At 41.2% G+C, this 144179-nt stretch overlaps 2 protein-coding genes across 4 annotated transcripts in view; both read right to left on the reverse strand.

The window, feature by feature from the left end:
• Positions 1 to 803: 803 nt before the first annotated feature.
• LOC124783031 lies at positions 804 to 40308 on the reverse strand. Of its 3 annotated transcripts, XM_047253993.1 has the most exons (3): positions 40142 to 40182; positions 39885 to 40014; positions 804 to 2569 (listed from the first exon to the last, which is right to left on the reverse strand). In XM_047253993.1, exon 3 carries the CDS (start codon positions 2516 to 2518, stop codon positions 842 to 844), a length of 1677 nt encoding a protein of 558 aa, XP_047109949.1. In that variant the 5' UTR covers positions 2519 to 2569; positions 39885 to 40014; positions 40142 to 40182; the 3' UTR covers positions 804 to 841. The 3 variants fall into 3 exon arrangements, with proteins under 3 accessions (XP_047109949.1, XP_047109948.1, XP_047109947.1); XM_047253992.1 differs by lacking the exons at positions 39885 to 40014; positions 40142 to 40182 and adding an exon at positions 40252 to 40308; XM_047253991.1 differs by having other exon boundaries at positions 39885 to 40218.
• A 59076-nt stretch (positions 40309 to 99384) lies between these two features.
• The window catches only part of LOC124783067, a 46773-nt gene continuing 1978 nt past the window's right edge, over positions 99385 to 144179 (reverse strand). The window contains exon 2 of the mRNA XM_047253994.1: positions 99385 to 101335. Within this exon, the coding sequence (XP_047109950.1) occupies positions 99742 to 101286 (1545 nt within the window). The 5' untranslated portion in view covers positions 101287 to 101335 and the 3' untranslated portion in view covers positions 99385 to 99741. The remainder of the gene's footprint in view (positions 101336 to 144179) is intronic.

Here is a 144179-nt window from a genome sequence, read left to right on the forward strand (position 1 = left end):
CAAATTTCTTCCCCTTTTTCTGCCATTCTGCCCACAATTAAAATCCTACAACTACTACTTACACCAGTTCACTTATCAACAGCTAACCAGTGACCAGTTGTTTCTGTGGTAGTGGGGGGGGGGGGGGGGGGGGCCGCATCTGCATTACATATGCCTGCACACATAGAGAGAATGTAAGCCCTGATAACAGTCTTCTTTTCAACATTAAAAAGTAAGATCAGACATTTCTTCAACAGCCCTAGTGCTTCACCTGCCTACTAATTTCAAGTTTTTCCACTTTAAAATAACATAAATAAACAAATAACTTAACAAAAATAATAAAAGCATTCCTATTCAGCGACTCCTCTCTTCAATAACAGAATGTGGAATAGATAAACAAAACAGTTATACATACAAGATGCTTGAATAGTCGACTGGTGTGTAGGTGCACCAGCAAGAGAAAAGGTTACCTCAACACCTGATGTAACTCATATAACAAATTGTCTTACATATGATCAATAAGACATAAAAGCAGTTAAATAAAAATTAACTTAAACTACCCAACAAAGAATAACATGCACTTAAAAACTATGGGGCAAGGGAAGAGCCATTTAAACATAATATATTCAAGATGAATTGGACCAAATATGTTAAAAACTGTTGTCTATGAGCTTAGACTGAAAATCCTTTATATCTCCTCATCAATAGTTCTTTAGTTAAGTGCCATTTGTTCTATCTATTTTCTCAAATCTCTGCCCTGATGCCTTAACCAATGAATCTTAACATAAAACCAAAGGAAATATAACATGTTATAACTGCACAGATTCTTGCCATTTACTGTTTCTGTTTTCTTATATTATATTTATTCCATTTTGTGTGACTTTCTGTAGTGCATTTGACTCGTCAAATGATTTAATACAGTATGATTTTCACAAAAACATTGACACACTCTACAAAAAATCCCATCATTTTGCAAAGTAAACTGAGTCTTAGGAATACAGCCATCTAGAATGCCCGCTACTTTCAACATTTGTTGATTCGAGGACTTCCAAGCAGTTTCTAAGCTTCTTAATCTTTTTATCCGTTTCAAATGACTACATTTTATAATATGTATCTTTACACTGCGTACACGTTCTTCTACACGTTGATTACACAGAGAGCAGATCACTTCACCGGAATTAATCAAGAAATATTTTCTATTGATTTGAAGTGGTGCAGAAAAATATTTCCACATATCGTTTAATCTGACTGTGTGTTCCATTACTTCTAACTGATAACTTTTGTCCACAATAGCAACACTATCAGCAAGTGAGCAGGGAACAGTAGCACACACAGAAGCAGGTGTTGTACTTACAGAGCTATTATTTGAAACATCAGGCTTTTTAGCACAGCTGTTTTTCTTGGGAGCTTGTTTCCGTTGATGCCTTTTCCCATTCACATGCTCATACACTACCTTGTAATTGGCAAGTTCACGATCACACAACACGCATTTCAATTTCCGATTCTCGTACCTTATCACACCATAAAGTTCATGTCCTGGACTAAACAGTTCCACTGACCTCTGAACAGGTACACAATCTTTTTCATATCTTATAGGAGAATGAGCTCTTTTCTCTACCTCATTACAACTGTTTGCTCTCCTTTCCATCAACATATCAGATTCCTTATCACAAGCAGTGAAAGGAACAGGTGGTTCTTTATTGTTGAAAGGTCTTTCTGCCTGGTAAGAGAAAGAAGTGGCACAGCCAACTTCTCTTTCCAGTCCTCTGTGAGTATCATGATCTTTACTAAGAAGTTTGCCAATGTCTTCATATTTCTCTTGATCTCTAGTCTCACTTTTGGAATTTTGCAATGGAAGACACATTTCGTTATTTTTTGTCTGAGTAATTGTATCAATGGGTTTAAAATATGTATTAATCCTCACAAACCTATCTGCCACAGATGCACTTTCCTCATCACCATCAAAACAAACAGTCACTCTATTATCTCTAGTATCAAGTGATGCCTGAGATGTAGGATTCTCACTATTACTAATGGGGAAAACAGGTAAATCTTCAACTTCACTGCAATCTTGTACTTCTGTTTTTATACTTTCCATCCTGTGTGTGTCAGTCTTCTGCACCTGGGTATGTCTTGTTTCTTCAGTTTCTTTTGATACAAAATTCTCTGAGGAATACTTAGTGCTACTGGATAATGGTACTTCTGTTTTTATACTTTTGGTCTCAGGTCTGCCTACCATGGACTCATCAGATGTTTTTCTTTTCCTACCTCTTTCAGACACAACGGCCTCACTTCCTAGTTCATGTGACGACACAGTTACATATTCAACTCTAAGTCCAACAAGTTCTTCATTCAACTTGTTCAGCATTATATTAACATGCACTAATTTTTGATATATTTTGGGTCTTGTATTCTTTTTCTCAAGGTATGGCAGTAAGGCTTGATAGTTCCTCATGCAGCATGTGAAAGTATCATTCATCAAGTTGACTAATTCAGCCACTGATGAATCTATTTCTTCTGTTGTTTTCCCATGATCCATTTTTTCAAACCATATAAGTTAACTTGCCCTGAACTCTGCAGAAGCCAGATCCTGAAACAAGAGAATGATTTTTCAGATACATGATTCACTAAGACAGTGCAAGTTCACTCGCAGAACTGTGATCCATTTAATGAAATATTATATAATGACACCACTGATATGAAATCAAAAGAAATTTGTACACACTAGTTTCTCTAAATATAAAAGTGTAGATGCAGTGGCTCTGCAAACTGATATCGTCTTAACAATATTCAGCATATAAATGTGAAAGTGTGTTAGAAGTTGCATAATATCGCAAAAACGTTACTACGTTTTGTTAAAATCTTCGCTCATTCGCTCACAGATGGGGTACTGCAAGAATGACTGTCTATCATCTGTGCATAGTACAGTTCATATCATTTCATATTCATGACCTGTAAGTTCAAAGGGGGTCTGGAAAAACACTCTTGAACTACTCAAAATAAAACATATTTTGCAAGAAATGTTATGAGGGGTAATTATAATAATTACTGAAGCAACTGGCAATTCACATTACTTAATTTTCTAAACATTCTCAAATGGAATCATTAAAATACTGGCAATATCTCTTGATCTGTTCTGTACAGACCAATAATCACATCAGATTCCACAACCTTCAAAGCAGGCTGCACAAGCATTGAATAAGTAGATATGGTACACCCTATGACAAGCGGAACATGTGAGTGGAGTGAGGATTTCTTGGGAGGGAGGACACAGTATGTTATCTCGGGCATGGAGTGTTTAACAGATGTAGTAGTAACTCTAGGTGTGTACCTGAAAAGTGTATTGGAATCCTTGTTGTTCATGTTGTATATTACCTTGCAGGTAGTATTAATGGCAAACTTGGACTTTTGATAGATGACTCAGTTACCTACAATGAAGAACTGACTGAAAGAAAGCTGCACAAATATGTCTACATCTACATCTGCACTTTGCAGTCCATCATGCAATACATGGCTGAGGATATGCCCCACTATACCAGTTATTGGGGTTTCTTCCCGTTCCATTCACATACAGAGTGTGGGAAGAATGATTGACTGAATGCCTCTGTGCATGTGGTAATTATTCTAATCTTATTCTCATGACCCCTTAGTGACTGATATGTAGGGAATTGTAGCATATTCCTAGAGTAGCCATTCAAAGCCTTGAAACTTTGTTAATGGACTTTCTCGTGACAATTTATGCCTGTCTTCAAGAGTCTTCCAGTTCAGTTCTTGCAGTATCTCTGTGACACTCTCCCATAGAATAAACAAACCTGTGACCATTCATGCTGCTCTTGCCTGTATACATTCAATATACCATTTTAGTCCTGTTTGTACGGGTCCCACACACTTGAGCAATATTCTAGGATGGGTCTCCTTCACAGACTGATGCACTTCCCCAGCATTCTACCAATAAACCGAAGTCTACCACATGTTTTACCCACGACTGAGCCTATGTGATAATTCCATTTCATATCCCTATAGAGTATTACACTCAGGTATTTCTATGAGTTGGCTGATTCCAACAGTGATATTATAATTATAGGGTACTATGTTTTCCATTTTGTGAAGTGCACAATTTTACGTTTTTAAACATTTAAAACAAGTTGCCAATCTTTGCACCACTTTGAAATCTTGTCAAGATCTGACTGAATAATTACGCAGCTTCTTTCAGATAGTACTTCATTACAGATAACTGCATCATCTGCAAAAAACCTAATGTTACTATTAATATTGTCTAAAAGGTCATTAATAAATAACATGAATAGCAAGGGTCCCAACACACTTCCCTGGGTTATATCCGAAGTTACTTCTACATATGACAATTACTCCATCAAAGATTACATGCTGTGTACTCCCTAGTAAAACGTCCTCAATCCAGTCACAAATTTTTCTTGATATCTCATATGATCAAATTTTTGACAATAACCATAGATGTGGTGCTGAGTCACTTGCTTTTCAGAAATCAAGAAATACTGCATCCACCTGTCTGCTTTGATCCAAAGCTTTCAGTATGCCATGTGAAAAAAGTGCAAGTTGGGTTTCACACGGTCGAAGTTTTCAATATCCGTGCTGGTTGGCATTGAGGAGGCCACTGTGTTCAAGATACCTCATTAAGTTTGAGCACAAAACATGTTCTAAGATTCTACAACTAATTGATGTAAAGTGTATTGGATGGTAGTTTTGTGGAACACTTCTACTGGCCTTCTTGTAGACAAGTGTGACCTGTGCTTTTTTCCAAGAACTAGGCACAGTTTTTTGTTCATGGGATCTATGACAGATTATAGTTACAAGAGGGGCAAAACCAACCACAAATTCAGTACAGAATCTGACAGGCATTCCATAGGGGCCTAGAGCTTTGTTCAATTTTAACGATTTGAGTTATTTCTCAACACCACTGACACTAATACTGATTTCACTCATCTTTTCAGTGGTATGAGGACTAGATTGGGGCAATTCTCCTGGGTTTTCCTTTGTGAAGTTCAGCATTTCAGCTTTTGCTGTGCTGCCCTCAATTCAGTTCCTGTCTCATTCACTAGGGACTGATACTAACGTTGGTGCCACTACAGCCTTTACATACATTTCCCTTAATACCTAGCAGAAAGACACTCCCTTATCACACCTTTGTTGGCAAAAAAGAACATTCAGGATACTCTGGACCACTTAATCTGTAGGGTATAACTGGTTTAGAAAACTAAGGACATTCAGGACAGACAGATGAGGAATTTAGCAGTTGCAACACATTTCATCTGCACCAATGCCCTCACGATCATGTATTGATTCTGTATCAAATACAGTGAATTCTTGAGACAATCCGATCTAGAGGACATAATTGGGGAAAACAACAGAGCAACCAAAAGAATCCCCCTGTTTAAATCCATTCATTAATACAGCTATATAGTTGAGGTGCTTCTCCCACATCGCACTAAATCTAATATTACGCTGGACCTTTGCAATAACTAGGGTGGCAGCCAGTTCCGACCCTGGATTTGGGTCTATCCCCCTGTTTGAATCCATTCATTAATACAGCTATATAGTTGAGGTGCTTCTCCCACATCGCACTAAATCTAATATTACACTGGACCTCTGCAATAACTAGGGTGGCAGCCAGTTCCGACCCTGGATTTGGGTCTATACTTGCACCACGCCAAGAGACTCCAGCAAATGCCTCATACAGATTCCAAACGGCCTTGTTGCTTGTGGGCACTAAGAGAAAAGGTGTTCTATAGCTTGACAAGCAACACTACAGTTGCTAGTGAACTGGCAGCAGTGAGGAACATATGAGCTTGAAATGCCATGATGAGATGTCACCAAAAGGCAAGCGGCAGTTCTCCAGCTTCAGCAGGGAGACTGGGTATGGAGCTGCTCTGGTAAGCACCCATGGTTAGCTGATTTCTCCCCTCCCCTCTCCTGTAGAGGATAATGTCAGGTAGTCTTCAGATAAGATGATCTCGCAGATCCATAGACTGTGCACCATAGTCTAGCAACAGTCTCATGAAAGCCATAAAACTGCAGCAGATGCACCCTGCCCATTCTGCAAGAACTATGGCCAAGGCATTTTAACATAATATTTGCTTTCTGGGTCCTTGCCTTTGGATTTGTTAAGATGTGGAAAGCACTACAGTTTGCAATAAAAAATTAGGCCCAGAAACCTCAATTAATGGTCTTTCAAATGTTAGGTAAATTAAAAATATTATGGAAATGATTAAAATCCAACACACACACACACACTTATCTGCAGAAAATAAAAAAAAAACATCTTTACAGTCCACTCCTCCAACCTCTTCACTTTAAACTTTGACTGATAAGTCAATACTGCAAAGCTGGAGGAGGAACAGAAAACTGCAAGATCACCCGTAAGTCAGGAGCATCACACAGGACTCCTTACCGTAGATATTATACTATTAATGGTTATAGAAAGAGGGTGATACTTAAAACACTTTCCTGGGAGACTATTCTATTGTATGCCTTGTTGATGTCAAAAAATATCCCTAGACAATGCTGTTCACTTAGAAAAGCTGCCAAAAGCCGGTCAGGTTGTCAACAGTAGATCAACATCTTCTGGGTGGCTAAGGAGGAGTCTGGTCCCTAGCATCCAGACTTGGTGACAGTTGACCACTCCCTCCAATGTCTTCCTTACACAGCTCATCAAGGCAACAACCAGTACTCTGCTGGAACATATACAGTCCTTTCCTGGTTTGAGGAGAGGTGTCAAAATTCCTTCATTCCACAAGCTGGGAAACTTGTCCTGTCTGCCACATCAAATTACAAATTACGAGGTGTGTCTGAAAAATAAGGCCTCCAGTTTTCTTTTTTCTTTTTCAAATAGAAAACCCGTTTATTGACTATGAATGTTACGTTTATGGATAGGCTGGACTTTTAGCAACTACCTGACATAATCACCTGTGCTATCAATACACTTTTGCATGTACTGTGCCATTTATCATACTCATACCTTTGTCATAGATCTCTCTCGACACATTCCACATGTAGTGCTCGACCTCATTTACCAACTTGTCTCTGCTACACGTGACTCAGCACAATGCTACGTAATCTATCTTCAAGATCCATAAAACATGTCATTCTAATCACTGCACTATCATGTTCTGTCTATACAGACACTCTGTGTATTCCATGGAATAGGTAGAACTGCTATGAGTATAGAATTTTTCCTCTCATGTGGCATTTGGTAAGCTACTTTACAACCATAACACAAAATTTACATAGTACATTGTGTGAACAGCTGTGAGAACCCGAATCTATACAAAAAGTATTATATTATACCTAAATATACCTTAGTCCCACTAATCTATGAACTCTTGAAAGCTGGCTATGTAAAAATGATGAGGAAACAATGATCCAACAATAAATCTAGTTGGGATTCAGTCAGGTGCTCACATAGTTCAAAATTTTACTGCTTGGACACAGCTTGATCATCATATTGTGGAACAGGAAGAGAGATAACTGAACACTATAGGTTTTCAAGGTAGAGCAGAAATGTATATTTGCAGTATTATGTAACACATTTTTAGGAAAAGTCTTACTGAATTGAAATGTTTACTAACAAATACACAACATTCAGTTGAGACTAATAATAGTTCGATTACTGTCTCATGCTCTGTCACTGACAATTTGATTGTATATTATTATATTTGGCTTTTGTACAAAACAGATTTTGGATTTTATGCCATTATCAAGTACAATGATTAAAGTTGTTATGCCGTTATTAAGTCATGTCTGTTAAGGCAATCCAAAGCGGATAGTAGGTACTTGATAATGTCATGACAGCTGAATCTGGATAGTACAAAAGATAAATATAATACTGCACAGTCAAATGGTGGCTTCCTCTTTTAAAAAGTATTGCATGGCAGTGGCTCAAGTTTATTAGACACTGTGTACTAGTATGGATTGGGGAAGTCAGCAGTGCCCTTTTCAAATGAACCATTCCAGCATTTTTATTAAAACATGGCATATAAAACAATGAAAAACTCAAAACTAGATGGCTCCTTAGGGAACTGAACCATGGTCTTTTTGAATTAAAGTCCAGTTTGCTAACCATTGTGTCACCTTGCTTGGTGAGACTGGTCTGTTCCAAGAACAACAGTTAAGGTATCCATAAATCCACCACACAATTCTGCCTGAACTCACATGCTCCTAATCTTCTTAGATATAGTAATTCATGGAGCATTTCTTGATTTGCAGAGTGACAGTTTCTTAATGTCAAATAACAGAGTATTGTAATGAAAATTCTCCCATGAGAAAACAATGTCACACAACACTATCATGCTTTTGAATATTGCTCTTGTACAAGTTGCTGTTCAAGATGTGGAGAATTCTAGTACCATAGTACCTTTCACCATCTATATGTGAAATCAAGCAGTACAGTCTATTCCATGAAATATGTCAATATTTAGATCATCATTTTGTGCTGGGAAATCTGCATAATTTTACAATTAAATGCGCAGCACTGGAACACGTTAAAAAAATTAAGCTTCTGTAACAAATAGGAGTGCTGTAGAGACACACACTCCAGATGACAGAATGTGTGTGCGCGCGCGCGCGTGTACCTTATGGGCACTCAACATCAAGGTCATCAATGCCCTTAAACTTATCAAAACAAACGAATGTGGAGATAAACTCAGTTTTGCACATTCTTGCACTCATAGTGAGCACACAGTCATTCCATCTTACATGCACGAAAACAAATTAGAAAGAGGAAAAGTACCTATACATGAAATTAAAACACGGAAGAACAAAAAGAAAAACACAGGGAAGTGTGACTGGCTGACCACTTACAAAATACTTAGGTGAGCCAGTCACGCTATTAACAAATTAAAAACACCTCCATAAATTCTTATCAAAAATATTGGACAATTCACAAAACTTTAACACCTGAATCGCATTCATTTGAACATTACTGAAAATGGACTGCAGATCCATTGGCAAATCCGCTGCGGCCCACTGATTTGAAAATAAATCACAGTCCAATTAAATGTGGCACACCGTGATCTGCACGCCACAAGCATTACACATTGGAGGGTTCTCTTGCTGGAGTAAGAATCCATGCGTCATACGGCTGTGGTCTATGCAAATATGAGTAAGGAGAAACTCATCCCATTGATGTGACTGGAAGGAAGTACGCCATGGCTTGAGTTGTATACTTTATGATACGGAGCTTGTTGTCAGTCACTTGCAGCCACTTGTCCTCCCATCGACACGACTTTGTACCTCAACAGGGAGGTGACAGTACGAAGGGGGATAGCACAATGAAATACCTGAGGATCATGGCATGCCTCCTTGGCTGCTAGATCCGCCCTTTCGATCCTTGCAATACTAATGTGCCCTGGTACCCAGCAGAAAGACACCTTCTTCCCCAGTCGTCGTAGTTGGAGGAGAGCATCCTGGATATTCTGGGCTACTTTATCTGCTGGGTATAAATGTTGGAGAGAGTGAAGGGCACTAAGGGAATTGAAACAGACAACATATTCAGCACTGGAAGAACATTGCATCTGCTTCAGTACCTGTAAGACCACATGTAATTCTGCATAAAAGACCATAAATTCTGGAGTCATTCCGATCTTGAGTGCACGATCCGGGAAAACAACAGAGCAATCAACGGTGTCCCCCTGCTTAGACCCATCTGTAAACACAGCTACATAGTTGTGGTGCTCAAATAAAATGTCAGAAAATAGGGAATTAAAATCGGAAGCAGAAGTGCGATCTTTCCTGGACTGTACTAAATCTGAAACGACGCTGTGCCTCTGCAGTAACAAGGATGGCAGATGGTTAAAACCTTGGATTTGGGGTTGTACTTGTTCCACACCCAGTGACTCCAACACACGCTGCATACAGATCCCGAATGGCACTGTGGCCCATGGACAGTTGCAAAAAAGGCTTTCCAGAGATGGATGAGCAACAGAATGGTATGTGGGTGAAAGTCGGGGTTGCAAGGAACTTATATGTCTCCTGCACCATAAGGAGCTGTCGCTGGATGGTGAGTGGCAGTTCCCCAACCTCAGCGCAGAGACTGGCTAAGGGACTGCTTCTATAAGCACCTGTGCCCATCTGAATCCCCTTATGGTGGACAGCATCTTCGAATAAGAATGCCTCACTGATTCATACACTCCGCACTCATAGTCCAGCCACGAATGCAAGAAAGCCCTATAAAACTGGAGCAGACATGCCCTGTGTGCTCCCCAAGACCTGTGGCTAAGGTGCTTGATTATGTTCAGTGCCTTGAGGGTTCTGGCTTTCAGGTCTCTCAGATGTGGCAACCATGACAATTCTGAGTCAAAAATTAGGCCCCGGAACCTCACTGAGTTTCTAAAGTGTAGGACGGTGTCCCTCATATGCAAGTCAGGCAATTTAAAAAGATGATGAGAATCATTCAAATGAACACACGCACACACTTCTCTGCAGAAAACTGAAACCCTGTCTTTGCAGTCCACTCCTATAACCTGAGTGATGTAAGCTGCAACTGACAGCTCACTGTTGCAACACTGGTGGAGGAACAGAAAACAGCAAAATCGTCCACAAATAATGAGCACTGTACAGGACTCCTTATCATAGGCATGGTACTGTTTATGGCTATGGCAAAGAGGGTAACACTTAAAACACTGCCCTCAGACACACCGTTCTCCTGCTCAAATTGATTTGACAGCATGTTACCAACTTGGGCCCCAAAAACAGCTGGGACAGGAAAGACTGTACAAAGATGGGGAGGTGGCCACAAAGCTCCGTTGATGCAGCTGTGCGAGAATACAGTGTCTCCAAGTAGTCTCGTACACCTTACTGATATCAAAGAATATGCCGATGCAGCAATACTGACTAAGGAAAGTCTGTTGAATAGCCACCTCTAGCAGAGTCAGGTTGTCGTCAGTGGACTGAAACCTTCGGAATCCACATTGAGAGCAGCTAAGGAATTGCCTGGTCACTAACAACCAGACCAGACGACAATCAACCATTCACTTTAGGGTATTTCCTACACACCTCGTTAAGGTGAAACTCCGATAATTACTGGGACATGTTCAGTCCTTTCCTGGTCTGAGGAGAGGTATCAGAATTGCCTCTCTTCATGAGTTGGTGAAGTTACCTGTCTGTCATATGAGATTAAAGCATTTGAGGAGGATTTCCTTTGATGCCACTGGCAAATGTTGAAGCACGCAGTACTGGATTTGGTCGTGACCAGGTGCAGTATCACAAGTCTCATACAGAACTGACTCCAGCTCCCACATGGAGAAAGGATAGTTGTACATCTCAGAATTTATGGATCTGACGTCCAATTTTCCCCTCTCTACAGTCCCACAGTAGCGATGAAATGCCAGATCCTGGTTGGCAATAGTTTTAGCAAAATGCTCAGCCAGTGCCTTAGAGATGTGGCTGGATGTTGTTTGGATACACCCATTTCAGTACTGCTGCTATTCATAAACAGCTGTATTTACTGGAAATCTTCCAGATGGCTTCCCATACTTTAGTAGATATGGAATGGTTGATGGATTCCAGGAACATTTGCCATAACCTTTCCTTACTCTCTCTAATGACGAGTCAAGCCTTGGTGCTCGCAACTCGAAAGACCCTGAGATTGTGTCCACCAAGGCACATGTCGACTCCTTAGATGACCGGAAGACTTGTAGGATGGATAAGTCAGTGGCATGGTGGATCACTCGTGTGATGTGGTCCACCCATCCTTGGACACTATTGTGGTGTTCAAACACAGCCAGCTAGCTGAACAGCATCTGGTTATCCCTGCTGACCATCCATTTTGGCGGCTTGTCTTCAGGTTGTGATCCATCCAGTACGTGAATACATAAAGACTATTCACCGAGAGCTGGGACGAAACATAAACAGTGTCACATGAGCGACTACGCTCATTTCCAGAGAAAGCATTCGGTGTTCACGTGATACGTAGGGGTGTGGAAAATCCTTGGCGCACGCTTTGCAGCTGGCAGCGTTCGGCTGGTTGCCGAGCTGTCATAGCGGACTGTGAGAAACCTGGGAAAAAATATACGAAAATAAATTTAACAATAATGTTAAACTGAGTTCATTCTGTCGGAGCAGATTTATTTTCACTTAGGTTGCTAACAAAACGCTCCATTCAAACACAATTAATTGTTGATTTTAATAACAATACCAGTAATAATAATGATAAAGGATGAAACAAGGTTCACTCTGTCGACCTTGAACTGTTTTCATTGAGGTTTATAACAAACCGCTCCTCTCTCTCCTCTATAATGCAGTCTAATTTCCACATTTGAGTTTCCACTTTTTCTATGACATGGAGGATGCATTTGTTCCAATCCTCTGCAGTCACTGTTCTTACTGCTTCTTCTAGCAGTACTTTAACTTCCGGCATTTTGTATGTTTTGTTTTTCGCTACAACATAGCCTTTGCTTCTGGCCCACACTAACTCCATGGCGTTTAATTCACAGTGGGATGGAGGAATTCTGAGAACAGTTTTCCCTGCATTCTTCGCCATTTCATCTATTGTGTATTCGTTGTGTGCTGTTATGTGATTTTTAACTATATCTAAAAGTTCTTTCTTCAACATACTGTCTTCGAAATCGATGTTTTTAGATTTTAGCCACTCTGATATTTCACACTTATTGGGATTCGCATTGGGAACTTTTTCTTTTCTCTGAGAATGGTACGGAGCGTTATCAAGAACAATAACTGCATTTTCCTGAAGTCGAGGAAGAACATCTTGAAACCACTTCTCAAAGGTTTCGGCACACATCTCCTCATGATAATCTCCACTTTTCTTGGATTCGAAAGTCCACAAACATCCTTCAACGAACCCTGCTTTGCTGCCAATGCATGCGATAATCAAACATTTCCCTTTACCTGATGGGCCCTTGCTTCCGGTGGATAATCCGGACAGAAACGCTTGTTTTGAGGAATTTATAGTGTTATCTACCCAGACGTAACTTCAGGTATGTCCTGCGTTCACCCATGTCTCGTCCAAATAAAAAATGAGTCTGCCGTCATCTCTCAACCATTTGATGGTTCAAAGATAACGCCGCCTCCATAAAATGGTGTTATCCCCGTATATTAGAATGCTATCGCGCCCATGCCGGACATATTTAAAATTCATTTCTTTCAATAACTTATAAAATGTAGTTCTCCGAAAATTGCCCAGATCTGCATCTTCGTTCATGACTGTAAGGACTTTGTCAATTGTTGGCAATTCGTTATGAAAAAAAAATTCGTGTACTTTCCTTTGTATCGCATTTCTATCGAAGTCATCAACACTTTCAGAAAGTTCCTGTCATAATTTTCCTTTCTTGGGAGACTTCAAAGAGCATATGGCCTTGTACTCACTTATCACACGATACACTGAAGAACGTCCAACACCTGTAGCTGCAGCTGTTTTCGAAACAGTCACTCATCGACTGCTCTGGATGTAACACTTCCGTTTTATACACATTAAGCACCATGTGCTTCTCAGAAGAACTTAATGATTTCTTCTTTGCTCGCTTCTTTGGTGGACTCAGAACTAACACGTCGGCCTCGCTCGCTGAATCCATGGATGACATAATGAGGACAGCCGTATGTGATGCTAATGAAATAAGTGAATATAAAAAATAAGAAACCATGCGATGCTATTGGATGTGCACATAAACAGTGATCAGCATGACTACAAACACATATACTTACTCTAATAATCAACAACTAGTCTTTCAAGCATCCTTACAGGTGAACTTAAGATATCCTGAAACCGCCGCTGTACAACATCCACTAACAAGCTCACACCTGCAACTGAGACGGTCACACTGACTGAGCGCCGCACCTGCGAACCGCACAATGCATTGCTCATAAAGGACAAACGGTTGCACCCATCGCATTCAAACAAACTAGAAAATTAAATTCAAACCTTTATGAAACTTTTCTTTAGACCCCCACAAAAAAATTTAAAGGGGAAAAGTTGTCGCTTACTATGTTTCGGACGATGATATGGTAAAAGTTCTGCATCAGACGTGAGATTTTAATTTATTACTTCACTATTACTGACTCTATTGGGCAGAAAATTTGCAGACGTCATCAACTATAGTACTGAAGGCAATTATAAAATTATTTTGCTGTGCAACACACAGTTTAGGAGATATGGCGTGATAAATACAGAGTAACACGAAAAAACAACTTTTCCTGAAAGCTTAAATATTTCTCTTTTTCAGTGACAATAAATTTCAATATAATGTACAAAAAGATGTCGGAAGGTAGTTCTCGGATCACTTTATCATGTTCAGGTGCCAAATTATAAAAAACACGACTTTCATTTTTTAATTTCTGACGCCCCTGCCTTGTACACCCCTCGACGGCAGCGCAGTGGTCACGCGCCTTGCCATGTTTACAGAACGTCTCTTGTTTCGGTGAATGGAGTATAGTGGGAAGTGGTCACTGGAATGAAAATCATCAACAACTTCCCACTGAATGGAGTCTGCAAGGGCTGGAGAGCAGAGAGAGAGAGAGAGAGAGAGAGAGAGAGAGAGAGAGAGAGAGAGAGAGAGAGAGGTCACTAGCCGAGAATGAGCCAGTTGCAGCACAGGACTGAGTGGAAGTACCAGTGTTTAGGATGCACAGCTCTTGAGATGTCCTGAAGCCCTCCGTAGCCCGACCCCGAGGGTAAGTGGAGGTCGAGCCCCACAAGACATGGTGAACATTGAAGACTCCCAAGAGGAGAAATAGGCAGGGTGGTTGTTCTAGAAGCTCTGTGAGAGCTTCAGAGTCTACTGCATCAGAAGGAGGTAAATACAGCGAGCAAACTGTGATCCTCTGATGTGTGTGAATTTCAACTGCAACTGCTTGCAGGTCAGTAACTAGGAAGAGAGCACAGGAGTGGTGTGCATGATTTACAAACACAGCAACACCTCCATTGGCTCTCTCCCAAGTCAGTTTATCCTTGTGATAGACTGTATAGCCCTGTAGGACAGGAGCATAAAATGCTTTAAAATGCATTTGCAGCAAACAGATACACATTGGGCGTTCCTGTGCTAGGAGCTTCAGATCCTTCACTTGGGTCTTTGACCCATTAACGTTCCACTGAACGATGGAAGCCATTTTGACTGATTTGTGCTGTCACAGATATCAACAACAATTGGTTGCAGGTTCTATTAGTGAACCTCGAACTATCTACATATACATCTACATCTACATCTACATCTACATCCATACTCCGCAAGCCACCCAACGGTGTGTGGCGGAGGGTACCTTGAGTACCTCTACCAGTTCTCCCTTCTATCCCAGTCTCATATTATTCGTGGAAAGGAGGATTGTCGGTATGCTTCTGTGTGGGCTCTAATCTCTCTGATTTTATCCTCATGTTCTCTCCGCGAGATATACGTAGGAGGGAGCAATATACTGCTTGACTCTTCGGTGAAGGTATGTTCTCGAAACTTTAACAAAAGCCCGTACCGAGCTACTGACTGTCTCTCCTGCAGAGTCTTCCGCTGGAGTTTATCTATCATCTCTGTAACGCTTTCGCGATTACTAAATGATCCTGTAACAAAGCGCGCTGCTCTCTGTTGGATCTTCTCTATCTCTTCTATCAACCCTATCTGGTACAGATCCCACACTGCTGAGCAGTATTCAAGCAGTGGGCGAACAAGCGTAATGTAACCTACTTCCTTTGTTTTCGGATTGAATTTCCTTAGGATTCTTCCAATGAACCTCAGTCTGGCATCTTCTTTACCAATCATCAACTTTATATGATCATTCCATTTTAAATCACTCCTAATGCGTACTCCCAGATAATTTATGGAATTAACTGCTTCCAGTTGCTGACCTGCTATTTTGTAACTAAATGATAAGGGATCTATCTTTCTATGTATTCGCAGCACATTACACTTGTCTACATTGAGATTCAATTGCCATTCCCTGCACCATGCGTCAATTCGCTGCAGATCCTCCTGCATTTTAGTACAATTTTCCATTGTGACAATCTCTCGATACACCTCAGCATCATCTGCAAAAAGCCTCAGTGAACTTCCGATGTCATCCACAAGATCATTTATGTATACTGTGAATAGCAACGGTCCTATGACACTCCCCTGCGGCACACCTGAAATCACTCTTACTTCGGAAGACTTCTCTCCACTGAGAATGAGATGCTGCATTCTGTTATCTAGGAACTCTTCAATCCAATCACACAATTGGTCTGATAATCCATATGCTCTTACTTTGTTCATTAAACGACTGTGGGGAACTGTATCGAATGCCTTGCGGAAGTCAAGAAACACGGCATCTACCTGTGAACCCGTGTCTATAGCCCTCTGAGTCTCGTGGACAAATAGCGCGAGCTGGGTTTCACACGACCGTCTTTTTCGAAATCCATGCTGATTCCTACAGAGTAGATTTATAGTCTCCAGAAAAGTCATTATACTCAAACATAATACGTGTACCAAAATTCTACAACTGATCGACATTAGAGATATAGGTCTATAGTTCTGCACATCTGTTCGACGTACCTTCTAGAAGACGGGGATGGCCTGTGCCCTTTTCCAATCCTTTGGAACACTACGCTCTTCTAGAGACCTACGGTACACTGCTGCAAGAAGGGGGCAAGTTCCTTTGCGTACTCTGTGTAAAATCGAACTGGTATCCCATCAGGTCCAGCGGCCTTTCCTCTTTTGAGCAATTTTAATTGTTTCTCTATCCCTCTGTCGTCTATTTTGATATCTACCATTTTGTCATCTGTGCGACAATCTAGAGAAGGAACTACAGTGCAGCCATCCTCTGTGAAACAGCTTTGGAAAAAGACATTTAGTATTTCGGCCTTTATCTGTCATCGTCTGTTTCAGTACCATTTTGGTCACAGAGTGTCTGGACATTTTGTTTTGATCCACCTACCGCTTTGACATAAGACAAAAATTTGTTAGGATTTTCTGCCAAGTCAGTACATAGAACTTTACTTTCGAATTTATTGAACGCCTCTCGCATAGCCCTCCTCACACTAAATTTCGCTTCACGTAATTTTTGTTTGTCTGCAAGGCTTTGGCTATGTTTATGTTTGCTGTGAAGTTCCCTTTGCTTCCGCAGAAGTTTTCTAACTCGGTTGTTGTACCACAGTGGCTCTTTTCCATTTCTTACGATCTTGCTTGGCACATACTCATCTAACGCATATTGTACAATGGTTTTGAACTTTGTCCACCGATCCTCAACACTATCTGTACCTGAGACAAAACTTTTGTGTTGAGCCGTCAGGTACTCTGTAATCTGCTTTTTGTCACTTTTGCTAAACAGAAAAATCTTCCTACCTTTTTTAATATTTCTATTTATGGCTGAAATCATCGATGCAGTAACCGCTTTATGATCACTGATTCCCTGTTCTGCGTTAACTATTTCAAATAGTTCGGGTCTGTTTGTCACCAGAAGGTCTAATATGTTATCGCCACGCGTTGGTTCTCTGTTTGACTGCTCAAGGTAGTTTTCAGATAAAGCGCTTAAAAAAATTTCACTGGATTCTTTGTCCCTGCCACCCGTTATGAACGTTTGAGTCACCCAGTCTATATCCGGCAAATTAAAATCTCCACCCAGAACTATAACATTGTGGGGAAATCTACTCGAAATATTTTCCAAATTATCCTTCAGGTGCCCAGCCACAACAGCTGCTGAGCCAGGGGGCCTATAGAGACATCCAATTACCATGTCTGAGCCTGCTTTAACCGTGACCATCACCCAAATTATTTCACATTTCGGATCTCCGTCAATTTCCTTCGATACTATTGCACTTCTTATCGCTATAAACACACCTCCCCCTTCACTGTCCAGCCTGTCTGTGCGGTATACATTCCAATCTGAGTTTAGGATTTCATTACTGTTTACGTCTGGTTTCAGCCAACTTTCTGTCCCTAGTACTATATGGGCATTGTGACCGTTTATTAATGAGAGCAGTTCTGGGACCTTTCTATAGACGCTCCTGCAGTTTGCTATAAGCACATTAATATTGTTATTCCCTGTTGCATTTTGCCTACTCCTACCTTGCCGTGTCTCAGGAGGCGTCTTGTTGGGCCTAGGGAGGGAATTCTCTAACCTAAAAAACCCACATGTGCACTCCACACGTACTCCGCTAACCTTGTAGCCGCTTCTGGCATGTAGTGCACGCCTGACCTATTCAGGGGGACCCTACATTTCTCGACCCGATAGTGGAGGTCGGGTAATTATATGAAACATGATGCAGATTAAAACAGTGTAACACACCAGAACAAAACCCATAATTTTCTTTCTTCCATTTGAAGCAATGTCCACACAACTAAGGTTTTTGTCTTATGCAACAGGCACAGATTAGAATTTGAATTCTTGTCCATCAAACAGTTTTAACCTATCAGAAGTGTTATTTTAAGGCACACACAGCAGCAGAATTGAAATTTCATTGTGTACTTACATGGTTTTGTAAAAATATGAAACTCAATAAAGAGTGGAAAAAGACTTACATACAGAACCATAAGTCTTGGTTAATTCCATTTTCCACAGATCATTTGCCAATATCTGTCAAAAGATATGGAACAAATAAGTTTAAATATACACAATTTGTGTGGGTGGCTGCACAATACTGTCTATCTGTAGAATGACCCCACAATGGCTTCAAATTACCCTGTCACCACTCAGTGAGATGAATATAACAATAAAAATAAATCTGTTTCTCTGCTGTGCAACAGGTTGTCAATTTAAGTGTGTCTATAGAGTTGACAGAATTTGTTCAACACAAGCAATTCATTTTACATTCATAACCCACTTTGCTGTTTGTCAGATATTTTATACTATTGTGTATGTGATAAGGCTTTCGTGGGTAATACTGAACACCTTGCTGAATCAGTAACTGGCTTAACACTTTTGCTGTGGCTGACGCTTATAAGCATCACAACAAGCCATGAGCCAGTGCGGCTGACGCTTATAAGCGCCCGCGCTCATTATCGGATTACTCAGTCTAGTTGCAGTGTCTAAGCTAGCATCATAGCGTGTAAACTTCTGTTTTGTGTGGTCAGTTATCGAACGTATATTGTTCATAATGGCGGCTAATGAACATTTGAATGACGCCTGTGTGACCCCTATGGGTGTTAGACAGCAAACAGACTTCAAAACATGACCACAATACAGTCGCAGCTTATTTGAAGTAATGCATCTAAGGTGTCATCATTAATTCGGTATAGAACATGATCCTACAGATCTTACAAGGTCTTGACGTCATCCCGTAGCTCAGGTGTGCTTAGGAGCGTCAGTTACGAGCGGTACCTGCCATTTCGGAGCATTACCGGCCTGCACTCGCACGTTGCCGGGCCGCACTGGAGAGTTGCGTGTCTGCACCGATGCTGCAGCGAAAGTGTTAATGTTGAGTAATGAAGGTATTTTTTTTTCTTCTAGCGTTATAACTGTAAACAATATTTCTTTCTTCAAATTATGATCAATTAATTATGATTCTTTCCCATGAACCTTGCCATTTGTGGGGAGGCTTGCGTGCCTCAGCAATACATATGGCCGTACTGTAGGTACAGCCATGACAGAGGGGTCTCTGTTGAGAGGCCAGGCAAACATGTGGTTCCTGAAGAGGAGCAGCAGCCTTTTCAGTAGTTGCATGGGCAACAGTCTGGATGATTAGTGATCTGGCCTTGTAACATTAACCAAAACGGCCTTGCTGTGCTGGTACTATGAACCGCTGAAAGCAAGGGGAAACTACAGCCATAATTTTTCCCTGGGGCATGCAGCTTTATTGTGTGGTGTGTCCTCTTGGGTAAAATATTCCAGAGGTAAAATAGTCCCCCATTCGGATCTCTGGGAGGGGAATTGGAGCAAATGAGAAACTGTTTGCCCCTAATACGATGCATCTGCTGAAGTGTGTTCAAGATCGCATGGAGCTCCATTGAGGAAATGGTATACTTGTCAGGAAGGCGAATCCTGGTGACATGGTCAGGAAACACGACAGAGCAGCCAAGGGAATTAACTTGTTTGGAGCCATCGTGTGCACTACTGTGAGACCGTGATGCGTATCTAAAATGTTAAAAAAGAGAGACTGAAATGTCCAATTTGACATACGATGTTTCTGAAAATTCGTCAAGTCTAAAATAAGTCTGGGCCTCTGGAGAAGCCAAGATGGAAATCTGCTCCCACCGTGATGTGAAACATGAAGACCAGCCATACCCATCCCTAGAAGGCAATCCTGTGCACTGATCCCATAGGGTCTCATTGCCTATTGCCAGTTACAAAAAAGCCTTTCCAGTGGAGGCTGAGCAGTGGTATGGTAGGCGAATGTGTATGGTGTGGACAATGTTGTGTTTGCCTGGTGCACCGTAAGTAGCTGTCGCCTGGCATGAAGAGGTGGCTCACCAGCCTCTGCACAGAGGCTTGGTATGGGGCTTGTTCTGAATGCTACAATAGCTAACAAAATCCCTTTATGGTGCACGACGTCCAACCTCTTTAAATAAGAAGGTCTCACAGACCCATACACCGTGCACCCATAATCGAGCCAAGATCGCCCAAATACCCAGTAAAACCAGAGCAGACAAGTACTGTCTGCTCCCCATGTACTTTGGCTAAGACATTTTAAAATACTTAAAGCCTTAAGTGACCGTTTGTTTTTTTTTTTAAAAAAAAAAAAGAAAGTCCTTAAGATGTGGTAACCACAGAAGCTTAGTGTCAAATATGAGCCCCAGAAACCTCACTGCATGTTCAACAATAAGGACAGTGTCCCTCATCCACAACTCAGGAAAGTTTAAAATGGAATAAGAATGCTTAAAAAGAACACACACAGATTTCTTGGTGGAAAACTTAAAACCACTCTTCTGCGTCCATTCATCCAAACATTGAAGAGTTAGCTGCAACTAACTAGTTGTCATTGCATGGCTTGAAGGAGAGCAAAACACTGAGAAGTCATCCATGAACAAAGAACACTGGACAGGACTGTTCATGATGGATGGAATGCTATTAATAGCTATGGCAAAGACATTCATACTTAAAAGTCTGCCTTGAGGGACACCGTTCTCCTGCTCAAAGCAATCAGATAGTACATTACCGACTTGCTGTCCAAAATATCGTGGTGAGAGAAGGGACTGAATAAAAATGAGAAGACAACCACAAAAACCCCATTGGTGAAGTTTCTCCAGGATAAGGTGCCTCCAAGTAGTATCATAAGCCTTCTCAATGTTAAAAAATATACGGTGATGCCAGCAAAGGAAAGCCTGTTGTATAGCTGCCTCCAGGACAGCAAGGTTGTAAAAGGTGGAGCAATACCTCCTGAACACACACTGAAAGCAAATAAGGAGTTGCCTTGATTCAAAGATCCAGACATGTGGTGGTTGACCATCTGCCCAAAGGTCTTCCCCATGCACCTAGTGAGAGCAACACCACGGTCACTATTTGGGCATATACGGTTTCTCCCAGGTTTTAAAGGAGAAATTAAAATTGCCTCATGCCACGAGTCAGGAAAGTGACCTGACACACAAATGACATTAAAAAGTGCAAGGAGGATATCTTTGTATTGCCTTGTAAGTTGCCACAGCGTACTGTAATGGATCCTGTCATGACCAGAGAATGTGTCACGAGCCACCGACAATGCAGATTCCAGCTCCCACATGGAAAATGGGCAGTTATGATCTTCATCAGAGGGGGACCGGAAGTCCAAACTACACCTCTCATCAACTGCTCTATGGCACTGGAAACCTAGATCCTGCTTGGCTGTTGCAGTAACTGCGGCAAAATATGCCACCACAGTTTGGGCAATGTCTCGCGGATTGTTTTGGAGAGTGCCGTTCCCATTACAGCAGCCATGGGGCGCCTGCCTCTTCTCCCAGAAATTCTCCTGATGGTCTCCCACACAATGGAACTTTTGGTGGAATGATTAATGGTTTTCAGGAACTGTTGCTACAATCTCTTCTTGCTCTCTCGAATAATTCAGCAACACTTTGGCCACGCCACCCAAAAGGCTGCAAGATTCTCTGCAGTTGGCCGACACTTGAACCTACGCAAAGACGCATGCCTGGTCCTAACTGCAGAGTAACATTCGGCACTCAATTAAGGGACAGGTCGCCTCTTCTGTTGTCCTGTGGACTGTAGAATGGATGCTGCAGCTGTGTGGTGGATCACTTTGGTAATGTGGTACACCCAAGCCTCAACATTCACACAATGTTTGAACTGGGCCAACTGGCTACAAAGTGTCCAGTCAGCTCTACCAAGCACCCATCGTGGAGGTTTCCTTTCGGGTTCCACCTCATCTGGCAGGTGAATCCAGATCAGGAAGTGATCACTTCCGTTCAAGCATACACCACATTCCATTGAGCAGTGTGAGCAAGAGCTGGAGAGGAAAGCGAAAGATCAGTGGCAGAGAACAACCCCGTTGTTGTGCAGAAGTTCCGCTGTAGCATGTGAGCCATTTCATCGATGTAGTTTTAATTTACCCCTATCTTTGGGCTGGAGGTGAAGCACTTGTGGAGGGGCTGCTGGATCCAAGGCATCTAACTCTGTGATTTCCTAATCATCAGTCAGTTGTGAAAGAATGCCATCTGATGGCACTCGTGACAGCTTTTGATCCAAACGTCATGAACCTTTCACTTCACACTGTCCCTTCAAGGATGAGGGAAAGGAGGCATTGAGAGGCACGGCTTGTCATATGCCTTTTTGACAGTCACTACAGAACTGTTGCTGTCTTTTCTGTGGCAGCTGCTTGGATTGCTTTATTCTTACTCATTTTGTCTTGGCATGTACACATGCAAGTACAGGTACTGGTGGTGGATGGTTGTTCACTGGACGTCTGCATTGAGGCATCAGCCTCAGGAACAGTTTCTGCGCCATTGAAATATAAGAAGTGGTAAAGACAGGAGGTTTCATAGCCTTATATTCCTTTTTGGCTTCAGCATAGGGAATCTGCTCGGTAACTTTTAGTTCCTGAATTTTTCGTTCCTCTGCAAAAACAGGACAGTCTCGGCTCCCCACTGGGTGGCTCCCAGAGCGTTAATGCAGACTGATGGAGATGGACAGTCAATCCCAGCTTCATGGGCTGCCTTTCCACATTTCCCAAGGGTCACGTCACCCCCCCATAACTCAGCACTGTGTGACCGAAACGCTGGCATTTGTAGCACCACATAGGGTTAGGTACATAAGGCCTAACCCTAAATCGGAGGGAACCTTCTGTGACGTGGTCAGGCAACAATGGAGAATAAAAGGTCACCATGAAGGTGGTAGTCTTCCCAATTTCTCCATTATTTCTACACATCCTTTCCTCTATGTCCACTACCCCTGTGGTGCCCATTCCTATATAAGTTTGGCTATGTCGATACCCATAATGTCACGGCATGTGACCACACCCTTGCTAGAGTTAAGGGATTTATGCAGTTCAACAGTTACATCACATTTGCCCAAATTTTTCGGTCTTCATAAGTAGTTGCACCTGCTTTGCCTTGTTAGTCTCGAACAGTAGGGAACCATTCTGCAGCCGCTTAATAGACTTCAGGCTTCCAGCAAGTCCTTCCAAGCCTTTATGGATATAGAAGAGGGACACTTTTTCAAATGACCCCTCCTTCCTCTTAATGACCAAAAACACATTTTGATTTATGACTCCTTGAGCTCTGTTATTATAATTCAACTGATGCAATCTGCCAAGAGGGCTAGCCTCCCTCATTTGTTTGGAAGATTGGGTGTGAATACACACATGCGGTACACCTTTCCCACTGGAAAGAGAAGAAGATGATTTCTAGGGTTCCATCTCGGTCCCATGAGCAGCTAGGGAAACAAGGGTCCACCCAGACAGAGTCTCACGTGCCTGAGTAAGCCTTGTACAACTGAGGTGCGGCAGGTTCTCCAGAGGTTGCCCGCTAATGACTGTTCCACCTCAACAGCCACGCATCTCATCAGCGCACAAAACATCTTGAAACTGAGAGGTTTTTTTGTAGAGGTTTTTACCATTGTCGTGATCTGGGTGCTCAAGCCAAGATCCCCATTCCACTGCCGTGCCATATGGTGGTTGTTGAAGCATGCCCAGAGCTTATGGTAACAGGAGACTAGCAGTGCTTACCAGTCCCTAGCTCGGGAACCCTGGGGTCGCCATGCCCGTACTCAGCAAACGAATGCTGAGCCCCTGAAGGCAAGGTGCACTGGCACCCTTGATGTTCATGTTGTATATTAATGACCTTGCACTTAATATTAATATTAACCTCAGACTGTTTGCAGATGTTGCAATTGTCAATAATGAACTACTATCTAAAAGATGCTGCCTAATTATTCAATCAGATCTTGATAAGATTTCAAAGTGATGCACAACTGTGCTCTTTACAAAATGAAAAAAAAAAGTATCCTATGACTATAATATCAATGAGTCACAGTTGGAATCAGCCAACTCATACATATATCTGAGTATAACACTTTGTAGGGATATGAAATGGAATGGTCACATAGGCTCAGTTGTGGCTAAAGCAGATGGTAGACTTCGGTTTATTGATAGAATACTGGGGAAGTGCAATGAGTATACAACAGAGATTGTTTACAAATCACTTGTGCGATTCATTCTAGAACACTGCTCAAATATGTGGGACCCATACCTGATAGGACTAACAGAGGATGTTGAATGTATACAAACAAGGGCAGCATGAATGGTCAGAGGTGTGTTTGATCCATAGGACAGTGTTACAGAACTGCTGAAGAAACTGAACTGCTGGACTTTTGAAGACAGATGTAAACTGTTCCAAGAAAGTCTGACAAAGTTTCAAGAACTGGCTTTAAATGATGATGCTACAAGTATACTACAACTTCCTGTGTATCATCCACATAGGGGTCGCGAGGATAAAATTAAAATCATTACAACACACAGATGCGTACAAACAATCATTCTTCCCACACTTCATATGTGAATGGAATGGGAAGGAACTCTAATAACTGGTACAATAGAGCGTACCTTCTGCCATTCACTTCATGGTGGTTCGCAGAGTATAAATGTAGACATAGATTTTCTTGTAAAATGAAAAACCTGAATGGCTGCCATTTCATCAGTAGTTGATGTTGAGAATAAGGTGTCTGAGCCTGCAGGAGGGAGTACTCCATGAGAATCTCCATCACAGCAGCCATATGGGGTGGTAGTGGGGCTTGGGTGCCTCACTGCACAGGATAAAACTGTTAATCAGATAGGTATGACCAACATGAAACCAACATAAGACAGTGGACTCTTTCCAGGAGAGCAGCAGGAATATTAGATAACGGTCTACTTGATGACATGGAATTTATTGGAGGTAGCAGTAAACCACCATTCATAGTTACAATTGTGATTAATTACAAGTCTCATTCATGCTGACATATCAGTGTTGTATCTCTATTACCAATGTCAGCCGTTTGGTGATCTCACTGGCTAAACAATCAAATAACTCATTCTCAGGGATTCCCACACAGAACAGGATCCAGAGGAAATTGACTGAGCATGTAATTCCTTAAATATTGCATTAAAGATCAGCTAGTTTGGCTGGTATATTGGTTACCACAATTATTAGCGTCAATCTGATACACCTCATAGCTAACAATTCGTCATACGCGCTTCTCAACCCACATTTTACATGAAGTTTTAATGTGTTATGTAGGAACGTGACTTTAGTATGCTGTTAACTTGGAAACCACATCTAATATTAGATTTTCTAAAACATGTCTGTGTTTGAAGGGACATTTTACCATGAAAATGCATTGGAATAATTGTTATTCTGACTTAATTGTTTCTGTTTTCTGGGTGAATGTGTTTGGCAACTACTCAGATTTTGTTTCTTAAGCCTGCTGTACAGGAACATAACCACCACATAACAAAATTACCTTGGGGGTGCATTTAACAGAGACCCAGGGACCCGTCATACAATAAGGAAGCATTAGCAATAGTACGCATGTTCTCCAAAGAGCACCGAAAGGTAATGCTCTCAATTTGTTCACAAAGCTCCAAATTTATAAAAATAAAAAGTGAGTAAGGAACAGTACTCAATGGATAATGCAATTTTGTGCCCAATGCCTACTTTGATAACATCCTACATTAATAACTTATGCCTCTATTATGTATACCTATCCTGGTCATAACCTAGTATACAGCACATTAGATATATGCTTTATTCTTGTTATGCTATTCACATCACCCTGTTGATTGGTTGTCTTTTCCCTGTCTATATGATGTATGTCACTGGCTATATGATCTTAATTTGCTAACTCAATGGTTTTGGGTCCTTTTCTTGACATGACATATCGAAATGTTGGCAGTTGTGCTCCTTTTATCAGTATTCATCTATGCAACACTCTGGTGACCACACCAACAAAGGTGCAGGTTACTTACCCCATATGGTTTCTTCTCACCAGTTGTTTTATTAATTTTATTTGCTCCTTAAGCTTGAACTTGGGAATGTTATTACTGGTTATCTAAAATAGCTGCTATAATATTTCAATTTTACATATTGTCACTTGCCCATACCCTTTGTAATAATTTTAAAATTTCATTTCCTTCATGGTTTTAATACACTTCATTTTATTATTGTAAAAGCTTATATACCCTATAAGCCCAGAATAATTTTTTACCTAATTGTACTTTTTCACTTAACTGCATTTTGTATAATTGTATATTGGTCAAATTGTAAACAGTATCAACACTTTATGAAATAGAAACACATTTCTTGTGCTAACTGTACCACACTTTCTCATGAACCGAGGTTCACATGATGACTCTGCTGACATTGTTGCCCATTTCCCACTGTATTTTTAATTATGTTCAAAGATATCTAGCTGATTTTGTTTGTATTTTTTGACGATGCCACTTTCACTTTATCACATTACGATATATTTTACACAGGCATGCTTTGACATATTTTAAGTGCACATATTCTACATGTACTAAAGTAATACTTTTTTTATTATGTCATAATTTATTGTAAGACATAGATTTTACTTGGTTTCCCCCTTTCTCTTCACAGACCTGAAGATGGTCATCACTGACTGCAATCAGTAGTTTGTTGTCATAAAATGTAATAAAAGAAACAAATTTTATACTTGCTAGATCATTGTTTCTATTTTTGACTAGCCTATGTCATAGCTTGTTGAAATGTAGTCCTCCATTTAGATGCTGCTGTTCCTCCTCCTTTGGTGTACCCCAATTGCCTAATCTATCAGAAGAAATCAATTTTGTCAAAACAACTACCAAAGATATTACAACAACCATTAGGTCACTGAAAACCAATAAGCCCTCTATTAAAAATGAAGAAATTCCTCCAGCTGTATTTAAGATGTCGATTTTATTTTGGCAACTAGTTTCAACGTTGTAACAATATCATCTTCAGGCCCGTACACTTGATGACGTCAGCTGCGAGCGGCTGACACTAGAAGTCAATGGTGAGATACGAACTTGCTCCATGTGGAAGGTGGTTAGTTACTGGGCTTGGGAGTTTAGCCGCCAACCAAGTGGATTACGGCCATGGTCCACAGCTGCTGAGCCAGCCGCCGCTGTATGGTGTGTGCCAGTGATGGGCTGGTGGTGTGCCACCATGACCAGTTGCGTCCCCGTGGAACAGCGAGGGCTGTGGGTCCACCTCCTCTCTCTGCCTGTCCAGCCTCCCACGGCATCCCTGCTGTGGTGGTGGTGGTCCTGCCCTCCTTGTAGTTGTTGCCTCCTCCTATGTCTCCTTTGTGGTCCAGCCCCCCCTGGTGTCTGCTGCTGAGCCTTCTCACGATGCTTCACTGCCACCAGCATTTTTACTGCCAGCTAGGCTGGTGCTTTTGGATCCTTCAACACCAGCACCCTCGACCAAGCAGCCAGCACAGTTTGTCATGGGTCTTGACACTGAGTACCCTTGTTGCTGGTTCTCTCTTATGGTACTTTGTGGGGGGGCAGCTCCCGGGGGTGTCTGCAACTGTGCCACTTCCACCCCTATTCACTGGTTCCAACCCAGAATTTCCTTCTGCCTCTGCCTGTGGCATCACTGCAGAGGCCATTGATGTATAATACTTAGATAGAAACCGTGGCACCAAGCAGCTGTCTGTACTCCAAATACTCCACCAAAGGCATCTGGACGGACTGGCCACTTGAGGCCGCATGCGGTGGGCCATGTGACATGAACACACAAGACATCCGCCACGCCGTCTACCGGATCTCTCCTCTTTATAAGTGCAGTGCAGCTGGGACATATTCTCATACTGTGTTCATACTTACTGTCAGCAACTGCTTATGTGAATAGTTTCTACATTTGTGTCTGTGTTCACAGCTATTGTTCGCTTGTATGTGGAGGAAGAATAAACTTTGGTTCATTGTGGCCATACTGTTGTTTGTCTCTTACAGTATGATACAGTTTAAAATATTTCTTTTCCTAGAATTAATTTTGATGCGTACCATGCATACGATAAAATTGCCTGAAAAATCAGTGCTGTTAGTTGATCATGAATTATGCTATCAGTCACTACATCTGGGCAATTCCTACTGGGTTTCCAGAAGTACATTGCAGTTTTCAAGCCTTGAAATAATGTTCTGTGCCACACCTGGCAGTAAACAAATGTCATGCAGTTGGGTACCTGCAGTCCTCTGTGATGAACTCACAGCAGCCTGACTCAGAATTATTTCAGTACAATGAGGTTAAAATTTTAATTCTTTACTAACCCAAGTTGTTTGAGAAGTTTACTTGCCTTATTGTCTTACTTAAGTTATTAACTCTCCTGTTCCTGCCAATTTTGACACGGGAAAAATAAAAACGAAAAAGGAAGTGTGCAAAATGCTTTTGGGAAGCGAACCCATGCTCTCTGCTTCTCAGCCAGATATCTTGTTCACTTTATTTCATTGATCTGTGTTTTACAGATATATAAGTGGAAGTTGTAACAGTTTTCTTAAGTGAAGGGTACAAATCGCAAACATATCCTAATTGATATTGAAACCAAGTCAATGCACTAAAATTTGTCCAACCAGTTGGCTTTTTTTACTCTTCATTAAAACTTAAATAAGGTTGCTGAATGTCAAGTCATGTTCAAGATTGCACAGTTTGTTTTGTTGATTTCAAGGAAAACATGCATTTTCTGAACCCATATATAATGATGAAAAATATTCTGTTTCCAATTATCTACCGATCCTGTCAGTTCTGAGTCAGTTGTGCATTGTATACTTTAGGGGCAGTCTTCTCAAAAATGGGGGGTTTGTTAAGCTACAATATCTTTGGGTTTTTCATTTTAGGTTGAACATTAGTGACCTGCTGAATATTAGTCAGATTGGTTGCTCATATCTGAGGTCTTCCCTTGTAAGACTACCAGGATTGATGAAGAGACCTCTGCAAGATACCACCATTTTGTAGACTAAATGTTGTTTTTTTTTGTTGTTGTATCTTAACTACGTTGCTCCAGAAGATTATGCTACATGACAGTATCAAGTTGTATGCAATCAAAACACAGAGTGATTTCTGAGTCCAAAGCAGTCAGAACAGGATTTTTTGGTATAACTTTTCTACATGATGACTCAACCTCAGTTTATTATCCATCTGGATGCCAAGGAACTAAACACGTGGAACCTCATACTTTGTGTGTCGGTTGATCTCTACTTCTAGTGCCTGCAAGTTATTTGTGTGTGTTTGGAATTGCGTAATATAAGTTTTTGTAGTAGGAGGGTGAGTCAAATGAAAACCTTAAATTTGTAATAACAAATCAAAATGTCGCGCCGTTATCCTGTAAGTTGGTAAGCATGCTACAAACAGCGTGCAGAACGGCCTGTAGGTGGCAGCATAGTGCAGATGCACATGTACCGTCGCAGTATCAGTATAAAGATGGCCGCCCCACTTGCGACTTGCAACAGGGAAGAACAGCGTTCTGTTATTCGGTTTTTGCGTAGTGAAGGTGTGAAACCTATTGAAATTCATCGACGAATGAAGGGTCAGTACGGTGATGCATGTTTGTCATAGCAGCAAGTCTATGAATGAAGTAGGAAGTTATCAAACGGTGTGACTTCAGTGGAAGATGCTCCTCATCCAGGTCAGGCACAATGAGTTGTGACTCCACAGAACATTGCAGCAGTTGAAGCCATAGTGAAGGAAAATTGCCGAGTGACACTGAATGACATTGCAGCATGTTTACAGATTAGTCATGGGTCAGCACACCACATTGTGCATGATGTGCTCCAGTTTCACAAAGTGTCTGCAAGATGGGTGCCAGACTCCTGAAACGAGAGAACGGCATGTTGATGCTTGTAAAGAACTTCTTCGGCTCTTTGAACGAGAAGGTGATAGCTTCCTTGCGAGAATCATTACTAAGGACGAAACCTGGGTTCACTTCCACCAACCGGAAACAAAGAGAGCGAGCAAGGAATGGCGCCATTACTCATCACCCAAACCAAAGAAGTTTTGAACAGAACCATCAGCAGGGAAGGTTATGCTGACTCTCTTTTGGGACGAAAAAGGCATCATTTTGGAGCATTACATGCCTAGAGGGACGACTGTCACCAGTGCATCATACACAGATGTCCTAAAAAAATCATCTGCGGCCTGTAATCAAATCAAAGCGACGTGGATTGCTGCAAGCAGGTGTCCTTTTGCAACATGACAATACAAAGCCCCACACTGCCTGTACAACAATCACAGACCTCCATTTTGAGTGTCTTCCTCTTCCACCATACTCACCAGACCTTGCCCCAAGTGATTTCCATATGTTTGGACCACTCAAAGACGCAATGGGAGGAAAGAAGTTCAATTCTGATGAAGAGGTACGCCACGCGGTGCATGAGTGGTTGCACGGACTACCAAAAGAATTTTTTTCTAAAGGAATTTATGCACTATGTAAGCACTGGAGGACTTGCATTGAGTGTGGGGGGAGATTATGTTGAAAAGTGATACAGCTTTGTACCACTTCTGCACAGTAAATAATATTTTAAAAAGTTTTTAAGGTTTTCATTTGACTCACCCTTGTATTAAGGGTGAAGATGTGTGTTGCCGATCAGTTGTAAGCCTGTTCCAATAATCTCCTGGCTATACCCTGTTGTGAATGTAATGGGACCTTCTGTCAGGACAGTTGTCATCAGAAAACATGGCTGTTTTTGAAGAGTTCTATAAAAATCATTTCTGTAGATCAAGAACAGTAGTAGGCCAAGCATTGAATCTTGTGATAAACCATATTTATGTTTCCTCTCTCTGTATTTAGTTTCATTCCTGTGATATCATTTGTTAATGTGACACTCTCGTCTATTATTAAGATATGACTTGGAACATGCAAAACAAATGTCTTTGACAACGTAACATCGTAGTTTCCCCAGCAGAACTTTATGGGTCTACGTAGAGCTTCCTGAACTGCGCACTGTAGCACCATGGATGCCACAAAAATATTCCAATACCAGACACTTACAACAGTATGCACTTATTGCATTATTAACTGAGAAGCACTCCCATTAACGTATCTTAAGTTCGCTACGGAATCTAGTCATAGAAAGTGTGGTGAATATAGTAAACTCGGCCCTGTATAAAATAAATCAGTAACAGAGGGCATAATAGTTATGCAAAGGATCGGAAGCCTTGCACGGAGGCCCATCTGCCCAACCATGCCAAACAAGGTGAACAAACTGAAGCAAAACTGGAACAGCAATTATAGCTGATGTGATCCAGGGGACCATAACAGGAAACACTTCCACTGTAAGTTGCACCTCAACACCAAAGTGAAAACAAATGAGTTCATCCTGATCAAAAATAGGATCCAATCCCATTAGAAGCCAGGACAGAACATCAGCACGTCACGCTTTAGGTTGAAAATGTATTTCATAGTTTAGCGAGACAGAAACAAGGCCCAACAATGGAGGTAATTAGGGTTGGTTTGTTAGTTTGAGTTATAAAGGGACCAAACCACAGGGTCATCAGTCCCAGAGATAATTAGGGCTTGTGGTCAGTAATGAGGTGGAACTTAGACCCGTACAAGAACACATTAAATGTTTTGAGGACTTATACAATAGTAACCACCTTCTTTTCAACCTGGGAGTAGCGCTGCTCAGCGAAGTTGAGCATTTTTGACACATAAGCTATTGGGTGTTGGGTACCCTCATACCGATGTGAGAGACGGCCCGATTCCATACTGAGAAGTGTGTATAGCCAAAACCTATTGGTGGCCTGAATGGAAAGTAGCCAAACATTGCGCTGAATGTAATTTAGATTTCAAAAGCTTGAACACGCACTCACAGGCTAACACCCACTCAAAAATAATGTTCTTGTGGAGCAACTTGTGGAGGGCATGAGCCAATGTGGCTGCACCTGGAATAAATTTATGACAGTAAGCAATTTTACCCAAAATTTGTGTGGAGTTCTTTGACATTTGTAATTTCGCCGCACTGTCCTAATGGTCATCATATGTCCCACATTGATTTCTGCAGTTATTTCAAGTAGTGTTGCTTGCCTGACAACACTGACAATTATACATGAAAGCCAGTGCTCTCAGTCATTAAGTGAAGGCCACTGGGCACTGCATTGTCTGTGGTGAGAGTTAACACCCGAAATTTGGTATTCTCAGCACACTTTTGACACTGCGGATCTCACAATAGTGACTTCCCTAACAATTTCTTATATGTAATGACCCATTCGTCTATTTCCAAAATACCATACTGCATTCAGAGTCTGTTAATTCTCTTCATATTGGAAACCTTTTCATACAAATCACCCGAGTATAAATGACAGCTCCACCAATGCAAGGCTTTCTTATATCTTGTGTATGTGATATTACTGGCATCTGTATATGTCCATATCACTATCCCATGACTTTTGTCACCTCAGTGTATATATATTTTTATATTATATATATTAAAAAATATAGCCTATGTCTGTTCAAAAGTTCATTAGAGTATCATGTAAAAATCTGAAGTAAATCAGTCAAGTACTTCTGAGATTTTTGCTAACTATATTAAAAAATGGCTTGTCTTTATATAATGACTATCAAATGTTCTGTTCATCTCTCTGACCTGGAGCCTTGTTTATTGTTGTTGCAAACAAATCCTCAATTGGGAAATGAATTCATTTAAAATGAATGGGTAAATTGGTTGGGATCATTAATATAAGGGGTGGAGGAGAGACCTCTCTGGCTGCTCGATGTGTTAGGACAGTAGATTCAATGACAGTATTTCTCGCAGTTTTAATTTGTAATCGAGACCAACTGCAAAGTTTTGCATGATTCACATTCCATAGTAATATTCGAATCATAAATACAATATTCCTCTTTCTTCTCAACATTGACTGCAACAAATACAACAAAACAGCACACTGTTGTACATACAATTTTTGAGGAATAATGTATGTGGAAGAAACAAGTTGTCTAATGGTTCAAATGCCCTGACATCTGACTTTAAATTGACTGTTAGAAAGAATAGAAAACTGCACAATTTTCACAGCACAGCATTTTCTTTCTAACAGTTGTTTTTAACAAAAAATCTGTACACTTTTGTTTAAAAAACACATAATCCATGTCCATCTGAATGTTAGCAGAGTATGGTGTAACAATTTAAAGTACAACATTCAAGAACTTCTTGAGATTTTTGCTAACGATGTTTCCCCTTTATGTATTAGATATTTGTATTTATATTTATACACAACATGTGTTTAAAAAAATATGCGGCCTATGTCCATCTGAACAATTATTAGGGTATCGTGTAAGAATCTGAAATAAATTGGTCGAGAACTAGTCAAGATTTTTGGTAACAAATTTAAATGACAACTTGTTTTTATATAGTAGTATAGATTCATATGCATTATATACTAAAAATATGTAGTCTACATATCTCTGAACAGGTTATTAGAGTACTGTGTAAAAATTTGAAGTAAATTGATCGAGAACTTCTGGAGAAATTGGTGAACAGCGTCTCTCTTCTGTATAGTATATATGTGTTTGTGTACCACACATATTTTTAAAAAATGTTGTGTATGTCAGTCTACATGTTTACTAGAGTACTGTGTAAAAATATGAAGTAATTCCATCAAGAGCATTCCCATTTATATTGCATATATACACTTACACATCATATGTTGTTGTTGTTGTCTTCAGTCCTGAGACTGGTTTGATGCAGCTCTCCATGCTACTCTATCCTGTGCAAGCTGCTTCATCTCCCAGTACCTGCTGCAACCTACATCCTTTTGAATCTTCTTAGTGTATTCATCTCTTGGTCTCCCTCTACGATTTTTACCTTCCACGCTGCCCTCCAATACTAAATTGGTGATCCCTTGATGCCTCAGAACATGTCCTACCAACCGATCCCTTCTTCTAGTCAAGTTATGCCACAAACTTCTCTTCTCCCCAATCCTCTTCAATACCTCCTCATTAGTTATGTGATCTACCCAACTAATCTTCAGCATTCTTCTGTAGCACCACATTTCGAAAGCTTCTATTCTCTTCTTGTCCAAACTATTTATCGTCCATGTTTCACTTCCATACATGGCCACACTCCATACAAATACTTTCAGAAATGACTTCCTGACACTTAAATCTATATTCGATGTTAACAAATTTCTCTTCTTCAGAAACGCTTTCCTTGCCATTGCCAGTCTACATTTTATATCCTCTCTACTTCGACCATCATCAGTTATTTTGCTCCCCAAACAGCAAAACTCCTTTACTACTTTAAGTGTCTCATTTCCTAATCTAATTCCCTCAGCATCACCCGACTTAATTTGACTACATTCCATTATCCTCGTTTTGTTTCTGTTGATGTTCATCTTACATCCTCCTTTCAAAACACTATCCATTCCGTTCAACTGCTCTTCCAGGTCCTTTGCTGTCTCTGACAGAATTACAATGTCATCGGCAAACCTCAAAGTTTTTATTACTTCTCCATGGATTTTAATACCTACTCCGAATTTTTCTTTTGTTTCCTTCACTGCTTGCTCAATATAAAGATTGAATAACATCGGGGATAGGCTACAACCCTGTCTCACTCCCTTCCCAACCACTGCTTCCCTTTCATGTCCCTCGACTCTTATAACTGCCATCTGGTTTCTGTACAAATTGTAAATAGCCTGTCGCTCCCTGTATTTTACCCCTGCCACCTTCAGAATTTGAAAGAGCATTTTCCAGTCAACATTGTCAAACGCTTTCTCTAAGTCTACAAAAGCTAGAAATGTAGGTTTGCCTTTCCTTAATCTAGCTTCTAAGATAAGTCGTAGGGTCAGTATTGCCTCACGTGTTCCAATATTTCTACGGAATCCAAACTGATCATCACCGAGGTCGGCATCTACCAGTTTTTCCATTCGTCTGTAAAGAATTCGCGTTAGTATTTTGCAGCTGTGGCTTATTAAAGTGATTGTTCGGTAATTTTCACATCTGTCAACACCTGCATTCTTTGGGATTGGAATTATTATATTCTTCTTGAAGTCTGAGGGTATTTCGCCTGTCTCATACATCTTGCTCACCAGATGGTAGAGTTTCGTCAGGACTGGCTCTCCCAAGGCCGTCAGTAGTTCTAATGGAATGTTGTCTACTCCCGGGACCTTGTTTCGACTCAGGCCTTTCAGTGCTCTGTCAAACTCTTCACGCAGTATCGTATCTCCCATTTCATCTTCATCTACATCCTCTTCCATTTCCATAATATTGTCCTCAAGTACATCACCCTTGTACAGACCCTCTATATACTCCTTCCACCTTTCTGCTTTCCCTTCTTTGCTTAGAACTGGGTTTCCATCTGAGCTCTTGATATTCATACAAGTGGTTCTCTTTTCTCTAAAGGTCTCTTTAATTTTCCTGTAGGCAGTATCTATCTTACCTCTAGTGAGATAAGCCTCTACAACCTTACATTTGTCCTCCAGCCTTCCCTGCTTAGCCATTTTGCACTTCCTGTCAATCTCATTTTTGAAACGTTTGTATTCCTTTTTGCCTGCTTCATTTACTGCATTTTTATATTTTCTCCTTTCATCAATTAAATTCAATATTTCTTCTGTTACCCAAGTAGTTCTACTAGCCCTTGTCTTTTTACCTACTTGATCCTCTGCTGCCTTCACTACTTCATCCCTCAAAGCTACCCATTCTTCTTCTACGTATTTCTTTCCCCCATTCCTGTCAATTGTTCCGTTATGCTCTCCCTGAAACTCTGTATAACCTCTGGTTTAGTCAGTTTATCCAGGTCCTATCTCTTTAAATTCCCACCTTTTTGCAGTTTCTTCAGTTTTAATCTACAGTTCATAACCAATAGATTGTGGTCAGAGTCCACATCTGCCCCTGGAAATGTCTTACAATTTAAAACCTGGTTCCTAAATCTCTGTCTTACCACTAAATAATCTATCTGAAACCTGTCAGTATCTCCAGGGTTCTTCCATGTATACAACCTTCTTTCATGATTCTTGAACCAAGTGTTAGCTATGATTAAGTTGTGCTCTGTGCAAAATACTACCAAGCGGCTACCTTTGTCATTTCTTAGCCCCAATCCATATTCACCTACTATGTTTCCTTCTCTCCCTTTTTCCTACTACCGAATTCCAGTCACCCATCACTATTAGATTTTCGTCTCCCTTCACTATCTGAATAATTTCTTTGACTTCATCATACATTTCTTCAATTTCTTCGTCATCTGCATAGCTAGTTGGCATATAAACTTGTACTACTGTAGTAGGCATGGACTTCATGTCTATCTTGGCCACAATAATGCGTTCACTATGCTGTTTGTAGTAGCTTACCCGCACTCCTATTTTCCTATACGTTATTAAAGCTACTCCTGCGTTACCCCTATTTGATTTTGTATTTATGATCCTGTATTCGCCTGACCAAAAGTCTTGTTCCTCCTGCCACTTTCATTATGAAGCACAGCTCCTACAGAGTGCAAAACTGAAAGTTGCAGTTTCATCGACCTGTGATACCATCAAGGTGATGGACATCCCTCTTCAAGTACATGCAGTATCGTGACCACGACATCATTTGTTACAAAAGCAAACATAAATAACACATAAAATGTTTACCTCCAGCAACAGAATGAAACTAGCAGGAGAGCTGTGAAAAGCTGGTACGGACAAACTAAATGAAAAACAATAAATATAAAGACACCATTCCAAAACAAATATTAACCTAAAAATGAAGCACACAAAATTGTTAACATTCAACACAACCAAAAGAGGCAAAAATTAAAAACCACTGGTATTGTACATTTCACTTGACCTATACAGCTCCTACCAAGCCCTCAATACCAGAATCCCATACACAACCTGAGAACCCGGTAGTGCAAATTTCAGCTGAAAAGATGCCTGCAGAACCAAAAACCATCACACTGAATACACCAAATCCGTTATCCAAACCTTCACTTACCCTATCTGTCTAAAACGAAGTCCACAGTACAACAAACCAAAACTCACTCACGTAACTGCTATCAAAAATGTGACCTAAGCAATGATGGTAAGCCAATATCCATGATACTTTCCAATCACAATCCAACACAATTACCAAACATCAACAAGAAAAACCTTCAACTCATGAAAACTAAGATCACCAATTTCGATATACACAGACATACATATATCGAAATTGATCTTAGTTTTCATAAGTTGAAGGTTTTTCTTGTTGATGTTTGGTAATTGTGTTGGATTGTGATTGGAAGGTATCATGGATATATTAAATCTCAAACTGTCAGAAACACATAGCAGTAAGAATTCCAAACACAAATTTATCAGCTGTCATAGGAAGAATTAAAGTAACTCACTACAAACTGGCACAAACTCAATAACAACACACTTCACTCACACAATCAAATGACTTACTAATATATCTAACAAGTAACTTTGAAACACACATATCCAACACAAAAGAGTGCCACCAAAATGTCATCTACAAACATGAAAGACTGTATGTATGTATGTATGTATGTACTAAAAAACAAAGCACCCCCATGAAGTGACACAATGTAGTTATATCATGGGTCAAACCAGATTGGTGAAATCGAACCTTTCAGGCAAATTTTTACAAAGCTAATATTGTAATTATTTTGCATAAAGATTTACATAATAAGAAAATATTTGCTCTCAGTTCATCTCGAAATGTTTGATCAGCTAAAATGTATGCTGAAGTCCAACATAAAACCAAACTAAAAACTATGCCCACCAAGTAGGAAAAGCTCTTCCACAAAGAAAACGCCACAGATGTTAGTTCCATTTCAAACAGATGAAGCTCACAAGACCAATATTTCTAAATTTCAGAATATGAGCTTACCAGCAGATGGAAACTCACCACTGAAATTTCAGCTAACTGGTTCAAGAGATAAATAAGGGCTATGTAAACTGAAAGAGTCATTATTAAGAAAACTGCAATATTTGGTAGACTTGATACTAATGAACTGGAGTAACCTACAGCAATCATCATCTTGGTTATTCTGATTGCTACCAAATGATCAAAGAAAGTAATGAAACGTCGAGTACATCCAATCAGCATGGAATAATTCACATTTTGGCCCCAATTCCTCAGTGCTGGTCCATATAGAAGCAGGTCACCTTTCAAAAAGTATGGTGAAAGAAGCATCAAAACAGTAAGCATGGAACAAAGTGGGTGACAACGCAAGGTATATATTCAAGAACAAGAATTAGTCAAATCTGTTTAGGCGACACAGTATTTTTCCATTCAAGTAGGCAGAGAAAAAGTTCAGAAACAAAACCACTTGCAAGTGAGAATTTCAAAAGAAATGTTTGTTGTTTATCAAAACAGAAATGGACCTCAAGTCTGATTTCCAAAAGTTTGTGAATTACATGCAAAGTTGTTTGCGACTGTAGGTGCAGCTGGTTCACACTCAGCTTGTGTAAGTAGAATATTTCAGATCGTAATTTACCTGACATAGCGGTACAGCCAATGTGGGTCAATGCAAGGCTTAATAGCATTAATTTGTTTATTTCTTACTAATTAAAGACATATTTTTGCACCTTAACTGAAATAAACCAGAACTGAAATACGTGTTCCTGAAAGAGTTACATGATTTTATTCAGTGGCGTTAATTATAAAATCAGAGGTGTTGATATCCCATACATTGTCAATGATGGGCACACAGTTTGGTATAGTAATTTTTTTATATCTAAATTCTGATAACATAGTGAAGACATTCATATGAAAGTTCCGTTAACTTGCTGATTAGCAAACAGACAGTGCAGTTTTCAGGTTTCCATCATCTTTTAGTCCCAAATATGAGAAAAACTTGTCATGACAAAGTTTTATGGCAAGAGCAATTGTGCTATGGCCATGGTTTACTGAGCTTCATTTCTGTATTATGCACAAGTTGTCATGGTGGTAAGTTGCAGGGACTTCATCACTATTTCAAGAAACAATGGCTTGCAAAACTTTTGGATTTTTTTCATGAACTTCCAATTTCGCAAAGGGTGACCCTTGTGAAAATGTCTTTCATACTTACACAAAGTTACAGATGGACCTGGAACTTGGTAAAAGTTAATGATGGTCCCTTACATATATTTGCACACACTTCATCAAAACTAAAGACGTATGAGTTGGGAGAATCTTGAAGATTGGGTCACATGCCATAGAATAACAATATAGTGGTAAAAGAAGTTGGTATAAACAACAGTTGAGTAGTATACGAAGAGGTGCAGTAATTCTTGTAATTTCTGGTGTGAGCAGATTAGCATTAGTCACAATGTATTGTTTGTATAATTTATTGGCATCTACTGGAGTGGATACTTCTAGCAACTAATTCATTACTTCAGTTGCTCCACATCCCTGAAGGCTCTCCATCAGAGGATTTACAAAACATTACATGCGAAAAGTGAATTAACAAAACAAATAAAAATGTTGTTATCACATAACAGCTGCAGCAGAAATGATGCCATGCTAAATATCCTCCCCATTGGCAAAGCAATTTAAAAAACAAAACCACTAAGAAGGTACATCAATAGAAAACATGTCTAAAATAACGGATAATTCTTCAGCCAAATTATAATTCTTCAGCCAAATTTTAACACACACACATAATTTTTGCTAATCACCTTTGTCTCTCTCTCTCTCTCTCTCTCTCTCTGAAGCATTAGTTGTGGAATCAGGATGATCTGTAGTGCCGCATGAGGTCCAGGTACAGGTTAGGTTGAAAGGCAACAATTTGGTTGTGGGCTGGCGTAGCTAATGCACGTGAAAGCATAAAATTTGATTGTGGTAGGAAAAAGACTGGTAGAAATGCTTATGTTTACGTCCGCGCCATACTGAAAAATTCAGTAGGGTCCAAGATAAAAAATTCACTTCTAATTACATATCTCCTTCACTACTCCCAATATTTACAGCAGGGCTTTTTTTTTTTTTTTTCAGAAAGCTATCTACAATGTGGTGAGAATTTTTCACACTGCTGCGACCGCTACTCACGTAGACTGCTGTGTATTTACACGTTAGTTCCGTTCGCGCCATCCATAAATACAGATATCGATTATCGAGATATGTAATGTGTCGCGAATTCAGTGACTGCACGACATAAATGAATGGCGTAAACCGCCAAGTTTGAATCCGCCGCTTGGAGAACTGAATAATGTTGTTGCCTACTCCTGGAAGTTATAACTTTTGTTTTTATGTTTATTCTGTTCCTTGGTTACTGTTTTGTTGCTTACAAGTTACATATAGCAACTGTGCTTCTTTTTCTGTAATACCAAGTAATAAACCGTTCAAGTATATTCTCAGTGCGAGTTTGAATATTTAATAAGTGTGACACGACGAAAATATACCCGTCAGTGGTGACCCCGACGTGATCCGCGCCGAGAAAACCGGTCCCGCGACAAAACTGATTACAGAATGGAATCGCCTGCAGTATCGAGACTGGCTGTTCGCCTCCCACCGTTTTGGTCACATAATCTAGTTCTATGGTTCGTTCAGGTTGAGGCCAGCTTTTGCTATGCCAGAATTACAGCGGATACGACTAAGTTTGCATTAATAGTGAGTCAGCTCGAGCAACGCTACACTTCCGAAGTGAAGATATAACCACGGCACCACCGACGGAGAGTACAAGCGAAAGATTAAAGGCTGAGCTTATTCGCAGAGTTGCAGCATCGCAGGATGACCGTATCAGACAAGTGCTGACTCAGGAAGATATAGGCGACAGAAAACCATCTCAGTACCTGCGTCACCTCCGCAGCAAGGTGGTCATCGGAACAGTGCCCAACAATCTTCTGCGTACGCTATGGAGCAGCTGTCTGCCGCCGCAGGTAAAGGCGATCGTCGCATCGCAGACAGAGATGTTCCTGGACACTGTTGCGGAACTGGCCGACAGCATCCAAGATGCCATCGCTCCGAACCAACAGGTTAGTACTGTGACAATATCTGGTGGTGTCGCGTCCGTGGCCCTTCCTGTTTCACGTGCAGACTACGACGCCCTGTCCGCCAAAGTTGATGCACTGAACCCACATATTGGCACACTGTTGTCACAAGAAGGTCCTAGTCGCTATAGAGGACGAAGCCGCAAACGATCTAGGAGCCGTTCCTCGATTCAGTCTGTTTCAGATGCTGGTCCAACCACTTGTTGGTACCACAGAAGATTTCGTGAGCAGGCTAAAAAGTGCACTGGCACCTGCGCCGACCCAAATGCAAACGGCGGTCGGACGTAGGCGCCACCAACTACTCAACTGCAATCCGGCGCCTATTCATTACTGACAGAGTATCAGGCCAGAAGTATTTAATAGACACGGGGTCCGACCTTAGTATCCTGCCGAGAGCGTCACTTCACTGTTGCAGGCCACCCACTGCATTTAGCTTGTCTGCCGCAAATAATCCAGCAATCGCGATGTATGGCACGCGGCGTGAAGAATTGAATTTGGGGCTCTGCCGTCAATTTACATGGGACTTTACTGTAGCAGACGAGGCCGAAGCAATAATCGGTGCCGATTTATTAGCTCACTATCAACTCCTGCCAGATGTAGCGAATTCCCGCCTAATAGACAATGTTACCGTACTTAACAACCACTGGGTACCATCGTGATGCCAGAACATACATCAAGGTTATACAGGTTGCAGACGAGGAGTATTGCTCGCTGCTGCATGAGTTCCCGACCTTAACGAGGCCTCCAGGCGCGCCACAGCAAGTTTTGCACGATATGGTCCACCACATAAAAACTACGGACTGTGTCTTGCCAGCCGAGGCGATTGGCTCCAGGACGCCTCGCCATTGCTAAAACAGAATTCGACACGATGTTACGAGAAGGTACCATCCGACCCTCAAGTAGTCCATGGTCATCTGCACTGCATTTAGTACCCAATAAGGGAGGAGCCTGGCGCCCATGTGGCGATTACAGAGCGCTCAACTCACGGACTGTGCCTGGTCGCTACCCAATGCCACTACTAAAAGACTATAGCCATGTACTGCATGGAGCCACCGTAATCAGTGTTATAGACTGCGCAAAAGCGCATACCCAGATTCTCGTGGCAACAGAGAACATTCCAAAGACCGCTATTATTACGCCACTTGGGTTGTATGAAAGCAAGTTTATGACCTTTGGCTTGCGTAATGCTGCTCAAACCTGGCAGAGGTTCATCGGTTCTGTCTTGCATGGGTTGAATTTTTGTTTTGCCTATCTGGACGATGTGTTAGTGTATTCATCGTCGAAGGAGAAACATCGCCAGCACCTGAGAGAAGTTTTTGAGCGTTTTGAGAAGTATGGCATGGTGTTAAACACAGCTAAATGTGTGTTTGGCCAACATCAAGTCGATTTCCTGAGTCATCGAATATCTTAATCAGGCTCATTACCACTCACTGAGAAGGTTAAAGCCATATTGCAATTACCCAAGCCATCTACATTAAAAGAGCTACGCAGATACTTAGGAATGCTCAGTTTTTACCGCCATCATTTGCCACGCACTGTCGAACAACAGGCGCCATTGAACGAAGCACTGGCTGGTCCCAAGGTTAAGAGCAGTTCTCCTGTGCAGTGGACCGAGGAGATGAATGCGGCTTTCGAAGTAAACAAAAAGAGCCTAGCACAAGCAGTACTGCTGGCGCACCCCAAGCTCGAAGCTCCACTGGCATTAGTGGTGGATGCCAGTCAGTTAGCCATTGGTACAGCCCTCCAACAATGGGCGGACGATGCCTGGCAGCCAGTGGCTTATTTCTCTCACAGGCTGTCACCTGCACGACAAAGATGGAGCACATACGATTGGGAACTTTTAGTCATATATCAAGCAATCAAGTACTTTCGACCACTGGTTGAGACACGAGGGTTGGTGATATACACCAACCACAAACCTTTAACATATGCCTTCAAGAAAAACAGCAACGCTTGCTCTCCACAGCAGTATGGCCAACTGGAATTTATTAGCCAGTTCAGTACAGACATCCGCCATATATCAGGCATCACTAATGTGAATGCGGACTGCCTCTCTAGAGTGGCCAGTGTCTCTCAGCCTGTGCCGGCCGCGGTGGTCTAGCGGTTCTGGCGCTGCAGTCCGGAACCGCAGGACTGCTACGGTCGCAGGTTCGAATCCTGCCTCGGGCATGGATGTGTGTGATGTCCTTAGGTTAGTTAGGTTTAAGTAGTTCTAAGTTCTAGGGGACTTATGACCTAAGATGTTGAGTCCCATAGTGCTCAGAGCCATTTTTTTTCTCTCAGCCTGTGGACATGATGGCGCTTGCCAGGGCGCAAGAAGAAGATTCCTAGCTACACACCATATTGCATGATGACACTTCAGCACTCAAGTTTCAGCAAGTCGACCTTCCTGGCAAGAACATGAAATTGTACTGTGAAGTGTCACATGGCAGATCACGCCCTTTTGTTCCTGTTGCATTTCGCAGGCCAGTGTTCGAGTCCTTACATAATCTTTGCCACCCAGGAGTCTGTTCGACTTTCAAGCTAGTGTCTCAAAGGTTCGTGTGGCCAGGGATAGAAAGAGACTGCTGCGAATGGACGAGAACTTGCCAGTGGTGCCAACTTTGCAAAATCACTCCCCACATTCATACCCCAATAGGAGTGTTTCCAGACACTTCTTCACACTTCGCCCATGTTCATCTTGATGTGGTAGGACAACTTCCTGCATCGGATGGCCAGCAGTACATATTCACAATGACTGACAGATATACACGATGGCTTGCAGCAGTACCTATGGACAACATCTTTGCGGAAACACTAACCATCTCTTTCACATCAACCTGGCTGGCGAGAATCGTCTGTTCACTCCATATCACCATCGACAGACGCTGATAGTTCGAGACAGATTTCTTCACACAGTTGGCGAAGTTCTATGGCTACGTCCATCACAAAACGACCAGTTATCTTCTGGCCAGCAATGGCATCCTTGAACGTTGTCACTGAACGTTGAAGGCTGCGCTAATGTGCCATGGGACGTCTTGGGCGTCTGCACTACCTATAGTCCTGCTGTATCTACGAGCCACATACAAACCAGATATAGGGCCCTCAGCAGCTGAACTGGCTTCTGGCGAGACTCTGCGCCTACCAGGGAAGTTTGTTGACATAGGTCTACTTTCAGAAAGGGACGACCAACCAGAGTTCCTTCACAAGTTATTGGAACATGTAAGCCAAATCAAACCCACAAAGGCCTCCAGGCATGGTTGTCCAACAACTTTTGTGCATAACAACCTCCAAAGTTGTTTGCACGTTATGTTACGTACAGACTGCGTCAAGCTACCGCTGCAGCCACCGTATAGTGGACCCCATCGCGTCCTGTGTAGAGACACAAACACACACGATGGTCATCATAATAAATGGCAAACAGGCCACAGTGTCTCTTAGCAGAGTGAAGCCGGCTTACATTTTCAAGGAGGCATCACCCACCTTATGGTCAAGAGCTCAACGCCTGACAGATGCAACACCTCAACTTCCAGCACCACCGCCACAACAGATCGATGGGTGAAATATAGTCGTAAAACTAAGGCCTGTGTCCTTCTGTATCATTATTAAAGACAATGTCATTTTTCAAAATCTGTTTGAGAAATCATAATGTTGAAACTGTACAATGTAGCTAGTTATAAATGCAGCATGAAACTTTGCATTAACTATTGGTGTGTAGTTATGCAGTATGTACTTGTACAATAAAGGTAAAATTGTTTAAAACACTGCTGAAAGCACTTGATGCCCGCAGATCGTAAAAACACGATAGGTATGTAAACAACTTACTTCTACAAAGAATTTCAATCGCTCGCAAAACAGAATACGATCATACAAGCAGTACTGTCAACGCATTGAACATAACATAACAATGTATCAGATTATTAGCACAAAAAAGTCATGCGTGATTATCTTCAACATCGATTACAACTTACTATACATACATCGATAGTCGAGAAGAAAGCACACTGCAGACGATCCGATTTGCTCACGCGGACATACCGTTTGCCGGTTCACAATCCATGGGCCCTATTCTGCATCGTTCATACCGATCGGTGTAGTAGGTTAGCCTCGGTAGTGATGTCATTTTCGGTTCTTTATCGAAATATCCTATTCAGTAAGCTTCTGAGACTTGTTACCAAACGGTTCTCCCACCGATTTTACGACAATTGTACCGAAAGGTTTTGGATTTCGGTCTGCCCCTGTCGTCGGTGAGCTGTGGTTTATGTACACCTATAATTGGTTATTTTAAACATATTTAGCGGTTTTAGCTTTGGATGTAGTGATTGTGTTACTGAAGAATCACCAGAGGATGCATCCAGTTGGAAGGTGAGTTTGTAATAGACTGTTTTCCTTTGTTAGAAATATGGTTAGGTTAGGTTTTTACTGTGAATGATTACATAAAAAAAACGTTTTCGGTCAATCTTCTCTCAAAATGCGTGTTATTTTTATGCAAATAAGAGTTTAAAGATCATTAAATATCAAGACATCGGCTTTGCTTACGCATATTACATGCGTGCGAACTGACGTTACTAGTGCCTTGTGTACTTTTTCCCACAAATAGGTTAGTAATTATCGAAACATGTTTACAACTTTCCAGTAACAATGGAAAGCAATTATGTGAAGCCTGATATTGGAAACCTTCCAAACCATCACCCATTAATGACTTACGGAGCACTGTTTGGCAACAAAGTCAGCCTACGTTCCTCTACATAATACTACAACAAATGAGAACTGTGTAACTCTTGTTTGGTGTGGCCAAGTGGTTAGCGCGCGGGAATGCGATACCAAAGAACACGAGTTGGGCGCAAAAAAAATTTTTTTCCTCTTAATATATGCAACACGTTCTGAGACATTGTTATTCGTGTAAGTCAAGATTTTTCTGCATTATTCGTTATTACTTACTTGTAAGAGCGCACTTCCTCCGTAATGATCTCGTGATTTCTGTGTGTTTAAAATACGAAATTGTTGTGGATGAAATTGCTGTAAGTGAAACAACCGACAGTGACCTTTATATTTTTTCTTGTCAGAAATAATTCACCATTTTTTTCCGAATGTGTAGCGACTTCCGATTATGCGGTTAGACAGGAATCTAAGAGCACAACTTACGTTACTGGGAATGTAACTAGCAACAGCCATCTTCATAATCTTGCTTCTCACGAGTATTTATCTGCTATTGAATCCTCAACCACAGTAGACAGACATGAAAGACCTCTGCCTTAAAATTTTTGACTGTAGCACCATATACAAAACATTTTCATTCATGAGATGCATGTTATAAACTTCGACACTCTGCAGGAGCTCTCGAAAATGCATTTTTCCAATTTGTTTTTAAGACCCAAATCGTTGACGTATCATATAGGGAAATGGGCTACGTAATCATTTGGATCTCTAGGAGCGAGTCATAACCACATTCTGTTTATCTTCTTATTCTTTAAAACTCTCGGAATCAATTTTTCGGGTGTTTTTATAGCTGTATTAGTACAATGTGGTATTACACACTCATTTTCCGAAACGTAAAATCCTAAACACGATGTCAGTGTGAATGAGAATAAGATGACATAATGCAGCATTTACGACAATCTGCAGAATACAGTCAAATACGCTGTGTTTTTATGCGTGCATGGAAACATACGGTCAGGGAAACTGTAAAAATTTCTATGCATTTCAGCTGAGAATCATGGAAATGGATATACTGCGACTGATACTGTTAAGGAGGAGGCAAGGGTGATGAAGGCGGGCATGTCAGCTCGATGGAACGCGGCGTCATGCGTTATGGAAACGTAAACGCAATTTTCGGTACTTGCAAGAATAGCGCGCCTGTGTCGTCTGCTAACCGCCTTGTGTTCATGGTGCTGTGCGCGCTGCAGTGCGTATGCACGGATCTGCGGCAGCTTGCTTTTGATTGGCTTGTGCGACTCGAACCGACAACAGCGCTTCGGTTCTCTAGACCCAAACGGCATCGCTTCCGAAATGCATACTGAATAATGCTGGGGCACTAATTCGAGTACTAGACCATTCGGTGCTCTTGAGTACTGAAACGATCGGCACAATAGTGGAGAGAATAGGCACCCAGTACTGAGGCGCCACTCAAAACGCACGGTCAAATAACCAGGGGCGGTTCCAAAACAACGTTCGCGAGTAAATATTCCAGCTGTAGGTGGTGGAGGTATTAGTTATCAGTGAATGCTTTGTGTCGTGGGCAGTGTCTATCACGAGTATGGAAAGTGAGAAATGTGTTAATGTGTTGAAAGGGTTGAATATAATGGCGTAGCCAAGAGACGCCATATTGGAAATTCTGTGATGTGTGTTTCAAAGTATTCCTTATTAAACCGAGGATAGTACAAAACGTTGTTAACATTTAACAATTGGCATCTCGACACACCCCACATCAGCAGGACCACAAACCTACACTGAATCTGGTGCCTGAGCGCTACTACTGTGCCACGAGGGACTACCGAAACAGCAAGACACCAGGTTAGTAATACAGAAACCAGAGAAGTAAGGTAGAGTCGCTTCCTTCTCGCTACAATGCCATAGAGGGCATTGTACATGGTATCCCTGGTGGGGAGGTAGCTTAAGTGTGTCCTGCTAAGCCAGGTAACAGTGTCTGCACAATGCAGTCATTGTAAGAATGTGCATACTAAAAATCACGGAATGCAAGTAATATGCCTGGAGAATATGAAGGTGAACTGTGTGTTGAACAGTGAATAAAGAACTTGAACATGAACTGTGACAGTGAATGGGAGGAACAGTGAGGTAGGAAAAGAGAATTAAATGAACAGTGACTTTGGATAGCGTAAACAGTGATGAGACAGTGAACATGTACTTGGTGTTATAAGAGAACAGTGCTGCGGAGAAAGCGAGGAGTAAAAATTAGTGTGTGACGTTTATGTGTAACAAGCTTGGCGCAGCATGGAGGCACGAGGAAAAATTTCGGACAGCTGTGACCCGTGACGCAGCAGAAAGCGAGTGGCCGCACAGAAACAAGTGGTTGTAACCGGTTTCGGAAGTCAGTCAAGGAAATGTACGCGAAGGCAGCCAGCCACCACACACCCCAGAGACCGAGGGACCAGCAGACATCCACATCGACCTTGTGCAAAGGAGGAGGCAGCTCACGGAGATCGGCAGGGAGGTGTAACAATGCCCTTGGTCGTAACCAGATGGCTCGATCTGAGACGGCGCAGACAATGAGACTACTGAAGTAGTTGGGGTGCTTTGCATAAGATTAAGCCCAGCAGTATAGGGGGCGCCTAAGCCACCAGACCCAGTGGCAGGAGGAGGCACAAGCTGTAGCATATCACACCGCTTCAGCAGCTCTTGCAGAGTGCATAATTCAAGGTGAGAGGAGCTAAAATGTAGCAGAGCTGATATTATATTATGTATCCTATGTTAACTTAGAATTAAAATAGAGTTAAGAATTAATTTTGGACACCATGGCAGATAAGAAAATAGTTCACTTGCTTCACAGAGACGTGATTTATTCTCCAGAGAGAAGTGAAATTAATAACAGTGACACTTCCGAGGAGAATGTGGCAAATCTGGCAACTAAGGAATTAGATCAGAATAGGGATATTAATGCAAATGAGCCGAATATGGCTGATGACAGTCAGGAAGTTGTTCAGCATTTACAACCTGAACACACTGGTAATGTAGTGGAGGAGGAGTAATTGTCACATGAACAAATACAAGGAACAGATCATGAAAATGACCTGGTAGAGTCAAGGGTTTTGCATAGTATAGCATCAACAGACACTGTTCCTGTGGGTAGTCAACAGGAACTGAATGAAAGCACAGAGGTAATGGTACGTAGTATGAGTAAGAGAAGTCCTAGTGTAAGTGATTTGCCATCCCTAATGGTTGATAAGTTTCAATCTCTTGAACAGAAAATGGACGATAACAGTAGGTCAAATAACAAGAAGTTTGACTAATTCGCAAAGCAATTTAATAAGAAAATTGAAGATAATAGCAAAAAGATAGATGATATTATAGTATATGTTGACAAATCCCTGGGTAGTTTTAGTAAAATTATCAATAGGAAAATTGAATAAATTAAAACTGAATTCCAAGCTGAAATGACAGATAGATTAGGAGGGATAGTGGGGCAGGTGAGTGAGAATCCTGCCGAGATTAAAAAACATGAGTCAAAGATAGGCCAATTAGTGACAGATGTAATGGAGGTAACTAAGCAAGTAGATGGTTTAAACGATAAATGCGCAATGGCGCACGTATTAGAAACTGATAACATTAAGAAAATTAAGGAGAAAGTCCAAGATGCAGAATAAGCATGTAAAAGCAATGCAGGAGCGCTTCATTCATAGCTGCGAAAGGTAAGAGAGCAGGTACAAGAAACTGATTTGAAAAAGGTATCTGAATATGCTAGTCAGGTAGAGACAGAAATAAAAGGGAGATTGGAGATATGGTTAGAACAGGAAACGTCCAAAGATGGAAGTAAACAACAAGTAGCCTCAAATGACTAGTATCTGCATGTGTGCAAATTCCACAGCTTTTCGTCAAAAGGACAGATACATCCTGTAGCTTTTAAGCAGCAATTTCAGGGTGTCTTTCTGGAACATTGGGATGACAAAAAGAAAATAGGTTGTGTTATAAGTAGGTTGGAAAGCGAAGCGTTATCCTGGGGTATGAAAACTGGATCGCAAAGCAAAACATATGAGGGATTTATGCAAGCATTCATGAACCAGTATTGGTCCAGCAGCGCTCAGAATTGCGTTCGTAGAGACCTATTTGAAGGTCGAAATTTTAGTAGTAGTGGTTGCAGTAGTTACAAAGAATTCTTCCAGACTTATGTCGAAAAGAGCTTGTATTAAGATGAAAGAAACGGATTTAATATCAATCATTATGATCAATTTACCTCCAAGGGTACAAGAAAAATTAATTGGAATATCCAAGTCAGATGTAAACGCAATTGTGCAAGCGCTGGATCAATTGGATTCATTAGCAGGGAACAATCAGAATCTAGACGGTTGGAGGAGAAACCCCTGGGGAAGTAACAGTCCTAATGAAAATAGGATACAAGGAGAACCGACAAACAGACAAATACAATATAGACAGGACACACAGAGTGAAAATCAATATCTTAATAACATGGCTGGAAGAGGTAGAGGAGGATACTACAGAGGTAGAGGGAGAGGTAACTATCACAAACAAGTAACAAGAGAACATTATGGTAATACACAGAACAATTACAGGCATGAGGATTCAATACCGGGAAACTCACAGGACGTTTGGATGAGGTCCGATCACGAACTGTAAATACCACAAGACCCATAGTGAGCTTCCTAGGTTATGATAAAAGAGACAGTGTTATAGAGGCGTTAATGGAGGAAAGTGAGGAACAAATGGAAGACGTGTTCCAACCATCATCAGAAATCCAGATATACCAGGTAAGTGTAGTAGCAGTGATAGAATCAGGTTCAGAGACGAATGCTATTGCTCTTGAGCTATATGAAAAAATCAAGGTAAACAACAATGTCCCTGAACTACCCTTACAAGGAATAAAAAATAATCATGGTATGTGGGGCAAAGAGTAAACAAATAATGAAACAAACTTTATTAGATTTTTAAATAAAAAAAAGGTAAGGTGAATTCAATAGTGGTTCCAAATCTAAATGTAGGAATAATTCTAGGAATGAACTGGTTGATTAACAACCACGTAAAAACAAATTTAGCTTCAGGACATATTGAAATAAATGGAGAGGTAACAGAGACGTTAAAAAGGAACAGAGCAGTAGCAAAGAATAGTGAAATAAAATGATCATATGGCATTGTTGGCCAGGAGGCCCCATTTGGGGAGTTCGGCCGCCGTATTGCAAGTTCTTTTAAGCTGACGCCACTTCGGTGAGTTGTGAGTCAATGATGATGAAAATGATGATTAAGGACACACAACACCCAGTCCCCTGCCAGGAATCGAACCTGTGCCCCCTGTGTGGTAGGTGGTAATGCTACCTCTATCCTACAGAGGCAGATGCAAAGAATAGTGAGGGAATTAAAGTCCACATTATGAAATATCTTTTCTTATGGAACGGTATGAACAGGGAAGAAGAATCTAAGAGAGAAGTGGAACAGGTAGATAAAGTGATGCAGAACAAATACATCAAAAGGTTGAACAAAGAGTGGAAAGCATAGAAAGCATACAACCCACAGAAGCTAAAGAACTAAGGTGAATCGTACATAGGTATTATCAGGTATTCATGCCTGGGCCAGGCCTGGTGAAGCCGTATGTATATCGATTTTAGATAGTTCCACATTAAGCATTCAGAATAAAACCACATCCTATCCCTGTCTCAAAAAGGGAAGCAGTTCATAAAGAGATCAAAAGAATGTTAGAGTGGGGGGTGGTCGAGAGAGCTCAAAGTAGTTATGCGAGTCCACTAGTAATTGTGAGTAAGAAAGATGGTTCTGTACGCATTACACTAGACGCCAGGGCGATTAATAAAATAATATTACCGCAAGTAGATCGACCAGAACTACTGGGAGAACTAATACAAAAGTTTGACAATGCCAAAATCATGTCCAGTATTGACTTGATTGCTAGCATTTGGCAGGTGCCCCTAGACGAGGAATGCAGAAAGTACACTGCGTTCATCTACCAAGGGAGAGGATACCAATTTAAGGTGCTACCCTTCAGTTTAAAGATATATACAGCAGCTTTTAAATGCAAGTTAGACACAGTGCTAGGAGACCAACTGCTAGCAAAGGTAACAGTTTACATAGATGACATTCTAATCGCTATGAATAATGGAGAGAACATAACGCCATATTGGAAGAGATCTTTACTGCATTCAAACAAAAAGGAATTAGAATCAACCTAGAGAAATCAGAATTTGATAAGAAGGAGATTCGATTTCTTGGTCACATAATTTCAGCCTCCAGAATAAGATCCAATCCAGATAAACTCGAAGCTATTAAGAATTTTCCAGAACCGTAAACACAAAGCAGCTAAAAGGATTCTTGGGTATTTGTGTTTTCTACAGATGGTTCGCCATGAATCAGGCATTAAGTGCAAAAGCCTTATTGGAACTTATGAAGAAAAATTCAGTGTGGATTTGGAATAGAAAATGTCAGGAGGAATTTAACAAGATCAAAAGAGAGTTCAATAAAAATATCACACTATCTCACCCAGATTTAGGCCAACCTTTCTGTGTAGAGACGGATGTGTCTGAATATGGGCTCAGCACGGATTTATTTCAAATAGCAAATAAGGAAAGAAAATACATCAGTTTTGTGAGGAGAATACTGACAAAATGGGAAAGAAACTATTCGGTCACCAAAAAAGAGGCACTGGCGATATTGTGGGTATTCAAGAAATTTAGACACTACTTAATAGGGAGAAGACCACGTGTTCACAGATCACAAGGCACTAACATTTCTGTCTGCCTTCAAATTGACCCATGGGAGGCTCACAGGATGGGCATTAGCACTGCAATAATATGACTATGAAATCATCCATATGCCAGGACCAGACAACATTGTGGCTGATACCCTGGCCAGGTTACCGTTAGGTCTGCATGAGATGCAACAGGGTGATATGCAACAACAAGAAATAAAAATAATGTACATGAAAGGATTAAGGTTCCAAGAACATGTAAAGAAAGTAAGTCGAAACCTACAAAGAGAGCAAAATGAAGACGAAACACTGAGAATGGTTAAAAGAAAATGGGGGACAAGAATGAAACTAAAGTACAAAAGTATTAACTAGTACACCAATGGGTTCTATATGGGCGAACAGACCCAGATTCCAGTAACTGGAAGGTCTGCTGGCCAGAACATGAGGTTGATGAATTAGTATTACATGTTCATTTCAGTTATGGACATTTTAGAGTCAGAAAATGCACTGAGATATTGAAGGAAGCCTGAATTTTCAGTAATATGGTAGGAAGAGTTAGATGATTAATTGAGGGATGTATAGTATGTCAGAAAACGAAAGTATCCAACCAGTATCTCAAGGGAAACGTATATCCAATAGTACCTATGGTATCATGGATAAAGTGACAGTGGGCTTGTATGGGTCAACCAGTGGATATATGTATGTAATTGTATTGTTGGAGTTAGGTTCAAAATTTGTGAAGTTTTATCCATTAAAGAAAAGTTCTGCCAAGGCACTGGCTAGCAGACTTAAACATGACTATGTAGTCAAAATAGGAAAGCTGGTACATGTGATAAGTGACAACGGGCCACAATTCCATGCAAAAATCTGGAAGCACACCTTGGAACAACTGCAAATAAAGCCAATATATATATCTCAAAGTATCACCCTTCACTGAATCTGTCAGAAGGAGTAATGCAGGAGGTTATGCCGCAAGTATCGTTCTAAAAAGCACTCAAAGTGGGCAGAGCATATCAAAGAGTTTGAAGAGGTTATGAAGGAACTCCCTCATACCACTACTGGAATGTCGCCAATAGCGGTACTGACAGGCAAAATGCCTAGTAATATTATCACAGAATCGATAACATTTCCACCAGGTCAATCCAAATCCAAACAGTAGCACTGCAGAGGATAAAGGACAAGGCAGAGAAGTGTAAAGCAAAAAATAAGAGTGACATAAAACCAGCAAAATTTGAAATCGGGGACCAGGTACTAATAAGGACGAGAAGGAAATCATCGAAGATAGATGATGAAATTAAAAAGTTTTATGAAACATATCAAGGGCCATACAAAGTAATAAGGATGACACAATAGCACATGCAAATTCTAGGGAAGTGGCTACGATCAAAACAAACAAAAGCAAGGGCATGTACAACATTGTTGACCTTAAACCTTATATCAGTATTCAACCACAAACGACCAACTTCATAAGTCTGATAGAGGATAAAGAACAAGAAAACGAAACATCACCTAAGGAACAGGTAGAACACACCAACCAGGTAAGTGACATTGAACAGACAAGTAGGACGATGAACAGTTTTCAAAAATATACATGTTATGAAGACAAGGAGGAGATGGAGGAGGAAACGCCAGCAAAAATATTAGAGGGAAGAGTGGAATACAACATATACCTGATAAGGAAAAGAACAACTGGTTAAAGGATTGATTGAAAACCTCAGAGTGCACTGTATTCTGTACAACGCTAGGTGTCTCACAAACACCAGGCACTCAAGTTATTGACAATACTTTTTCAGTTTATCTTCATATTGTCGATATTCTTCTTCTTTCAGTCAGAACTATTTACTATCATCTTTAAGTCTCCGCTATCCAACTTCAGAGTATAATATGTCTTTGCAATGTAAGGTGCGTGACACACACCAGGTGCTCAGGCATTGGCAATATTACTTTTATTTCCCGTCATAGTGGTAATATTCCCTTCTCTCCCTCAGAATGATACTCTATCATCAATCCCTTCTTCATCTTTAAACATAGGAACATGGGAATAGCGAGTAACAAAGGTAAGTGAGAAAAAGAGACGGTACAAAAAAGGAAAAGCTATCTATAAAAATGTGTTATCCTGCCAGAAAATGTTAAGCAAACTCTGAAATTATGTGATTATGACATGTAACGACCCTAAGAGACAATCAGTACAACAAGGAAGAAGCTATTATAAGAGTAAACAAGGTATACAGAGACAAAAATGTTATCCTGTTGGAAAGAAATTTAACAAATTCTAAAAAGACACTGTGGAGACTGCGAACAAACATATTAGCTAAAACATTGAAAATAGATATAAGTGTCTATCATTCTGCAGTTGTGCTTAGAGAAGTGAATAGTAACGAGATCGAATGGTAACGAAATACGAAACATATGTTCAGCCAACTGACAAGGTAAGTCATGACCAAAGGATAAAGAGGTAAGTGCAGCAGAATAAGGTGAAGAATTGAAATTATCTAAGCATGGGAAGTGTGTCCAGCCCACATCGAATAAAAGAAAGAAATGTTGTAAGTTAATGAGTGGCTGAGTACAGTATCGCTATAAGTTATGAAGTATAAAGATGATGAAGGTCATACAAAGGTATCCCGACAGCCAATAATGGGTAATGGTAACCTGAGAGGTACCTTAAGTAAAGATAAGAAGTATTGAAGTAAGTTGAAGGGAATTAATAGGCTGCAGAAGAGGTAAAGAAGAAATTATAGGCACACTTACACTATCAGTAGGGTCATTAAACATTACAGAATAATACAGGCGAGAACTACTAACAGAGGAACAGAGATACGAAATGCTTCACTTAAGACAAGTAAAAGTCTTGGAATATGTACACACGAAGGATATGAAATGATGGTCTCTGATGTAAGAGTAGAAGAGGGTAATCCATACTATGTAAAAATCTTGACGCAAATCGAGATAATGAGATATTCAATGATTCAGAAATAGAAAAAAAATAAGAAAACAAAAAGAGTAGGCGATAAAGGCATCTGATCACCTATGAAATTGTAAGGAGATGATGAAAAAAATAGTCGTACCCATAAAAGTGTCTTAGATAATTCTAAGACATACACGAAATGAAGGAATAAAATATCAGTAGGCAGGATCTGAAAACCGCAGCTGCATTGCTTGATTGTACAGAATTGACTAAAAAGAAAGAAATAGAAATTGAAAAAAAATGAATATCGAATGTTACTTGGAAGCTATATTAAAATAAAATAAAATATTAAAATAGTACTAATTGTTGACTAAATGTATGTGCAAATTGTTACATGTAATCCATGGATGGGGCCTGGAGATCCCCAGCGCCAATGGAGCGAGACAGCCGGTCTGCAAAGCCTCAGCAACGTTTACACACCACATCGCTCGCTGTTGCCACACTCACAGGGGCGTCAGCACCACACTTTCTTCTCGTCTCCCAGCTTACCTCATCACGAATTGGAGGTTTCATAAATTATTTCTAGAGTACTGAACTTCAAGTTGATTTATGACCACTCGAACAGCCATAACATGGCCAATGCTTTAAAGTTATAAAAGTGAGAAGGACGGCATTTGCTGACGAAAAAAAAAAAAAAGAAAAAAGTAGTGAACCAATGACTAATAGGACGGCAATTACATAGCCAATGGCGAAGGTACATGGTCTGGTACATAGTAGAAAATAGGCATTATAAAATAAGATAAGCCAAACGGCAATTTGATAAGTTATTAAAAGGCCTTAGCTGGTTTTGTATTGGATACCGAAATGATTAATATGTAAATCTTTAGATGAGCTAAAAGGAAGTGGTATACATGTAGATGGTCCATTTCAGATAAGACAAAAGTATATCTGAATAAATATTCAATTTTAAATAAGGTATGTGTTATATAGTATTCAGGGTATATTCAGAAGAGAATTAAAGCTAGAAGGGTGCCACTCTGAAGGCATCAGATAAAGATCACAAGTATCATTGAAGATGGAATACGTACTCAATTTAATAGGATATATATCTCTATAGCTATATCATGTTAAGGATAGTGAAATGATGAGAACAGTAATCGATAACCAATGATACTAGAGTATGTGCCAGATTAAGTAACACAAATGATTAAAGATGTAAACCGAAGACAAGAGACACCGAACCAAGAATATTTCAAAATTAAACAAGGTCTTCGAGCATACTGAATTTTGCAAATAAAAGAAGGGGAGGGGGAGTGTAATGCACCCGTGCACACGCACTTACGCTAAGTATTACACACATTTATGCAATTGGGAATGCTCAGTAGCAGCCAGGCTACATGTACATTTGACAATTATGCGGCGGCAAGGAGCATTAATGATAATATCATAGGAGGCAATGTTGTGCAACCTTAGCAGGGCAAGATCCGACTATTCGGGAGTAGGAACTTACAATCTGAGACAGTGTTCCGAGACAAACTCCCGTCACAATGTTCGCAAATGTGATGTCTGATCCGCCTTGCAACAGCGATCTAAACGGCCATTGGCTGAAAGTTTTGATGTATATATGCATAGGAGACGAGTGAAGTGTCCCTATTGGCTGAAGGAGAAAGGTGGGGTCTCTCTAGTCCGTCAGGAAGACAGGGCGAGTCAGTACCGAGGCGCCACTCAAAATGCACGGTCGAGTAACTGGGGGCGGCTCCAAAAGAACGGTCGAGAGTAAATATTCCAGCTGTTAAACAAAATACAAAGTGAAGGTATTAGTTATCAGTGAACGCCACGTGTCGTGGGCAGTGACTATCAAGAGTACGGAAACTGCAAAATGTGTTAATGTGCTGTAAAGGGTTGAGTATAACAGCATAGCCAAGAGCTGCCAATTGGAAATTCTATGACGTGTGTTTCAAAGTATTCTTTATTAAAACGAGTAAAGCACAAAACGTTGTTAACATTTAACAACTGTCATCCTGACACACCCCACTTCAGCGTTACCGCAAACCTACATTGAACCTGGCGCCTGAGCGCTACTACTGTGAGACAAGGGACTACCGAAACAGCAAGACACCAGGTTAGTAATACAGAAACCTGAGAAGTAAGGCAGAGTCGCTTCCTCCTCACTATAATGCCACAGTGGGCATTGTAACGTGTGTCAGGAGAGTGCTACAATGTGGGCGGTTGATCGATGCGGGCAAGCGGTTGCCACGCTAGTCGCAGAAGCTACAAGACCAGCACAAGGAGCAAGTGCGCCTCACTCTGTGATGGTGCTACATCAGTCATTATTGTGAATAGTTGAATTGTGAAAAAGAAATGAAAATACACTTACTTTTAACTTGCTTACCGACTAGAAACCGCCACAACATTTTATACTGAGCCTTATACACAGGCTAATATTACAGTACATAGACATATCTATCCATGCAAAATTTTCATTTCCCCTTCCCCGGTCCAATACATAATTAAAAGGGATACATGACACTTTTGTTCTTCGTCATTTCATTATTAAGTTTTGCAAACTTTTCCATTAATATTGTGGGACTACACAAAGTCCTTAGTGACTGCAAAAGAAAGGAAAAATTTGATTGTTTTTGTTGATACCACTGTTTGGGTATACTTCTGGATTTGACTGCCACTTGTAGTATCACAGGCCACAGCCAGTAGTGTTCATTGTTTGAATAGTCGTGGCATTGTCTTTACTACTACACAGTGCCATGTGAGCTCATGCATGTAGTACTCTTGTAACTGCATGGAGTCTGAAACAGGTTCTTCTTAATTTTGTCTATGGAATATGCAGACTCTGATGACAGCACAGATGTGTATCACCTTAAGAACCCGCCAGAACATCCATACCCGACGAAATTATCCCAGTACATTATGTGAGTACCACATGCCTTACCCAACAATGCGTGATTGTTCTGCTTGTAAAGTTTGGCGTCCTTATTAAACGAATTCCTTCTCCAGGTTTGCAGATAAAATCTGTACCTTTAATGATGCACAGCACGTTAATTTTTCACTGGGTGGGTATCTCACTGTTTGAGGTATTATGCAACACTTCAACTGCATTGCACTTTGTCACTTTATGATAGCACCTTTGGGAGACTTAATTCACTGTATTTTCATTTTTTCTGATTCAAACTTTTTGATCATACATATTTGCACTTCCTCATATAACATTTACATACAGATACGAATACATGAAACTTAAAGGTAATTACAAAAGTACATATAGCCATTTTTATAATGGATTAAGGTTTTTAAATCTTATGTATTTTTACAGTTAAATTAGAGGTCCCATTTAGCATTACATTACTAGCCAGTTTTGAGGTGAACTTCCCTCTTTCAGAGAAAGAGAAAATGCCGTTACAAGAGAGAAAACATCCACAAGCTGAGTGTGAAAATCACGAATATTGCTGTCATCATATATTCAAGATTTCCACCACACACGAGGAAAGGATACAATAGGACTTAATTAGTAACTTATTAGTCAGCTAGTTGTTAAATTTTGACTATTACTAGCTACCTTCATCTTCAAAAGTTATTCAACTTTCACTGCATGTGAAAACATCACTGTTGATATATATATATATAAATTCCTAAGAACTTGTAATGTCATACCTTAGAGTAATAGAATGTTCAGTAACGTGTTTATTCCTTATGTATAATTTAACATAAAGAATGAATAAGGATATTGTGATACTTTCTTTGAAGTGATTTGCACAATAGCCTAATCATCATTGTGTTTGGTGCTCAATGACTGTGGCATTATTCAATCACACAGACTGTCATTACTGCGACTTTTGTCCATTCTTTCCCTTTGGAAGCAATGCAACAGAGTTCAAGCCTACCGCTGCAGTGTAAAAGAACAAGTGTACTTGTCGTAGATAATTCTCATTACCACTTATACACAGTCACAACATACATACTTATAAACTAACAGAATAGGGGGGGGGGGGGAGACTTCTTGGGTATTTGCCACCTACACAATATTAATTTCAATTGGGTCGTGCATTCGCAACATACCCTATCCAGCGTTAATAATTACATAAATTCTTAAATATACGTATCGTCTCCCACAGGCTAGATAACTTCTCCACTCATATATACACATACATATAAATTTTGCAGCTACTTACTTCTGCAGATTGCTAGAAACTTCTATTTATTTGCTTTCCTAAGAACAAATAGCGCTATTACCTTCTTGTTTTAATATCTAACAGTGAATTCACCTGCAGTGATGTGTTTACAGGATCACATTTTGCGTTGTGACGATTTAACTTAGTTTGTAGCTTGCTCCTGCTCACTGTGCTGCGTCGAATCCGTTCATGTGTATAATTATCATTCCTTTCAGCGTTCTAGCGAAGTAGTAATTCAATTAGATACAAGTTTTGCTAGCTTTAGTTTCGTGCAATTTGTAACTGAGTGACTTAAGTTCGTAGCAAACTTAGCATTAGGCGTCCTTACATTAAGTATGTGTAGCTAGTTTTTGTATAACTCGTTCTTTTATTCGCTTAGTAATCTCATTGTATATATTTTTGTTTCCTCTGTGTATTTCTTTGTTTGTAAATACATACATCAAAAAAGTTTTGCATCACTCCAGTTCCCAGAACTCCTGAAGATAAACGTTGACTGTGGATATTGTATCACAGATGCAGTCCCTTTGACTGTTCAGAGATGTCACTAAACCCACCCAAAGATGTTAACAACCATGTGTGACCAGAGCCTATTAGACACAGGGGGGTCCGAGAGCCAATCAGTTTCAGTCATTCCACTAGGAAGGAGGTACACAGCTCGTGTTGTCTGTAGTTCAACCATGCCTAGACGGTCAATACCACGGTTCGATCTCGTCCGCATTGTTACTTTGTACCAGGAAGGGCTCTCAACAAGGGAAATGTTCAGGCATCTCGGACATGTAGGAGATACAGAGAGGCAGGAACTGTCGATGACATGCCTCGCAGGCCGCCCAAGGGCTACTACTGCTGTGGATGACCGCTACCTACGGATTATGGCTCGGAGGAACCCTGACAGCAACGCCATCTTGTTGAATATTGCTTTTCGTGCACCCACACGACGTCGTGTTACGACTTAAACTGTGTGCAGAAGGCTGCATGATAGCAGCTTCAATCCCAATCTCCATGGCGAGGTCCACCTTTGCAGCCACGACACTGTGCAGCGCGGTACAGATGAGCCCAACAACAAGCCGAATTGACCGCTCAGGATTGGCATCACCTTCTCTTCATAGATGAGTGTCGCATATGCCTTCGGTCGTCGGAGACGTGTTTGGAGGCAACCTGGTCAGTCAGAACGCATTATACACACTGCCCAGCGAGTGCAGCAAGGCGAAGGTTCCCTGTTGTTTTGGGATGGCATTATGTGGGGCCGACGTATGCCGCTGGTGGTCATGGATGGCGCCGTAATAGCTATATGATATGTAAATGCCGTTCTCCGATCGATCGTGCAACCATATCGGCAGCATATTGGTGAGGCATTCGTCTTCATGGACGACCATTCGCGTCCCCATCGTGCACATCTTGTGAATGGCTTACTTCAGGATAACGAGGATAACGACATCACTCGACTAGAGTGGTCAGCATGTTCTCCAGACATGAACCCTATCAAACATGCCTGGGATAGATTGAAAAGAGCTGTTCATGGACGACATGACCCACGAACCACTCTAAGGGATCTACGCCGAATCGCCGTTGAAGAGTGGGACAATCTGGATTAACAATGCCTTGATGAACTTGTGGATAGCATGCCACGACGAATTCAGGCACGCATCAATGTAAGAGGACGTGTTACTGTTTATTAGAGGTACCAGTGTGTACAACAATCTGGACCACCACCTCTGAAGGTCTCTCTGTATAATGGTACAACTTGCAATATGTGGTTTTCATGAGCAATAAAAAGGGTGGAAATGATGTATATGTTGATTACTATTCCAATTTTCTGTACAAGTTCCTCTTCTATATATTCCTTTTTTTAGCATTTATTTTTCTTTTTGTAAATATTCTCAGTCTCCTTTTTCTATAACATTGCTTCCCACTATCTTAATCCATTTCCTGTTTTACCTATAAGTTAACAAAGAATAGCAACACTGGTGCTACATTTATTAATTCAAATAGTCAAGTTCTCAAGTGTGTCTTATTCCTTACAATAAATATGCACATGATTTGGTCCTCACTATTTAGAGTACTTATCACTGCTTAATACCACAGGAGAATGTGTTAGCATTAGCCAACAAAGTTCTATTTACACCATGTACTCTCAAATGAATTAAGAAATCTTTATATGAGTGATCAGATTAATTGTCCTTTTAGTTGCATGTGGTAATGCTTGCTGCTTCGTAGAAAGCTGAACAGCGTATTGCTAGTATTTTGCAGTCCTGCGCATGCGTGAGATTATTCCTGTATTCTCCTCCAATTAAATGAGAAGAAGTGTGTGTGTGTGTGTGTGTGTGTGTGTGTGTGTGTGTGTGTGTGTGTGTGTGTGTGTGGGGAGGGGGGGGTGGTGGTGAATCACCTTTCAAACAGTCCCCTTTTCTGCCACGCCATACGTACATAGTGCAGACAGTATTGTTGCATACATATGCCTACTATCGATGAATACCTTCAGTGCACAGAGCATTAGGAATGTTAACCTTTTCAAATAGTATTACAAACATAAATTCTCTTACAAACTAATTCATTTCAGGTCATCTTACTTACCTTACTTTAAATTATATTTACACCTCAAACTATATAAAAGTGTGTGTTTTCACTTGGTTCCTTTACCTTCTTCCCTTATATACGTCATTAAATTTTTCGTGTTTACATAAAATTTCAGGATACATCAACTGAATATTAACTTTGTTTGTCAAATGACCTTGAACATTTACCTTTGCTTTCAACAAATCAACTGAAATGGCTTTTTCGTCAACATACAAAAGGCACTTACCTTTGCCTAGATCAATCTTTACCTAATACTTTTTGAAAAATTGATGCCTAACAAACAATTAACTATTAATTTTCGACTACTGAAAATGTGCACATAAATATGTTTTCATTGATGTTAATAGCTATCCAAGTTTGCGGCCTGACAGCTTTTGCAGTTATAATGTGACAATTTTGCACTGGTAAGGTTGCAAGCTTCCTAGTCTTTAAATCGCAACCAAGACTTTAATAAAATAGCAAAGGTAATGTGGGAGAAGTTGTGGTCTATATAACAATAGATTTATTCATTCTTAACGTCACATGACAAAAGATGGCTAAAGAAACGCCACACGAACATTTTTATCTGACAGACGCATTAATAATATGCGATATACGGTTACCAAAGTGATCAGCTGGGGATCAACACACCACCCTAACCAGAACGTATCGCTTTATCTGACTTCATAAATGTGAATCCGTGGTGTGGCCCAAAAACTACGCTACTATCAAGTATCTATACTGTACTATTCCATAAATAAAAATATGGTTCCAAGGAACAGGATGCTGAGAAGCATATATTGGAGCCCTGCGCCGTAGCAGCCGATACTTTACCTTTCTGCAGGTGAGAGCGGCACACAGCGACGCTCGCTGACTGCTGTCATGGACACCGACGATCTGTTAGTAACAGTGCGCGCCTGGAAATATGCAAGAATGCAGATACTTCTCTATGGTGGATTCCAGTGTGCAGGTGGACGGCCAACTCAAAGCAAATAAGTACACCCACGCATAACCTGTTGTGTGCGTGATGCATCTGACTGTTCAGATGGTGACTGGCACAGGCTCTAAGAGGTACACTAGCAAAGGACACAAGTCTCACCGTCTAGGTAGAGACCTGCCATTCTTTACTAGCGAAGTGCCAGTACAAGTGTGTGAGCTTCTCTTTCTCTACAGTTTTCCTCTGCAACTCGGTAGCATAGCACATTTACATGCTTAGACTACACCCACTTATGCACAAGCCAATCACGAGCTGGGGCTCGGCATTCGAAGCTGGGAGACCGCCCCCCCCCCCCCCCCCCTACTCTGCATACACAGATTTGGTAAACCAGCGACATTAAAAATTAATTGGGAGAAAAGGAAAAAAGATTCAGCTTCACACCCTCTTTCCCACGCATTTACGCCGTGTCTTTGCTAAAAGCATGACTTGGATGGAAACACAGCCCTCCATAAAAAGATCGTTATCTCGCCTGTTGCGCCCATTTCGAACTTTCCAAAGAACAGCCATAAACTCCCTAAAAGCCTTGTGCCTTCACAAATATGTTTTGCAGCAGAGTCTGGAAGCCTGGGCGCCACTGCCCCATCCCACGGAATTCGCAGGAACTCTCAGCCATCTCATCCGATTTCTACCTAACAAGGGCCCATACACTGCTTTATTGCCAGCCATTGGCCCTTATCAACCTACCTGGACGCAGCCGCCGACCGACTGGCGCCACCCAATGTGTCTGCACAGTGAGACTGGGGGACTTGGCTGTCAGCAAACGTTTCCACCAGGTTCCACAGAAAAAAGTTCCCCTCGGCTCTCAGCCGCAGTACGCTTTTACTGCAGTCGGCACCCTCTTCCTACGAACGTAGGTAAAGCGTATCACTACGTCTTCACTACACTACACCACACAAGCAAGAGCGTTAACTGCTGTCAACCATTTCATCATATGAATGAATTCAGATCTTATCAAATATAGCAACCAAGTAATAAAGATCACCTTACCTATGAACATTAAGGAGCATGACACTCGAGGTAGCGAATTCAGTTTGTTCTGCAGCTCGTCAAACAGAATTTACGAAAATAAATTCGCCATGGAGCCAGCGTCTAGGACAGCCTGTAACTCTGTGTTCCAATTTTGACATTTATAATAACTTGTACTTCCTCCTTGAATCCTTTGATATTACTCATGTCTTCATCGGTATAAACATCAACCCTCGTGTCATTTTCCTTATTATATCTTACAAAATAGCTATTCAAAAGCCTTATGCCCCCGCTTCAGTTCACAGTCTTTGGCGGGGGCTTGGCATGACCGATTGCTGTTTCCCTGGGGTGGAGGTTGGAGGTTAATCCCTCCAGACATCACATCTATGTGTATCATGGGTTCAGAAGTGTTTCACTTACGGCCTTGTATTTGACCAGGAGCAGCATGACCGTGTTCTGGGTTTCTGCCACGCCCATAACCACTGATATCATTGTAGTTACTCGGTGGTTGATTATTACTATTACCAAAATTTTGTTGTGGGTTGTCATTTGGACTATATGCCTTATTCCATCCATTCTGGTTACTACGGTGTTGAGGACCGCGATGTCGTTGACTGCAGTCCCTAGTGCTATGGCCTCTGTCACCATTTCTTCTGTTGTTTCCGAAATTACAGTTCTCATGGTGCGTATGGATGATACATTTGTTGCACTTTACTATATTGGATGTAGTGGTTCCTACCTTTATTGTTGTTGTAGCTGCCCCCCACTGTCATTAGTTGACTGGTTGGCTTGCCGGAAATAAGTTCAGCCGAAATTTTTTCAAACGATCTGGTTGTTGTCTTCCAAACGTTCCCATCTGTTGACTCAGGGATCGAGACGTGGCTGCACGATCTCTTAGTGCCATGCGGATAAGACGCCAGTCATCTCGACTGCTAGTGATACGAGGACGTAGGGATCCAGCACGGCGTTCCGTATTACCCTCCTGAACCTACCGATTCCATATTCTGCTAACAGTCATTGGATCTCGACCAAGGCGAGCAGCAATGTCGGGACGCGATAAACCGCAATCGTAATAGGCTACAATCCGAACTTTATCAAATTCGGAAACGTGATGGTACGCATTTCTCCTCCTTACACGAGGCATCACAACAACATTTCACCAGGCAACGACGGTCAACTGCCGTTTGTGTATGAGAAATCGGTTGGAAACTTTCCTGGTGTCAGCACGTTGTAGGTGTCGCCACCGGCGCCTACCTTGTGTGAATGCTCTGAAAAACTAATCATTTGCATATCTCAGCATCTTCTTCCTGTCGGTTAAATTTCGCGTCTGTAGCACGTCATCTTCGTGGTGTAGCAATTTTAATGGCCAGTAATGTAGTTGCTGAACAGTTCAAAGAAAACTTGAGTCTCATTTCAAATAAGTATCCCTCTCAGACAATTATAGTCGGTGGTGACTTCAATCTACCCTCGATATGCTGCAAAAATTATACGTTTAAAGCCTGTGACAGGCATAAAACGTCATCCGAAATTGTACTGAATACTTTCTCAGAAAATTATTTTGAACAATTAGTTCATGAGCCCACTCGAAGCGTAAATGGCTGCGAAAGCATACTTGACCTTTTAGCAACAAATAATCCTGGACAAATAGTGAGTATTGTGACGAATACAGGGATTAGCGACCACAAGGCAGTTACTGTTGGGCTGAATACCGTAACACCTACCCATCAAAAAGAAACGCGAAGTGTATCTATTTAAAAAAAGCTGATAAAAATGCTCTTAACGCCTTTTTAAGAGACAGTCTTCACTCCTTCCGATCGGATCATGTAAGTGTAGAAAAGTTGTGAAATGTTTTCAAAGAGATAGTATCGACAGCAATTGAGAGATATATACCACATAAATTAATAAGTGATGGTACTGATCCCCCGTGGTACATAATATGGGTCAGATCGTTGTTGCAGAAACAACGAAAAAAGCTTGCCAAATTTAAAAGAACACAGAATCCCCAAGATTGGCAAAGTTTTAGAGAAGTTCGAAATATAGCGCGTACTTTAATGCGACATGCTTTTAATAATTTCCGCAACTAAATTCTGTCTCGAAATCTGACAGAAAACCCGAAAAGATTCTGGTCATACATAAAGCACACCAGTGGTAAGACGCAATCAATACCTTCGCTGCACGACAACAACGGTGAAGACACTGATGACAGTGGCACTAAAGCACAGTTATTAAACACGGTTTTCCGAAACTTCTTCACCAAAGAAGACGAAGTAAATATTCCTGAACTCCAATCAAGAACAACTGCCAGGATGAGAAACATAGAAGTAGATATCCTCGGTGTAACAAAGAAGCTTAAAATCACTTAATAAAGTCAAGGCCTCCGGTACAGATTGTATACCAGTCAGATTCCTCTCAGAGTATACTGATAAAATAGCCCCATATTTATCAATTATATACAACCACTCGCTCACAGAAAGATCCGTACCTAAAGACTGGAAAATTGCTCAACTCACACCAATACCCAAAAAGGGAAGTAGGAGCAATCCGCTGAATTACAGGCCTATATCACTAACGTCGATCTGCAGTAGAGTTTTGGAACATATGCTATATTCGAACATTATGAAGTACCTCGAAGAAAACGATTTATTGACACATAGTCAGCACGGATTCCGAAAATATTTTTCTTGTGAAACACAGCTAGCTCTTTATACTCATGAAGTAATGAGTGCTATCTACAGGGGATGTCAAATTGATTCCATATTTTTAGATTTCCAGAAGGCTTTCGACACCGTTCCTCACAAGCGTCTTCTAACCAGACAGCGTGCCTACGGGGTATCGCCTCAGTTGTGCGACTGGATTCGTGATTTCCTGTCAGAAAGGTCACAGTTCGTAGTATTAGACGGAAAGTCATCGAGTAAAGGAGAAGTAATATCCGTCGTTCCCCAAGGAAGTGTTATAGACCCTCTATTGTACCTGATCTATATTAACGACGTAGTGAGTAGCCGTCTTAGATTGTTTGCAGATGATGCTGCCATTTACCGTCTTGTAAAGTCATCAGATGATCAAAACGACTTGCAAAATGATTTAGATAAGATATCTGTATGGTGCGAAAATTGGCAGTTGACCCTGAATAAAGAAAAGTGTGAAGTTATTCACATGAGTATTAAAAGAAATCAGCTAAATATCGATTATGCTATAAGTCACACAAATCTGAAGGCTGCGAATTCAGCTAAATATTTAGGGATTACAATTACAAATAACATTAATTGGAACGATCACACAGATAATATTGTGGGTAGAGCAAACCAAAGACTGCGATTCATTGGCAGAACACTTAGAAGGTACAACATGTCTACTACAGAGACTGCTCACACCGCGTTTGTCCGCCCTATTCTGAAGTATTGCCGTGCGGTGCAGGATACACATCAGGTGGGACTGACGGATGACATCGAAAAAGTACAAAGAAGGGCAGCCCGTTTTGTATTATCGCGAAATAGAGGAGATAATGTCACAGGCATGATACGTGGAGTGGCAATAATTAAAACAAAGGCGCTTTTCGATGCGACGGTATCTTCTCATGAAATTTCAGTCACCAGTTTTCTACTCCGATTGCGAAAACATTCTGTTGCCACCCACCTACACAGGGAGAAATTATCATCACGATAAAATAAGAGAAATCAGGGCTCACACAGAAAAATTTAAGTGCTCCTTTTTCACGTGTGCCGTTCGAGAGTGGAACGGTAGAGAGAGACAGCTTGAAGGTGGTTCATTGAACCCTCTGCCAGGCACTTTATTGTGAATAGCAGAGTAATCACGTAGATGTAGATTACACCCTTCTTAAGCTTTCCACATTTGGCTCTTAGAAATGAATGATCCAGTTTTAAGAGACCAACATGTTGCTTGAGTTTGCATACGTCCTCTGACAATTCTCTGTAAGTCGATGCAGTTTCAGCTACGTTTGTCTGCCTAGTAGTGACCAATCCAGTCAGATTTTTGTACTCATTTTGCAAGGCTTCCTACGCCCCCACTACCTTTCGTACTTGGTCCGTACGTTTTTTCTGTTCCTTTTCAGTGTCTGATATCTTTTCGCTTAACTGCATGTTCATACCAAAAAACTTCGAATCAAGTGGGCTAGTGGTTCCTGATAGATCTATATCCCCTTACCACGCAAAATTTCAAGATCACCAACTAATGTATTGACTTTTTGTTCCACCACACCGACACCATTACAAAGTTTTTGATCGATATTGCCGCGCGTGATTAGCCGAGCGGTCTGAGGCGCTGCAGTCATGGACTGTGCGGCTGCTTCTGGCGGAGGTTCGTGTCCTCCCTCGGGCATGGGTGTGTGTGTTTGTCCTTAGGATAATTTAGGTTAAGTAGTGTGTAAGCTTAGGGACTGATGACCATAGGATTTCACACAAATTTGAACTTTTTTTATTATTATTTTTTTTTTAATCGAGATTGTCGACTTCTGTTGCAACAGTCTCGATTTTTGAAGTTAATTTTGTATCCAAGCTAAGGATTTTGTTCGCTAATTTCGTATTATCTTACCGCACCCCAGCAATTTCTGTAGTTATTTTTGTGTTATTTGAACGTATACCATCAATTTCTGTATGTACACAAATGACTGCCTTATAGCCATTCGTTACTGTCATCTCTTATTGGCAAACTTGTCGACACTTCGACATTTTCACTTTCGCTATTATTAATAGTTATTTGTTGTGTGTTGTTAGGTTCCATTTTTGACTAACATATGTAATATTTGAATATATAAAAAATGTTAAATTCTTACAGAAAACTTTTTTATATCTTTAGAAATTACTTTTTGCTCGCAACAAGGTGGTATGTAATTGTGGTACTGTTACATTACAAATACTACAAGAATACATGTTACAAGGTTGGAATTTGTTGTTTGCTGCAAAGGTTGGGAAATTGAACAAAGGATGAGGTCATGGTGGAATTCCTCTCACATGCTTAAAATTCAACAATGCTCTTGATGCTACCTTGAACATTGTCTTATTCACGTTTTCTCGTAATTCAGAATTTTGTAATTTCCAGTATATTTGGAGTGTTTGAATGTTTCTTGTTTTCAGGAACTATTAATTGTCTTTTCGTCTTTTTTCCTCATATACCACAAATATGCAACAAAAAGTAATTATTAGTACAATGTACATATCCAATAATGGATTCTAGTTTGTATTGCAGTTGCACGTAAAATTTTTGGAGATCGCGGGTCACTGTTAGGGCGCCATTTGTAAAATTATGGGAAAAGGATTTCGAAATGATGAGGGAAGTATTATTTAGAGGATTGAATTTTTAAGATAATTTTGGAATAGATTATCAGATAAACGAGGGGTTTCGACTATCTGAGCAGTCACCATAGCTAATTAAGAAAAAATGGAATAATAAGATTTCGTTATGAATACACAGAAACAAAAATTAAAAATGTTCTTATATCTCTTCTTAAAATGATTTCTTGTACTACTTCAACACTGCGGTGAGAGATTGATGTTTCCCTCCATTATTACTAGTGTCCTTGCAGATCCTCACGAGCGTCCAAACATTTATGACAATGTTATTTCATGGATTAATGAATAAATATTCAAAAAACTTTTTAAAACTGCCCTGAATATATTTTCACACCCATCCTTTACGTAATACATTCACAAAGTTAATATTACTTGCCGAGCATACATTTTTTTCACACAAGTCATCATATGCATCTAGTCTCTTTCAGATCTCGATACAGACAGACTACTCCTAATTAATTAGTCTGCCCTTGATTGTTCATTAATAATCATCTCTGGCCTAACTATCCTTTATAGTTATCACAGATGTTATCGGTATCTACCAGCCAGAGAGTGAGGCTTTTAATGAATTTAGAAATTACAGCCACAGGTTGGACTTCTAGGCATATAAATACATAACATTTATTTTGTGATTATGCTAGTCGGACTGCTGTGTTCACTGTTGAAACACTAATTATTCGTTCATTCCACATGATATGCCGGTGATTAAATATTCTAATATCTGCTTCGAAAATTGGTGTTGGAAAGTTTATCAAAATTTGTCTGTACTTTGTCCGAGATTTGCCCCATCAAACAGCACTCGAAAACTTTCTTTCATGACACTTCACAATTGCTCCACAATGAATTGGGTATTTTCTCAATGGGTGTTCTTCCACAAGAGAGCTAGACATCTGAAAGCGAGAGATAATGTAGTTTTACAATAAAAGGACAGGCTACTCTTTGCACGTATAAGAACATTAATTGATGAAGCTATTTCCATTAAATAACCTTTTTCTAAATGAAGAAGTTACCTCTAATAAAAGAGAAAAATGAAATTGTTCACTGCGCTTTTGTATGTAAGGAGAAGAATCACAGTGGGTACGATACAGTAAACAGAAAACATTCGTTCCCTTATAAAGCTGTTTGATGTATTTGTATGTATATATTTTAATAGGTAATGAATGTGTTGTTTCCTTTCTCAGAATTTAGTGTAGGTGGCAGTAAAGCCACACAGTTTTCAGTTTTTCTAACATTTTGGTCAATGAGAGGTAGATTTTCCCACAGTTTCAAACTGAACTTGTAGATTGGGTGTTACCTATAACCCAACCAAATTCCAGATACAGAGAAATTTGGAATTTACAAAAAGATCCAGTGTTTTACCCCACAAAATGGGGCGGAGTGTAGGCCTTTGCCCCATTTGAGATAAACAAACCAAAAATGAAGAATGAATTATAAAAGACTTGAAAAAAACTGCCTTTAACATTGGTTTATTGTAGCAAAGTTAACCAGTAAAACACTCAAATATCACACAAATTTGAAGATAACACTTAAAAGAGTTGTGCAAAAATAATTCTCTCTTCTCCATGAAATGAGTGTAACCTGAAAGAGCTCAGTGACTGAAGATAAACTCTCTAGGTATGTATAGTGTACCTCATTATGTCATCTGAAAAAGTTTTTCTGTTGTGAAACCATGCTGTGTTCAGCCCTGTTTTCTTGTCTAACACACCATCATAGCCTTCTTGTCTCTGTATTGCATTTTGGTTTTTCCCTGCACTTTTATGACTCTAAAAACTAATCAGCTGGCTGTTCGAGCTATTTGCTTGCTTTTTTTGACATTGATGTAGTGAAAATTAACTTACACTGCTTTGTGTCTGTAGCATATTCCTCTTTCTGTGGTGCGTCTCTGTTTCTCAGCAATAATCTTTGCTTTCCCCATAGATTCTATAACATTAACAAAAAATTAATTAAACTCTTTTTTCTGTGTCTGGAGACACGTCTTCAGAGCAGGAGGATAGATAAATAGTTTTTATGTAATCATTGGTCAAATTAGGTTCTGGACTTTTTGCTTGATGTTCAGTTTATCTCTGTCTCCTTTTGATCTTCTTCTGACATAGGCATGGGAGAGAACGGCAGAGTTCTGACATTGCTCTGTTTTATTATTTAACTGTACATGGATTTTCGATTGAGGTTATACAATTAGATCAAGACCACAGGCACTGAGGAAAAAAGCCAATTGTATAGTGAACAACATCTGAGAATCTATTAAAAGATAACGTAAATTATATTTCTTGTATCTTCATTTATAGCTATTTAATACCTGAATATATTCACAATTTGTCTGTTTGAAAATGTTTAAGATACAATCGTACTCATACACAACTAAGTATAAATACAAATGTATGGCACAAACATCTGGAAATTATTATTATTGTTATCAAGGGGCCTTGTCAGCAGTCTTTGGTGATATCTTCGTTTAATATTACCAATTTAAGCCTTTTAATAATTATTTGCTATAAATTCAACTTAATGGAGCATTTATTACCATACCATTGTCAACTGCAACAGTTGTTGACATAACTTAATTCGATACATTTTATATTTATTTTTATTTACTTAGATGCTACATTGGCGACCATATAAAAGTACTCGAATACTGTGTAATAATCCATTTATAAATTTCTTCTTCATGCATAAAATCCCAATTCTAACCATACTGAGAGATCAGAGATATATCAGGGTGAAAGAGAGAGAGTATATTTCAGAGGAGCCAGAAGAAAATTTTCGTCGGATTTTAAAAGCCAGAATTTTCCTCTTACCACCAGTCACCTTTCTGCACAGACAGAAGAAATTTTTTCAAAATTATTCTGTGCGCTGAATTTCGTGTAGGTGGCAATCATGGCTGTGTTGTTTATTAACAGTGTTAGCACATATAATGGCGACATTCCAGTGCTCCAAGCTTGCAGTAAATGAGGCGCCACCAATTGGTTTCATTTTATAACCAGGCAGCATTATGTAGTATTTGGCAACAGTGAGAATATTTCTTACATAAAAATACAAAGTAACGTAGATTAGTATGTATCTGCAATAGTTAGACAGTTAATTATCATTCTGTGCATTTTAATTTATTATTTTTAATAAATATCTGTAATGGTGTCTGATTCTGATGATCACAAACAAGTTATCAACCCTGCTAGTCATATTGACAAGATGGTAAGATAACTTAAAAAGCAGACATAATGATGAGCACTTTCCTACAAACTTAAAAACAGACAAAAAAACAGAATTAGAACAAAAACTGTACAGATCCAGGGCGAATCGTCCACAAAGGGAGCGAACTTCGTATTGTAGGTTAACAAAATTTCTCTTGCTCAGCAATAAATCGCACGCATTCAGGACGAATCGTCCGTGGCACAAACAAACTTGTTACCACAAATTAATGAAATCTTACACACTCATGGTGAATCGTCCATGGCGCAAGCAAACTTAGTAGTGCAGGTAAACACAGCAGAAAGAGTTAACGAAATTTCTCTCGTGCAGCAAGAAACTGAAAATGCTCAAAAACAAATCATACCCGAAAATGCAAAGGCTCAGGCTGAATTAATAGGCAAGCTGGAAAGTCTCGACACTGAGCAAGAAAAATTAATTACAGAACTGTTTAATCGCCACCAGAAACTGGTGAAGGAAGTAATAGGTAAATGCCTGCAAGAAAAAGGGGAGATACTCAATTAGACAAAAGAAAATAAGTTCTCCCATTGGGAGCGAGAACTGGAAGCATGATGAGAATCTACAGCCCATGAATTTATGCAGAAAACTGGCAAATGCGTCGGCGAAAATACTTCCAAACAACGTAAACGAACAGATATGGAGCGCAAAATACGAGTGCAAACCGCAACAGTGGAGGTTAGTGCTGTGGAAGTGTCGCCAAAGGAATCAAAGAATGGCGTGAATCTGTGGTAAAAGAGGTTAGCACAACAAAACAAGATACCATACGATAAAAGTAATAGTTAACAGAAAGTGATAACTCACGTATTATTTCAGTAAGCAATGTGTCTGGACCTACTGGTATTTCCATGCAATGTGCTGGGCCAGACATAGAGCAGCAACCTAACATTCCTACTAACACAGCACTGCACGAATAAGGTAATAGGCCTCTCATTGCCAGAGCAATACTAGAGGAAAAATATTATTCTCTATCGACAATTTAGCATGTTTACGCCTGGAAAGAAATCCACTCACCCTGCAGTATTTATACAATCATTTTGTGGAATATTGTTGCCTTAGTCATTGTATAACATACAAAATGTGAAATCTCTGGACCATAGATGCTACAGATACACAACAGACATGCAAGAATTCGACAGTCCTTTTCGGCCGGTGCACTCAAGAAAGGTTACGAAAGGTAGAATTTAACCCAGGAGCTTACAACGAATGACAAAGAAGTCTCCTCTGGTACACCGAAAAATATGTAAACGACATAAAGTACAGGACTGAGACAACCAAGACTCATGACATATTGCGGATTTTTAAACCCAAGCTCACAGTCGTAAAATGGGAGAAACTATTGAATGCAGCGGATGAAAATCTCGATGCGTTCCTATCGGTAGATGGCAATATCGATTTCATACACGAAGATTTGAGTGCAGCGCAGAGAACATGGCCCCCACAGACAAATAATAATGTGCAAAGCCAAATGACAATGTGCAATTCCATAATGCTAACAGTCAGACTTCAGATAGCATAGAGAACCACCTCTGCGAGCAGGAGCAGCATGGATCAAACACTAAATCTCGATCATGTAGCTACAGTCCACAGCATCACAAAAGACATGGATATCTTAGAGGTAGGCATGATCGACATCACAATTTTAGACAGCCAAGCTGATGGTGCACGATCGTCATTTGGACAGGCAAACAACCAGTTCCGAAGCTATGAAGATTGAGTTAACATTCGTGCAGTTCACTCTGATGACGTTCATGTTAAATCGTTAAACTAGGCGAGATCGGAATTAGCCCTGCTGGCGCAGTCTTAACAAATTGAAGGGGTGTGAAATACGTTCTCCCCCCTCCCTTTTTTTTATTTATTTTATTTTTTATTAATAGTCAGTGATGGGATGAGCGTGATTGAAGAGTTGCGCCACGAGCACAGTGGGTGCAGATAGCCGGATTGTTTGGCAGGATTAGTGATATGAAAGAAGTTCCAACGTTTTGGCTAACTGGGTACAAGATCCTTGGAGATCAGCCCAATATCTAACCCATGCCTTATTGCAAGTTGACCTGGGAGAAATGAAGTGCTTACATGCGTTTCTCGCTTTGATGGTATAACAACCAACGGCATGGCAGACATAGATTTTTTAACTGAGGGGGACACAATAACAGACTTCCCTGCTGGCAAGGTGCATGCCCAAGTAGGTTGTGATGACACCCCTTTGAACTTGGTTGCTACACCCATGGAGCAAGGCAAATTCTACCAAAGAGCAGAAAGGTGATTTGATCGTTGCCAACCAAGCAAAGAAAATCAGCGGATCCATATATAGGAAGTTATCCATTCAAAATTGTGAGAGTCGGATTACCTTCATGACACCAAGAAAGCAAACTTAGAGCACATATTGACCACATGTCACAGTGTTTGATGAATATCCAGGTGTTACTTCAGGCTGAAAATGCAAATGTGATATTTACCCCCTCAAACATATGCAATACCTCCTACAGTGTACCCTGGGCTGAACAGCTAGCAATATCAAAGGAAATGAAAGACATAGGTTTAGGTCCCTGAATACAGATCTATGTTGACGTTTCATTCCAGCCTTTATGATTTGGGCAGAATGTCAGTACCTGGTTGTTATTTGCTATTGTAACCTGAACCAGGGAGGGTAAGGGGCTATACCTCATAGGGTGGTCGGCAATTCCCATTACAAACTTCTAGGACATGTAGAGGGTAGTGAGTACAGAACATTTTGAATAGAAACCCATGTCCAAAATCGTATCATTTCCGTTCTACGACAGTTTCAGTTCAGATGTGTACTTTGTCAACGTCTGCTTAGGGCAAGAGAAACGTCTCAGAGATCCCTGTCCTGGTATGCAACAGGGTAGACATGATGACGAGTACTACGTCAAATGATCCCCAAATGTCACTTATTGTTCGCTTTGCTGTGAGACCTGTGCATCACCAATAGAGGGCCAGCCAGTGTGGCCAAGTGGTTCTAGCCGCTTCAGTCTAGAACCGCGTGACCGCTCTGGTCGCAGGTTCGAATCCTGCCTTGGGCATGGATGTGTGTGACGTCCTTAGTTAAGTTGAGTTTAAGTAGTTCTAAGTTGTAGGGGACTGATGACCTCAGATGTTAACTCCCATAGTGCTCAGAGCCATTTGAAGTTGAACCAATAGAGGAAACATGGTGCAGTACACGTTTGCGGAATACACAGACATGCTCCTTATGTATGGCGAAGCTGGAGGTAACAGAAGAGCTGCTAGACGGCTGTATCACGAACATTTTCCACACCGTCACACTCCATCGCACAAACTGTTAGCCCAAGTTACACAACAGCTATGAGAAACGGGTACCTTCACCGTGAGGAGGCAGGACTGTGGTACTCCACGGTGACGCCGCACTCCTGAATTTGAAGAAGGTGCACTGCATCGCAGTGAAGATAGCCCATCAACGAGTTCGCAAACAATTGCACGTGCAATGGCTGTTAGTCACAATACCGTCTTGGACGTCCTGCATGAGCAACAATTACATCCATACCACTTACAAAGGGTACACGCTATGGGTCCAGCAGACTTTCCACAACATGTCGCCTTCTGCACATGGTTCCTGCATCACTGCATTGACTCGCCCGTTTCCACGTCGAGTTCTCTTCACAGCTGAATGTAGGTTCATAAGGGATTGTGTTCTGAATGCTCAAAATAGCCATGTCTGGGCGGACGAAAACCCTAATGCCACACATGTGCAAGGATTTCAAGACAGGTTTGGAATTAACGTGCGTGCAGGTATTCTGGATGGTCATGTGATTGAACCATATCTCCTTCCATCCAAGCTTACAGGTCTCACATACTTAGTCTTCCTATGACACGTAATGGACCCGTTCTTGGAAGCTGTGCCATTGATTGTCCGTCAAGAAATGTGGTTTCAGCATGATGGAGCACCACCTCACTTTTCACTGGCTGTCCAGAGACATCTCAGCAGCTGTGTGGCTGGATTGAAGAGTTTTTAGCAAACAGAACACAGCATGTTGTTATCAATGGAGAGACGTCTACAGACGTTAAAGTAACCTCTGGCGTGCCACAAGGGAGTGTTATGGGACCATTGCTTTTCACAATATATATAAATGACCTAGTAGATAGTGTCGGAAGTTCCATGCGGCTTTTTGCGGATGATGCTGTAGTATACAGAGAAGTTGCAGCATTAGCAAATTGTAGCGAAATGCAGGAAGATCTGCAGCGGATAGGCACTTGGTGCAGGGAGTGGCAACTGACCCTTAATATAGACAAATGTAATGTATTGCGAATACATAGAAAGAAGGATCCTTTATTGTATGATTATATGATAGCAGAACAAACACTGGTAGCAGTTACTTCTGTAAAATATCTGGGAGTATGCGTGCGGAACGATTTGAAGTGGAATGATCATATAAAATTAATTGTTGGTAAGGCGGGTACCAGGTTGAGATTCATTGGGAGAGTGCTTAGAAAATGTAGTCCATCAACAAAGGAGGTGGCTTACAAAACACTCGTTCGACCTATACTCGAGTATTGCTCATCAGTGTGGGATCCGTACCAGATCGGTCTGACGGAGGAGATAGAGAAGATCCAAAGAAGAGCAGCGCGTTTCGTCACAGGGTTATTTGGTAACCGTGATAGCGTTACGGAGATGTTTAATAAACTCAAGTGGCAGACACCGCAAGAGAGGCGCTCTGCATTGCGGTGTAGCTTGCTCGCCAGGTTTCGAGAGGGTGCGTTTCTGGATGAGGTATCGAATATATTGCTTCCCCCTACTTATACCTCTCGAGGAGATCACAAATGTAAAATTAGAGAGATTAGAGCGCGCACGGAGGCTTTCAGACAGTCGTTCTTCCCGCGAACCATACGCGACTGGAACAGGAAAGGGAGGTAATGACAGTGGCACGTAAAGTGCCCTCCGCCACACACCGTTGGGTGGCTTGCGGAGTATAAATGTAGATGTAGATGAAGAAAGATGGATAGGCCTTGGTGGTCCAACCGCGTGGCGGCCACGATCGCCGTATTTAACCCCTATGGACTACTACTTGTGAGGTTGTATGAAGAGCCCAATTTATGAGACACCTGTAGAGACAGAAGAAGATCTGCTGGCACGAGTTCTGGCCGCTGCACAAGACATTGAAGAGACACCAGGTGGGATGGAGTGTACCTGAACATGCTTTGAAGGTACAATGTGTGTAACAACGTTGGTGGTCGCCACATCAGTATGTTGCAGGTGGTGCCGTAGGTGCTGGATTCTTGTTGTTGTCGACTAATGTAAACCATAAGGCATAAGTTGTAATGCTAATGCGTAAGTAATAATGGAACAAATCAGTATTCTTTTCAAATGGATTGCAACAATTTTACTGGGTCACACCTAAGTACATTCCTCACGTGGGAATGGATGAGATTATCATCTGCATTGAAACTATTGTAGAACAGAACCGATATGTTTCTGGACATGGATTTCTGTTCAAAATGTTATGTACTCACCTACCCTCTGCATGTCCTAGAAGTTAGTAATGGGAATTCTGGGACATGCAGTGGGTAGGTGAATATATATATATATATATATATATATATATATATATATATATATATATATAGAGAGAGAGAGAGAGAGAGAGAGAGAGAGAGAGAGAGAGTTGTGCACTGATCGTGACCGAGCCAAATATCTCACGAAATAAGCGTCAAACGAAAAAACTACAAAGAAAGAAACTTGTCTAGCTTGAAGGGGGAAACCAGATGGCACTATGGTTGGCCCTCTGGATGGCGCTGCCAAACGGATATCAACTGCGTTTTTTAAAAATAGGAACCCCATTTTTTATTACATATTCATGTAGTACGTAAAAAAATATGAATGTTTCAGTTGGACCACTTTTTTCGCTTTGTGATAGATGGTGCTGTAATAGTCACAAACACATAGCTCACAATTTTAGATGAACAGTTGGTAACAGGTAGGTTTTTTAAATCAAAATACAGAATGTAGGTACGTTTGAACATTTTATTTCGGTTGTTCCAATGTGATACATGTACCTTTGAGAACTTATTATTTCTGAGAACGCATGCTGTTACAGCGTGATTACCTGTAAATACCACATTAATGCAATAAATGCTCAAAATGATGTTCGTCAACCTCAATGCATTTGGCAATTCGTGTAAAGACATTCCTCTCAACAGCGAGTAGTTCGCCTTCCGTAATGTTCGTAGATGCACTGGCAATGCACTGACACATGTTGTCAGGCGTTGTCAGTGGATCGCAATAGCAGAAAGAAATCCGAGGATGTCAGATCCAATGACCATGCGGGCCATGGTATGGCGCTTCGACAACCAATCCACCTGTCGTGAAATATGCTATTCAATATCACTTCAACTGCACGTGAGCTATGTATCGGACATCCATCATGTTGGAAGTACATCACCATTCTGTCATGCAGTGAAACATCTTATAATAACATCAGTAGAACAATATGTGGGAAATCAGCATACATTGGACCATTTAGATTGCCATCGATAAAATGGGGGCCAATTATCCTTCCTCCCATAACGCTGCACCATACATTAACCCGCCAAGGTCACTGATGTTCCACTTGTCGCAGCCATCGTGGATTTTCCGTTGCCCAATAGTGCCTATTATGCTGGTTTACGTTACCGCTGTTGGTGAATGATGCTTCATCGCTAAATAGAACACGTGCAAAAAATCTGTCATCGTCCCATAATTTCTCTTGTGCCCAGTGGCAGAACTGTACACGACGTTCAAAGTCGTCGCCACGCAATTTCTGGTGCATAGAAGTATGGTACAGGTCCAATCGATGTTGATGTAGCATTCTCAACACCGATGTTTTTGAGATTCCAGATTCTCGCTACTGATGTGCAGCCATGACAGCAACTAAAAGACCTACTTGGGCATCATTTGTTGCAGGTCGTGGTTGACATTTCACATGCGGCTGAACACTTCCTGTTTCCTTAAGTAATGTAACTATCCTGCGAATGGTGTGTGAACACTTGGATGATGTCGTCCAGGATACCGAGCAGCATACATAGCACACGCCTGTTGGGCATTCTGATCACAATAGCCATACAACACAATATTGACCTTTTCCGCAATTGGTAAACAGTCCATTTTAACACAGGTAATTTATCACGAAGCAAATACTGTCCGCAGCGGTGGAATGTTACATGATACCATGTACTTATACATTTGTGACTGTTACAGCACCATCTATCACAAAGCGAAAAAAGTGGTCCAACTAAAACATTCATATTTCTTTACGTACTACACGAATATTTTATAAAAAATGGGGGTTCCTATTTAAAAAAAACGCAGTTGATATCCTCCGTTTGAACCATGACAGCGCCATCTAGCAGCATATGGGCATTTGTAATGATTATGATGCAATATCCAATTCAGATGTCTTCTAAGTACAATATATATTTGTACCATGTACACAAATCAGCCAGAACACTATGACCACTGACCTACTCTCAATATAAATACACCCAAGCAACAGCAGCATCACCTGGCAAGGAATGATTGCTACTCAGACACATGCACAATGCATGTAGTATCAGTGTGTGTGCTGTCCATGTGTAGAACGGGGAAGATGTGCAATCAATCTGACAGACCGAAGGCAGATTGTGATGGCCCAGAGGCTTGGCATCAGTATTTTGAGAATTCCACGAGTTTTCAGGTTTTCGAGGAGTGCTGTGATGGGTATATTCAACATGTGGCAAACCAAGGTGAAACCACATCCAGACATCATAGCATTGGGTGGCCATCCCTCAATACGAATACTGGTCATTGTAGGCTGGGCAGACTGGTAAAATAGGACAGTGATGGAACTAGCATCAGACTATAATGCTGGGCAGAGTACATGTGTGTGTGAACACACAGTGCACCGAACACTCCTAACAATAGGCCTCCACAGGCAACGACCCATACATGTGCCAATGTTAACACCACGATATCTGCAACTACAACTGAAATAGGCACATGACTATTTACATTGGAGCAGTGGCAGAGCATTGCATGGTCTGATGAATCCAATACCTTCATTATGCTGATGGGAGAGCGAGAATCCATTGTATTTCAGGGGAACAACTCCTTGGCACTTGTACAATGAGATGGAACAAGGTGATGACAGCTCCATTATGCTCTGGCAAACATTCACATGGGCATCCAGGTCCAGTGGAGCTCATGCAAGGGGCCATGACAGCCAAGGAGTATCATACACTGGTTGCAGTGCATGTACACCCTTCATTATGATCATGTTTCCCAATGGCTTTGTGCAGGTACGAGACATGTTTTTAATGTTGTAACTTCCATTTGCTGCACTGATGAAGGCCATACAGTGGCCAAAATCTATATATGCAATACACATCATTTGCAACCAATTGCTGTACCCCTTACTGCTTGAAATGAACACAGATAACCTGATAAAGCTAGTCATGGGAGAAATTTGTAAGCAGCTGGCAACCATTTTTCATTGAATGCTATAAAAGATAAAAGAGACGTCTTGACTTACTTATTGCAACATGGATGGTAACTATCATTATTACTGTGTTTTTTTTCCTAATTATTTTGTCTAGTAACAATGAGGAACCAATGACAGGCCAAGAACCTACATTGCTCTGAACTCAAAGCCTATGTTACACCATCATCCTCAGAGGTCTGTAAGTGTATTCACATGCACATTCTGATACTATTGGCACCATATACAAGATGGGATTATGTCATGCTGCTGTAAATGTAATAGTGTACATTTTAGCTCAACAGTTCACAGAATAGTTAACTTAACAAAAATGGTCACACAAATATTGAATACAAAAATTGCTTTTTCATTGAAATTATTTGGACACTTCAAACATCCTAATACAAGTATTGTTGAATGAGAATGAAGAGTAGTTTGAAAAGTAAGTGAATCAGTAAAACTATCTCTGAATTCCTTTTGCACCACATTTCTAGCTCCATATACAAGTCAGATACACATATTTGACACTATATGGTGGCTCATATTAAACAGCAAGTAAAATTGAGATTCCCAGCAAATGTAGAACTCATTATCCATGTGGCATTAAATTGCCATTTCACAACACGTTTGGATTCCCGCGTGCCAACAGATACTGCCCATACTCTCTGTCATATCAGAGGGCATGTGTTTAGGCATGTCGGCGAGATCAGTGGCGCAACAAGGCAAGAAGCTGCATGCTCTTGGAGCAATGGGGAGTCAGCAATACAGAAAGGAACCGTTGACATTAACTTGAGCCAGTGCTGGGGGCTGCTGTGGGCAATGGTAGATGAGCCTTTGGTTCGACTCCAGGCCCGGAAGTGCATCAGTCATGCTTGTCTTTGTTTTGGCATGGCTAGTCAAGGGTTGACTGCCATTGTCAGCTGAGGGTGTTGTAACATGGAGAAGCGTGTGGACATGGAGCAAAACAAGGAGTCCCTGGAGAGGAAAAGAGTGTCATGGAATTATGAATGCATAGAGGCAGCAGGCAGTTGGACTTTAACAATGGGGTGTTTACCTTCAGACATCCAGAAGAGATGGTAGTTGATGGCTCTGAGAAATATGGGACTTAACATCTGAGGTCATCACTCCCCTAGACTTAGAACTACTTAAACCTAACTAATCTAAGGACATCACACACATCCATGCCCGAGGCAGGATTCGAACCTGCGACCGTAGCAGCAGCACTGCTCCGGACTGAAGTGCCTAGGACCGTTCAGTGGCCGTTCAGTGGCCGGCAGATGGTAGTTGAGAGACAGGGAGAAGGGCAGAAGAGAATTTCCATTATGATGATCCACTACAGGGTGTCAGGCTGACATGCTCTGTGGTATGTGCCAAATTCCATTTGGTGGGTGTATTTGCCAAAACACCTTGGGCAGTGTTGCACCTGGACTGATGAAATCAGGTATTAGATATTTCCATTTGAGTGAAGAAGCACATTGAGGCCTCGGTGTACTTTGATTGTGTCATAATTGTATTTTTAATTGCAAAAGGAAATTGTGTGATCTGATTGTCATACTCGTTCTTGAATTTGACACCATGGTGAGGCCATTGTGATATTGTGTTTTAGTGTAAGCTCTTGTAATTCTATTGCTAGTTTATGCACATTCTCTGTGGACTGTGTTGTTCATAACTGTTCTCTGTTCAGGATGTAGTCCAGGTGTTGATGATAGTTTGCTGTATTTCTGTGTTCTCTTGTAATGTTAATTTGTCAGCAGAAGCAATAGTGTGTTGTATACATAATGTACACAAGTATCTACGAATAAGTTTTCATTGTATGTTGTGATTGCCTCATGTAGATGATATTTTTAATTGTGTGGGGCAAGTAAACATTTTGTTTCTTATATAATTGATCATCTGAACCTAATTATCTTAAAAGATTGGGCACAAGGGTTTGCCATGTTCGTTGATGCATATGTTCTGGGATAACAAACTATTATTTAATAAAGCTAAGCTTAATTAAAATCACACATTTGCACAACTCCTAGCTATAGTTCACTACCATCCAATGCCTGAAGTAGCTATAGGATAGTGTTACTGCAGGAAACAGCTAATGATCTTGCTACAGTGGCAACACTAGTTGTCATCAGTTCACTGAAGTTCAGCACTGTTGGGCTTAGCTGGGACTCGGTTGGGTGATCATCCTGGTCTGCCATTTGCTCTTGGCAAATGGGGTGATCTAAGCCCTTGCGAGGCCAACTGAGGAGCTACTTGACTGAGAAATAGCTTCTCTGATCACAACAGCCAGAAGAGTGGTGTGCTAACTCCATGCCCATCCATATCCGCATGCAGTGACACCTATGGGCTGAGGATGATATGGTGGTCAGTCAGTACCATTGAGCCCTCAAGGCCTTTTCTGGTGGAGTTTGATGGAAATTGTGTCTTGCACTCTTTGTGTCATATTACATGTAAGGCTGTTAGGAATGCACCAGGAACTACTTGGGTACGCAAAAATGAGCTGGCCTGTGAGACAGTCATTCGAGGGAGAGCCCTTGCAAGTACTGTGTGTGAGTTTACCCAGAAGCCTCACCAGGTGATGGGCAAAATCATTATAGTTGACACTGGGGGAGCAGCTGGATGTGAGTAAAGAAATAATTACCATACTGTTGATGCTGACTGAAACAGAGCTTGTGTTAAAGATTTTCAAAAGCTCCCTCTCGTGGTCAGTTGTTACAAAGATTATGGGTTAAGAAGACTCATAATGGGAACAGGGTACACGATTTGATACCTTTACACAAAGAGGGAGTCAGCAAGGATGCTTTAGATGAAGGGCAAGATAGGGCAGTGTGTGTAGATGTAATTGTACGTGATATGCTGTTGGGTGTCACTATGGGGCAGTAGGATTAATTTAGATATGGAATAGGGGAGAATATTAACCAGGCAGGGGAGATTGAGGTTCATGGTTTGAAAACAGAAGGTGGTGTAATCAGTTCACCAGATTACCACACCAGTTATTAACCATTGCTGTAGACTCTATACTAGAAACAATCAAGTGTGTGTACTATCTGCTAGCCTTCATTGAATGAAAGGGGGTGTTTGGATTGAGTGATGTCAAAATATTGCAGATGTTATATGAGCAAGCCAGGGGCTTTTAGTCCTAAGGGTAGCTAGCGCTGTTGTGGGGAAGGAAACAGTTATGAGCAGTTGTGTAGTAGATCATGCTCATCTAGAACCCCCCCCCCCCCCCCCACCTCTCACTCACTCTCTCTCTCTCTCACTCACTCCCCTCCATATGGGCAATGTTGTGCAGTTGTTGTTCAGCCACTACCCTAGGTGACAATGAATGCTGCACCAGCTTCTGTGGCATGGCAGACACCGTTCTCAGGTCTTGTCATATTTGTAAAATGTGTGTTGTTTGTAGCAGCAGTCCAAAGGGTATTACTACCTTTTGTGAGGTGGGCATGGTAACCACTTTTGCAGTGGGGGGGTTTGGGAGGGGGGACCCTTCGTACTGTGAAATTGCCATTTCAGAAAAGTTTGAATTTCTGCCCTCCTGGCTCTTCATATAATTGCTGTTAATGCTCTCTGTGACATGTTGGTGAAGTAATGGAGGGTCAGCAGTACAGAGTGGAAACAGCATCAACTTGAGCCAGTGCTGGGGACACTGTGGGCAGCAGAAAACAAGCCTTTGTTTTAATGCCTGGCCTGACATGGTGCATTGGACATACCTGTCTTTGTTGTAGGCACAGATGGCGAATGGGTTGGCCGCAGTCATCAGCTGACAGTGCTGGAGGGAGTGGCAGTATGCAGACACCAACCAGAGCAGAGAGATCCTGGAGAATCAGAGAGCACTGTGGAGCAAAGCACAGCATGGAGGCAGCAGGCAGTTGGACTGCAATGATCAGTACATGGTGTGACTGACTAACATGGACATCATTTGACTATGGTAGCAGATGGTGTTTTTCTCCAGGTGTCCAGAAGAGGTGGCAGTTGAAAAACAGGGTGGAAGAGTGTTTATGTTACGATCATCCAGTGTAATGCATAAGGCTGATGTGTGCTGTGGAATGTGCCATAATTGCATTTGGTGAGCATTAGTATTTGTCAGGGCTTCGAATAGCTAAAACACAGTGTGGTTGTGGTGCGTCTGGATTGGAGGAGTCAAGTCTTGGATAGTTTCATTTGAGCGAAGCAGCACAGTAAGGCTCAGGTGTCCTTTGATTGTGTCAGTAAACATATTTCAACTGCAAAAGGTGTGGTAGAGCTGTGGTGTGATCTGATTGTATCATAATTGTTCTTGAATTCAAAAGCACATCTAGGCCACTGTGATATCAGTATTTTAGTGCTAAGTTCCTGCAATTCTATTGAAAGAATATGCTCATTCTTTGTGGACTGTCTAGGAGCTTGTGTGTCCATGTAGACTGTGCTGTTCATAACTGTTGCTTGTCCAGGATGGGGTTTAGGTTGGTGATAACTGTCTATAGATAATTTTAGTGTGCTAGCATGTTCATTGCTATAGCATTTCTATGCCCCCCGTAATGTTAATTTGTTTGCAGAAGCAGTGTTGTTTCTATCTACACTATTGCTCAAAATTTTTTGAATATTAGTGATTTTGAGGAAAAAATGCAAACTGAAAGCAGAAATGTTACAAACACTCATAAGTCAGATTTTGAATAATCTTTTATTGAAACTAAATACATCCAGTCAAATTTTACTTTCCTCAAAGTAGCCTCCTTTGGCTTTAATCACTGCTCTGCATACCCAAGGCATTCTTGCTGTCAGCTTTATCAGGATTTCCTTGATGATAATTGTGCCATTTCTCTTTTAGTCTGGTCCAGGGGTAATGAAAATTGGTAATAGGCCTTGATTTAACAGCTCTATTCAAGTGATCCCAAAGCAGTTCAACAGGATTAAAATTGGGGTGGCCCGGTCATTTTTCAGTTCATTCTTTTTTTCTAAATTTGCCAAATACACTTTACACAGTTTCTAAGTGTACTTAGGGTCATTATCTAGCTGTAGGATGAATCCATTGCCAATCAAACGTCTTCCACATGGCTTTGCATAATAGTGTAGAATGTGATGGTATATTCCTCTTTCTTCACTGTTCTGTTTATTTGTACAAGATCGCCTGTCTCACTGCCTCCAAAACATCCTCAAACCATGAGGGAACCACTTCCATACTTTAATGTTGGAGATACATATTGCTGTAACATTCACCTGGTAACTGGCAAACCAACTTATGTCACTTTGTGCCAAAGACCTCAATTTTGGATTTGTCAGTGAAAAGTACTTTTTCCACTGATTTACTGCCTCACTTTCATGTTGTCTTGCCCAGCATAGCCTCTTCTGCCTATCAATAGCTATCTTACTAACCACATGCCTGTTAAGATTCACTGCCTGAAGATGTCTTTTCACAGTACTTACACTCACTGACTGGCTTTTCCCTATTATGGTTAAGTTCTGCTGCTGAAACTGGTGCTGTTTTGAAGCGATTATGTTTACCTGTGACTACTATATATTTGTCATCACTTTTTGATATGACTTTTGGCCTACCCTTTTGAGGTCAATTCATATTCTGGCCTGTATCTGCATGGTATTATAGGCACATCACAAGGAAATATGTTCTTGATGTGCTTCTTGCTGCATAGTAAGACCAGCTGCATGTAAAGGTAAAACTGTAGAACTTTTTTTCTGTTGAAAGCTCATTTCCTCGTCACATTATCAGTGTCCACTCTTTGGTATCTCATGCCTAACTACATGCTCCTTTCTTACCTGTAACCACGTTTACACATTTGTTGATATTCTATGAATGCCCTCTAGTGAGAAAAGATTATATTATGCAACTAAATTAGCAGCATGCAGTGGATGGAACCTGAGCAGCATAACACCAGAATAACGAACACTACTCAAATGTTATAATGAGCATGGCACTGAGGAAACACTATAGGTAATTCATATTTGAATGTGATAATACTTTCAGGGCGTTCGAAAACTTACACATTAGTGTACATACTGTAGCCTCAAATATGTAGGATAAGTTTCTATTGTATGTTCTGATTGCTCCCCTGGAGATCTTATCGTTTTATTATTGTGTGGGGTGAATAATTATTTTGTTTCTTATATCATTGGTTCATCTGAAGTTAATTGTGTTAAGAGGTTAAGCACACATGTCTGCTGTATTTGTTTATGCATGCATTATGTCACTGTAAATTATTTAATAAATCTAAATCTGATTAAAAGTCCACTCTCACACAATCCCCAACCAAATTCCACCCTCATCCAAATCCATCACTACTTCACTATGTTATGATTACTGCATTTGAAAAGTACATTTTCTAGATTTATAAGAAATTGTGGTTGCTATTTACAATATCCTGAAACTACATCAGGAAGTAGGGCTTTTATCTTTGTTGTACAATAAATATGTTTACTTTACTTAATTTTGTAACCAAACGAGAAAGATGCAAAACAGCAACACTGCTGAATGTTCCGATAATTGTGTTACATCACATATCCCAGTAAAAGTAAATACTGCACAAACAGAAATAAAATTAACAGTGAAAGGAACCAGGAATAACTGGAATACAGTATGCCAGAAACTAGAGTTCTTATGCTGACTGACAAAAACGGCAGAAATGTGCAAGCCTGTTAAATGAATTATCACAAGAAACACTCTCTGTAACATACTTTGTTAAACCAGTTGCATTATTTAATGCAGTTATATGAGACACGTAATGTAGTCGAATTAAGTTGGGTGATGCTGTGGGAATTAGATTAGGAAATGAGACACTTAACCGTAGTAAAGGAGTTTTGCTATTTGAGGAGCAAAATAACTGATGATGGTCGAAGTAGAGAGGATATAAAATGTAGACTGGCAATGGCAAGGAAAGCGTTTATGAAGAAGAGAAATTTGTTAACATCGAGTATTGATTTAAGTGTCAGGAAGTCGTTTCTGAAAGTATTTGTATGGAGTGTAGCCATGTATGGAAGTGAAACATGGACGATAAATAGTTTGGACAAGAAGAGAATAGGAGCTTTCGAAATGTGGTGCTACAGAAGAACGCTGAAGATTAGATGGGTAGATCACATAACTAATGAGGAGGTATTGAATAGAATTGGGGAGAAGAGGAGTTTGTGGCACAACTTGACCAGAAGAAGGGATCGGTTGGTAGGACATGTTCTGAGGCATCAAGGGATCACCAATTTAGTACTGGAGAGCAGCGTGGAGGGTAAAAATCGTAGAGGGAGACCAAGAGATGAATACACTAAGCCGATTCAGAAGGATGTAGGCTGCAGTAGGTACTGGGAGATGAAGAGGCTTGCACAGGATAGAGTAGCATGGAGAGCTGCATCAAACCAGTCTCAGGACTGAAGACCACAACAACAACAACAACAACAACAACATGAGACATTCATAACAAAATCAAACACCTAGGAAAAGAAGACACATTAATAATCTGTGCTGGATCAAATGACAGCAGGAACTGGAAAAAGACCTATAATTTCAGAAATGCTGTGAAAGAGTTAATCAGGAATACGTTACACAGAAGGGTGATACTGTGTACAACTCCATACCAGAAACACAGGGTACAGACAAATTATGTCACATATCAGCTGAACAAGAACATTGTAAAAGCAGGTGAACCATACAAGAAAACGTCTACACTGTGCATAAACAAGAACATAAATTTATAAATAGCCTTTTTGTAACAGTCAAAACTCAGTTCTACTGAAGGAGAAAAATATAGTTTTTGGCCTTACTTGGTACTTAGGAAGAAGAAAAATGCTATGAATAAGATAAAAAGACGCTCTACATATTACCTTCTTGAGGCGTTTGTATGTGTATAGTTTACCTAGAAAATAAATATTTTGCAATGCTTGGGTGACACTTTTCCTGTTATTTCACTTTTCAGCATTTTGCATTACAAGCTCCAAGAAAATTCATTGTGAAGTTTGCAGTTTCCATTAATAAACTTTGTCATTTCCAGTTCTTTAATTCTGATGCTATATTCCAACATACTGTACCACAGATTGTATCTCATAACCCCACTTCCACCTTTTCGGTATTTTGCTATGTGAAATGACTGTTGTTGTTCCATTGTCTGTGACTACATCTCTATTTGACAGTGACATCATCACCTGCCATTCCATACTTCCATTCCAGTGGGAATCAGCTGCCAATAACATCATGAATGTGCTTGTGACAACAATGATGAGTATGCCAAGTGTAGACGCCCAAATCTCGAGTATCCTACAGACAGCATGTGTATGGAAAAAAAGGACTGTGGCATTGTGGCATCATCAGCTAATTTCAGAAGATAACAATTTCTTGCCACTCTTTCTATTACAGTAATGGATTATGTGCCCCCCCCCTTTTTTTTTAAGGTTGCAAGAGGACTTGATATTTTTCCTACTAGTGTTCACCTACAGCAGGGGCTAAATATTCGAAAGAACAAAAGTATTTACAATATAATCACAGTAAATAGTCAACACTATTCAAAATGTCTAGTCCTGTTGTAATAAATTTTATATATAAAACACACACACTCACACTCACACACACACACACACTCACACTCACACACACAAAGTGCTTGATTTGTGACAGTGCACACTATTGATCAGAGCCACAGATTTTTTTGAGATGTGGTAGACAGAACTTTATTTTTTACCAGTAGAAATGTCATATTAAAAGTGGAACACTTATGCAGTGCAGAAGGTCTCCAAAGGGAGTGCTTGTATATCCTTTTCTGGAGTACTGCTGTGTGGTATGGTAACTTTACCAGATTGGATTGACGAAGGACATAAATAAAGTTCGAAGAAGGGCAGCTTGTTTTGTATTATTACAAAATAGGGGGAAATTGTCATGGATAGAACACACAATTTAGGGTGACAGTCCTTAAGAGAAAGGCATTTTTTGTTGTGGCAAGATGGCCAACTTTCTATTCCAAATGCGAAAATATTTTGATGATGCTCAACTACATACGGAGAAATGATAATCAAAATAAGAGAAATCAGAGCACACACAGAAAGATTTAAGTCTGTAGGTGGTTCAATGAAACCTCTGCAAGGGACTGAAGTGTGAATTGCTGAGGAGTTCTGTAGATAGAGATGATCTCTTTTTGACAGCATGTCATTTGTGTCCAGTCTCTTAAATGAGATTTAACAATCGTGACCCCGTTAAAGTGCATAAGAGTAATATTTGAAGCAGCACGACAAACATTTATGTTAGTGCAGTAGATATTATAGCAATCCCAAAATTTGGAAAATGACTGTTGTTGTTGTGGTCTTCAGTCCCGAGACTTGTTTGATGCAGCTGTCCATGCTACTCTATCCTGTGCAAGCTTCTTCTTCTCCCAGTACATACTGCAGCCTACATCCTCTTGAATCTGCTTAGTTTATTCATCTCTTGGTCTCCCTCTACGATTTTTACCCTCCACGCTGCCCTCCAATACTAAATTGGTGATCCCGTGATGCCTCAAAACATGTCCTACCAACCGATTCTTTCTTCTAATCAAGTTGTGCCACAAACTTCTCTTCTCCCCAATCCTATTCAATACTTCCTCATTAGTTATGTGACCTACCCATGTAATCTTCGGCATTCTTCTGTAGCACCACATTTCAAAAGCTACTATTCTCTTCTTGTCCAAACTATTTATCGTCCATGTTTCATTTCCATACATGGCTACACTCCAAACAAATACTTTCAGAAAGACTTCCTGACACTATACTCTATGTTAACAAATTTCTCTTCTTCAGAAACACTTTCCTTGCCATTGCCAGTCTACATTTTATATCCTCTCTACTTCAACCATCATCAGTTATTTTGCTCCCCAAATAGCAAAACTCCTTTACTATGGTTAAGTGTCTCATTTCCTAATCTAATTCCCTCAGCATCACCCGACTTAATTCGACTACATTCCATTATCCTCGGTTTGCTTTTGTTGATGTTCATCTTATATCCTCCTTTCAAGACACTGTCCATTCCATGCAACTGCTCTTCCAAGTCCTTTGCTGTCTCTGACAGAATTACAATGTCATCGGCGAACCTCAAAGTTTTTATTTCTTCTCGATGGATTTTAATACCTACTCCGAATTTTTCTTTTGTTTCCTTTACTGCTTGCTCAATATACAGATTGAATAACATCGGGGAGAGACTACAACCCTGTCTCACTCCCTTCCCAACCACTGCCTCCCTTTCATGTCCCTCAACTCTTATAACTGCCATCTGGTTTCTGTACAAATTGTAAATAGCCTTTCACTCCCTGTATTTTACCCCTGCCACCTTCATAATTTGAAAGAGAGTATTCCAGTCAACATTGTCAAAAGCTTTCTGTAAGTCTACAAATGCTAGAAACGTAGGTTTGCCCTTCCTTAATCTAGCTTCTAAGATAAGTCGTAGGGTTAGTACTGCCTCAGGTGTTCCAACATTTCTATGGAATCCAAACTGATCTTCCCCGAGGTCGGCTACTACCAGTTTTTCCATTCGTCTGTAAAGAATTCGCGTATTTTGCAGCCGTGACTTATTAAACTGATAGTTCGGTAATTTTCACATCTGTCAACACCTGCTTTCTTTGGGATTGGAATTATTGTATTCTTCTTGACGTCTGAGGGTATTTCACCTGTTTCATACATCTTGTGGAAAATGACTACTGAATACAAAAGTTTAACCCTTTCATTGCTACAGACAGGTTCTCTGCATTCCATGCTGAGCACAGCTTCATTGTGGCTATACTGCGCACCAAATGCCGCTACCTGTACTGAGATTTGGTGTTCTGCCTGCTATGTAATACTTATCTGATTTTAAGAAACTATTTGCTGAAAAAATTTGATTTATGTACATGTTACAGCCTGAGATCTTTACCTGATAAAAGACAATTTCTTTCCATTATTCGTCATAACCAATGTACTATATCAAGTTAAGTAAATATTACATGAAATTTTAAAGAGTTTGTAGACATAAAAAATGCACTGCATAAACTTTGCATGTGGCTGATTTTAGCTTGTATATTACAGTATATGAAATGCAGGTAAGATTCCCAATCATCTCAAATATTCCAAACCCATTCCTTTTGTCGTGAATAATCCCATCACATATTATTATCAGTCTTTCAAAAATATGTTTATGCATGGCCTAGACTAAGGTCTCCCGTTGTCTCTTAAAATGTGCTTGTGTCTGGGAATTACCCTCAAAGACCTAACTTTGAAAGTCACTATATCTGGATGTAACTCCATTCTTCACCAGTCCCTTTTACAGTTTCAAATACAGCAATTTCTTGCACTTACCCAGCAAATCTGTAGCCTGTACATCACATCTGCCAATTTACACGTTACATAGCTCTGCACTTATTGGCCCCTCATGTTTCCTTGAAGGGTATCTTCTACCAAACCAACTTCAAACTGCAACAACAGGCCAGACTTTACCTCAAAAAACTGTCCTACCTTCTCCTAAACTACCTCTACAGTTGTGTCCCACTTCAGCTCCCTAGGGAGCTAACCCTCTCCCACACATTGAGCCTGGCCAATCTTCTCAACATTCCCAGCCTTCATCACAGCCTCCCAGACCAATGATAACTCATGAATGCAAGAGCCAGTCACAACAGTACAGTGTTCTCAACCTCTCATCTAAAACACTCTCACATCCTGAATTATCTGTACTACCCAATGGTGTCATTTTCAGCACTAAATCTGCATTGAGTCACTCTTTTTTGGTTAAGGACCTCCTTTCCTTTGCATGTAATGTTTACTGGAAGTATCACTTTCCAACACACACTCAAAATCTTTTCAACAGCAAACCTGATATTGAAGCCTTCCTTGAACAGTTCCGACCACTATCCCAATATAATACACTACCACTATCTCAAAATTGCCCCTTATAACCCTTCCAAGAATTCCTAACAACCTGTACTGTGTCACAACCCTTTCACAGTTGCCTGAAACATGACCCTAACCTGTCTGACCAACAGGAGCATGTACACAATGGTCTATGCCAGCTTTCTGACATTACTGCATACGGCTTCTGTGGTACAAGCTGACCTATAGTCTCACCTTAAAACCACAGACCCCTAAAAAGGATTAACTCCTCAATCCACATAACTTCTTACCTCTCCCAAACCACACACTGCCACCTTTTGTCTTCTTCCTAAGATCACTAATCGCAGTCCCATAGTTGCTGGCTTCAAAGCACCCACTGAAAGTATATCTCCCTTGGTTGATCAATACTTGAAACCTATAGCACACACACTATCCTCCTATATTAAAGGCACCATCAATTTCCAAAACAGTCTGAAATCTATGTCTGTCCCACTCCCACGACACCTTACTTGTCACCATCCTCTATACCAACAACCCTCAAGTATTCAGGCAGTCTGTTGCAGAGCATTACCTCACAATCAGTGTTCATCAGATTCCGAACCGATGACTTCTTTCCTGCTCATCTTAATCAACTCCATAGCTATGACCGGTTACTTTACCTCTGAGGGACAGAAGACAGACAGATCAGGTACATTGCCATGGTAACCAGAATGAGTTCCTCCTAGGCTAACCTTTCCCTGGGTCACTTGGAGGTGGCTTTCTTGGGATGCATAATCCTTCAAACCCAGCTTTGGTTTAAGTACGCCGACGACATCTCTGCCCTATGCACACATGGTGAGGCTGACCTATTAAAATCTTTAGGATCTCTAAATACATTCCCCTAATTAAATTTCACATGTTTGTATTCAAAATCCTAGGCTGCTTTCCTTGATGTAGACCTCATCCTCACTGAGGGTCAACTACATACTTTTGCCCACATTAAACCTAACAAACAACAGTATTTACATTTTGACAGTTGCCATCCTTTCTATGCCAAACACTTCTTCCCATACAGCCTTCACATTTGAAGCAAACATATTTGTTCAGCTGCAGCCAGTTTACATCATTACACCACCATTCTCACCTCAACCTTCACTGGACGTAATTACCCCACCAGCCCAGATCAAAAGCCACCAGCCCAGGTCAAAAGCACATTTTCTGGGCCACCACATCCTATCCTATCCTAAAAAATTTGTGTGTGCGTGTGTGTGTGTGTGTGTGTGTGTGTGTGTGTGTGTGGATATACTAGAGATTTTGAACACTGTGCACTATTCACTGTGGATATCTTTCTCAAAAATGTTGCACTGGGAGCAATATAAATTTTGTGTACACATTGAGTTGTCAGAATAATGTAAATTGTTTTTAAATATTTATATCAATTGGTATGGTACAAGTAAATTTCACTCTTGTATATTTAAGAAAATCAAAGTTATAAGTTACTAAATGCACCAATAATGTTATAACTACACTGGCCTGCTTTTGGGGTACAATGAACTGAAGGCTTCAATTTTTTTATTTATACCATAACACCAAACATTTTATCTATTACAGAACATAAAGTTAAACTGTAGTGATGTTTGATCCAACTTGGGACAAAGTGTAGGATATGGAGAGTGTACTTTTTTCCTTACATTTGTAACTGAAACTATATTAATTGTCACAAAACATGAAGTTGAGTTATCCTTATGTGGTAAGTAGTGCAACCCTAGCTAGTTGAAACCATTTTTCATTTTCTGGTTCACTCGTATCTTCTACTATCTAGTTGATACGTTGTAGGAAAATATGGTAATTATCTTCTATTTATTTTAACCAATTTGAGATGAAAATTTAAATTATTCTTTCATTTTAATTTTTCACATACATGTCTTCTTGAATCACCCGGCTGTCATTTAAGTACCAATTTTTGCATGTTATATGCATTCAGTGTTCCATCATAACACATCTCTTTGTATACTGCTGGGTTTAGAGCACATTGCCACGTAGGCTGTGACACTTTATTTGCCATCAATTAGTAATTCCCTCATTTATAACTGCTCCTCGTAAAAAGATAACTGTGTTTCAGGAGCAGCACTCCATTTATTCTTTTTTGTAACTATGACTGAAATCTGTATAAACATATGCCTTCTACAGCCTTTGCTTCGCAACAATAATTTATGCTTAAAATAATAATGCAACTATCCTCCTGCAACATCACCAAGATACAGGATGACAGTTTAGTTTACTTGTTGGTATTTCCACAAAGCTTTTATGATATAGAGTTTTATGACATTGTCTGTCATTCCACAACAGAAATTTTTTCAAAGTGTGACATACAACTGCACTGAAGTATTTGAACATCTGCACATGAAGGGGACTTGACTCCCAGGTGAGCAAGACATATTTGTAGTGTCATACATCAATCCAGTTGTCATCTACAGCTATAGCTCAAATGATAAAATTTATGTAGTATTACTTGTTCATTGTAAATGATATTCTCTTCACTGTATCAGGTGATCAAAAAGTCAGTATAAATTTGAAAACTTAATAAACCACGGAATAATGTAGACAGGGGGGAAATTGAAACACATGCTTGGAATGACACGGGGTTTTATTAGAACAAAAATGCGTGATTCTGGTTTTGCAACTGCTACTGTGACGGGTGAGAGGTACGCCAATATGTTACAGAATCGCATCATCCCCAGCCTGGTGGCTGATAAACACCTGCTGGAACGTACAATGTTTATGCAGGATGGCACTCCACCCCATATTGCTAGACACATGAAAGATCTCTTGCGCACGTTGTTTGGTGATGATTGTGTGCTCAACCACCACTTTTGTCATGCTTGGCCTCCCAGGTCCCCAGACCTCAGTCCATGCGACTATTGGCTTTGAGGTTACCTGAAGTTGCAAGTGTATCGTGATCGACCGACATCTCTAGGGATGCTGAAAGACAACATCCGATGCCAATGCTTCACCATAACTCCGGACATGCTTTACAGTGCTGTTCACAACATTATTCCTCGACTACAGCTATTGTTGAGGGATGATGGTGGACATATTGAGCATTTCCTGTAAAGAACATCATCTTTGCTTTGCCTTACTTTGTTATGCTAGTTATTGCTTTTCTGATCAGATGAAGCGCCATCTGTTGGACATTTTTTGAACTTTTGTATTTTTTTTTTTTTTTTTTTTTTTTTTTGTTCTAATAAAACCCCATGTCATTCCTAGCATGTGTGTCAATTTGTACCTCTCTGTCTACATTTTTCCATGATTTATTCAGTTTTCAAATTTATACTGACTTTTTGATCACCAGGTACTATAAACACTTTACCCAGGGCTTTGTCAGCACTGAGACATTCACTGCACATATCTCCTGCCCCCCCCCCCCCCCCCCTTTTCTCTTTCTCTCCCCTTTTTCTCCCTTTTCTCTGTCCATCACTTCCTCCCACCTCTCCCTGTCCATCCCCTCCTCCCTTTCTTGGTCCATCTCACACTTCCCTATTCACTATCCATCTCCTCCTCACCCGGGCTCTCTGCTCAGTTGTGCCCTTCCACACTTATACCCCCTACAATAAATTTCGATACTACACATAGGGCAGTGTCAGATGTCATGTGTTGCTCACCCATGTTCATCCCCACCCCTATGGGAGCTAGGTGGTACTCACCTCCACAATACTTCTTTCTAGACAATAAGTGGTGGTAGTGGTCGTGGGTTTCAGAAGAAAGACTGTGGTAGTAAGAACCTCCTGGATCCAATAGGGATGAGGGTGAAAAGGGTTGGTAACCCCTGGCTGCACAACAGACATGCTCTGCAGATTGTATAGGAATACATCCCAAGATCTATATGTGTAGATGGGCACAGCTTAACAGAAAGAAGAGGAGGAGGTGGAGGAGGAGGATGTAGACCAGCAGTTCTCAACATTTTTGTTCATGGCACACTGTACAATGTAGTAAGTTCCCGCAGCACAGACATAGGAGTCTTCAACAGTGAGACAGGGATAATGTATGAGTCAGCATCAAAATGAAAGCCTCTGTCTAGCATGCACAACTTGTCTCCACCAATCAGTTGTCCATAGATCCACAGTCCTAATGCAGTCTGTGTTGTGGCATATTTTGAGGTTGATTTTTAGTTACACACGTGTATGCACTGTCTGGTAAATGTGTTAATTGTTCAGTATGTATGAGTTTCTGATGAAAAGGAAAAAAAATGTTGTTGTTACTCGGTGAAAGAAACAAGTAACAGTAACAAAAGTGAGAAAGGACCAATTCCAAATGTAAATCTCATGAAAACAGTGCATGCTACTGGAAAATTTTGTACGTAACAAGGAAATTATTTTAACTTTGGATTTACTTTCCATTTGCCTGATAACAATCTTTTACCAGAATGTGTTGTGTGCAGAGAAAAACTAAGGAATGAACCCATGATCCCTCATAAACTAAAAAGACATTTGAATAGCAAACATCGTCACTTATCTGTAAAAGGTAAGTATTTTGGTGAATTGACTTCATCAGCAGAAAAGCAAGCTCAACCTATGCTATGGACTTTTAAAAAAGCACAAGACAATGCAACCCCATAATACTGCAGAGAACGTAACTTTTCCTGCATGTACGGAAATAGTGAAATTGATGTTAGGTGATGGTGCCGAGTAGGAAATAGCTTTGGTCCCGTTGCCAAACAATATAATTTTCTTGCAAATTGATAACATGTCTTCACATATCCAGTGCAGTGTCCACAAAAAGATAAGTGAAGATTGTGTATTTTCACTATAGCTCTGTGTGTCAAATGATATAAGTAACAATATAAATTAACTGAGTTAATAAGATTAGTTGATGAGGATTCAGTCATTGGACAATTTCTTTTACATACTGAACTGCCTTCAATGTCAAGTGATTTAGATGTTTATGATTCTATATCCAGCACATTGGAACACAATGGGCTGTTCTGGAAAAACTCTCTTTCTGTTTGCACACACAGTGTGCCTGCAATAACTGGAAGAGTCAAAGGATTTGTTACAAGACTAAAACAAGATTTCCAGGCCATATGTTTAACACATTCATTCATACACTGTGAGGCTCCGATGGTGAAGACTATTCCAAAATAACTTAAAAGTGTTAGAGAGAAAATTTCATTAAGTCTAGGGCTCTTAAGACAAGACTCAGCAAACAATTGTACCATGAAGTGGGATCTCGACATGACACTTTGGTTCTGCATAATGAAATCCACCGGTTGGCAAACGGTAAGGTCCAGAAAGATTTTTTCATCTGAGAAAAGAGCTATCAAATATTTTTAGTTTCAAAGAGCCAGACTTTACAGCTCAATTAAAGGACAAGGAGTGGTGTGCAAAGGCAGCCTATTTGGCTAACAATTTCAGCCATTTCAATTACCTAAACCACAGTACGCAAGGAAAAAGAAGGACTGAAAGCAAGAGATAAACTCATTGAAACTTAAAATATGGAAATTACAAGTGGAAAATAGAAAAATATCAAAATGTTTCCTCTCACTTTCAGGGTAGTTCTACAAGGTGGCATAACCAATGAACTCATTTTAAATTACCTCATGGTTCTTGAAAATAAAGCAGTGCAATATTTTCCCTCAATCACTGTCAACAAATATGACTGGGTGCACAGTCCTTATATGCTGTCTCCAGAATCCACCATTGACCTTTCATTGAAGGAAGACAAGCAGCTCGCAGAACTCCAGACAGACCGAATGCTTCAGCTGGAATATGGTAAACCACTGCTTATCAACTTTTGGATATTAGTGAGGAAAGAGAACGCAATAACAGCAGTGAAAGCAGTTAATATCATGGTGCATTTTTTCTCCCACATTTGTGTAAACTGGGATTTTTGGCATTCACCAACATAAAAGACAAGAAATGTGAGAGACTTCTCACAGCTAACAGGAAATGCACGAGTTTGTTCTCAATTCCACCACAAATTGAAATTTTGCATAACAAGTGATAGGCTCAATTTTTTCACTGATAACTCAAACTTTTAAGGTGTAAACCAACAAATAAACTGTGAATAAGTTTAAGCTATGGAACATTACTATATAATCTACTGTTCTTTTTAAAAATAAATATATTACTTCAATTACATTCATTAACAATACACCACATCAACTAGGGTTCTTTGAATTTATCATTTATTTTAGCTATGAAATTAGATTAAAGTGCATGTATATATTTTGAGAAATTTATTGAAACCTAATAGAAAATTATTTTGTGTATGATTCTCTCTGATGCAAAGTGTAACTGCAATGAAAAATGTTTTTTAACTTACATAAATTTAATAAGAAATTACCCTCATGCTTTAAAAAGAAAGCAGCATTCTTTGATCCAAAGAATGGAAATACTTCTAGCATAGACATTTTTAATGTTTTCGTACTACCATTTTTACAAGTTTGATGATCTCTCTCTCTCTCTCTCTCTCTCTCTCTCTCTCTCTCTCTCTCTCTCTCTCTCTCTCTCACACACACACACACACACACACACACACACACACACACACACACACAAGTTCGCAAAAAAATAAAAACTATCTACAATAAGCACTGCTATGATACACTTGCGTAGCCAACATAGTTGTTGGATGTACACAATGTGTGTACACATTTTACTGTCCACAACATCAACTCAGTTTATATCATCTTCGTACTCTCAAGCTCACTCACCATGTGTGTACATCTTTGTCCTTTTACTCCTAGTGTAATATAGCTTTCATGCTGGCCACATGTGTGTCCACTTCAGTGTATATTGCAGTTGTAATATTGTAATCAAATACACACAAAACTTCTGTTTCAACATTGTTATATTGTTGTGGTTGTTAATGCTCCATTGATCATTCCATTTCGTCTTACTTTCTTCCAATGGCTGAAACCTGTCATATGACATAATACTATTTCATTTTCACAAAAGCTGTCACACACACTACAAAAAAAGCCTTTGTTTTCCAAACTAAACTGAGTTGTGGGAATAATGTTCTTCAGAATGCCTGGTACATCCAATAATTGTTTATTTGATGATTTATTTTTAAGTTCAATTTTTTTTAAAATTCTTATCCTATGAAGATGCCTAACACTAGAAATGTGTTTCTTCACATGAAGCACGTATTTCCCTATCCGTTCATTGCAAAGGTAGCATATTAATTGCCCTGAATGAATCCTGAAAATTTTTTTGTTAATGTGAAATGTTGCATCAAAATATTCCCACATATCATCTAATCTGACTGCATGTTTCATTGATATTACCTGGTGTCTGTCCTCTACAATAGCAAAAGTATCAGCAATTGAGCAGCAAACAGCAGAAGAAGCAGAAGCAGATTCTGAATTATTTGAAACTTCAGAACTGTTGTTCATGGCAGTTTTTTGTTTCAATTTATGCTTCTTTCCTGTCACATGACCAAGTACTGCCTGGTAATTGATAAGTTCACGATCACACAATATACACTTATATCTTCCAACCTTGTGCCTTATGATGCCATGTAATTTATCTTCTGAATTACACAGTTCCTCTGAACTATGACCATGTAAACTATCTTTCTCACTTATGATAGGAAAATCTGGAGTATTTTTCTTTACTTTGTCACCTATATCATTTTTCTCTTGTGCACTAGACACAGTTTCTACCTTTTGTAATGAAACACATTCATTATTTTCCCTTTGAGTTGTTATATCAACAGGTTTATCATAAGCATTGCCCCCCCAATGTCTACCTGCTACAGGTTCACCTTCCTCGTCACCAGCATAATAAACCGTCATTCCATTACTCGTGGCATCAAATGTTTGACCTGCAGGTATTTCACCATTACCAATGGGAATTACAAGTAAATCTTCAACTTCATTTGAGTTTTGTAATTCTGTTTTTATGTTTTTCGTACCATGATTATCTGACTTCTGTTCCTGTGTATATCTAGTTCCTTTAGTATCCACTGATACCAAATTCTCTGACTGCATGCTTTTTCCAGTCTCCAAGGATGATGCAATGGAATTTTTAGTACTACTGGAAAATGGTGCTTCTGTTTTTATACTTTTGGTCTCATGTCTGTCTACCTTGGACACATCAAACATTCCTCTCTTCCTACCTTGTTCAGTCAGGAAAGTCTCCCTTTTTGGTTCATATGACTCCACTGTTACATAGTCAACCCTAAGTCCTACAAGCTCTTCATTTAACTTGTTCAACAGTATATTAATGTGCACTAATTTGCGATATATTTTAGGTTTTGTTTCCTTTTTCTCAAGGTAAGGCAGTAATGCTTCATAGTTCCTTAGGCAGCAAGTAAAAGTATCATTCATCAGGATGGCTAATTCGCCCACTGACGTGTTAAAATCTTCTGATGTTCTTCCATAACTCATTGTGCAAAACCGTGGAAGCTACTGACATTGAATACTCCAGAGAAAAATCCTGAAATAAGAGACAGAACTGTCAGACACACGATTCACCGAGGCATAATTTATTGTTAGTTTACTTGCAGAATTATGATAAATTTAATGTTAACTGCTATATTGCGACATGAAATCAACATAGAGGTGTACACAAAAAGTAATTTCTCTGAAACAATGCAGATAGTAAAGATCATGGTGGTGATGACAATGAGGATGGACTTCAGATTCTTAACACAGCACAGTCATCAGTACTCTTCTTGGATATTAACATAGAAATTTCATGTTTGAACTAAGTCAGCTGCTGATTCCTCAGTAACACAGATCAGCAATTTTTTTCACAGTGTCAGCCTATGTTGACAGAGATTGTTGTTTGTAGCTGATACAATTCAATTAAACATTTACCTTGCCATTTATTAAATCAACTCCCAAACACGTCAACATATTTCCTAATGCACAATGAGCCACGACACTTAAAATGTCCACATCATAGTGAGTGGTTAATTAGAGCTAGAATTTCAGTGTATCTAAAAGCTTCATTACTATGGTTCATGAAATTTTTCTTAACAAATGAGGCAGAATGATTAGCAGGTTACTTATCTTTGAATAAATGATTGAAGGTAGAACAAAAAATTCATGAGACAATTAGTGTCTCCATTTACATTGGTGACTTTATATTTGGGGGAGGGGGGGACTGTACTGGTCCTGGTTTGTGATGTTTGTTAATGGAACAAGAATTAGCTGACTATAACAGCTAGAACAACCTGTCATATGTGGATGGCTGGCCATCAATTCAGAGAGAGGCTATCACTAGCTCAATGACTTCAAATTCTGAAATATGTGTTACAATGTTGCTTTTGTCAGCTAGGATGGTAGACAGATTTCCTGTCAACCTGAGTGTTGCTGTTGTGTCAACATATGAAGCATATAGTTAAAATAAGTAGTACCACAAACTAAATTACACAACTTAAAATGTATATGTTTGTATCTACAGTCACAATTTATTTGTTTTGCCCACTGCCTATTAGTTTCAGTACACAGTACCATCCTCAGGCCATCCTATGATCAAAAAATATTATTACATAGTGCAAGAGCAATTTACAAAAATATTATCCTTTATGACAGCTAACATGTGGTTTAAAGGGAATCTTAAAATGTACAGGTAGCCTCTTGCCGTGGGTACACAGTCAGCGTGCTTGCTTCCCAAGTAGGCATGTCAAATACTAAAAGAAAAGGTCAATGTTGAGCTTTCAGAATATATTTTATTTATTATTCTTTTTTACCTCTTTTAAAAGTCACAATGTAACATATATAAAAAAAACAGCATAAAAATTGAAAATAAGAAATCACATAACAATATAGTCTCCACTATAACAACACATCACAGGCAAAATTGCAAATGTATTTTGCCAACTTTATGTTTTACCATTACAAGCAGTTTATACTATTATAAAACACTGTTCTGACAGTGAACCTGTAAATTAAGTGAGCACCATCAGAATAATATCATTATACAATAAAAATAGAAAATTAATTTTTAGTGAAAATAAATCAGGCATCCAGAGGGAATATGCATTGTGTGGCTGCGTACCACTTTGCAACCATCAATTGACAATCTTTGGTGACATCTCCAGTTTCATGTTTGTCCAAGCAATGACCATATGTGTGTGGGGGCTCTAAGCTGTGCTGCAGTGTGCCTTCCCCATGCCCCTGTGTGCACATGGTCATTTCTTGGACAAACAATCTGGAGATGCGACCAAAGATTGTCAGCTGACAGTTGCAAAGTAATATGTAGTCATACTATATCATTATTCCTTTTGCACATTTGATTTCTTCTCAATAAAAATTAATTTCATATTTTTATAATGTAATGCTTTTATTACATCGACATTGCTTAATTTAAAGATTCATTGTCAGATAGATGTTCTACGGTAGGATAAACTGTATACAATGGTGAAATGTAAACTTGGCTAAACACAGCTGTGGTTTTGCTGTTAATCTTTTGTTACAATGGAGACTATTTTGATAAGTAATTTTTTATTTTCAAATTTTATGCCATTTTTTGATATCTTTAACACTGACATTTTTGAAGAGGCACGAAAAATAAGAACAATAAATAAAACAAATTCTGTACATAGCAGCACTCTTATCATTGCTGACCACAATTTAATCTGTTTAAAGCTCAACACTGAACTTTTTTTTCAAGTATTTGACACACCGACTTGGGAAGTAACTGTGACTACTAGATGCCAGGGGTAAGTCTACCTATACATTTTAAGATTCACTATGTGCCATGTGTTTGCCGTCATAAAGAATAATATTATTGTAAATTGCTGTTGCATCTACTGTTCTAACTATGTAATTGTATTTTTTGATCATAGGATGACCCGAGGATCATACGGTGTACCAAAACCGGTAAACAGTAGTAAAAATAAATAAATTGTGACTGTCGACACAAACGTATACTTTTCAGTACTGCGTTGGTCGCTGTTCCACCAGCAATATGTTGGTGATATTTAAATTACAGGAGTTTCACATATTGGTGTATCATTTTTCCAGAAGAGGGAACTGTGTCAATGGATGGTGTCCTATTCTTATCAGAGATAGCACTGTTTGCTTTGGCTGACATGAGTTTCCCCAACCTGGTTGGTCAATTTTATTGACTGCAGTGTCTTGGTTATCATTTTCCACTGAAGTATCATCCTTCTGTCCGAAAATGAGACAATAGTGCGCTAAGCAATAGCACATGATTTACAATGCCTCCTCCACATGCTCACATGCTTCTTTGTTGGCTATCTTAGTTCTCCATTTCTTATTTCTTCAGCAAGCAAGGGTGTCAGGACAACATTCACAGACTAATCATAAAAAACTTTTCAAAATATTGCAGGAAGTGATAAGAGAGGAAATTGTAATATATATCGAAGTTCTTAGCAATTCATGTCTTTTGGATTTTCTGAAACATTTTGTGTGAACTCATCAAATTACAACTGCCTCGGTTTAAGTTGATCCCTGACAGTTGCAGTAGGCTGCGCACAGCAGCTTCACAAATCTACCTCACCCAGTAACATAACATGATTTTGTAAATGTTTCTACAGCCACAATCCAGTGCTGTTGCAAAAAGCATTCTACTGAAATGCCGGTCACAAATAATGCAGGGACTTGAGGACAAATAAAGGTATAGATATACAATCCATTAATTAAGTTGTCACCAAATGTTTTTCACATTTAGTGAAGTATGTGGTTCCTTTTTCTCTCCATTTATGCTATTGCTCTGAGATATCTACAAGTAATTGAATTTGGCAGGCTAAGGTCATTTGTATTATTATTATTATTATTATTATTATTATTATTATTATTATTTCTCTCTCCTGTCTCAGACGTTACGTCTGGTTAAAAATGGAAGGTGACGCGGACCTTGATCAAGCATGACTTCCTTCTAACTGTACGGTATATGTTACATTGCATTTAGGAACTTCTGGGTAATTGAACAAGTATCAATAATTACAGATTTCTGTAGTTGTATATATAAGTTTGGATGTAGCTGTATTGCATTGATGTACTGGTGGATATTGTGTGGTATGACTGCTGTAGTTGATAGTATAATTGGTATGATGTCAACTTTATCCTGATGCCACATGTCCTCTACTTCCTCAGCCAGTTGGATGTATTTTTCAATTTTTTCTCCTGTTTTCTTCTGTATATTTGTTGTATTGGGTATGGATATTTCGATTAGTTGTGTTAATTTCTTCTTTTTATTGGTGAGTATGATGTCAGGTTTGTTATGTGGTGTTTTATCTGTTATAATGGTTCTGTTCCAGTATAATTTGTATTCATCATTCTCCAGTACATTTTGTCGTGCATACTTTTATGTGGGAACATGTTGTTTTATAAGTTTATGTTGTAAGGCAAGCTGTTGATGTATTATTTTTGCTACATTGTCATGTCTTCTGGGGTATTCTGTATTTGCTAGTATTGTACATCCACTTGTGATGTGGTCTACTGTTTCTATTTGTTGTTTGCAAAGTCTGCATTTATCTGTTGTGATATTGGGATCTTCAATAATATGCTTGCTGTAATATCTGGTGTTTATTGTTTGATCCTGTATTGCAATCATGAATCCTTCCGTCTCACTGTATATATTGCCTTTCCTTAGCCATGTGTTGGATGCGTCTTGATCGATGTGTGGCTGTGTTAGATGATACGGGTGCTTGCCATGTAGTTTTTTCTTTTTCCAATTTACTTTCTTTGTATCTGTTGATGTTATGTGATCTAAAGGGTTGTAGATGTGGTTATGAAATTGCAGTGGTGTAGCCGATGTATTTATATGTGTGATCGCTTTGTGTATTTTGCTAGTTTCTGCTCGTTCTACAAAGAATTTTCTTAAATTGTCTACCTGTCCATAATGTAGGTTTTTTATGTCGGTAAATCCCCTTCCTCCTTCCTTTCTGCTAAATGTGAATCTTTCAGTTGCTGAATGTATGTGATGTATTCTATATTTGTGGCATTGTGATTGTGTAAGTGTATTGAGTGCTTCTAGGTCTGTGTTACTCCATTTCACTACTCCAAATGAGTGGGTCAATATTGGTATAGCATAAGTATTTATAGATTTTGTCTTGTTTCTTGCTGTCAGTTCTGTTTTCAGTATTTTTGTTGGTCTTTGTCTATATTTTTCTTTTAGTTCTCCTTTAATATTTGTATTATCTATTCCTATTTTTTGTCTGTATCCTAGATATTTATAGGCATCTGTTTTTTCCATTGCTTCTATGCAGTCGCTGTGGTTATCCAATATGTAATCTTCTTGTTTAGTGTGTTTTCCCTTGACTATGCTATTTTTCTTACATTTGTCTGTTCCAAAAGCCATATTTATATCATTGCTGAATGCTTCTGTTATCTTTAGTAATTGATTGAGTTGTTGATTTGTTGCTGCCAGTAGTTAAAACTAGTGTGATCATCCATGTATAGCAGATGTGTCTTTTTGTGTGGGTATGTTCCAGTAATATTGTATCCATAATTTGAATTATTTAGCATGTTGGATAGTGGGTTCAGAGCAAGGCAGAACCAGAAGGGACTTAATGAGTCTCCTTGGTATATTCCACACTTAATCTGTATTGGCTGTGATGTGATATTATTTGAATTTGTTTGGATATTAAGTGTGGTTTTCCAATTTTTCATTAGGAACTTTATCAATTTAGGATCTACTTTGTATATTTCCAATATTTGTAGTAACCATGAGTGGGGTACACTATCAAAAGCTTTTTGGTAATCAATGTATGCATAGTGTAGCGACCTTTGTTTAGTTTTAGCTTGATGTGTCACCTCTGCATCTATTATCAGTTGCTCTTTACATCCTCGTGCTCCTTTGCAACAGGCTTTTTGTTCTTCATTTATAACTTTGTTCTGTGTTGTACGTGTCAATTTCTGTGTAATGACTGAAGTTAATATTTTGTATATTGTTGGTAGGCATGTTATGGGGTGATATTTAGCTGGGTTTGCTGTGTCTGCTTGATCTTTAGGTTTCAGATAAGTTATTCCATGTGTAAGTGTATCAGGGGATGTGTATGGGTCTGCAATGTAACTGTTAAATAATTTAGTTAGATGTGAATGTGTTGAGGTGAATTTCTTTAGCCAGAAATTTGCTATTTTATCTTTTCCAGGGACTTTCCAATTGTGAGTAGAATTAATTGCTTGGGTGACTTCATGTTGCAAAATTATCACTTCCGGCATTTGTGGTATCATCTTGTATGTGTCTGTTTCTGCTTGTATCCACCGTGCATGCCTGTTATGTTGTACCGGGTTTGACCATATGTTGCTCCAGAAGTGTTCCATGTCTGTTATGTTTGGTGGATTGCCTTTTTAATGCGTGTGTTATCTATTGTCTGGTAAAATTTCTTTTGGTTTGTGTTGAATGTTTGGTGTTGTTTCCTTCTATTTTCACTTTTTTTGTATCTTATAAGTCATTTGGCCAATGCTTGTAATTTCTGCTTCTTTTCATCTAATTGCTCTATCACTTCTTGTTGTGAGATTTTACCTAACCTTTTTTGTTTTTTTTTTTTCTGACATTTCATTTCTTATCAATTGTGTTAGCTGTCCGATGTCTTTTCTCAGTTTTTCTATTCTGATCTGTAGCCTGTGTTGCTATGCTGGTTTTGTGGGTTTCTTCTGTATGTTGGTTGGTTCTGATCTCTGCCTAGTGTGTATATTTAGTGTAGTGAGTGCTCCTATATAAACCAGTAGTTGTAACTCTTCCATAGTTGTGTTTTCATTTATTTTGTTGTGTAAGATTGTGTTGGTAGTTTTTGTTGTTGTTTCGACTTGTGGGTTATTTGGCGGTCTATGCAAGAATGGTCTAATGTCTGTATTTGTGTCTTTGTATTCTATATATGTCAGCTGAAATTATTCTTCTATATCTAACATGTGTGTCACTGCGTGTTCTATTTGTGCTTGTTCTGGTGACTGTCTTAAGATTTCGTTTTCCTCTGACTGTTTAATTGATGCGTGTTGTTCTTTGTTTGTTTGCTCTGGGATATTTGAGTCCATTACTGTATTTTCTTCTTCTTCTGATTGCACATTATTTTGTTCCAGTATTTGTTGTACTTGTTGTTTGATGTTTTCTAAATCTGACTGGGGTATCCTGTTATTTTTGATTATTACACCGATCTGATCAGCTAGTCATCGTTCTGTTAAAAATTTTAATTCTGGGTATCTGGTAATAAATGTTGTGTATACTTGTGATCTGTATCCAGTTGTGTTGGTTCCTAGGTTTGTTGCTTGGTAATAACAGAACATGAGGTGTAGATTAACTTCATCTGACCACCTCATCCTCTGTCTTTGTTTTCCTTCTAGGGTGGTTGCTGGAGGCATATCCTGCAAAACACCTCTATTTGGATTTGAATCATTTTCCAGTTGGCTAGCAGTGTCGTTACCATTGTGGGCGGGCATAGGGTTCAAGCGTCGTTCCCGACCATGACGGCGCTTGTCCGAGGCTTCTTTAGTTCTGTCCTGAACCAACTAATCACACTAAAAGGGGGGTTAGCCCTATTAGTGGTTTGTTCTTTTCGTCGCCTTTTATGGCTGGCAGAACATACCGGAGGCCCATTCTTTTCCCGGGCCTCCACAGGAATTATTATTATTATTATTATTATTATTATTATTATTATTATTATTATTATTATTATTATTATTTCTTTCCTTTCTCAGACATTACGTCTGGTTAAAAATGGAAAGTGACGCGGACTTGATCAAGTGTGACTTTCTGTTAACTGTATGGTTTACGTTACATTGCATTTAGGAACTTTCGGGTAATTGAACATGTATCAATAATTACAAATTTCTGTAGTTGTATATATATGTTTGGATGTAGCTGTATTGCGTTGATGTACTGGTGGATATTGTGTGGTATGACTCCTGTAGTTGATAGTATAATGAATAATCGGTATAATATCAACTTTATCCTGATGCCACATGTCCTTGACTTCCTCAGCCAGTTGGATGTATTTTTCAATATTTTCTCCTGTTTTCTTCTGTATATTTGTTGTATTGGGTATGGATATTTCAATTAGTTGTGTTAATTTCTTCTTTTTATTGGTGAGTATGATGTCAGGTTTGTCATGTGGTGTTGTTTTATCTGTTATAATGGTTCTGTTCCAGTATAATTTGTATTCATCATTCTCCAGTACATTTTGTGGTGCATACTTGTATGTGGGAATGTGTTGTTTTGTTAGTATGTTGTATGGCAAGTTGATGATGTATTAATTTTGCTACATTGTCATGTCTTCTGGGGTATTCTGTATTTGCTAGTATTGTACATCTGCTTGTGATGTGATCTACTGTTTCTATTTGTTGTTTGCAAAGTCTGCATTTATCTTTCCGTTTACAGTCTCAGCACTTTCTGAATGATGATGAGATGATGTAGACAACAAAAACACCCAGACCCTGGGTGGAGAAAAACCCCAACCCGGCCAGGAATCGAACCTGGGACCCCGTGATCCAGAGGAGGAGTGTTTATGGCTCTAATTATATTGTATGACTAGTGTTTGCGATCCAACTACCACTTATGCAGCTGTGTACCACAGGTGGTTGTCTTCCTCGCCCACTAACTTCAAATTTGGTGAAAACAGGACAACAATCTTCCATACACATAAACATACACAATTGTTTTCCTTCGAGACTCCAGCTTTCACCACAGTTCCTGTGGCAGGAGCTTCACCACACTGCCAGTACTTGCACTACATCACTGTGGCCAGTCACGTGGCTCCAAGTGCTGGTTCTTGTATTCATCCACGACTTGGCTACATAGATTACTGCTTGCCAACCTACAGGAGCCTACATCGGGAATTGCTGTGTGACTGAACACCGACCATCTGCAGTCCTTCAATACGGAGCTCCCTTTGCCGAGTGCACCAGTCTCTCCAGTCTTGGTGCCAGCTGCATGTCATGGTCTGTTTGAGTCTGCACACTTGTCAAATGAAAGAAGATATTCTTCACTTTACTATGCCTCACACAGGAAAGAAATAATATTTACTGTAGACTCCCTTTTTCTTGCACCCAGGCTACAAGTGTGTTGTTGTTTTTGGGGTGTACAGGCACTCAAAGCAAGGTTATCAGAGCCTACAAGTCTGATCAATTACATGTACTGAGATGTGTTACTACTATCTTGCACAAGACCTTCTCAGAAGCAATCAACACAGATAGCATGGCACTGGTCTGTGTGTACATTATCTTATTCGCCATTTTTTATAAAATGGTTTTACTAAGGGGAATTTCAATTTTTCTGGGAAGTCACTGGATCTGGGAGACACACTACACAAATGACTGACAACAGAATTAATTTCTGGTACACTGACTCCTGTGAGTCAATTTGATATTTCATCATTCCATCATAAGTCTTTACAGAGATTTAGTAACCAATCCAGTTTCCTGCACACTTGTTTCTTGTAGCAGCATGTGATATGATTGTCTCAGAACACAAGCTTCCAAAATTTCTGCATTCCTTCCCGTAAAAATCAATTCATGATTTAACTTGCCAACTACTGACAGGAAACAGTATTAAATATACAAGGTGATTCCTTGATGATATTACAAACTTCAGTGTTGATGGAGAAGGCTAAATGTATGCCTTTGAGGTAAGGGACCCTGGTCTGGCAACATCCAAGTCAAAAGTTACAAATTGTTCTGATACCTCTGCCAGTGGAATACATGTACCAGTACTGCTGTTGCTACGATTTTAGGGCAGGCAAGTTTCAGGTGGTAGTATGGACCAAAACAACAAAAGAAAGTCTGATAAATACAGACTGTAAAACATGTACCCTAAGAACTGTGAGCACTTGTTCAACAGAAGAGACGTGTTTCACTGTATCAAACATGAACAAGTGCTCCCAGCTCTTAGGTATGCATTTTAGAGCCCATTTTTCATATTATCACCTCCTCAGAAAGTTACCTACACTACAATCCTAACAACATTAATGACACACATATTCCACTGTCAGAGGTATTACAATGATTTTCGCTATAACTTTTAGCCCTGTTATTTCCAGACCATGGTCCCTTACCTCAAATTTATACATTACTCTTCTCTGTCATCCCTGATAGTTTGTATCATCACCACCGAATCACCCAGTATAAACACTTTATTTACTTCTGATGCAATGCCATAAACCAAAAGAACACAAAAACATGCACAATAAGTAAGTACTAATTTTAAGGTGAACACAATGAGATTTCTGAAAGTAAAACATACTGAACTGAGCTTCATGATTAGTTTACCTGTATATTGCCTCCATTGTTATTCAATTGAATGAAAGAAATTTTACACAGTGTGTTTCATTTAAGGCACTGGTATAATTATTTATGTCTGGACCTCCATGACATGTATCTTTAGAAGAGTAAGACAAACTGTTTGCTATGAAACAACTGTAGGCATTTTCAGCTACTGTGTGATCTGAGTCTAGTAAGGATGCTTTTGGATCTAGGATTATTACGCTGGTGTAACAATATCACAGGCATTTTAACAGAGTTTGAAAGTCATTGATCATGTATGTAGGTTAAGAACAAGACTGCACCCAGTAACTTTCCTTATGTCCCCCCCCCTGCTTCTGAGGTTAGTTTCATTCCAGTGACAAACTTTGTGCCATGAAAAATGGGTCAATACTCTATCATAAACAATTTTCTTAAATATGTTCGAAAGGATCAAGTGCAAATGGGTCTGAAATTGAAATTTGATTTGCTTATCTCCATTTTAATCTCTCAGAAAACATGCTCTGACTGATAGCAATACCTTAAGAGTAGGCTTATCAAACCACACTAATTTTTTTCTCTGCTAGAACAATTAGTCTACTGCCTTCTACTGACATGATGAATTCCTTAATTCTCTTGGGGATTGAATTTCTGAAACTAATGCATGATGATGGTCTTGAAATCCTGCTACTTTATTGCTGAGTCAGTTGATATAACATCCACTGGCAACAGGTCACATACCAAAACATTTGCAGCAGATTTAAAGGCTGCCGCGTGCACTGGCAGTTATACCTGTCACAACAGCCTTTGTTCACAGAAAGCTATCTAGTGCGTATATTGCACATGACCCTGTTTTTTTTTTTTTTTACTTGGATTGTGATTTGGACTTTGTTGTTACTTACCTACAACATTTGGGAAGTGCACAGATTACCCTGTCTGCCTAATGCAGGACTGCCTTAGCTAACTGTTCAAGTGAAAGCAGTTTTTTCAATGAACAAATTGATGACATGTGGGTTGCACAAAGAGTTTGGTTCACATCAACATGTTTCGCAGTCTAACCTACAGTGTTCTTCAGCAGTGACATGCAAGTTACTCAACAAATATTCAGGGTACTGTATTGACCACCAGGTATCCACTTTCAGAAGTCTTTAGTTTGTTTATTTCCAGAAGAGTTGGGAACTATTACTTTCTGTGATTTAATTTTAAATTAGTGTATGTGCATGTTGCACTTTCTTAATAACTGAAGGGAGGTCTTTAAAATACTGGTCAAACTCTAATTTCGACTCTGGACTACAGCTTCTCCTTGAATTAGGTAAAAGTCTCTCCTCTTGGTACAAAATAGTTTAGTCACAGGAGTTATCTGTGTTATCCTTGCTTCTGTTCAATTTTACCACTGTTCATGGGCTCACAAGGTTCCAACTATTGTAGGAATATATTCAAGGAAGAATTTAATTTTCCACCTACACTGTATACTTTCTAAATCTCTTCCCACAATTTTTACCTGAACACCACTGTCAATGATTCTGTGATGAAAATTATTTTCATGGATGATCTGAACCTAAAAGTCAGCACATGTAACTGTCAACATTTGATCTACTTGATCAGAGATACCATTGACCATCAATTTTACATCTAAACTACTGAAGGTAGATGAGACCAAAACAAATTGTCAATGGCTGTTTCATTATGTCCTAATTGGAACTTTACTGTGGCAAATAAAAACAGAACAATAACTCTGTATCCTCGATCAGTAATATCTAACAGGTAACCAAAATTTAAGTCTCCCCAAACCATGATTCTCTACTTTAATTTATGCAATAATTTTAAAACTTTCTCTGGCTGTTTTATGAAGCTTAAAATATTTCTTGCTTCTGGCCTGCAAACTGTCAGTAATGGTACCTTGTGTAGTCTGTACTCCACTATCATGGTATTCAAGAGTTGCGCAATACAACAGTCATTAATATGAAGAGCCTGGGGCTCGAGAGCTAGTGCCATCACCCTCTCCTCTTGCTGGTTTGATAGCAGTATGGAATTAGTTTTTATCCAGCAAGATGTGCATGTTCAATTTTAGCAATTTCCATGTGATGCTCTGATATGCACGGCACATCTGCTGACATCCCTTGTGCCATTTCATTCTCATCTATGGGTATATGCATTCATTTTATTAATAAGACCTTTGGTGTTTTGCTAGACAATATTAATGTTCTTTGGGATCTGTAGTTTTTAGTAAGTTCAGTGGCTATTGCAACAGTAGATTTTGTGCAAGAAGAACCCTGACAGTTGCATCAAGCTCAGCAAAGCTGTTTCACTCATCTGCCTCAAACAATTGTGTAATATGACTTTGTAAATGTCCCTTATGGCAGTGCCTCAGTATTCAGCCGGGAGTTCTATAAACAGTTACTGTTATCTGCAGCCATTTGCACTTTGGCACTGAAAACTGGCAACAGTGCTACCAGCTATCTGGGATCATCGTAACACCGAATTCACTAAGTAACTGTTTCAACTGTCATTATATTTAATCTTCAGCTCCATATTTTAGAGGAATTTATCCAAAAGAGAACCGGGGAACACAATGGAAACCATTTGGATAAGACAAATACTATTTCAATCTGACTGGTTGAGTCTCCTGCTTATCCTTATCAAATGGCAGTCATGCCATGTGCAATTCGACTGAGTGAGGGGGTGATGCATCAGTTACACTTATGAGGGAATGCCCCTCACTCCTAAGCAATTCTCCAAGCTATGCATTAGTACACTCCACTGAATGCTTCATCCCAGGGGTACTATGCCTTCAAGGAGTGAGTAATGAAACTTGCTTATGAGAGTTAATGAAAATTATTTAGAAAAGGTAACATTTAAGTCTCTGTAAGAGCACTGTACTCTTATCAAGTAGTTGATTATGGAAGTTTAGTTGAGAGACAAAAATGTTTACAATGTAACTCCATCTTGCAATTATGGAGTGTGGGACTGCGGCTGGTCAATGAATTGTAAAAATAATATTCCAAGAGCCATTATTTTTACAGGTTTTTATTTAGGTTACCAGTTTTGACTTCTTGATAGATTCATCTTCGGGCCCTATAGCATGAACGACAAAAAGTATCCAGTTGTACACTTATATACCGGGGTAGCTGGCCGTAGAAGACGGCATGAGCAACATACGCTGTTCACAACAACAGTTTGTTCATGTACAAAGATCACACCCCGCTTGTGAAGTTTTCTACAGAAACCAGACGCATACACTGGTTACCTGCTATACACTTGTATAACTGAATACTTTTTGTCATTCATAGCACAGGACCTGAAAATGACTCTACAGAGGAATCGAAACTGGCAACCTTAATAAAAAGCTATAAAAACAATGGCGGTTGGAATACTATTTTTACAAAAATGTTTACTGTCACTGGAATGGAGATCAGCTTGGGTCACAGCCACTACCTAAGCGACATAAATCGTAATAATTTGTCAGATCATATAGGACTAATACATTCATGGACACTGAAGCGACAAACCAGTAAAAACACAAATGTAAATCCTCACAATACCAGATTATCCTTCATTTTCAGCCAGACTAACATTGCTATAGCTGCAAATATTCTTAAATTAAGCTTCCGCAACTATGAAATCATAAAAAGTAGCATGTACACTATTAATTTAACTACTTAGAAGAGCACTTCAAAAATAAAACATTTGTTTTAGTGTCAGCAACTGCATGAACACACCTCAGTTTCTCTCCAGTTTGAAATGTAGGAAAGTGACACTGGCACCTGGAAGCTTAGAGGCAGTGTGTGAGCTGCCACTTAGTAACTCAGTAAATAAATGAAGTTATGAAAAAGCCAAGCATCTGGGTTCAAGCCCAGTAGAGTGCAAAGTTTTTAATACTTCAAAAAGTTTAGTAGCCACTAGAGAAATTAGAATTCTGACATTGACGAACACTGACAGAGTCAGCTCGGAGAAAAAGTAGTTCTTGAAATTTTCTAGTTAGGTTTTAACATGACATGAAGCATCCTTTGAGTGTCTAGAAGTTGTGAGTTTTCAAAATTTCCCCATGAGAAGGGGGTACAGGTGTGTGCATACTTTGAGATTCCCTTCTACAGGGTGACAACTATTGAACTATATGAAAAAAGTGTAAATTAGTTACAAACTATGGTGTGCACACACTTTATTCAACATGTAAACATCACTAAAGATGTTTGGATTTAGGTTACGACAAGCTCTATATGCCTGCCAGCCTTGGCAGTGATGTGGCACGACCCACTGAAGCGTTGGAACATCAATGGCGTCAATCGTCTCCCGAATGGCTGTTTTCAGCTCAGCAATGGTTTTGGGGTTACTGCCGCACACTTTGTGTTTAATATAGCCCCTGGAGAACGAGACCATCCTAACCAACAGTACACAAGTAGTTAATATATTTAACAACCATTTCTTAAGTGTAGGAGAAAAAAAGGGTGAGAACAGTTGAAAAGAAAAAGCCAGGCAGTATGTGGAAGAGTCTGCTTTAAAAAAAAAAAAAAAAAAAAAAAAAAAAAAAAAAAAAAAAAAAAAAAAAAAAAAAAAGATTAAGTTTCACCTGACAACCTCTCGTGAAGTAAGCAAAATTATTAAATCTTTGGAAAATAAATATTCTGTTGAAGTAGAAGACATCTCTAATAAGATATTAAAACAATGTGGAGCAATTACAGCTGATGTTCTGAGTCACATATGTAATGCATCACACACTCAAGGTATTTCCCCAGACAAGTTAAAATATGCCATTGTCAGGCCTCTCTACAAAAAGGGGGACACCACAGATGTCAATAATTATCAAACTGGATCCTTGCTTACAGCATTTTCAAAAATCTTAGAGCAAGTAATGTACTCAAGAGTGGTTAGCCATCTCAAAAGTAATGGGATACTTAGAAAATCACAGTTCAGATTTCAAAAATGCAGTTTCACTGAGACAGCAACATACAGTTTCACCTTTTTTTTTTGTTTGTGGTTTTAGGGCGCAAAACTTCTATGGTCATTAGCGCCCAGCCCGTGACGTAGGAAACAGGAAAAAAACGAAATTTAAAACCAACAGCAATGGGAACAAAGTCATAAAATTTGAGAAACTAAAGGCAGAAGGAATGCTTAAAAATCCACTATAGAAAGGGGTTTGTTGTCCCCCAAAAAAAAAAAAAAAAAAAATTTCAAATGACTGACGTCATTTCACTGTCACTAATAAACTGGAGAACGTGGTCGGCTGAGCGCGTGTCATCTGCTAAAATCGACGATAGATCAGGCGATGGCTGTAGACGGGAGCGTAACGGATTAAAATAGGGGCATTCAATTAAAAGGTGTCTGACTGTCCACAGCTGAGAGCAGTGGGGACAGAGTGGGGGAGGATCACCACTTAAAAGATGTCGATGGCTAAAAAGACAGTGCCCTATCCGGAGTCTAGCTAAAATTACCTCCTCCCGACGACGCGTTCGGGAGGAAGAGGTCCAAGCGCAAGGAAGGGCTTTCACTTCCCGCAATTTATTATGGGGAAGTGTTGACCAATGCACATGCCATAAATGAGCAACTTGGTGACATAAACCGCTCCGTAGATCGGTAATGGGAAGCGACTGAATAGCTGGCCGAGGAAGAGAGACTGCAGCCTTGGCCGCTATATCGGCCGCCTCATTCCCACAGATACCAGCGTGTCCCGGGAGCCAGAGGAACGCCACCGAGACGCCCCCCAGGTGGAGCAAGCGCAGACAGTCCTGAATCCGGTGGACCAGAGGGTGCACAGGGTAAAGAGCTTGGAGACTTAGGAGAGAGCTGAGAGAATCTGAGCAGATTACGTACTGTATCCGCTGATGGCGGCGGATGTAGTGGACAGCCTGGAGAACAGCGTAAAGCTCCGCAGTATAAACCGAACACTGGTCGGGAAGCCGAAAGTGATTTGGGGTGTCGCCAACAATATAGGCACTCCCTACACCTAACGATGTTTTCGAGCCGTCGGTGTAAATAAATGTGGCGTCCGTCATTTGTGCACATAGAGCAGCAAATGCCCGACGGTAAACAAGTGTAGGGGTACCATCCTTGGGAAATTGACATAGGTCTCTGAGCAAGTCGATCCGGGGACGGAGCCAAGGCGGTGCTGTACCCCAAGTTGTCAAGAAGGTTTTAGGAAAGCGGAAGGAAAGAGAATGGAGCAGTTGACGGAAGCGGACTCCCGGGGGTAGTAGGGAGGAGGAGTGGCCTGCATACCCTACATCAAAGGAGGCGTCGAAAAAAAGGTCATGGGCTGGATTAGCAGGCATGGAAGACAGATGGCTAGCATAACGACTCAGAAGGACTGCCCGCCGATTGGACAGCGGAGGTTCAGCAGTCTCAGCATAAAGGCTTTCCACAGGGCTGGTGTAAAAAGCTCCAGACACTAAACGTAATCCACGGTGGTGGATAGAGTCGAGACGCCGAAGAATAGACGGCCGAGCAGAGGAGTAGACTATGCTTCCATAATCCAATTTCGAGCGCACTAAGGCGCGATAGAGGCGGAGAAGGACCACTCGGTCCGCTCCCCAGGAGGTACCATTCAGGACACGGAGGGTGTTAAGGGAACGCAGACAGCGAGCCGAAAGATAGGAAACGTGGGAGGACCAGCACAGTTTTCTGTCAAACATAAGACCCAAGAATTTAGCGACGTCGGAAAACGGAAGGTTGACAGGACCTAGATGTAAGGAGGGCGGAAGAAACTCCTTACGTCGCCAAAAATTAACACAAACGGTCTTACTGGGTGAGAAACGGAAGCCGGTTTCGATGCTCCACGAGTGGAGGCGATCGAGACATCCTTGAAGACGTCTTTCAAGAAGGCTGGTCCATTGAGAGCTGTAGTAGATCGCAAAATCGTCCACAAAGAGGGAGCGCGAGACATCAGGAAGGAGACATTCCATAATTGGATTAATGGCGATGGCAAACAGTACAACACTCAGCACGGAGCCCTGGGGTACCCCGTTTTCTTGGGAGAAAGTACGGGAGAGAGTAGTGTTCACCGCGCTCTGCCATAAATTCGCGAAGAAAAAGGGGCAGCCGGCCCCGAAAGCCCCAAGAGAACAGTGTGCGGAGGATGCCTGTCCACCAACAGGTATCGCATGCTCTCTCCAGATCAAAAAATATTGCTACCGTTTGGCGTTTCCGGAGAAAATTGTTCATGATATAAGTGGAGAGAGCAACAAGATGGTCAACTGCAGAACGATGCTTTCGGAATCCGCATTGGGCTGGTGTTAAAAGACTGCGGGATTCCAGCCACCACGCTAAACGGTAATTCACCATACGCTCCAAAACCTTACAGACACTACTCGTGAGAGAAATGGGGCGATAACTAGAGGGGAGATGTTTGTCCTTTCCAGGTTTCGGAACGGGAATGACAATAGCTTCCCGCCATCGCCTGGGAAAGGTACTGTCGGTCCAAATTCGATTATAAAGGCGAAGGAGGTAACGCAGACTATGGGTTGATAAATACAGCAACATTTGGACATGGATACCATCCGGTCCTGGGGCGGAGGAGCGAGAAGAAGAGAGGGCATGTTGGAGTTCCCGCATGGAGAAAACAGTATTGTAGCTTTCGTGATTTTGAGAGGAGAAAGCAAGCTGTCGCACTTCCGCTGCACGTTTCTTCGGGAGAAACGCTGGCGGGTAATTTGAAGAACTCGAAATCTCAGCAAAGTGCTGACCCAATGAGTTAGAAATTGCGACGGGGTCCACTAAGGTATCATGCGCGACAGTGAGCCCAGAGACCGGGGAGAAACTAGGCGCGCCTGAGAACCGTCGAAGCCGACTCCAAACTTCCGAGGAGGGAGTGAAGGTGTTAAATGAGCTAATAAAGAATTTCCAGCTTGCCTTCTTGCTATCGCGGATGACGCGACGGCATCGCGCACGGAGCTGCTTATATCGGATACAGTTGGCCAAAGTTGGATGGTGACGGAAAATGCGAAGAGCACGTCGCCGCTCACGTATTGCGTCACGGCATGCCTCATTCCACCAAGGAACTGGGGGCCGCCGGGGCAATTCGGAGGTGCGTGGTATTGAACGTTCCGCAGCTGTGAGAATAACGTCGGTAACATGTGTGACCTCATCGTCGACGCTGGGAAAGCGACGGTCATCGAATGTCGCTAGAGACGAAAAAAGTGTCCAATCGGCTTGGGCAAACTTCCAGCGTCGCGAGCGCATATATGGCAGTTGAGGCTGCAGTCTAAGAACACATGGAAAGTGGTCACTCGAGTGTGTATCATCAAGGGCGAACCATTCGAAGGGCCGAGCTAGCGGAACAGTACCGACCGCAAGGTCCAAATGAGATAAATTTGTCGTGGAGGCAGACAAAAATGTGGGGACCCCAGTGTTGAGGCAGACTAGATCCGCTTGGTGGAAGACGTCTAGCAATAGTGAGCCACGTGGACAAGGATGTGGAGATCCCCAAAGCGGGTGGTGGGCATTAAAGTCCCCAACCAGCAAATAGGGGGGTGGAAGCTGATCAAGAAGATGAAGGAGATCAGCTCGTGCCATTGGTGTGGACGATGAAATGTATACCGCACAAAGAGAGAACGTGTATCCAGAAAGGGAAAGACGGACGGCGACAGCTTGGAAGGAGCTGTTTAAGGGGAGTGGGTGATAATGGAGAGTATCATGGAGAAGAATCGTGAGTCCTCCATGGGCTGGAGTTCCTTCAACAGAGGGGAGATCATATCGGACGGACTGAAAATGAGGGAGAACAAAGCGGTCATGGGGATGCAGCTTTGTTTCCTGAAGACAGAAGATGACCGGCGAGTAGGATCGTAAGAGGATCGACAATTCATCCCGATTGGCTCGAATGCCGCGGATATTCCAGTGGATAATGGACATAGGGTGAACAGGAAATGGAGGAACGTGACCAAGGGTGCTGTCAACTCAACGACTGCTCTGAGCTTGCGACCGACAGCATGGAATGGCATTCAGTCGAAGGCAGAAGATCCTGATCCATAGGTTGGTCAGGAGCAGCTCCTGCCACCAGCGATCGGCCGGTTGACCGGCCACCAGCAGTGCGCCTCGGCGACACAGAAGACGGCCGAGGGCGATTTCCGCCAGGTGGTGCTGTAGATGGGACATGCCTTGGCGGAGAAGGAGAGGAACTGTGTTTCTTCGTAGCCTTCTTGGAAGTATGATGTTTAGATGAAGGAGGAACCGATGGTTGTGAAGTTGCGGTACGTAAAAACTCTTCACGAGAATGCTCTTTTTTCGAAGACTTGGTGTCTGACTTTTGGGCTCGAGATTTAGCAGAACCCGACGAAGGGTGAGCCATTGAGTGGGCAGGCGAAAGTGGTGAGGTTGAACGGGCAATCTTTGCGCTGGCCGATCTGACGACCGTGGTACTAAAGGTGAGGTCGCAAGCCTGCGTGGCCGCCTCCTTTGTTGGCCGAGGAGAAGCAAGGACAGTGCTGTATTTTCCTTTCTGAGGCACGGTGGGCTGTCGACTGGCGAATAATTTTCGAGCAGCAAAGGTCGACACCTTTTCCTTCGCTCTTATTTCCTGGATGAGCTTTTCGTCCTTAAAAACGGGGCAATCTCGAGAGGAAGCAGCGTGGTCACCCATACAGTTGATGCAGCGAGGGGATGGAGGTGGACAAGCACCCTCATGGGCATCCTTGCCACACGTAACACATTTGGCCGGATTTGAACAGGACTGGCTGGTGTGATTGAACCGCTGACATCGATAGCAACGCGTAGGGTTTGGGACGTAAGGGCGAACGGAAATTATCTCATAGCCTGCTTTGATTTTTGATGGGAGTTGAACTTTGTCAAATGTCAAGAAGACAGTGCGGGTTGGAATGATGTTCGAGTCAACCCTTTTCATAACCCAATGAACAGCCTTGACGCCCTGGTCAGACAGGTAGTGCTGAATTTCTTCGTCAGACAATCCATCGAGGGAGCGTGTATAAACGACTCCACGCGAGGAATTTAAGGTACGGTGCGGTTCCACCCGGACAGGGAAGGTGTGGAGCAGAGAAGTACGCAGCAATTTTTGAGCCTGGAGGGCACTGTGTGTTTCTAACAACAGGGTGCCATTCCGTAATCTGGAACAAGACTTTACAGGACCCGCAATTGCGTCGACACCTTTCTGAATAATGAAAGGGTTGACCGTGGAAAAGTCGTGACCTTCGTCAGACCGAGAAACAACAAGGAACTGTGGCAACGATGGAAGAACCGCCTGTGGCTGAGACTCAGTGAACTTACGTTTGTGAGCAGACATAGTGGAAAGTGAGGAAACCATTGCGGAAGAATCCCCATGATTACCGGCGTCTCCGATGGCGCGCTCCTCCCTTGTGAGGGCCCTCACCGAGGGCACACCCGCCTTAGGTGATTGTTCACACCTCAGGTCACACCTCCCGACAAACGGACGGAGGGACCAATCGGCACTTTCGGAAGGTATCAGCTCGGGTAATCACCCCTCCCTGGGCCTGGCCGTTACCAGGGGGTACGTACGTGTCCTACCTGTCCACCCGGGGCGGGGAATTACGCGTTACCCCGTCACCGGCTACGCATAGAAGTGCGTGGGTCGGCCTTCAGACACGCACAGGGAGGAAAAAAGAGAAAGGGAAAGGAAAGAAGAGGGGGTCTCAAACGCCGCAGCGGAGAAAAGGGCAAGGAGAAGAGAGAAGGAAAAGAGAAGGACAGAGGAAGGACGAGGACTTGTAAGTGTAGAAAGCAAGTAAGTTGGAAAAGTTTTGAGCGTCCGTCTCCGGACGTAGGCACAAACCATACTCCCAGAGGGGGAGAAAGGGAAGGAAAGAGCCAGAGGTGAGGGGGGGGGGGGGGGGCGAAGATGGGGGACGGGGAGGGATGCGGAAAGGGAAGGGAAGGTATGCAGCCCGGAAAGGAAGGAGGGCCACATTACCTCGGGGTCCCGTGCTCGCTACACACGTGTCCACAAAAGAGTTGTGGACCCCCTGGGGGGATATACAGTTTCACTGTCCACATAACAGAGCCTTTAAATAGTAAAATGTCACAAATAGGAATTTTCAGTGACTTGTCCAAAGCATTTGATTGTGTGAACAATGACATCATGTTACAGAAATTACAATTTTATGGTATAAATGAAATGGCATATGAGTGGTTTAAGTCATACCTACAGAACAGGAACCAAAAAGTTTCCTTATATGGTTCAAGCGACTTAAGTTTCACACTTCATCTAACTGGGGTGAAATTATATTAGGTGTTCCGCAGGGTTCAATCAGGGGTCCCCTTCTGTTCTTGATATATGTGAACGACCTCCCTTCCTATCTGCAACAGGAAGCTGAACGCACACTGTTTGCTGATGATACAAGCATCATTATTAATCCAGTAAAAGAAACTCCAATTGAAAATAATACAAATAAGGTCTTTGGAAAAGTCATTAATTGGTTTTCTGCAAATGGGCTTGCTCTAAACTTCGAAAAAACACAGTACATCCAATTTTCTGCTGCAAAAAGTACAGTTCCTTCAATAAATATAACCCATCAACAGAATTCTGTAGACAGGGTTGATCACACTAAGTTTTTGGGTGTACATATAGATGGGAATCTGAATTGGAAAATTCATATTTTGGATCTTCTAAAGCAACTAGGTTCAGCAACTTTTGCAATCAGAATAATTGCTAATTTTGAGGATACAGAAATCAGTAAGCTAACATACTTTGCAAACTTCCACTCTCTGATGTCATACGGAATAATATTTTGGGGTTAATTCAACATTTAGACAAAAAGTATTCACTGCTCAAAAGAAAATGGTTAGAATAATGTGTGGGGTTCATAGTCACACATCTTGTCGGTATCTTTTTAATAGATTGGGAATTCTTACAACAGCCTCACAGTACATTTACTCACTAATGAAATTTGTTCTCAACAACATGGACCAGTTTAAAAAACAAGTGACGTTCATGATTATAATACCAGAAAAAAGAAAGACTGACACTATTCTTTACTCAACCTATCTTTGGCACAGAAAGGGATAAAATATGCTGCTATAAAATTTTTTGACAAATTACCAGACGAAATAAAAGTCTGACAGACAGCAGTAACAGCTTCAAAAATAAATTGAAATCATATCTCCTTGACAACTCCTTCTATACCATGGATGAATTCTTGAATAGGAATAAATAAGTCTACAAATATAGTATATCCATTTTGTGCCATTTAAGGGAATGGGGTATATAATAGTAATATTAATATGTGTGTGTGTGTGTGTGTGTGTGTGTGTGTGTGTGTGTGCACGCACTCACTCACTCGACACATTCCAGATCATAATGATTACCGTAACGTGCGACTGATCAATGGAACAAGCAACCAACTAAACACCCAACCACAAAAAGGAGTTGCATATGTTCAGATCTGGAGAATATGGTGGCCCATACCAGTGGCCTCTTGGTACCCCAGAGGCAGAATGCAGTCACCAAAGTGCTCCTCCAAGACCTCAAATACTCTCCTGCTTTGATGGGGTCAAGCTCCATCCTACATGAACCACATTTTGTCAAAATCAGTGTCACTTTGGATAATGGGGATGAAATCATCTTCCAAAACTTTCAGGTACCATTCGGTAGTCACCATGTTATCAAGGAATATTGCACCAATTATTCCATGACAGGATATTGCATACCATGCGCACGGGCTGAGGATGAAAAGACTTCTCGATCGCAAAATGTGGATTCTCAGTCCCCCCCTAAATGTGCCAATTTTGCTTTTTGCCGAACCCATCCAAATGAAAGTGGGCTACGTTGCTAAACAACCAGACCATGTACATGCATATACTAATTCCCATCATGCCTTGTGGCCAACCGTGCAGTTTGAACATCATGACACAAGTTGTTCAGAGGTTATGACTATTTTATTTCATCAGGGTGTTTACATGGATAAAGAAAAAAAAAAATCCCGGATTTCCCGCTTGAAAATAGACTCTCTCCTAGGTGAAAACACTTTTTCCATGTTAAGCGACAGTATATTTTCCATCAGAACTGAAAAACTTATCAATCCTTTGAATGGTTATGGTTTTATACATGGGCATAAAATTTCCCAGCACTTTAGAAAACGAAACTCGGGGAAAAATACACGTTTTGGAAATATCTTTGATGTGCAGCAACATGTACAATGCGTATTTTTGTATTACAAAAGTATACATTGGAATTCCACCAAACACCGCATGTTATTTTCCGAATCATTGAAATCGAGATTGTGATGTGCATTTGTAAGCCAGTCATAGTTCATGTCACGTGATCTCGCCAGCCGATGGCAGCGGATATTCAGAGCATAGGACACGTGATGCAGTCAGCCAACAGCAACATCACTGTTAAGTAGCACAAACACACAGTGTTGCTACAAGATAAGCAAATCTGTCACACATAATATTGTGTCTCTAAGGTTAATAAGCTGCAAGAGAAGCTAAGCTTTCGTGTATAATGTTTATCTTTCCTGCGCGTGTTACACTTTAAGATATATCACACAAATGTGGCAGAAAAATTTTTAATGACATAAATGTCTGATCCAAATGAGAGTCAAACGCTGTGTGATTTAAGAAATTCATTGTACATTTTCGCACATAGTTCAACTTACGTAAAAGGATATTTACTTTGAAAGTAAAGCTTTTCAAACTACCATTCGCAATATTTTCCCGCGACTTGTTAGAAACAGGTTCGTTTCAGCAGTTAGCAGAGAGTGCAGATAACAGGTGACACCGTGCTTGCGCAGCTACCATGACGTAGGAAGCCCATATGTACATACGTGTAAAACTTTGAAAGATCATACATTACGTCACAGAAGAAACAACACATCAAAGAATACTCCAAGAGCATTGGAATTTTGTGAACCATACTAAAATGTGTACATTCGTATGTCCAGAATCCCAATGAAGTAGGCCTCGACCTGATATTAAGCTTTTCAGTGTGGTTTTCGGGATGTAAATTTTCTTGGAGCACCAGTACTGTATTATATCATGTTCGGTTCTTTATTATGGCATAATGCCATACGTGCTAGAAGATGAAAACGCGCACCTGAAATTCAGTGAAAAGTTGAAACTAGCCAGTACTGTGGAATTAAACATTTTGTTTCAAATACATTGACTGCCTCTGCGAAAAGGTTAATAAAAGTCAAATTTCTTCAGCAAACAGACAAAAATAACTTCGTTGTTCTGCAAGGCGATTAATGCTCGACTGTCAGAAAGGTGGAAATAAAATAAAATCTGAAACTAATAACATATTTTATCCTTCCGTAATTATATGAATGTATTTTAATTCACTTGATAGCTCCCGGCCACAGATATCCGTTTTGCTTTCATTTGACGTAAGAGTAAACGAAGGGGACACAGCAAAATCACTAAATGTAAACACAGGTCACGTGGAGACTACCCACTATAACTCAGACTGCTCTGCGCATCAGCCCCAGATCTACGATATTTGCTAACCGGGTCAATGCTAAAAAAATCGAATTTTCAAAAATATGTTCATCTTGTAGAGCACATCTTTCTGAAAAGTCTGAAACATAAAACATGTGTTCGAGGAAATGTAAGGCATGTTATTTGGTCTTAAGCATTCCAAAGTGCAGTGCCACGCCTCTTCATACAGCATTCTTCTATCGCACATCACTGTATTTCGCTCTGTAGAATTGAAACATGTATATTTTGTAACTGATGCCATCAAACTATATTCAGGACAGTGGAAATTGAGATGTCCTGTGGTGCCTCTCCTGATCCCAGTCAGCTGGTTTGACAGCCTAACCCCTCTTAAAAATAAATAAATAATCTTGCAATTCATAGCAGATGGGATTATTTGTAATCGAGAGAACAAGAACTCCTCGGAAAATCTGCACTCATTATTGCCTGTTAGCTAATAACTTGCTGTGTGTGACAAAATTAAATATAGGATGCATAAAACCAATAAAGACAAGAGACAAGCAAGAAATTACACATTTATTCAATCCTTAGCAACTACAATTTTTTTCTCTCTAATCTTGCTACAGCTTTACATGGTGTGCTTTCCTTTCTGTTATCTAATACGGAAAAAGCTGTTAACACAAATAATACCCAAGACTGATGTGGTTTCTCGATCTGATTACATCTATTTCGTCACTGTCTGATAGACAAAACAAAATAGGCCTTTCTAATATTGCAGCAATTTTGTAACACACACCAAATAAACGAGACTGTTTTGGCACAAATTGTCATTTTTATAACACAACAGAATATAATTCACGAAGTACCAATATCAAATGCCTATAAGGCCTACTACAAGTTAAAAGCTTTAGGAAATAGTTTCACATTTCATTCATACGCACCAGTTTCTCAAGTATGACACCAACAAGTAGTATTATGAAATTTTTATATAAATTTGGAATCATCTTACTCTTCCATAATTTGTGGGATATCCCAGTTTCATCACCTTCCTTGTTCTAACAATCTTGTCTTCACCAGTTCTGTAGCTATTCCCGCCATTGTCAAAATTTGTTCGCCAATTAACTTCACTAACCCTGCCAGAATCACAGGTCTAGTTAGCCTGCGATTATTCTCCGGTTAGGTGTTGTTACATGTTCGTACAACACGTTTTCTGCGTTACTTCAAGAACAGAATTTAAGTGGCTGCTAGCCGGGGACTGTACAACTGGCCCTCACTAATGTAGCGGTCTGGCCAAAAATTTTCTGTCAAAATTTCATTTTCTTGGATACACCAAGGTGATAATATGTAATCTTTCTCACCTGTTATTCCTGGTAGTCATTTATTTCCAGTCTGGTAGTCCGAATCTATGGATTTTGCTAGTACCTATAACTATGCTAATCATTCGCAAACCCAATCAACCACATAGACAGCGTTTGGCATTCATCCGTTCGGCTTTACTTCACTCAGCTCGTATAGCCCCGTCCCCTTTTGTCTGTGGAAAGTTTATTTCTAGATGTGACATGGATTCTCCTGACAGAAACATCACGTACACTATGCACGCATTCAAAAATCAACTTATGATTCATTCAGAAATCAAAATGTGTTCAAAAACCAACAGGGATGCGTTTCAAACTCATATGAACAATCAAAAGACCAATGTGCACTGGATGCTAAGCGCTTTGTGAAACAAGTTTTTCCCCCCCCCCTCAAGAATATGAATTTGGCGCCCCCTTTCCCCAGCAGCATCTAGCTGCGACTGCTTGCACAGCCAACAGTCACATTCCTGTAGCCAGAAGTGGGAGAATCTACTACTCAAACGCGTCTCAACTGCATGCACATCAGCCCACTCTTAACTGCTAAAACGAATCTAATGTAAAAAGTTGTGACTTCACACTCTTCAGAGGGAATTTGTTGTTATGAAGTATTGCATAGTCTTTCTAAAGCCTTTGACACATTTTGCTGTTGGCAGATGCTTGCATGAGCACTGTGTGTCTTTTTTTTTTTTTTTTTTTTTTTTGTTAGGGTTTAAGGGCGCTCAACTGCTGAGGTCATTAGCGCCCAGTCACTGGTGTTAGAGCACAAGGAACCTGCTAAAACTCAAGGGGATGGGGGGACATCAAAAGGACCTGACAAAGATGCAGATGAAATAAGTAAAAAGGTTAAATGTCTTTGGTCAAGCCAGTTAAAGTTATAAAACGCAGAAGACGAGCAGCTGCTCGAGTGTCATCAGCTAAAACATCCGGTAAGGTAGATGGTAGGGACAGGACAACACGAAATTGACTAAAACGGGGACACGACAATAAAACATGGCGCACCGTTAATGCCTGACCACAAGGGCACTGCGGGGCTGGGTCACCAGAGAGCAGGTAGCGGTGGCTAAACCGGCAATGCCCAATCCGCAACCTGGTCAGAAGGACCTCCTCGCGCCGAGATGGTCGGGAGGAAGTTGTCCAAGCAGTTGGGAGCGGTTTTACTGCCTGGAGCTTGTTTCCTTGGAGGGATGACCAAGCATCCCACCACAAGGACACAAGCCTCTTACATACATCCCCACAAACGTCAGATGACGGGACACAATGGGAGGCTGGCCGAGGCTGGAGGACTGCAGCCTTGGCTGCAGCATCCGCAGCCTCATTCCCAGGCACTCCTACATGTCCGGGGACCCATAGAAAGCTGACAGAACCGCCATTATCAGCGAAAGAATGGAGGGACTGCTGTATTCGTTGAATCAAGGGATGGACCGGATAGGGAGCCCCAAGGCTCTGAAGAGCACTGAGGGAGTCAGTGCAAAGTACATACGATGAATGGCGGTGGCGGCGGGCATACTGAATGGCCTGATGGAGAGCAAAAAGCTCGGCCGTAAAGCTGGAACATTGGTCAAGGAGCCGGTATTTAAAGGTGGCGGTCCCGACGACAAAGGCACAGCCGACACCATCGTCAGTTTTGGAGCCATCGGTGTAAATAAAGGTGTGACCAGCAAGTCGAGCACAAAGTTCGACAAACCGTGAGCAATACACTGCAGCCGGAGTACCCTCCTTCGGGAGTGAGCTGAGGTCGAGATAAATACGAACCGGAGCCTGGAGCCAAGGTGGTGTCGGGCTCTCACCCTCTCTGAAGGTGGTAGGGAGGGCAAAATCCAATTGTCGAAGCAGGCGACGGAAGCGGACTCCGGGGGGCAGCAGGGCAGACACATACAACCCGTACTGACGGTCGAGAGAATCGGCGAAGAAGGACTGGTAAGAGGGGTGTTCGGGCATAGACAACAGCCGGCAGGCATACCGACACAGCAGTATGTCGCACCGGTAGGTCAATGGTAACTCGGCAGCTTCAGCGTAAAGACTCTCGACAGGACTAGTGTAGAAGGCTCCGGTCGCAAGACGTATCCCCCGATGGTGGATGGAGTTGAGCCGGCGTAAGAGGGATGGCCGAGCGGACGAGTAGACGAAGCTCCCATAATCCAGCTTCGATCGGACTATGGACCAATACAAGCGAAGCAGGACAGTGCGATCCGCTCCCCAAGATGAACCGCTAAGAACTCTGAGGACATTAAGGGAACGTGTACAACGGGCCGTCAAATAAGAGACATGTGGAGACCAACACAGTTTCCGGTCCAACGTGAGCCCTAGAAACTTAGTTGTGTCCACGAAGGGGAGAACAACGGGACCGAGATGTAAGGATGGCGGAAGGAACGCTTTATATCGCCAAAAGTTGATACAAACCGTCTTCTCTTCAGAGAACCGGAAGCCATTTGCCACGCTCCATGAGTAGAGGCTGTCTAGACAACGCTGGAGGCAGCGCTCCAGGAGGCATGTTCTCTGGGCACTGCAGTAGATCGCGAAGTCATCGACAAAGAGGGAGCCTGAGACATTAGGTGGAATGCAATCCATAATTGGATTGATCGCGATGGCAAAAAGGGCTACGCTCAAGACGGAGCCCTGAGGCACTCCGTTCTCCTGGAGGAAGACGTCGGACAATATGGAACCCACACGTACCCTAAACTTTCGATCCGTTAAAAAGGAATCAATAAAAAGGGGCAGACGACCGCGTAGGCCCCACTTGTGCATAGTGCGGAGGATACCTCCTCTCCAACAGGTATCATAAGCCTTCTCCAAGTCGAAGAACACGGCTACCGTTTGGCGCCTTCGCAAAAAGTTGTTCATGATGAATGTCGACAAGGTCACAAGGTGGTCAACAGCGGAGCGGCGGCGACGAAAGCCGCATTGGACATTAGTAAGTAGTCGTCGAGATTCAAGAATCCAAACTAACCGAGCATCAACCATGCGCTCCATCACCTTACAGACACAGCTTGTAAGAGAAATGGGGCGGTAACTAGAAGGAAGGTGTCTATCCTTCCCGGGTTTGGGTATAGGAACAACAACGGCGTCACGCCAACGCATGGGGACCTGACCTTCGGTCCAGACGCGATTGTAGGTACGAAGAAGGAAGCTTTTGCCCGCCGGAGAAAGGTGTGCCAGCATCTGAACGTGAATGGCATCTGGCCCCGGAGCAGAGGACCGGGACAGTGCAAGCGCACGTTCGAGTTCCCGCATAGTAAAGGGGGCATTGTAAGTTTCCAGATTCAGCGAGTGGAAGGAAGGTCGCCGAGCCTCGTCTGCCTCTTTCCTGGGAAGGAAGGCAGGATGGTAATGGGCGGAGCTTGAAACCTCCGCGAAAAAGCGGCCAAAGGCGTTGGCGACAGCCACAGGATCAACAAGGACCTCATTACCTGAGGTCAGGCCAGGTACTGAGGAGTGGGCCTTAATGCCCGACAGCCGGCGCAGGCTACCCCAAACAACGGAAGAGGGAGTAAAACTGGTAAAGGAGCTCGTGAAAGAGGCCCAGCAAGCTTTTTTGCTGTCTTTGATGACTCGACGGCATTGCGCTCGGAGTCGTTTGTATTCAATACAATTCGCCAACGTAGGATGGCGACGAAAGGTGCGTAAAGCACGTCGTCGAGCACGGATAGCGTCCCTACAAGCCTCGTTCCACCAGGGGACGGAAACGCGACGTGAAGAAGAAGTAGTACGAGGTATGGAACGTTCGGCAGCATGGATAATAACAGCCGTGAGGTATTCGACCTGACTGTCACAGCTGGAAAAATCGTGGTCCGGAAAGGTCGCCAGGGAGGAGTAAAGTCCCCAGTCAGCTTTCAGTATGTTCCAGCGCGAAGGACGTGGGGATGGGGTGTGGTGCAGGAGACGAACGACACAGGGGAAGTGGTCGCTCGAATAGGTGTCAGAAAGGACATACCACTCGAACCGACGGGCAAGAGTGGTAGAACAGATTGAGAGGTCCAAGTGGGAGTAGGTATGAGTAGAGTCCGAGAGGAAAGTCGGGGCGCCGGTATTGAGGCAGACAAGATTGAGATGGTTGAAGACATCCGCCAAGAGTGAGCCTCTTTGACAGGATGCAGGAGAGCCCCAAAGGGGATGATGGGCATTGAAGTCGCCAAACAATAAGAACGGCGGGGGAAGCTGATCGATCAGGTGCATCATGTCAGCCCGACTAACAGCAGATGACGGTGGAGTGTAGATGGTACAAACTGAAAAAGTAAAAGCAGAAAGAGTAATGCGGATAGCTATTGCTTGGAGTGGGGTGGTCAATGGGATGGGATGGTAATAGACATCGTCCCGAACGAGCAACATGACCCCACCATGAGCTGGGATACCGTCCACAGGGGTGAGGTCATACCGCTCCGAGGTATAGTGGGAAAAGGCAATACGGTCAGTCGGGCGCAACTTGGTTTCCTGGAGACCAAGGACGAGCGGACAGTGCAGGCGGAGGAGCAGTTGTAATTCCTCCCGATTAGATCGAATACCTCTTATGTTCCAATGAAACAACGCCATTGCTAGTCAAAAAGTTGGGGGAACGAGACGGGGAAGAGCTGGTCACCTCGATGGCCGCGGAGGGCCAGGTTGCGAGGCAACAACGCTACAACTGATGGCAGGCGGATCCGGTTCCATCGACTCGTCGCCAGCTGCGGCCGCTGTCCCTGATGGTGTAGGAGGGGCCGCATCATTTGCCGACAAAAGGCCGGCGGAACGCCTGGCAGCAGAGCGTCCCGGCGAAACTGAGGACGGCCGGGAGCAGCGACTCACGGATGAAGCGTCAGCTGAAACGCGCCGGGGTGGAGAGAGGGATAGAGACTTCTTCTTGGAGGCCTTCTTGGAAGGCCGAGGAGGCACAGGGATGGTGGGCTGGACCCGAAGAAGGTCCTCACGCGCGGGGTCCGTTTTGGAACGCCGGACCTCGGAAGCTGGGGTCCGGAACGTTTCCCCGATGGACGCCTGAGAAGAGGATCACTTCTCAGGTGGCGTGGGGGGAGGAGGAGGAGGAAGGGTGGCCCCTGGGGCAGGGGGGGTGGGGGCCGCGGGGGAGGAGGAGTTGGAAGGGAGGGATTTGGGAGGCGGAGGCAGAGCCCCCTGATGGGCAGAGGAGGCGGAGGGGGGACAGGATAGAGGTGAGGATACAGCGGAAGGAGTGGACACAACTGAGGCAAACGAAGTGGCTAGTGACACGGGATGAAGGCGGTCATACTTCTTCCTGGCCTCAGAATAAGAGAGCCGATCCAAAGTTTTGATCTCTTGTATCTTTTTCTCCTTCTGATAGGCGGGGCAGTCTGGGGACCTAGGCGAGTGGACGCCAGGACAATTAGGGCACCGAGGTGGTGGGGTGCAAGTATGTTCCTCACGAAGAGGACGCCCACAGTCGCCACAAAGGGGCTCAGCCTCACACCGGGACGACATGTGCCCAAAGCGCAAACACCTAAAACAGCGCATAGGAGGCGGGACGTAAGGTCGCACGTCGCACCGGTAGCACATCACCTTTACCTTCTCCGGGAGAATGTCCCCCTCGAAGGCGAGGATAAAGGCCCCGGTGTCGATGCGACGGTCTTTGGGGCCGCGCTGGACTCGCCGGACGAAATGCACGCCGCGGCGCTCGAGGTTGGCCCTGAGCTCCTCATCAGATTGTAGCAGGAGGTCACGATGAAAAATAACCCCCTGCGTCCTATTTAGTGCCAGATGTGGGACAATGGAGACTGGGATGGCCCCTAGGCGGTCGCACGCCTGGAGTGCCGCCGATTGTGTGGCAGAGGTGGTCTTGATAAGAACGGACCCTGATCGCATCTTGCTGAGAGCCTCGATTTCCCCGAAGACGTCCTCAATGTGCTGAAGAAAGAACATGGGCTTGGAGGTGGCGAACGTCCCCCCATCTGTTCGAGAACAGACCAAATAGCGGGGGAAGTACTTCGCCCCAAGCCGGCGGGCCTGTCCCTCCTCCCATGGAGTGGCCAAGGGGGAAAGGGCAGGAGAACCAGAACTAGAAACGGTACCTTTTCTTTTGGAAGACTCGGCCGCAGAGCGACCTGATACGTGTTGACGTTTCATGTGCGAAACGTCCGCCCCGATACCATCCACTCCGACCAGGGGCTCTCCCCACGGGCGCCACCCAGCCGCAGCAAGGGCCACCTGGCAGGATGACCATTGCCGGGAGTCCTGATGCCCCAAGGAGACGGGCATCTACTCCTTGGCCAACGTGGGGAGGGCGCAGCTCAGGTATCGGCAGTACGATCCCTGTGTTGTCAGGGGGCTACAACCTAGAGGGTACATGACGACCCCACCACAACGGGCTGGCTACCGTGCTGGATTTCTGGTGCCATGGAAAGTCCATCATGATCGCTGGTGCAGATGGAGATGCACTATGGGCGTAACTTGGACAACCCATCAGGCGTTTAGGCCCAATTTGAGGAATAATGGGTATGGTGACAATGCCGGTGCAATGCTGAGTGCCAAGGTCTTAGTGCACTTAGGACCAGTGGTACACCATGTAAGGTGTCCTTCCCCAAAAGGCTCGTACTTCTGTAGAATTTTGAAAAATGGAGGTCAAACCCCAAGGGGGACCATCACATTAAGGCCAAAACATTTGAGACTCCTTTTAGTCGCCTCTTACGACAGGCAGGAATACCGCGGGCCTATTCTTACCCCCGAACCCGCAGGGGGGGCACTGTGTGTCGTCGTATACAGCGCATTTCCTTTGCAATTTAAGATATTTTTGTTTTTTCTCTCGTTTATGTTTTATTGTTGAAGTATTATTCTGCAGTAGCAGGATACAGTAATATCCTTTGTTAGAGTATCGGTTCTTGCTGGTCTAAATTACAAAAATTTAACAGAAAACTAAAACAATGAAAAATTCCCGGGTTTTTCCTGTTTTATCCTGGATGAAAGAATTCTCAGGTTTTTCCCAGATCGCCTGGTTGTCCCAGGTTGTATACACCCTGATCATACAGTTCAATAATTTTCACCCTGTAATTACATCAAATGGGAACTCAATGTTGTAGTATTACAATATTCAGGCTGTATCAAAGAGAAACAATGTACAGGCTGTATCAAAGAGAAACATCAAATTTTAAAAAATCATGACTATAATATTTGAGTAAGTGCATGAACAAAAAAATGTTCAAATGTGTGTGAATTCCTAAGGGACCAAAGTGCTGAGGTCATCGGTCCATAGACTTACACACTACTTAAACTATCTTATGCTAAGAAAACACACACACACACACACACACACACACACACACACACACACACACACAAACAACAGTCTCTGGCAGCTGAAGTCAGACTAAGAGCAGCACATGACGGGAGGAGGCTGGGGCGGGAAGGCGAGGGATAGTAGGATAGGGGTGGGGGATGGTAAAGTGCTGCTGGGGAGCATACAGGGATGATATGGAGAGAGGATAGGGCAGCTAAGTGCAGTCAGGAGGTTAGGCAGAGGGTAGGGGGGAGAGGAGGGGAGGGGGAGTGGAAAAGGAGATAAGTTGATAGACTGAGTGCGTTGGTGGAACAGGGGACTGCATAGCAGTGGAATGAGAGCAGGGAAGGGGCTAGATGGGTGAGGACAATGACTAACGCAGGTTGAGGCCACAAGGCTTTTGGGAACATAGGATATACTGCAGGAAGAGTTCCCATCTGCACAGTTCAGAAAAGCTGGTGTTGGTGGGAAGGATCCATATCATACAGACTGTGAAGCAGTCACTGACATGAAGAATGTTGCATTGGATGGCATTCTCAGCAACAGGGTCAATCAGTTGTTTCTTGGCCATAGTTTGTCGGTGGCCATTTATGGGAACAGACAGCTTGTTGGTTGTCATTCCTACATAAAATGCAGCACAGTGGTTGCCACTTAGATGTTATATAACATGACTGGTTTCACAAGCTGCCCTGCCTTTGATGGGATAGCTGGTGTTTGTGACCGCACTGGAGTAGGTTGGGGTGGGTGGATGTATGGGACAGATCTTGCATTTAGATCTATTACAGGGAATATGAGCTATAAGGCAATGGGTTGGGAGAAGGGATTGTGTAAGGATGGATGAGAATATTGTGTAGGCTTGATGGATGGCGGAATACCCCTGTGGAGGATGTGGGAAGGTCAGTAGGCAGGGCATTCCTCATTTCAAAGCATGACAATTGGGCATCCCAACTGGTTACTGTGCCCCCACAGAGAGAATTTCTGCTCTCTTCGATCAACACCTTCAGCCTACTACCCACATCATACCCTCCTACAAAGATATGATCAATTTCCTTCACATACTCTCCAGAGTTCCTGTTACTTTACTACATACTGCCCTGCTCATCACTACTGATGCCACCTCCCATTACACTAACATCCCTAATGCCCATGGCTTTACCACTATTGAACATTACCTTTCACAACACCTAATCGATTCCATACCAAAAACCTCCTTCCTGTTTGCCATGACCAACTATATCCTCACCCATAATTACTTCTCCTATGAAGGCATGACTTTCAAACAAATCCGGAGTATGGTTACGGGCACCCACATGGCACCATCCTATGCTAACCTATTCATGGGCCATCTAGAGGAATCCGGTCCTACTCAGTCCAGAAAGCCACCTTCCTAGACGTTGACCTCCACCTCAAAGATGGCTACATCAGTACCTCTGTCCATATCAAACCTACCAATCACCAGCAATATCTCCCAGCCATCCATAGCCATCGCATCTGCAGTGACGAGCGGTCTCTCTCAAAATTTATCAAGGGTCTCACTGAGACCTTTACAAACAGTAAATACCCTCCCAACCTTGCACAAAAACTAATCTCCCATGTCTTATCCTTCCAGTCACCCATCAACTTCCACAGTCCCACCATCCAGCCCTAGAGCCAGATTACCCTCACAACTCAGTACCATGCAGAACTAGAGCAATTGAATTACATTCTCCACCAGGGTTCTGACTACCTCTCATGTCCTGAAATGAGAAATGTCTTGTCCATCATACTTCCCATGCCCCCCATAGTGGTATTCCACCATCCACCGAACCTCACAATATCCTTGTCCATTCCTACACAACCCTTTCTTCCAACCCATTGCCTAACAACTCAATGCCTGTAATAGACCTAGATGCAAGACCTGTCCCATACATCCTTCCACCACCGCCTACTCCAGTCTGGTCACAAACATCACATATCCCATCAAAGGCAGGGCTACCTGTGAAACCGGTCATGTCATCTACAGGCTCAGCTGCATTCTACAGGGGCTGACAACCAGCAAGCTGTCTGGCCATGAATGGTCACCGACAAATTGTGGCCAAGAAACAACTGGATCACCCTGTGGCTGAGCATGCCATCCAACATGATGTTCTTTATTTCAATGACTGCTTCACAGCCTGTGCCATACAGATCATTCCCACCAACACCAATTTTTCTGAATTGCACAGGTGGGAACTCTCCCATGTTCTCATAACTCTTTTGGCCTCAACCTTCATTAGTCATTGTTCTCACCCGTCTAGCCCCTTCCCTGCTCCCATTCAAGCACCACCCAGCCCTCTACCCCACCAACACACCCAGTCTTATTACTTCTCTCCTTTTCCACTACCCTCCCTCTCTCCCCTGCCCTCTGCCTAACCTCCTGACTGTGACTAGCTGCCCTACCCTCTCCCCACTTCATCCCTGCAAACTCACCAGCAGCACTTTACCGTACCCCACCCCTATCCTTCTATCCCTCCCTGCTGCAGCCTCCTCCTTAGCCTCACCCAATTGCCTCTCCCATGATGCACCACTGCTGCTGCTGCTTGTAATCTGGCTTCAGCTACCAGACATTGTGGTCTGTGTGTGTGTGTGTGTGTGTGTGTGTGTGTGTTTTGTCTATTTTTGACAAAGGTCTTGTTGGCCGAAAGCTTATTTTGTAAGTCTTTTTACTGAGCCTATATGCAACTCAGCATCTCTGCTATATGGTGTGTTCCAGATATACCTTTTTTTTTAATCCAAATGTGAAACTTTGATTGCTTTTATGACCTAAGTGTGGTAAATTTCATTGACATTTCCTTAAGTTTTCGCTTCCATCTGCAACATCGGAATGTTCTCGTACCGGCCGATTACACGTAAATGAGTAAATTTATATCCTGTTAATCTTGATGTTTGAAAAAAAAAAAAAAAAAACATGTCACCCAGTACCTCGCCTAGAATGTTCTGGCTGAACATGCTATGTTCTATGAGACAGGGGACAATACAGTGAGTACACCATTTTTCTGTTGTGTGGTATTTATATCGAATACTATGGACATTTTAATATTAATTTACCAATACTAACTCATTATACACCCAATCAGAAACATTAAACCTGTTGATACCAGCTACTTACTTTGACCCATGTTGTAGTCATAATGACAGACATAAACCACTTATTAAAATCCAACAAGCATAAAATATTTCTCGTAGCAAAAATTATAGTTATTCTCATGACACATCCATTGGCTTCACCTGACTGCCTTCTTTCAGTCTAACAAACTTTGGGTTATGCTACAGAACAGTATGTCACCACAACTAAGATTTCTTTTTCACAGTCGGCTTCAACTCACAATCAAACTGTCACCTTCCAACCTAACATAGATTTAAAGCTATCCTACAGCTTAGTCTGCCACATGCTACAAACCAAAAAATAATATAAAATGAAAGAAATAGTGTTATGTGCTGTGTCTGTGCATTTATGATATCACATACCACAAAGACAAATTCTGGTATCAGTGAGTGCAATCTACCTTTCCTAGATCACAAAATCATTTTAGATTGATTACATAAGAAGTGTGATGAACTTGGTGGCAGTAAATATACGTGTTAGTTGTAATACTAACACACAAAAACATGTAAGTACACAGAGGTTGCTTAAATGCAGATCATCTTGTTTTGTGGCTCAAAATTTAACTGACAATGTATGACAAAAATAGAGTAACAAATCTTAAGAAAAGCCTTATTCAATGGAAAATGCATTGACAAATACAGTACATCTGAGTAATACTGACATAATACAGGAATAATAATCATCATACCCATACATTCAATGTACATTCTCACTCTATAATCATACGTTCATGTCTCTGGAAACACAGCAACCACTCACACAAGTAAAGTAACATTTTCGGTGGTAGTAACTTATGGAGAATTGATTGGTTCGCAGAGTGACTATCTCTTCATGCCAAGTAATAAAATATATGATTAAGTTCACAAATTTTTTCCCCTGACAAAATGATATCATTTGACAACATACTGGTGTACCACAGTGTGTATGCACATTGCTGTCCAAGACGCAGATCACTAATGTTTTATTGTACCTTTCGGCAGAGAGCACTTCCCATCTTACAAATTATTAGGTTTTCTTTCTGTTCCATTCATACATGGAGTGCAGGAAGAATGATTGCTTAAAGGGCCCTGTGTGCATCTTGCCTTCACAGTTCCTGCAGGAGCAATACATAGGGGATTGTAGTACACTCCTACATTATTTACTTAACGCTGGTTCTGAAAACTTTGTTAGTACAATATTTCGTAGTGTAGTTTGTGTCTGTCTTCAAGCATCTCCCAGTTCAGGTTTTTCAGCATTTTCATGATGTTCTCATATGGGTCAAACAAACCTGTGATGCTTGGTGATGCTCTTCTAACATTCAATAACACCTGTTAGTCCCACACACTTTCAGTATTCTAGGGTGGGTCACATGAGTCCTTATAAGCAATCTCTTTTGTAGACTGATTGCACCTTCCTAGTATCCTGGCAATGAAAACAAGTCTGTTGCTGGCTTTACCTATGACTGAGCCTATGTGATCACTCCATTTCACATCCCTGTAAATTGTTACACCCATGTATTTGTATGAGTTGACCGATTACAGTTTTCAATTTCTGTCCATTTAAAATGTGTAGCCATTCTCTGTAGCATTTTGAAATATTATCAAGACCTGGCTGAATGTTTGTGCAGTTCTGTTCGCTGATACTGCTTCACTGTAAATAATTGCTTGACCTTGAAAAGTTCGAGGGTGCTATTAATATTGTCTGCATGGTCATTAAGATACATAATGGGCAAAAAGTGTTCCAGTAAACTTCCCTCCACAACACCTGAAGTTTTTTCCACATCTGTCAATCATTCATCATCCAAGACGACTTCCCTACATGAAATCTTCAACCTAGTCACAAGTTTCTTTTGATATCCCATATGATTTTATGTTTTTTAGTATGAGGGACAGTGAAAGTCTCACTATCACTTCTAAAAAAATAAAGAAGTGTAAATAAACCTTGTTTGTATGAAGATGCATGTTTTTAGTACTGATATATGACCTCTGTTACGGGTCATCCTGAGATCCATCAGGTAATTACGCCAAAGCACAAATCGTTAGCAAGGCAAGGGCTTTAAGTAGCAGATTTTTGATATGAGAATGACCTGTGACAATTGTCAAATTTGGTTAAACTAAACTTGACCAAGACAGCATCTTTTTTCATTACAATTACAAATGTTCAAAGTTGCTTGACACATCTTTAATTACGGAAGTCCTGGGAGACACTGAAATCCCCATGCCACAGTACTGGAGCACACCACAAGAGAACCCAAAACAAAATGGCATAGCCCGCAGATAAACAGGCATAATGTGGAATTTGTTTTCTGCATTTGAACAAAACAATGCTGCAACAATCCATGCGGAGTTGGTGGATGCATATGGCTACACTGCACCATCATATGAAACAAGTGTTAGGTGGTGCACATGATTCCAGTTTGGTCAAACAAGTCTGAAGGCATAGAACAATTTGCAAAACACCTCTTTGTGAAGAATCATACATCATGAGATGTGGAGGCACTGGCACTTTATGTATTGCAATCAAGGTGACAGTGAATAATGGAATTCAATTACAAATCAGTTTTCAGCTTCTTGCATGACATTTCAAATACGAACAGGTTGGCCTACTAGATCAGACACCACACAGACACACACGCACGCACGCACACGCACACGCGCACACGCACACGCACACGCACACACACACACACGCACACACAGAGAATAAATGACAACCAATCAAACTTCCCCACCCCCTCCCTCAAATCAAAAGAAAAACCATACACAGCCTACAATTAAAAGAAAAAAAAATGAATCCTCCACAACAAAAACAAAAATCCACAACCACCCCCCCCCCCATCCACCTTCCTCCCCAAACCTCACCAACCCCCCACCTCCCCCAGAGCCACAGCCAACCCCCACCCTCTCCACCCCCAAAACCTAACTAAACCACAACCCTGGCCCTGTACATCTTACTAACAGCCCGTAAGAAAACCCTCAGGGACGCTCTTCCGCCAACAGTACACATCTAAATGAGCCTGAAGGTTGGAAGAGCGCCTCTTCCCCCTCCCTATTACAGATTTAACAGCCCCCAAAACCCCTCTATAGTATTTGTACAGGCCCCACTCTCATAATTCTTGAACTCTACATTGTGATTAACAACTAAACGACTGTAACCCTCCCGAGCCAACCCACTATAAGATGCAAACCCATCAGAGACTACCGTACTACCCTGTTCTACATAATCTTGAATCAATCCCACTAAGTCCCTCTTTGTACGATTTTCCACAACCATAACACACACACAGAAGAACCAGACCTCGATACCACAGCCCCCCACACCCATAAACCAACCAAGGGCTTACCCCTCCCATACTTCCTCCTACCAAACTGTGACTCATCAATCTCAACCTTTACTCCAGGCCCACCCAACTTACCTCTGTATTTAATGTATTCCGAACAAACCTCCTGACAAAAAGAATACCAATCAAGGACCGTTCGCTCACTCACACCCACCTCATGCACGCAAAAACTGTGTGAAGACTGATAACAAAAATGGTAACGCATCAACACAGTTTCACGCAAAGCCCCCTAGACTTCTCGAACCAGGTACCCAACGAATTGAGCGCCAAACGTTGTCATACCGGCATGTCCACATACAGCTGTTCCTGGTCCGAGACACCGGAACTTTCGTTAACTTCATATACTCACCACATACAGAGCACTTTACCAGCTCGGCCAGTAATCCAAAAAGCTACAAAAATTTGATGAGCAACATAGCAATGTCACCCATCGTACCACACAGCCGAAAACGGTTCATTTTATCAGTCATATCCATTCCTAACAATGACATAAAAAAATAATTTCAAAAATTCAAACACAACAAACCACATACAACGCTACATTATCATATAAAAAACCCAAAAATTAAACAATCAACTCACGGCACAATATGCCACTAATCTTCACTTACAACCACAACAACAGCCGACAACGTCAACAACTCAAATGAACCCAATAGGTCACACACCACACAACCCACAAACCCCACCAAAGAGCACCATCGAACCGCAACGACACGCCACATACGAGGGGGGGACCCAAAAGAAACCGGACTCTGAGGGCACTGTCACTTGTAGACGTAGTGCAGGGCTCTCATGCTATATGGTGTCAGTAGAGACCTTCATGAAACAGCTGTTCAGACGGTGTCAGTGTAGAGCTGAACGTGCAAGTGTGGTATTATGTTTCTCTGACTATTGGCGGGTTACCTCTGCGAAGTCATTATGCCAACTTTAAAAGAACAAAGAGTGTGTGTGAAATTTTGTTTCCTACTTTAAATGTAGACACACCAAATGCTTCAGGAAGCTTTCCAGGAGGATGCTATGAGCCGCACACGGTTTTCGAGTGGTTTGGGCGCCTTAAACGTGGTGAGATGTGTGTTGAAGACCAAACTCATTCTGGACGCCCTTCAACATCACGAAATGAAGAGAACATTGAAAAGGTCCGCCAAAAGATCAACGAGGATCGTCGCCACACAATCGACCAAATTTCAGCAGAGACAGGAATCAGTTGGAGCTCGTGCCAGCGGATTTTGAATGAGGATTTGCACAAGACTTGTTGCTGCTCAATTTGTTCCACACCTTCTCACACAGGAGCAAAAAACCATCCGCATGAATGTGTGTCAGGACTTGAAAACAGAGATTGCATGTGATCAAAACTTCTTGAACACAGTCATTACAGGGAATGAGAGTTGGTGTTATGGGTATGACCCAGAAACCAAGCAAGCGTCAAGCCGGTGGAGGACTCCCAACTCCCCCAGACCAAAAAAAGCAAGGCAAGTGGGGTCAAATGTGAAGACGATGATCATTGTCTTTTTTGATGTTCGTGGAATTGTGCATGGGGAATTCGTACCCCCTGGCCAGACTGTTAACCAGCACTTTTATTTGGATGTCTTAAGGCGTCTGCAAAAGGATGTGAGGAGGAAACAACCGGAGCTTTGGCGATCAGGTGACTGGTTTCTGCATCACGACAATGCTCCAGCCTTATGAGTGACCCACTATTTGGCATCTCAGAGGTGGTGTGTCATTCCCCACACTCCGTATTGGCTGGACCTAGCCCCGTGCGACTTTTTCCTCTTTCCACGAATGAAAAAACGCTAAAAGGGGAGCATTATGACGATGTGGAGGCGATAAAAACAGCTTTGCAGAGGGCACTGGACAATATCAAACTTGAAGAGTTTGAAACATGCTTCCAACAGTGGGAAAAGAGAGTTGACAAGTGCATCGCATGTAATGGGGAGTATTTTGAAGGTGACTGAAGTAATTTTGTAAAAAGGTTCATCAATAAATTTTTTATGACAACAATCCGATTTCTTTTGGTCCCTCCCCCCCCCCCCCATAAAAACACATCACAAGCGCACACTAAACCAACAACAAAACCTTACCTGCAACCTACAAACATGCCACCAGAGAGCACCACCGACAGTACAAAAAGACATCTACAAACACGTGACACTCGCAAACTGAACTTCGTGCCGTCGTGATGTCACACACCACAACAGACTTACGTCACGGGTCAAAGCCGACGGGTGGTATCTGACACTTCTGGTGACCCATATATTTCACTGAAGGCTACATGCATAGCCCTTTTAACAGTCAAATTATGTGTTTTATGTAGCAGCTCTCAAAGTAGAAGGTTATACTTTCTTTCACACTTATTAAGCAGTTGTTTGTTTTATAAGTAGAACCTACTGGAATTTTGTCGACTGAAGGTAGATCTGGCCTGTCATTCTGCAATGGTAATTTTTCAAATTTAGTACGAGTTATGTTATGACCCCATTTCCTATTTTTCATTATTTAAATACGTATGTATGTATGGTATACAGATTATGTATACTGTACGAACATTACCAGAAATAGGGCGTAGACATCGAGCATCACTAAACACTGTCACAACAATTTTATTTCATGATCACATTCATTGGCATCACCATCTCATTTAAAAAAAAATTGTCACTTCCCAACACAACCTAGATCTAAGCTAATGCCACACCAGTCTTACCAATGATTAAAATAATGTAGGCCTATGGGGGAGGCAGAATTATCACACTCAAATCACAGTAGTCATACACAGAGTGATGCTGGAAGTGGTGATCTCTGTTATATGTTCAGTTCTTCTGTATGAACCAATATGAAAAATATAATGTTGCCCACTTCTTTCAAAGCAGTCACTAAACATCCATGTCTCTTCCCTTTGCAGTTTTAAAGTAAGACACTCTTTGTCTGTGAAAAATTAAGATGCCTGGTTTTTCATTGTTGCTGTTGTGGTCTTCAGTCCAAAGAATATTTGCTGCAGCTCTCCACCTGAGATTATCCTGTGCAAGTCACTTCACCTCAGAATAACAACTGCAAATTACTTCCTGTTGAACCTGTTTACTATCTTCATCATCCCTTTGTCTCTCCCTCCAAAGCCAAAATAACAATTCCTCAATGCCTCAGAATGTGACCTAACAATCTCTTCTATTACACAGTCAAGTTGTGCCACAAATTCCTTTCTCCTGAGATCTATCCTGAACATCCTCTTTACTTATGTGATCTAGCAATCTAATCATCAGCATTCTTCTGTCATTTGACAAGCTTCTGTTCTCATCTTGACTGAACTGCATTCTGTTACATTTCATTTCCACACATGATTACACTTCAAACACCTCCAGAAAAGACATCCTAACATTTAAATTTATATCAGATATTAAATACCCCTTTCTCGGAAATGCTTTTCTTGTTAGCCTACAGCCAGTCTGTAGTCTATGACCTCTACTTCGACCACCCTCAATTTGATGGAAAAAAATCTCCTTTTAGTCTTATTTTCTAATTAATTTTTATCAGCCTCACCTGTCTTAATTCAACCATGTTCCATTATCCTCATTTTACTTCTGTCGACATTTGTCTTATAACCATATTTCAAGACACTGCCCATTCCTTTCACCTGCTCATGTAACTCATTTGCCATCTCTCATAGCTCTGCAATATCACTGGTAAAACACAAAGCTATTGCTTATTCTCTTTGAATTATAAATCCCTTTCCAAACTTCTCCTTACTACATGTAGTACCTGCTCGGGTCAATGGAGGCTTTCGATCCCACCCGTCGGCTT

Source organism: Schistocerca piceifrons, chromosome 1 (assembly GCF_021461385.2).
Source record: "Schistocerca piceifrons isolate TAMUIC-IGC-003096 chromosome 1, iqSchPice1.1, whole genome shotgun sequence".
Lineage (NCBI taxonomy): Eukaryota > Metazoa > Arthropoda > Insecta > Orthoptera > Acrididae > Schistocerca > Schistocerca piceifrons.

Bases quoted from the DNA above. Each gene is read 5' to 3' on its own strand.
- LOC124783031 (XM_047253992.1), bottom strand. From the start codon at position 2,518: ATGGATCATGGGAAAACAACAGAAGAAATAGATTCATCAGTGGCTGAA.